Source organism: Petromyzon marinus, chromosome 13 (assembly GCF_048934315.1).
Source record: "Petromyzon marinus isolate PM22_M1 ecotype Great Lakes invasive population chromosome 13, UKy_Petmar_22M1.pri1.0, whole genome shotgun sequence".
Classification (NCBI taxonomy): Eukaryota; Metazoa; Chordata; class Hyperoartia; order Petromyzontiformes; family Petromyzontidae; genus Petromyzon; species Petromyzon marinus.
The window spans coordinates 11,167,857-11,288,111 of NC_133679.1; the positions used below are offsets into that span (position 1 = coordinate 11,167,857).

At 47.7% G+C, this 120,255-nt stretch overlaps 1 protein-coding gene across 2 annotated transcripts; it reads right to left on the minus strand.

The window, feature by feature from the left end:
- Window positions 1–1,464: 1,464 nt before the first annotated feature.
- Window positions 1,465–64,480, minus strand: PRDM6 (PR/SET domain 6). 2 transcript variants are annotated; one of them, XM_032953509.2, is made up of 8 exons: window positions 64,016–64,480; window positions 61,620–62,260; window positions 38,861–39,180; window positions 17,286–17,413; window positions 12,097–12,221; window positions 10,627–11,038; window positions 6,451–6,627; window positions 1,465–3,018 (listed from the first exon to the last, which is right to left on the minus strand). In XM_032953509.2, exons 1-8 carry the CDS (start codon window positions 64,060–64,062, stop codon window positions 2,904–2,906), a joined length of 1,965 nt encoding a protein of 654 aa, XP_032809400.2. In that variant the 5' UTR covers window positions 64,063–64,480; the 3' UTR covers window positions 1,465–2,903. The 2 variants fall into 2 exon arrangements, with proteins under 2 accessions (XP_032809400.2, XP_075922973.1); XM_076066858.1 differs by having other exon boundaries at window positions 10,585–11,038.
- Window positions 64,481–120,255: the final 55,775 nt, after the last annotated feature.

Here is a 120,255-nt window from a genome sequence, read left to right on the forward strand (position 1 = left end):
CGGGGAAAAACTATATTCTGCGGTTGAAGGCCGCTTTCCGGGATTTGTAAAACACTGGGAGAAATGTGGTCCATATTAGCCCTTGAATGATTTTGGCCTTAAACCCAATTACAAAAAATAATGGTATTTTAACAAAGATAACTTTCATAAGGGTTCTTTATTTTCCTAGTTTTAGTCATGATAATTATGCCCATTATGTAATACAGTAATACATCTTGAATTGCTGAATGTTAATAAATACACACTGAGCCTCAGTGTTAGAGGGTACTGGCGGAGCCGAAGAAATCACTAGATAATCTGAACTGCATTCAAAGATTTAATTCGTAGCAGCAACCCACAGAGATACATTACCTGCTGCCTATAGTTTTTTGTGTTGGTATATGAACGGTTGTGCCTCTATGCGCCTGTGCCCGACAATGCACTGCAGCTCACGCACGCGCTTTTGTAACGTTGCAGCTTATAAACGTCTACAAGGAGACATTTTGTGGGCGTTCGGATGCCGATTCCGGTACAAAATACCCCGCGGAGCAGCGCGACACCCTTCCGCACATTTGGGAAATTTTGTTTAAAATTGGCTGAGTTTTGCTAAGGTTGCTTTGTCAGTCCCAATTATCAACTAACTCTCCCCCCCCCCCCTGAATGTCCTTTATTTTTTGGGCACACACACACACACAGACGCGTCGAGAAACACTCCGACACTGCTCTGCGCCAAGCAACAAAATATTGGATCTTTCTCAGCCCCGACCGTCGAGCGCGCACATTTATCTTCCGCCAAAATATTTTAATCGCCCTAAGAATGGGCCCGTCTGGTTAGGAAATGTGGTAACAGAAGAAGAAGAAGAAAAGCAGCATTATTTAGCTCGCAAAAATGTGCCAAGATTGCTGGCAGGAAGGAGAGAAAATGTTATATACGGACATAACTTGAGATTAGGGCAGCGTTAGTTACTGTGAATTACGATTTTGTGTACTTTTTATTTTTCCTCCGCCCGTTTGGTTAAACGTCTGTTGAGGCGTAGGTAATTGTATCTTGTTTGAGAATATTTCTGAGTGCGACGTCGTTTCGCTACTTCATATTTATGTTACTCTCGAGTGTTTTCCTTTGCTTCGGCTCGACCGTGTTGTGTATTTTTGTGCGATCAAAGCGCTGGCCCGAGGAATCATTCGTCACGAAAAGGGCGTTCAATCAACGCACCTCCACGTTCAATAAGAAACACATGGGAAGAGTTTCTGTTTGTTTGCCTGAATGCCCAGAAAATAACTCTCCGCGATGACGAATGCCTTCTGCGAGGAATTACTGCTCCAATTAATCACTTGTAAACCAACAGGCATAATATTTTTCTTCATTTGGACTTTGCGCGAGAAATCAAACATTTATGTACAAAAATATTATGGAAACACAAACGGTTTAAGGGCACACTTTGCGTGTGTGTGTGTGTGCAGATATACATACAGTACATACATAGGTGGGTGCAAACTCAGATTTACTTGACAATTTTAAAAGGTACGCTGCGTCAAAGCAAACATCACATCTTATTAACATTACTCATCGCTTTCTTAAGCAGCATTTTCTGTAAAAAAAAATTACGAGCAGGGTCAAATGCTGCACTGTCAATATAAAACACACAACCTCCCACGTAGAACACATGCCTTATCTGCATCACTCGTGTTCACAGGCGAGTGCACTTTGAGTCGGCATGTCTTCTTTGCAAAAGAGATCCGATTAAATAAGTATAAAGGTAATTTCTCAATTTGCTGTGTGTTACCACGGGGTACCTTCGTCAAGACAAGTGTTATTAATTTACTTACATAACACTTGTTTTTATTTCCCCATGTAAGTACGCGCATGTGTATATAACGCGCAACACACGCTCACACTGCAGAGGTCACGTACCACTGATTTACACGGGAAAGTTTGGTTTTTTTTGCAACGTTTCTCAGGAGAGCTGTAAAATGTGGAAGGTTTTGAGAAGTAAGAAAAGGGCTGGTGATTCCGTCTGATCGTTATCTTAACCGTTCACGAGCCCGCATACAACCGCTGTTTGTACAATACAAATTTATTCACAACACTAGTTTGTACAGCTTAGCAAACGCATTTTTGCATTTTGAAGTAAGGTAAAGTGTGAGCAGAAATAACGGGTACAGACATTCTCTGTTGGGTTCTGTACAGTACACTGGTTTTGGCTACAACTTTTCTCTTTGGCAAATTGACACCATTTGTGCTTCCGCTTTTGCATTTAATACAACAGTAAAATTAACAAACAAACAAAAAACCACCGTCTAAGTCCTTGACACAGAAGTGTTCATCAAACAAGAAAATAAAATCACTATAAATACCGTCGTATATATATTAATTCAGTCCTGGATGAAGCTATAAATGGCGTGAACGCGGGGTTAAAAGGTGTGGGTGTTTTATGTGATCTAGCCACTCACAGAGTTAAGTTAAGGTTGCATGCAATCTGCTACACTGCTAGGGCAATGATTAAACTGTCACGTAGGACACCCGGGCAACTCCAGTGATTCAATCAGCTCAGCCCAATCGTCCCATTGACAAAGTCTTTCCCACCCCAGTGACAAATAAATAAATAATGTCCCTCCGTGTCGACGAGGATCGATCCCAGGGCTCCACCGGAGCGTTTGTCTCGGCCCTGCCTCGCTCTCTTCATTTTTTCCTCTTCCCCCCACCCCCAACCCCCAACCAACCAACCACCAACCACCCCCAACCATCTCGTCTCCTCTCCCGTTCTCCTTGTGCTTAGTTCGATGGCACTGATTGAAAAGTGTTGGCGATGAGGATCTTTGGTTGTCCGCCGTAAGTGCCGGCGACGTTTTAATCAGGGCGTTTAATTCCTGTCCCGTGGGCGGGTGGGAGGGGGGCGGGGGGGGGGGCTTCCCCCTCTCGTCAGTCAATCCACCTCGATCGATTCTCCGCAGTCAGCCGGACCCTTGCATTCGTTGGGCGTGCGCTGGTGGCGGCTCAGCTGCGTGGCCTGCGTGAAGCTCTGCTCGCACCGTTCGCACCTGCCACGGGGGGGGGAGGAGAGGAGGGGGGGTGGATGGAGAGCGGTCGTTTCTTAATTCATCATTATCGTCGTCGTTATTATTGTTGTTGTTGTTGTTATTCATACTGTGTTTGTGTAGCCAGGAATGTCTCGCTTGAGTCTCATGCCTCTCTTTTTTTTCTGAGAAGGGGGCCGGTTTCAGTAGGGGGGAGGGGGTTGGGGGGGGGGGAAGCGATGGTTGCTGTGCACAATCCCAATTGGGTAATGTACGGGGATTTGTTACAAATATGGCAAAATTGGACCATGACGCCCGAACATAATGGCCTCCTGTTGTGAATGACATCTCGGGGCTCTTTGACGTCCAGCGCGAAGCAGGCGGCCTCAACCACGAACCTTGGCAACATGCAGCAAATGGGCTCCCGCTCGGTCATGTCACTGGCCCCATTAACAAAAAAAAAACAAGAGTTAAAAAATGGTGCAATTCACACGTGGTTGGTGAAAAAGTAGCGAGAGGGAATGTCCCACACGACTATCAAATATAGCAACTAAAACTGACGAGTGCGTAAAGAAGCGTGTGGAGATGAATGCACGCGTGGAATTGCACTTGCGAGGCAGAAGGAGAGGTGTGTTGGATTGGAGAAGACACGAACGTTACAGACATCATATTGCACGTTCAGTGAAGTAAAGAGGGCTTTGGGGCAGGACACGTCGCTCGAAGGGATGATGGCCGGTGGTCAAGACGAATCTCGGAGTGGTAGCCAAAAGAGGGGGGGGGGGGGGAATGATAAAATCGGCTCTTGTGCACGGGTGGTTCGAGGGCTTGCGACATTGTCGGGCAGTGAAAGGATGGCTATGGCTTTGAGAAGCCTTTACCCATCATGGAGTCAATCGTGGCTGATAGCGATGGTCGTATGCAGAGCTCTGCTCAAACTCATTCGCATCGATGGCAGCTGCTTAGACACTTAAAACAGGTTTTAAGGCGCCACCTGTGTTTGCGAGGTTTATCCATATACAGCATCGGGTGGTAGCGGTCTATCGCTGTTGGCTTTGAGCAGGTGGTGTTGTGTCACAGAGAAGGCTTCGGGGTTTAGTTTATCCGCCTACGCGTAAGCCTATAAAATGTGGATGCTATTCTTGCTTGTCTGGAAGTCTTGCCACGTGTTTTTTTTTATTTGAAGACAGACACACCACGGAGTGCGATCACTCCTCGATCTGTATACCATTGCAGGGGTGTAAATTGTGTCTTTTAAAGCCTTTCCAGAGGAATTATACACGACAACATATTGCCTCGCGTAATAAGTTGGCTCTTACAGTGACACCGAGTCTAGACAGGCAGAGAGAAAAAAAACTCGTGTCACATTAAATATCGTTTATTAATAAGTAACGGCATTAATAATGTACAGCAGTTTGCATTCCACCGCTAGACGTGTCCATCACGGGGGGGGTACGTGACCATACTTCACGCTGGTCATTGCAGCTTAGCGAAGGGGGTGTTTGGGGGGGGTGGCAATATGAATGTAAAAGCCAATTTGTGATATGCAGCAGTGTGTAAAATAAATTATTTTGCTACATTATTTGCTATATAAGTTTCTAAAATAACTGAAACTAAACTGTCGTATTTAACTAGGTAAAGTCCACTGAGCAATTCATCTCTTTTTTCAGAAGCGACCTGGTCACAAATGATAGTATATTCTTGGTTCTTTCGGTGAAGTCACGTAGAAGGGAAACAATAAAAGAATAAAAATATAAAACAATAAAATTCTCACGACGTTTCGGCTGCAACACAAGCAATCATCATCACCTGATGATAAAATAAAATAAGAAATATATAAAACAATAAAATTCTCACGACGTTTCGACTGCAACACAAGCAATCATCAGAACCAAGAATATGAATCCCTGCAGTCACGAAAGCTTTAAATCACAAATAATAGCTCAAGGGAGTGGCTTATCACGTGGAAATTTATAGCAGCAGCCAAATCCTCTGAACGCACGTTTCTAAATGTGCAGGAAAAAAACCCGGAGGACCAAGGGAAAAATCCACGCGACCACGGGGAGAGAGAGAGAGACATGCAAACTCCAAATGTACGGTGCTTAGTGTAAGCGTGCGCGGTGGCATCCTGGTTACCGTGCTACGTTTTGAACCTGGCCACCGAAATTCGACTCCCGGCAACGGCCCAAATTAGTGGGCGAGGGATATTAGAACCCGGTCACGGCCTCCGCCCTCCCCTTCATCAGGGCGCACTGATCAGCGTGGTGAAGTATGGTCAAAGCGCCTCGCGACTTTCACTGCGTGGGGGGCGAGGGGCAGGGAGCGGGGGTGGGGGGGGGGTAATGGACGGAGGACGCCTGGAATTTATTTTATTTCCTTTATCAATTCCTATTAGTGCCGTGCCACCCTGGGTTAGGGTCACTGTCAGATCACTCACGGGTCCATCAAAGCCTCTTTGACCGAGGCACGATTTCTCACGGGACGCATGACCCTGCGGGGGGGTGGTGGTGGGTTGCGATTAGTGTCCAGGTGCCGCACCAAAATAATCTCTCCCAAGATCAAACCGTTCGAGCACCCCCCCCCCCCGCTCGCTCGCTCGCTCGCTCGCTCGGATCTTCTCTCACGGCTTTGACAACAATCGTCGCCGTCACGAGGGCGACGCGCGGCTTTTGGTGATTCGCGACCTGCCCGGGCGTCGTGAATTTTACTCGAATGCACGTTCATGCACTCGGGGGGGGAGAGAGCCGTTGGTCAAAATCCATTGAAAATCCAACGCGTGTGAGTGTTGTACGTTTTTCTCTCTCGTCACGATCATGGCTGAACACAGGCCGAAAAGGCACAGGAAACGCCAAGCAACAAACAGCGCTATTGAAGGTATAATAGGTATCAAAGATAAAGAGGCATACACATGTATTGACTTGAGCTAGGTTATTACAAGAGACTGGGAATGGAGACAATTTGGAAGTGGAACAGTGCGAGGAAAGACGCAGTGAGAGAAGCGTAGTGGCCTCCGGCGTGGTGGTTGAAGGTGAGACAGTCATAATGGGTGGAGGAACCAACGAGTGAAGTTTATGGGAACAGTAACCACAGCAGTAGCTATAGAAGAGTGATAAGGAGGCAACTGACCGCAATCACTAAAACATCAAGTAGCCGGGATATATTCAACAACGATGCACCAATTCAATGGCAATTCGCCGGGTGGTGCGTACTGCGTAAACTTTTGTGCCACCACACAGGGTTAGCTACTACTGGGAGGGGGCTGGGGGGTCCCCTTGATTAGACTGCAGCAGGGCATGGGAACGGTTGAGATGTGACAACGTAAGGCGCTCTGAGTTGCGGAGGCATTTAAGCGAGCACCCTCTGAATGCAATGAATTCCTCATCCTTCTCGTTCCACCCGCGTGGTTCACCGTGGGTGAGCGAGCGAGCGAGCCAGCGAGCCAGCGCGCGTGCAACTCACTTGAAGGGCTTCTCGCCCGTGTGCGTGCGGATGTGGTTGTTGAGTGTGGTGGCTCCGGCGAAGGCGCGCCCGCAGTAGCCGCATTTGAACGGACGGTCACTCGAGTGGGTGACCACGTGATTCCGCAGCTCCGAGGGCTGGGAGAAGGACTGGGCGCAGTGGCCACACTGGTAGGGCCTGTGGGGAGAGATGGGCGGCAGAGGTTCAGAGACTCACACCGACACACACTCACATCGACTCACACAGACTCGCACCGACACACACTCACATCGACTCACACAGACTCGCACCGACACACACTCACATCGACTCGCACAGACTCACACCGACACACAGTCACATCGACTCGCACAGACTCACACCGACACACACAACGATGCAGACTCGCACAGACACACAGTCACACCGACACAGACTCACAAGAATACAGGCTCATCCCAACAGAGTCAGAACAGCACAGTCTCACAATACACACTCGCCCAAACACACTCACCCCAATATTGACTCACTCCAACACACTCACCCCACCAGGAGACTCAGCCCAATGCAGACTCACTTGTACTTGATAAGTTCAAGTCAGTGGATTAAACACTCTTCAAATTCCCCGTACATACATTCATGACATGAAATAGTTCATACGCCTTCACCAGTATCTGTCCAATTCTGGATGAAGACCTCTCCAAGCCGTTGCTATCTCTCAGGGTTTCAATGATGTCACCATCCTGCACGCAAGCTGATTTCATTGGTCCATCTCTGCGATGGATGTCGTCTCGGGCATGTTTCCTCCTTTGGCTGCCTATCTGCCATGAGTCTTAACCCCAGGCGAGTCTCCCTTCAAGCAACGTGTCCTGCCCGTGCCCAATAACTTTACTTTTAAGTACTGCAATTGTACGTTTGTACACTCCTAACTGGTGCAGTTTTTGTCACGTTTTTTCTGACAGCTTTAGTGTCACATTCAATGGCAGGGGAGAATTACTTTGTAAACAGATTATGGGGATTGAATGTTTTTTAAGAGTTTGGCATAAGACTTGAAGCATTTGAGGACTTTAGGCAGACCCTGCCGAATCAGCGAAACAAATCATCCCCAGGGCCCTCATTTTTGCAGGGCCTAAGTATGAAAATGTTAGTTTTGAGATGATTCTGTTTGTAAGAATACATTCGTGCCAAACTGCAGTTTTCTAGCCCTTCCGGAACACCATTCGAATTTACGGCAATTTTTCATCGAAATTAAATTTTAAAATTGCCACACGGCGTAATTGTGTGAACGTTTACTAAATCCAACGTTTCAGATGTTTAATAATAACCAGCAGTTTCCGAATTTTTTTTAAAGTGTTGGTAAGCCATTAAACAAAGCAGAAAACTTGTTGAAGGTTGTAACATGAAAAGGATTTGCTAAAAATAAAAATGTTATGAATGCAAAGTTTATTTTAATACGGTACGGTAATACATGAGCTTGGATTTAAATGCAACACCTTACACACACACGTACACAATACGCAAACGTTTACCACTGCCACGAGGCTATGTTTTGTGTAACTGACACTTAACTAGATTCACATAGATGTATGTGTGGACATCTACACATATATTGCAATATAAACGTGCAAATAACCCGTCTTAAAATGTAAATATTAATTTCACGTAACAAAATTATGCCAATCTAAAACAGTGCATTCCCATATTAAGAGTGGTGCAGGTAAAGTACTACGTGCTTCTATAATGACCTCTGTGGTCAAACGTAAGGGAGACAAACATTCAGCGACAGAAAGAAGAACTCGTTGATTAGAGAACGCACAAAAGTTTGAGACGAAGTTCAAACTGTTAAGAAAAGTGGCAGTGGGTAGGACGCGTCGCAAGAATGATGACGGAGTAGCTGTCAAGGAATGTAACACGTCCAAGTGGATGTTCACTGTGGAGAAGGAGCAATGAAATCAGTTTGCGTGCAGCATGTGCTTGGTGGATGATTACACCGCAGGACCGCGATGGATGCGGCACAGTTTGGAGAGGCCTTCATCCGGCAATGGACTGGTCATGGCTGATGACGTTAATGCAACAGATAAAAACAAATTACTTCCTTTAGCAGTGGGCACAGCTTAACTCTACTTCCAATCTACATCACAGTGAGGGTTTCATCACGTACATTTTCAAGCTTGTTACATTTATTCAGTATAAGAAATACATTTTGTGCGTGCAATGGGATGATCGAATATAAGTTTTGCCAAATATCAGCAAGTATAAAAACGTGGAGTGGTGACAGAGTGCGTGCTGTACCCGGCGATCTGAGTTCTATTCCCCGACCATGGCCCACATCAGTGACGAGTGATATCTGAACTGATCCTGCGCCTCCCTCACATCACCAATCCGCACTGACCAATGTGGAAAATTATGGTCAAACAAACTCCCATAACCAACACGGCGTGGGGCATCCTTCATCCAGCGGTGGATTGGCAAAGGACTGTCAATTATTAATGATTATTATTATTAAATGTATGCCTACGTAGCATGAGAGACCTGCGATCGTTGTACGACGTGAAAAATGTCGCTGCTACGTTCATGAACGTAATCATGTGGCAAACGAACAAAACAGAATTTGTACCGTGTCGATGTTGTGTCCAGCACAAGGCCGTAATTATAATATTCAAATATGCTCAAAATGTCCCCCCCCAATATAATGCTATAAAAATAAAATAAAAAGTAATAATAATTTCTATGCTATGTAAATAAAAAACAATTTGCTAAACCTTGGCCACAATATCTGGACTTGTCTTCATATAAATCAATGCATAGATTTCTGTTTATATGATTGTGGTTACGGTTGTACTTAATTAATCCCTAATCTCAAACATTACATACAATGAAGCAAGAAATGGTAAAAAAAGTAAAAACAGAGCAATATAATACAATACACCATTAGACATTATTGTAAAAAATAAATAAAAAGTCCATCCCATGTGTTGCTGAATTTTTTAATATTTTAGGCAGGAAATGGCAGGAAATTAGTTTTCAAATTTAGATATTTTTCTGGGGGGGGACCCCCTGAAAGATCTGGTCCCCCCCAATGTTGACTCCATGGCTACGGCCTTGGTCCAGCATAAACACGTATTTTCCTTAACGCTCTCTTAGAATGTGAAGACCCACGCAAAATGTTTTTTGTGTTCAAAGCGCACTGAGATTACGCAGAAACCTGTTGTGTGGGTGGCCGTGTTATCAGTTTGTTAAAAAAAAAAATCCAGTGCACAAAACTCCGAGCTGTCAGCTACCGCCCTGGGAGTCATGTGCTTGACGCCACATGGCCTGATGCGAGAGCTCTGATGCGAGAGCTCTGATGCGAGCGCGCTGATGCAAGCACCCATTCTCTGTTTTCATCTCTTGGTCTAGCGATAACGGGAAGGCCTCGCCAGCTCCACCACCACCACCACGGTCCGTCCGCCTGACTCTTTGTCAATGCAATTGACTCAGGGCGGTGACACGGGCCAAACACCCAAATGGATTTTTTTTGTCTTTCATGTGACCATTTGTAGGTTAGGCTTTTTTTCGGACCTGCCAGAATTACACCATCGATTTCTGCGATCCATTGTAACAATACACGCGCTGCAGGAATCAAGGTGTGATAACGACAGCTTTAAACAATGCGCCAAAGCAGACTAAAAAGTAGCGCCTTGTATCCACTGTGCTTTATAACTGATGGCACATGTTCTCATTATAAAGCGTCAAATACCAAGATCCCCCCATATAACCTTTAACAGACTGTTACGGCAAGCGGTGTTAGCACAACACGGTGGTGTGGCTCGCATCGTGCCCAGCCACCTTTGTCTCCCCAGTGCTAATGTTCATACAGCAAATCAGGTGCTCATTTACGGCTGAGTCGGCCTAGAAAACAGTTCAGATATTCTCCACTGATATCACCCATGGCAGGGAATCGAAATCGGGTCGCTGGTTTCGTAGCACAGCGCGCGAACCACTCACTACCGCTCCCCACACCAAAATGTCAACGCACGTTGTCACGTACACATGCAGCAAAAGTAAAGGGCAAGTGCATGTGCGTGTTAATGTGTGAATGTGCGCGCGCATGCGTGCTCGTGCTGGTGTGCGCTCACACTGTTCAGTGGAACAGTCTGATTTGGGCATTGTCACCTGCTCTTAGGAGTGCCATCAGCCATCCTGGCACTAACGCACCTGTCCGGGTTCTGCGAACACACGTGCATCTGCAGCAGGATTCGCTGCGTGAAGGTCTTGAAGCATTGGCCACACTTCCACAGGTGCCAATCACTGAACTCCCCACCCAGCTGGCTGGTGGACGTGGGACTCGCCAGCACCTTGTGACCGCCGAGCCCACCGCCCCCTGCGCCACCGCCGAGCCCGCCCAAGCCCATGCCGGAGCCGGGGCTGCCCCCCACGCTGGCGCTGCCGTTGCAGCCGTAGCTGTAGGCCGCCCCGGGCCTGTCGCCCTGCGGGTACGACCTCCCGGCGGCCGGCAGGGCCTGGCTCGGCCAGTGCACCGCGGGGGGCGGAAGCTTGCCCGCCTTGCCGAGGGGCGACAGGGCCTCGTGCCGCGACACGGCTTCCGCGGCAGACAGGGGCACGTTTGCTGCAAGAGAAGATTCGACCACAATCAGAAACTCTTATTTATCCTGGAGGAATCTGATGAGCTGTGAAGCTCTTTTGCACAGATGTCCAGCAAACTAAACTATTTTAAATTTTAATAGGTAAGGCTCACTGAGCTGTATCCCTCTTTTTCAGAAGCGACCTGGCCACAAATGACAGCTCAACGAATTGTGGCTTATCACGTGGACATTTATAGCAGCCGGAGGACCCGGAGAAAAATCCACGCGGCCATGGGGAGAACATGTAATCTCCAAATACGCAGCAGGTGCCAGGATCGGGATGGAACCCATAACCTCCAGGCCAGGTAGCTAACATCTCGCCACTCCAGCGAGATGTAGGGGCGGGTCAGCTAGTTAGAAGTTTGTTACATAACAGAAGGTGAGATTACTCTTTCCGCTCCGGTCAAATCGCAGCGAATGATGCACCACAGCTTGCGGCAGATGTCGGATGTTAAGCGGGGTTCAGCGTGGTTAGCACTTGGATGGGAGGCTGCCAGTGGAATACACCACAGGCGTGGCCAGGAAATGGCAGCGCACCTGTAAATGTATACATCTGTGTGGCGCTCTGCATGTTACTGCCTGTGGTTTTCTCCCGCAAGCCAAACACTCATTATTGACATTGGCCAAACATACAGGACCCTCTTGAAACTTTTGCTTACGTTTTCAAATGTAAGACTCTATTTCATGAAAAGTAAATAAGGAATGGCACGGTGATTCTGCAGCTGCGAAATGCCACGTGACGATAACCGAAAAGTGACTGTACTTAAACTCGAGAAGCCAGTTTAATCGTGGCTGGCTGGCCAGATCTGAACCCAGGATCTCATCACCGTTGCCATCTAAGTTTGTCGTCTTTCCGCCGCATCTCCCGATTAGTGCGGTTGGCTACGTACGGGTGCGAAAGCAGTTCAACAGACAACACACGCACGTAAGAGAACTCGCAAAACCAATGAGAGATCCGTTAATCCGCGTCGCGTGTCGCCACGGATTTTCCCGGCGAGCGCCGGGGTATCCACGGCCGCTGGTGGTGGGTGGAGGGCCGTACCGGTGTCGTCCTGTGCCACGTGCTGCAGAGGGATCCCCAGGAAAGAGGCGTACGACTCGTCGTACCACACCAGCAGCTCCGAGCCCCGAGGGATGTCGGCGCATGCCCGGTAAAATATGCACGACCTGCACAGGGTCGTGGAGGAAGAATGGTGGGGGGAGGGCGGGGGGGGGGGGGGTGAAGCGCTTGAGGCTCGGGGCATGATGAACGAGCCCGTCGCGAAGCGGCTCCTGCCGTTTGTTTTGTGTTCGCGAGCGAGCGAGAGAGAGAGAGAGAAAGCAACGCGTAGCTCGCCACAACGGAATCGGTGGGGGCAGGGGGAGGGGGGGCTGCCTCCCTCCCTCCCGGCTCGGCTGAACCTGCCGTCGGCGAACGCCGGTCGCACCTTCCCGCGGCCACGCGCGCGCACGCAATTAAACCACCTCCTTGAAGGTGACCTTTAGCTTCGTGGTGGCATCGGTGGCAGGAAACTTTGAGCAGGAATCTCGCTCCCGTCCTGGTTTGTCCCCCCCCCCCCCCCCCCACGGACAAGCGCCCTCCCCCGCCACTGCTGAGCTCGTCCGGCTGAGTCATTTCGAGTCGGCTGAAATTTTTTGTTTTGAGTTTTTCTTCAGTGTTTTATTATTATTATTATTACGAATCTCGCAAACGTGATGCATTTTTTTTGCAGCAAGCATGAGCCAGCGTTACCGGGAGAATGCATTGATGGTGCATTACACTCTAAGTGAAAACGGATAAACGCCGCGGAGATAGAAACTTGCGGGGGAATGGCACGCGCATTAGCGAGGCATCGATCTCCGCGCGGCTCTCGATCGCCGTGCCCGCGAGATGCTCTTGTTGCGCCGTTAGGGAAATTTGGATCGGCGGAAAAAACAAGCTCGTGAAGCTATAGGTCGCGGAGGTGCACAAGTCATGGCCAGTTTTTTTTCTAAAAGATGGAAATGACTTCAAGAGAATTATGCGATGACGTCAGCCCACACAGAGTCCTGCGACACTTTGCTCTTTCAAGTAAATGCAACAGCTCGTAGGAGAGCCGTTATCGCACGTGATGATTAATAGAACGTCATGAAATATCCAGATGGTCATTTTTATACGCATCTCCTAAACCAGACATGCATAAACACAAAATTATACGCACATAGTGTGAATGCAAAGAGTTTACATTGGACGCACATACTTGTCTGTGTAAAATAATATATATTTAAATGCACCCATTGTTAACATACGGTGAGGTGTAAGTACAATAAACACTGCAATGCTTTGCACGTTGATAAATTGCCACGTGCCACGTTACATGTGAGAACGTTCAGTTCGGAGTGAAAAATGTTTAGCTGTTTCAGTTTTACGTGGCGCTCTAGCCGTCTTTTTGTATCACACCCAGTGCTGGATGAAGCTCGTGCGGGGCCTGTAGCACAAGTTATTAAGGGGTCCTAAATAATAATAATTAAAAACACACAAATATTAAAACACAAACTTTTACTTGTATAGTAAAGTAATTGTATTGTTTTCATTTGCTCTACAGCCAGATAATATGACAAATCGCTAACCTTAAACACCCAGTCGTTCATTAAAGTTGAAGGCAGTTGAGTACTATAGTAATAGAGCAAGTGCAGAATCGCTGAACCGGAATTGATAGCTTGAAAGCATTTAGCGCGGGGCCCTTGAAAGTGCGGGGCCCGTAGCATATGTAGCTACTTTTGCTACGAGGATAATCCGGCACTGATCACACAAACACACATATGAACCCGGCCGCCTGAGTTTTAAACCCAGCCACAGCTAACGTCAGCGGCGAGTGATAAGTGAACCACTAGGTGCACGTGCCATTCCCGTGGATGATTTTTTTCACAATGTCTGCCACAAGTCAACAGGAGATGTCGGCGGTTAATCGAAGCGAGTTATGAACCCGACGGGCTGAGTTTGATTTCCGACCACGGCTAACGTCTGTGGCGAGCGATATATCTGAACCGGTCCTGGGCCTCCCCTTTCACCAACCCAGAGAGGCCAACGTGGGTAGCATGCGATCAAACAACACCTGGCAATTAAAATACATGAGAAGCCCTTCCTTCCAGTAGTGAATTTTCAAAGCACTATACATTCTAATAGTTATAATGTATTCCTCTGTACGCCAGGCCAAGTCCCTTGTTAAGTGAGGTATCTCTGCTGCTGTAACCCACAATACGCTAATCTTCCAAATGTGGTCAGCGTGACCTCGTTGGCGTGGCCTCCATAAATCATCGGTAGCACTAATAGAATTTAACAACGCGGCTTTGACCATTACAGAAATCGATGACGGTGCATCACAAACGATTCCTGGGGAAAAAAATGTGCGTGTTTTTTTGGTTTGTTAATTACCTTCTTCATGTTATTCAATGGCAAATTCGAATTTTGGCATTGACACTTGTAACTGACCGCTCCGATTGCGCTGTTTGTTTGTTTATTTCTTCTGACCAAACTAGAATAGCGTAGAAAATAGTGAAAAGCCGAACCTTATCTCAGAATGCATGGGGTGGGGGGGATCATTGAATGGTGTGTATTTCAAACAAGGGCGATGCTGTGTTCTCCAGATTACAAGATGCTGCAGCGAGTAATACGCACCCCGAACCTGTGCCCAGCGTCAAAAATGGTTCTACAAATCTTTTGACAAACGAACAGTACACTTTACCGGAATACATGACACACCCCAAATGTTTCATTATCATACGGGGGGGGGGGGGGGTGGAGGGGTGCCTCTCATGATCTGGAAGATTTGTTAAATGCAATCGCAAATTGAATGGCGATTAATTAACAAGAAGGTAAAGGGCAGTCTAGAAGAATAAGTAGGTCTCTCCTGTGCCAAGATGTCTAATGAGAGTATTACATAATTGAAATTAGAAGTGGCCAGCATAAAGCTTGGATTGCAGCGCGGGAAGGCTCCTGATTGTGAGATCATGAATCCAAAAGCTGGCCATGGTCAACTCAGCTTATTATCATCACCGCACCAGGATCAGTAAAACCAGCAATGGTTAGTGAAGGGGCCACCACTTTATGGTAAAAGCAACATTGGTTGTCCTGTGGACACTGGTCCCTTGCCATAAGAATGTGTAATTTCCACCACCAGCTAACATCTACGACATGATTTGAGCACTTCTCAGTGTCAATTTGAGATTTTCATACACGGATGCCGACGCTTCCTCGGTATTTTTATTTTATCAGGGCTCCATTACTCATCAAATGTTTTCCCGGTTGCAGCGAGGCTGAAGTAGGTCACACGTTACTATTAGGCATAGCCATAGCGACAACTGGGTTGGTTTTCTCAGTATTGCCCTTTTGTTGAGGCAGCTGATGTCTGGGAAAGCTGCGAGTCTTCCCAGGACTTTGAAAGTTGTGGAATAATAATTAATCACTCAAGGCAATGCTTTAACATGAAATTCTCCCCTCTTCCAGTATTGTGAGATATTCTGCTTCTCATGATATGTTCTGTGTTTTGATGATGACATGCTGGTGGATAGGCGTGTTGCAGCTGTTCTGCGTGTGATGTGCCGAAATATTTTACGGGTCACAAATCTGGACAGACCTGCCTGAAATTAATCCCTGGTTGTAAGCGTAGGAAAAGTGCAACGAGGAAGTTCGAGATCAAGTTGAGGAGGAGAGAAGCATAGCAGCAACAATTACGAAAAGATAAAAGCTGTGGAACTGGGCACATCCTCAAGGTGAGAGTCTGGTAACGGAAGGAAGATCTGCAAGAAAGATGTTGGGAATGCGCGATGAGAAGGTACTGTGCTTTAAGGGATGCTTTTAAAACGACTATTTACAAGACATTGAGAAAGAGGCCAAGACGCAGAAGGGTGCTGCTTGATGGCTTGAACAAAGGAGGGGAGCAAATACGGTGAAACAAACTCGAAGAAAACTCACGATCAGACAGGGCGGAGGGATTCATTGTTCATTTTTGTGTCAGACCAACGCGTGTGTGTCGAGAGAGAACTCGAGAGAGAATTCTAGAGAGAACTCTAGAGAGAACTCGAGAGAGAGAACTCGAGAGAGAACTCGAGAGAGAACTCGAGAGATAACTTGAGAGAGAGCTCGAAAGATAACACTAGAGAGAGAACTCGAGAGAGAACTCGAGAGATAACTCTAGAGAGAGAATTCGAGAGAGAACTCGAGAGAGAACTCTAGAGAGAGAACTCGAGAGAGAATTCGAGAGAGAACTCGAGAGAGAGCTCTAGAGAGAACTCGAGAGAGAATTCGAGAGAGAGCTCGAGAGAGAACTCAAGAGAGAGCTCGAGAGAGAACTCGAGAGAGAACTCGAGAGAGAGAGAACTCGAGAGAGAATTCGAGAGAGAGAGCTCGAGAGAGAACTCGAGAGAGAACTCAAGAGAGAGCTCGAGAGAGAACTCGAGAGAGAGCTCGAGAGAAAACTCAAGAGAGAATTCGAGAGAGAATTCGAGAGAGAACTCGAGAGAGAGCTCGAGAGAGAACTCAAGAGAGAGAACTCGAGAGAGAACTCGAGAGATAACTCTAGAGAGAGAGCTCGAGAGAGAACTCGAGAGAGAACTCGAGAGATAACTCTAGAGAGAGAGCTCGAGAGAGAACTCGAGAGAGAACTCGAGAGAGAGAACTCGAGAGAGAATTCGAGAGAGAGAGCTCGAGAGAGAACTCGAGAGAGAGCTCGAGAGAGAACTCGAGAGACAGCTCGAGAGAGAACTCAAGAGAGAATTCGAGAGAGAATTCGAGAGAGAATTCGAGAGAGAACTCAAGAGAGAGAACTCGAGAGAGAACTCGAGAGAGAACTCGAGAGAGAGAACTCGAGAGAGAACTCGAGAGAGAACTCGAGAGAGAATTCGAGAGAGAACTCGAGAGAGAGCTCGAGAGAGAACTCGAGAGAGAGCTCGAGAGGGAACTCGAGAGAGAACTCGAGAGAGAACTCGAGAGAGAACTCAAGAGAGAGAACTCGAGAGAGAACTCGAGAGAGAACTCTAGAGAGAGAACTCGAGAGAGAATTCGAGAGAGAACTCGAGAGAGAGCTCGAGAGAGAACTCGAGAGAGAGCTCGAGAGAGAACTCGAGAGGGAACTCGAGAGAGAACTCGAGAGAGAACTCGAGAGAGAACTCGAGAGGGAACTCGAGAGAGAACTCGAGAGAGAACTCGAGCACAGGGCCCCTGTCGTTTGGCAGAGGACTAGCGACGAAGCGGTGGCGGTCGAGGCTGCGTACTTGTGCTGCAGGACGGAGAGATTCTGCTCGGCACGGTGGCGGGCGCAGCGGATGTAGCGCATCCAGCTGCTCCGCCCGGGCTCGCTGCCATCCAGGAAGTGCAGCAGGCACCCGTCGCTGTCGTATACCTGCACGCATCGTATGCCAGAATTTCCAGTCAAACGGATCGCTCATCACCCCCCCCCCTCTCCACCACCACCACCACCACCCTGATATCCGACGATCTAATTCCGCATGTCGGGAGCGGGACGTCGCGTGCACAAGCACGCTGTACTTGCGGCTCAGATGGGTTGTTAAGCCGCAAGCAGGCACCGCCGTCTGTGTAGGTCGTGTAGCGACACGCTAACTCGGCAAAGTACAATCCCGCACGCGTGGCACGCGCGTCGAATTGCACGTGTAACTTTCTTGCTTTTACAAAGTACGACTTGCGTTAAAACTTGAAGCGCACGATTTAAATAAGCACGCGGAAAATTCCAGCCTAATGAAGTGAACACAGACACCTTTTTGGGTGGCTAGCAAGGGGATTGAGGAAAGTTCGAGGGCAGATTCGTGGACGAGAGGCTGACCGAAATGATCCAAAAGAGGCAACGCAACGACTGTGAGAGCTCAATGAAAGCAGAATCCATACGGGTGAGGGATGTTGGAACAGAGGCCAAGAGCCAGAAAGAGAAAGACGCTGCTTGATGGCTTGAAACAAATAAGTGTGGGGGGGGGGGGGAGGGGGGGGCTACAGTGAAATAAAGAAGAGGGCTCAAGGTCGGACAGAATGGAGCGAGTCAAGGATAGAGCGAGTCAAGGATGGAGCGAGGCAAGGATGGAGCGAGTCAAGGATGGAGCGAGGCAAGGATGGAGCGAGGCAAGGATGGAGCGAGGCAAGGATGGAGCGAGTCAAGGATGGAGCGAGGCAAGGATGGAGCGAGGCAAGGATGGAGCGAGTCAAGGATGGAGCGAGGCAAGGATGGAGTGAGTCAAGGATGGAGCGAGGCAAGGATGGAGCGAGGCAAGGATGGAGCGAGTCAAGGATGGAGCGAGGTAAGGATGGAGCGAGTCAAGGATGGAGCGAGGCAAGGATGGAGCGAGTCAAGGATGGAGCGAGGCAAGGATGGAGCGAGTCAAGGATGGAGCGAGGCAAGGATGGAGCGAGTCAAGGATGGAGCGAGGCAATGATGGAGCGAGTCAAGGATGGAGAGAGTCAAGGAGCGCACACTGTGCATATGACTCGGGAAAGACGACTGGACACAACTCTACAAAAACGAGTGGCAGAAAGAGCGTGAAACAATAAACGCGCCACTGTTAAAAATGAGACAAAAATCGAGTGATTCGGTAATCGAATCGCAACTCTGAATTACGGCAAATTCATTGCGGTGGTGAACTGTCACGCACACTGATGGTAAGTGCCGTATGCACACATCATGCATGTTTGTGAACACCACATCAAAAGTATGAACAGACCCACATTCAGTCACTTGTTTGAAATAAAACTAGCAGCCGGGACATCCTTTGGACGTGAGCGTCCGTTCGTCTCTGCGGTCAGCAAGCAAAACTTTTTTTTGAACAGAATAGCGTGGGTGCTCGTCGCTGAACGAGGGTCCTCCCCCCACCCACAACACCGGAACCTCCCCACCCAGGCCCCCCACCCCCGCCTCGTCCAACCCGCACCGCCACCTGCACCCTCCTCCTCATGCACCCCTTTCCACACGTGCCCCCCCCCACCCACCACGGCCCCCCAACGCACCCCCCACCCGCACTTTCCATCGGTGTATCCCCCCCACCCACCGTGCCCCCCTCCCCCCACCCCCACCACCTGCCCTCGGCGTGTTGACCTCTAGCCGATCAGAGCCCGCGCCGTGCGGCTCATGGCCAGCTCGCCAGCCAGCTAAACTTGGTTTGTAATCTAACATGATACCTCCTCACATAAGCGCTCTCATTCTCCGCGACCGGCCGAATCAAGCACGGCGTCTACATCACGAGGCTGCGTAGACTCGAGGAGGAAGAGGAAGAAGAAGAGGAAGAGGAAGAGGAAGAATAAAAACACATTCCCGTGGCCGGGTCACCGCGTTTCGCTTGCGCCGCAGGACGTCGGCAACGGGACGGACACCGCGCGTTGGTGCACACTAATTTGCAGAGCGGGGCAGATGGGGCCGGGAGGGCAGGACAGGGGAAGAAGGGGACAGAGGTCGCGGGGGTCGAGGTCTGCTAAGTAACGGGACGCTCTCCCCTCCTCCGCCCCGGCCAAGGTCCCATTGCGAACGGGGCAGCGCGGGACCTGATTAGGGCTGGAAAACTGCAGGCACCTCATCCATCACCTTTTTGTTTGGGGGGGGGGGGTGTGCGGGGGGGGGGGGGTGTGCGGGGGTGTGTGGGGGTGGGTGGTGGTCGTTGGCTCGCCTTAATCAGGGCCAGTGCGCCTGACTGGGGTGGGGCGACTCCCGGCACGCGCGGGTTAATGCCACAGACAGCACGGTGAAGCGGCGGTCACAGCCGCATAATCCCCGAGTCAGCGCCCATCATCACCGCGCGGACCCTCATTGCGGAAAATGCATGCGTTACATAACAGAGACGGAAGACAAAGATAACCCACCCCCTCGCCCGCCCGCCCGCCCGGCCCACACTCCGTATAACCCTACACAGGCTGCTGGGGAAAGTGCTCTGAGCAAGCAAATGTGAAGGCCGAAACACAATTTCAAGTTCTAATCTAGAGCTGAGTTGAACTAGAGGTGGCTGAGAACGGGTTCAGATCTTGGCGACTGGTATTTGCTGTGAAGCGAACGCGGTTCGCCGAGGTCGGAGTCAAGTGCACGAACTACAACGCGTCCACTCCCCCTCAATGTTACACGTGTGTTAGATGATAACACACACACACATACGTGCAATTTACACAGTAACACACAATTGCATGTACAGGGTCGGGACATGAATGCCCCAAAGAGGCAGACGCTTTATAGAACGACATCGTCATACGTTATCAAAAATAAGCAGAAATATACACGAGGACGATGATTGCTTGTGTTGCGATCGAAACGTCGTGATATTGTGATTATTTTCATTATTTTTTTTCTATCGACGTGGCTTTGCCAAAGACCCAAAGAATAGAAACAGAATTAAACAACAACAAAAACCCGCCGTACAAACACACCAGAGCCATGCCGGGCAAGCAACTAGCGCAGCTGCCCTGGATCTCTGCGCTCAGACGCGGCAAAAAAAACCCGCTCTATCCCCAGGCTCCTCGCACATTCGCTGAAGGGGCTTGCGTCATCGAAAGCGACGTGGCCTCAAGTCCGCGCAGTTTTTTCCGCAGTGATGGTACCCCCCACGCCCCCCTCGGCTATATTTTACGCCCGTGGAAGCTCGCCAACGCGGCGTCGTATCTGAGGCCCGGGCCACTCAAGCCGGTGGCGACTTCTCCTCCGCGAGAGATTTCCTCGCTGAGCCCCGGTGCTCTATCGCCACCGCGGAACAGCTGGCAAAGCCCCCCCCCCCTCCCCGCCCCCCCCCCCCTGCGGTTTATCTATCTCACACCTCGGGCGGTGGCGTGTTTTTTTTTTTCTCTCATGGAGGAGGTCACGGGCTGAGAGGCAACGCTGCACGGTCCAGCGTGCCGCACGCAATGAAGCACTGGAGCTGTGATGACACACACCACCACCACCCCTCTCTATCTCCCCGTTGCCTCGGGCTCTATCTGGCGCCGGCCACTCTCCCCGGGGGGGGGGGGGCCTTTACTGGCTCACCCGCGAGCACACATCTCCACCTTGTTAATCGAGTGGCCGACGTCACCCCACTCGCGAGCGAGGGGCCCAACTTCACCAAAATAGCGTTGGGCTCACGGCCCTCGTGATGACGGGCGACGGAGGTGCAAAGTGGGCCAAGCAGTGGTGGCGTCTGGGACATCACGCCCGCCGCCGGGATCATCACGGCGGCCCATTGAACGCGCCAGCCACGTGCGGAGGCGACGAGCGTCGGCGATGGCGGCGAGGCTCTATTTGATTTGACTTTGCTTTGCTTCGCTTTCACAAAGCAATTGATATCAAGAGTTATATTCCACACCCAATAGGCCGATCAAATACAACGCACGTGGACCCGAGCTGCATTTAGCAGTGAAATGCACGTGATTGAACACGTGTTGCATGATACAGCTGCTATACACAACACACATATTATCCGTTAACATTACACTATTATGATGTATGGTGGGCCAGTGGATCCGAGGAAAACTCCTCTCATCCGCGGCTCTGCTGTTGCAATTACTGGCAAATTTTCCGTGATTCGTTGGCCTCCCTGCTCATTATGCCAGATAAGAGGGGGTTCTCTTGTAATAAAGCAATTCAAGCGACAGAGCCACGAGCTGAGGCACGCAGCCGCCTGACGCTCATCCCTGCTGAACGATGAAGGTCCAGGGAGGGAGCGAGCGAGTGAGCACCGCCCCCCCCCCCTCTCTCTCGCACGTGCACACAACGCACCAGGTCACGGGGGGGGTTGATTTATTGCCTCGCCCGGACCTGGATCTGAACACAGTGCAGGGCATTGCCTCCTCCAAAAAGGTAACGCTAATTAAGCGATAGAGAGGTAATAATGGTTGACAGCGCTCACAAACACTTCATATCTGTGCCCCGTGGCCACCATCCATCATACGCTGGGGTGAGGGCACGGGTGGGGGGGGGGGTGAGGGCACGGGGGCCGGGGGGGGGGGCTCTCGCGTGATGCCCCAAGAACTATTTCAGTCTCGGCCCTGGAGAGAGACCCCGACACTGGGCGGTGAGAATCCGTGCGTGCGTGGCAGTCCCCGCCGTGTGGCAGTCTCCGCCACTCGGCCGTCATGAAACGTTGGGGGGGGAGGGGGGGTTCGACAAAGGTGCGCAGCGTTCAACCAGTGCCGGATTATACCAGTAGCAAAAGCGGCCACATATGTAGTAGTAGTTACATACTAGCTACATATGTAGTAGCTACATATGTAGTAGTATGTAGTAGTAGCTACATATGTAGTAGTATGTAGTAGTAGCTACATATGTAGTAGTAGCTACACATGTAGTAGCTACATATGTAGTAGTAGCTACACATGTAGTAGTAGCTACATATGTAGTAGTAGCTACACATGTAGTAGTAGCTACATATGTAGTAGTAGCTACATATGTAGTAGTAGCTACATATGTAGTAGTAGCTACATATGTAGTAGTAGCTACACATGTAGTAGCTACATATGTAGTAGTAGCTACACATGTAGTAGTAGCTACATATGTAGTAGTAGCTACACATGTAGTAGTAGCTACATATGTAGTAGCTACACATGTAGTAGTAGCTACACATGTAGTAGCTACATATGTAGTAGTAGCTACACATGTAGTAGTAGCTACACATGTAGTAGCTACTACTACATGTGTAGCAGTAGCTACTACATGTGTAGTAGTAGCTACACATGTAGTAGTAGTTACATATGTAGTAGTAGCTACACATGTAGTAGCTACATGTGTAGTAGTAGCTACATGTGTAGTAGTAGCTACACATGTAGTAGCTACACATGTAGTAGTAGCTACACATGTAGTAGTAGCTACACATGTAGTAGTAGTTACATATGTAGTAGTAGCTACACATGTAGTAGCTACATGTGTAGTAGTAGCTACACATGTAGTAGCTACATGTGTAGTAGTAGCTACACATGTAGTAGTTACATGTGTAGTAGTAGCTACATATGTAGTAGCTACATGTGTAGTAGTAGCTACATATGTAGTAGTAGCTACACATGTAGTAGCTACATATGTAGTAGCTACATATGTAGTAGTAGCTACATATGTAGTAGTAGCTACACATGTAGTAGCTACACATGTAGCTACTACATGTGTAGTAGTCGCTACATATATAGTAGCTACATGTGTAGTAGTAGCTACATATGTAGTGGGGGGAGGGGGGGGTGAGGGCACGGGGGGGGTGAGGGCACGGGGGCCGGGGGGGGGCTCTCGCGTGATGCCCCAAGAACTATTTCATATGTAGTAGCTACATGTGTAGTAGTAGCTACATGTGTAGTAGTAGCTACATATGTAGTAGCTACATGTGTAGTAGTAGCTACATATGTAGTAGCTACATGTGTAGTAGTAGCTACATATGTAATAGCTACATGTGTAGTAGTAGCTACATATGTAGTAGCTACATGTGTAGTAGTAGCTACATATGTAGTAGTAGTTAGATATGTAGTAGCTGCACGTGTAGTAGTAGCTACATATGTAGTAGTAGCTACATATGTAGTAGTAGCTACATATGTAGTAGCTGCACGTGTAGTAGTAGCTACATATGTAGTAGTAGCTACACATGTAGTAGCTACATGTGTAGTAGTAGCTACATGTGTAGTAGTAGCTACATATGTAGTAGTAGCTACACATGTAGTAGTAGCTACATATGTAGTAGTAGCTACATATGTAGTAGTAGCTACACATGTAGTAGCTACATGTGTAGTAGTAGCTACATATGTAGTAGCTACATATGTAGTAGTAGCTACATATGTAGTAGCTACATGTGTAGTAGCTACATGTGTAGTAGTATCTACATGTGTAGTAGCTACATATGTAGTAGTAGCTACACATGTAGTAGTAGCTACATATGTAGTAGTAGCTACACATGTAGTAGCTACATGTGTAGTAGTAGCTACATATGTAGTAGCTACATATGTAGTAGTAGCTACATATGTAGTAGCTACATGTGTAGTAGCTACATGTGTAGTAGTATCTACATGTGTAGTAGCTACATATGTAGTAGTAGCTACACATGTAGTAGCTACATATGTAGTAGTAGCTACATATGTAGTAGTAGCTACATATGTAGTAGTAGCTACATATGTAGTAGTAGCTACATATGTAGTAGTAGCTACATATGTAGTAGTAGCTACATATGTAGTAGTAGCTACGGGCCCCGCACTTTCAAGGGCCCCGCGCTAAATGCTTTCAAGCTATCAATTCCGGTTCAGTGATTCTGCACTTGCTCTGTTACTATAGTACTATACTGCCATATTCCCTGGGTCTTTCGGTAAAGTCACGTAGATACGTTCAAATTAATAAAAAATAAAATAAACAAAAAACCCCGACGTTTCCATCGCAGGCAGTCACCTGATGACGACCGCTTGCGATCGAAACGTCGGGGTTTTTTGTTTATTTTATTTTCATTAAATTTAACGTATCTACGTGACTTTACCGAAAGACCCACAGAATATGAATTCCTGCAGTCATGAAAGCTTTAAGTAAAGATTTACTATACTGCCTTCAACTTTTATGAACGACTGGGTGTTTAAGGTTAGCGATTTGTCGCATTTTCTGGCTGTATAGCAAATGAAAAAATACAATTATTTTACTACGCAAGCAAAAAGCTTGTTTTAATATTTACGTTTTTTTTATTTAGGGCCCCTTCATAACATATGCTGCATACCCCGCACGAGCTTAATCCGGCACTGTGTTCAACGTGTGATGCGTGCGTATGGTTACGTGGTTACGGAAAGAACCAAAGAGTATGGTTACGTGCTCTTTGTTGTTGTTGTTGTTGTTTCAATAACGAGGTGGGGCTTCGTGGAATCAATTCAGTTCAACGTGGCACCGGTTAGGTGTGCAGCTGCACTGCATTCGCAGCTATCGATGTACAAAATTCGACGAGTGTTTAAGGGACTCCACTGAACACTTGGGAGTTTTGGAACATGGCAGGGGGTGGTTGGATAAAAGGTAACTTACCCCACTTCTGGACAGGTCAGGCAAGCTATATGCCCATAGTTGTATGTGCACCTTTTAATGGAATATGGTCATGTACATATACAATGCTTTTTTATGATTAAAATGTATTCTTAGAAATCACAATCAACTACACTTTACAGTTTACTCAAATTATATGCTAAATATATAAGTGATCCATTTCGTTTGGTGGAGTGACCTACAGCTGTGGAGTACAAACAACAGGACGAACATGAGAAACAATCCAAACACATCGTGAGCCCCGTATCGTGACGAACAACTGAATCCTTGCGGGGGGTGAATCATCATTGCACGCTTGTCAGATGGCTCAGAAGATGAGAGGGCAACTCGCAATCGGAAGCTTGCGAGTTCAAAACCTTGACTCAACCCATGATCCCTGCCGGGTCGATAAAATAGGGGCACCGTGGTGGCTAGATGTTGACTACCTCGCCTGATATACAGGAGGACGTGGGTTAAATCGCGACCCTGATGCCTGTATACGTGTAGTTTGTACATTCTCATCACAGTCGCGTAGATTTTTTCCGGGTCGTCCAGTGTTTTCCCTCCGCATTTAGAATCAACATGCGTTTAGAGTATTTGGCTGATATACATTTCCACGTGATAAGCCACTTCGTTTAGCTATCATTTATGGCCAGGTCGCTTCTGAAAAAGAGCTATATAGCTCAGTGAGCCTTACCTGGTAAAATAAAAAAATATACTTTTGTCGTTCTTAGTACCACTTTGTGGGGAAGTCAACAATGGTTGCCCTATGGCTAGACCTGTTTATGTGAATGGAAATGTTGAATTTTCACCACTTGCTCATTTGAGCAGGAAATCACTTTGACTTGATGTGGGCCCTCTGGCCACTCGAATCTCCAGCTTAAATATCATTCCCAGCCACGGATACACCTGATGTGGAGTCAGCAATAAGAGTTGTAGTTGCCTCAAAACATGTTATGATATCTGCTGTGCAAAACAAATACTTTCCAGTCATCATCAAGTACACGTTTTTGTATAGAAAATACACTCGCTTAAATAATGAAGTAATTTAGGTGGCGTAGTGACACAGTGGGATCGCGCACTGTGTTATTAACCCAGTGGTCTGGGTTGGGAATTCCAGCCATGGCTAATGTTAGTGGCGAGTGATATCTGAATTGGTACTGGTCCATATTCTTGGTTCTTTCGGTAAAGTCATGTAGAAGGGAAACAATAAAATAATAAAAATATAAAACAATAAAATTCTCACGACGTTTCGACTGCAACACAAGCAATCATCATCAGGTGTGAAAACAACTTTTTCTTGTTGTGGGTTTCACACCTGATGATGATTGCTTGTGTTGCAGTCGAAACGTCGTGATAATTTTATTGTTTCATATTTGTATTATTTTATTGTTTCCCTTCTACGTGACTTTTCCGAAAGAACCAAGAATATGAATCCCTGCAGTCACGAAAGCTTTAAATCAAAAATGATACTGGTCCCTCCACTTTCACCAAAAGACATTGACCAGGGTGGTGAAGTATGGTCACACAACCCCCATGACCAACACGGCATGAGGGGGAGGCCTTCATCCATCAGTGGATTGACAAAGGATTATACCTCTTTTAAAAACTGATTAATGAAATGGTAATTCAAAAAGCAAACAATATTCGGATACTTAACTTGTAAGTGGCTTTATTTAAACTTACGCAGCTGTAAACTGAAGTGAACGTGATAAGCGACGGCGTGGCTTTGCGAAATTATTCTTTAAGTGAGCTCCACACTTATTTTGTTACCACAAAATTATCGCTTCCTTAAAATACTCCAGATTTTTTCATCTCAAATGACACATCGCTAGAATATCCAGCATTTTACATTTCGCATTAAACTCTGGTTTGATTAAAATGCGACTGGCCCATATTAGTTAAAAGTAAACAAAATTCATCTCCCTTGAATGCATACTAAGCAGCACCTATGTGCACCACAAATAGCTCTTTTAAGACGTTATTTATAAACATTAGTATTCCCAAGACCATTTGCTATGCGAGCACTCCAGAGACATTAACTCTGCATTCAGAAGTGTAGCAAAATCCAATTTTCCACTCAATTGACTTTCAAACTTGTGGTGAAAAGCCCATTTGACCAAACGTGGCAAAATACAAATGAGGCTTTTGGCACACGTGAGAGAAAAAAAATCACCACCACTTTTTAAAGTCGAGAGAGAGAGAGTGAGAAAAACTCTGTTTTTAGGAACATTTCAATAAATTGATGGACTTTTTTTTTCTTAAACTGGCGCCACTCATTTAACACGTTGAGCTCAATAAATTGTGTGTTGTTTTAAATCGACAATATATTTTCTTGTGACTTGCACCGAAATTCGCCCCACGTGGTGCATATAAACAGATGCACAGCGCAATCAGCATCCCAGAAATAATAATAGGAGTAATAATTTTTCTTTTTTAAAGGAACCCGAGCAGTGATTATCAGTCACTCGGTGTTTATATTGGGTCTGCCCGATGTTTAGCCTTCACTTTAGCTGCACGAGAACTCACGTGGGGCTGCGAGAGTGGACGCCACAAGTTACCATTCAGGAAACCGCTTCCCTGATGTTTTATTAAAAGCATTAACTTGAGACCAACTACAACCGAGCAAAAAAAAAACCCAGCGAGGCTTAAGAAAACATGTCTAAGATATAATGCACAGCTGGGTAAAATGAGTGCCTTTTCCCCATAACTTTGTTTTTTTTTTGTCACTGCAGGGTGTCTGGTGTATTAATTGCATTGCCTCGTATCCAGCCGAGTATAACAAACCATGCAATTGTACTACTCGGCGAGTAGTTTATTGCCCAAGAAATGGTATAAATCAGTGAGGAATTGTTGTGGTCCATAACAGCATTGGCTTTTATTTAGTTGCTCACGGTAAGTTTTATGGGGTTGTTTATTCCCCCATGAAAGTCGTTTTTTCTTGCAATTAAGAGTACATCAGTTATTTTTAAAATTCTTAAAAGGATATTGTTAAGTGAGATATATTCATTCAATCTAAACGATAAAAGTAGGTGCAGAGCACACACGCAAAATTACTCCATACGTCTAGAGTACTTGCAAGAGTCCTGTGGAACGGCTGTCCAATACCGCCACGTCAGTGGCTGACAGTGGCACGGGCAGCTCACTACCGTATTTGCACAGGATTCTCAGAAATCGGTCCATTGCGAGAACACCTCTATGTAATGCCACCACAGGGGAAAACAGATTAGAATGGTGGTTTAGCAAAAGGCGAAGCAATTTGCTCCATCGCACACGCAGTCCCAACGCTGTGGGGGGAACTCGCGCGGGCCCCGCTTGCTTCCTGCAGCGAGGGAAGGCAAATTAAGTGTGGCCTGCAGAGGCTCAGCTGACGGATTTGTCCGTGACAGCCGCACGTCGCTCGCAGCCGGCCGGCCGAGCAATGAACTGACTCACCGATCGACTAATTAAGCAACTAACCATACGACTGGCCGATTCACGAAATAACTGACCGACCAAGAAACCAATTAACTGACTGACCAACTGACCAATTAAGTGACTGACCGATCGACCAATTTACCAACCAACTCACTGTTTAAACGATCGACCGACTGACCGTCTGACTGACCACTTGGCCCGACCGACTGGCTGACTGATCAACCAACCGACTCGATCGACCGACCAATTAACCGACCGACTGACCAACTATCCGACGGACAAACAAATTAACAGACCAATGAACACACCGACTGTCTGACTGACCAATCGCCCAGTGAGCTGGACGGCCCCAAGGGCCGCCCTCCTCTTGCGGGTGAACGCGAGGCCCGGGACCGCCCGCCCGGCAGCGGCGGAACACTGCAGTCGGTCTGCGCTAACTCACGCCGCTTTCACATGGCTAATTTTTTTTTCCACCTAATGAATTAACGGATTAATTGCCTCCAACGGCACGAGTGCATTCTGACTCAGTCCCGGTGCAGTGTTGGGGGCACTCAACACAGGATACAATTGTTGGCGTGAGTCAAAAAAATGGTTATTAGCCCTGTAAGGTTGTAATGTACACCGGTGCATTACTGCAGACGAAGCTGTGTGGGGGAACTATTTTGTAAATGTCAACGTTTCTTTTTTTTTTTCAATTTATATAAAAGCTAAGGTTTAAAAAACAAATTGTGTTCCCTTCAATTAATAATTAAACAAATTACCATCGAGTAAAAAACTACAGTTTCATTAAGTTATGGTCTCCCCGCAATAATTCGCCAGTAAGTTGGTGTATTTTAGTTTTCAGTTACAAGTCCAAGAAATAAACATGTTCTGCCCGTGCGTACAATACTCTATTTATTTAAAAAGCAATTACTGAATTTACTTTTAAAAATACTTCTTAAAATTGTCGCATTTGTTCAACACCGTGTGGTCTTAAACAGAGGTGGGAACGGATTGTAGAATGAAAGGCTTTTTTAAAAAAACTAATTTCACACGTCTTGCACAAATACATTCGAATTATTTTCTAACAACTGTTTCTCTGTTTGTCTTTGGTCCATATTTCTTCGAATTAACATTCTAAGGGTCCATTCTGTTAAATAAAATAAGTGTTTCATATCACGTAAAATAGCTTTCTGAAATATTTACAGTTCATAACTGAACGGACAATGAAGGAATAAGAACATTAATTTAAGTTCTTTATCAGAATTAAACATTAAGCCAACAAATGAAATGTCAAACATTTTCATAATCATAACACTGTTGACATATTGCGTGATATACATGTTTTTTTAATTATAATTTTAATGGCAGGGGCTATGGTCACGTAGCAGTTTCCTCACTACGCTATGGATCTGGCAACCTGAGTTCAATTCTAAACTAAACTATTTGAACTTTTTTTTATTTTAATAGGTAAGGCCCACTGAGCTGTATAGCTCTTTTTCAGAAGCGACCTGGCCACAAATGATAGCTCAACAAAGTGGCTGATCACGTGGAAATGTACAGCAGCCATATACTCAAAACGCGTGATGTTGATTCTAATTTTGGAGAGGAAAACCGGAGGACCCAGATAAAAATCCACGTAACCACGGGGAGAGAGAACACGCAAACTCCAAATATACAGCAGGCGTCAGGGTCGAGATTGAATCCACGAACTCTTGCATAACAGGCGAGGTAGTTAACATCTCGCCTGTTAGCCAGGGCTAACGTCCGCCTTTAGGTGGCACAGCGTGAGCACTTGTGCCTCACAGCAAGAAGCCCTGGGTTTCATTCCCAACTCGAGTTCCTTCCTGTGTGCAGTTTGTATGTGCTCCCTTGTTTTACACGGGTTTCCTCCATGTACTCCGGTCTCCTCCCATCAAATAAAAAAAACCGATGTAACCGGTGTTGGTCAAACATCCCGATGGTGAATATTTTACTTGCATATCACTCGATTTAGATTACACACAGCAAGACCCTTCTGAAAAAGAGTTGAGACTCAGTGGGGATTTCCTGGGTAAAACAAGCTCAATAATAATCATAATAGCTGTGCTCGAAATCTGAACCACTTTTTGATACTATGCGCTCTGCCTTTGGTAACCCATACTGACCAGCACGGTGAAGTATGGTCAAAAACCTCCACCACCATGACCGACACGATGTGGGGAGGCCTTCCCTACGGGCAATAATTTATGACTATATCGTTTGAAAAGTATTTGGCAAATGATTAATTAATGTGAACTTTTAAAAAAAAATCCATATCAGCAAAGCACGAATTGCAGTAGATTTAAATCAGGAACATATAGCATTACAATGATGTCAGTGATACGTTTCCCAAAATGCTTCCACTATGACATCACGAACTTTCGTGTGAGGGCAATATAACTCAGAGCAAATGTAACACGGTACTTTAACGTTGTGCGAAATATTCAACATATTGTTTAATATATATCTATATATAGCCGTGACATTAAAACTGCGCTTATTACTGGTCAGGATAAATCCTCACGCAACATCGACGAGGTAGCGAACCATCGTTCCTCGGGTTTTTGCACGGCGCTATTCTGGCATTTAATCGGTCAATGCCATTATGAATGCGGCGCAAGAAAAGAAGACGGAAAAAGTCCTCTTAACGTGCACACTTATCCATATTCCATTACGCAGTGATTAACTTTAAAGCCGGTTTCAGTAGCGGCAATCAGTACCTACGGCATGAGCAGGACAGCTGCTTTTAGTTGTGCGAAGGGGCCTTTTTGTGTGTGTGTGTGTGCCATGATTGGGAGTTAATTCTACTCCGCAACAACAGTTACCCCGACATAGCGCACACTGGCGAGGGGACGAAACCACTTAACGTATCAGCTTTGATAGCTCTGGACAATTTATGGCAATTACTGCAATTTTCTCCTGCGTCGTTCTGTCTTTGACTGAAATAAACCGGGGCCCACCGCCGGAAATCTTTAACATATGTTGATTGCTACTGGAAATCAATCACTGACGGGGCCAAACTTAAATGCGTCCAATATAGTACACACAACTACAATAAACACACGCTGTAATGAATTTTGTTTCCATTTAAACAAAGTGGGTTATTTTAAGGCAATTGCGCGTGTAAAAAAAAAAACTCGTAATGATTGCCGTTTAAAGGATTCGCAAACACAGATCGCCTCTGGAAAAATAATAATCCCAAGCCATTCACGAATGTAGTGCGCGCGGCAGCTTGTCAGCAGGATAAATGTTATTGTCTGGATTTTTTAATATTTCACTCCTTTTTGACAAAAAGAAACAAATGAGAACTTCAGCGTGTAAGTTTATTTGTATTTTTTTTTTGGGGGGGGGGGAGAGGGATATGCCGGTAGATACTACACGAATTAAAAAAATAAACGAGCTTATTTTTTTCCCCTTGCGCGGTGCCTGCCGCAACGTGACATTTTACACCATTTCATTGCGACGGGGTTTTAACCAATTTTTTTTTGTTGTTGTTGCTGTGAAGAATGGTTAAAGCAACAGAGCTCTCATCCAGCCGCGATTATGATGTTGAACTTGGACCAATTTCCACGCGTGCGCTCTCTCCCCCTCTCATTTTTCTCGTCTCCGCCACCCTCGCTGCTTCGCGCGACGCATCAACGGGGACGCAGCGAGAAGGGTTCCCTCCCTTACCGCGCGTGCGCACGCGAGATAGATTCTTGCGCGCGGGTGCGTGTGTGTGTGTATGTGTGTGAGTGTGTTGAAGCAGGCAATAGGGCACTGTGAGAGGCCTCCGAGGGCTTTAGTGAATTTCTTTTTTTTTTAAACATCCTGCAATTATTACACCAAAGGTGGCAGTCCAATGACTGCTTGAGTGACCCTTGCATGTTCCACTAAACAGACGGTTGAAACTCTATCCTCTGGTTACAGCATCGAGGCTGTTTTTATTCCGTGACAAGTTTCAGCACTTGTTATTTTGGCGTCAGAGGAATTAATGGCATCAAGGTGGAATTGCAGTTGCTTTTTTTTTCCCCTCTCCCTTCTCCTCCTCCTCCTTCTCGCCTTTTTAATGCACGCCTAATATACAGCTCTCTAAGAGTGTCCCCGCTGGACGTAAATTTGAGCATTTTAAGTGCCGTGCTTTTCCCCTGCCAGGTTCCTGCAGTCTGCTTGAGGTTGTGCCAGTTAACGAGCCGTCTCTCCCCTCCGTTGTGTGATTTCTCACCATTGTTTTCATAGCGCGGCAAATCACGCGAATGCCCAGCTATTGTTGCCGACCGCCGCCGCGGATTGCGCCCGTGTTTTAATCCGTGCCATGAACGCATGAATAAAGTACTGTGAGGCTCATACCGCACTAAACAGGATCTATTATTATGGGTTCATTTAAATGTCCGCATGATGGAGAGCAGAAACAATGTAATGCAATATTCTTTTCTTTCAAGCGTACATTCAAGCGTGTGAATTATTTGTCGTAGAAAAAAAACCCCCAATAATAATAATCTACATTTGTGCACTTTAACGGGACTCAGTCTTGTCTTCATCTTCCCTGTTCCCCTCAGGCACACATGAGGCACCGGGGGAGGGGGGGGGCAGGGTGGACGGCAGTCTCCGGGGAGTCCAGGCCCGGCCCAGGTCTCCCCCGTCTCCTGCCGTGGCTGACTTAACTAATCACGCTGGCAATGACTGTTTAGACACCTCCGGCCTGAACTTTAAAAAAATCGCCCTTCCCAGCCCCCAACCTCCCTCTGCACGCTCCACACAGCCCCAGTGACTCTCGCTCGCTCGCTCGCTCGTGCAAGTCCCGCACGGTCACCCGTGCCGTTCCCACCGATCCCACCATCTCTCTCTCCCGCCCGCGCGCCGCTCACCACCCATCAACCCAAACGCCCGAGCGGTAACCCACACTGTAAACTATCCGCGGTGGTCCGCCGCCAAAAGTTACGTGGATCCCCGCCGCCCGCAGACGAGCTCCAAATTCGGGGAGGGGGTGGAGGGGGGGAGGGCTCGCGCTGTTTTCGTTTGCGCCCCATCCATCACCGGTGCCGGTCTATCCATAAGCGAGACGACTTGCAGAGCCGCGGGGCTGGGGAGGGGAGCCCCGCTCGCGAGCGCGCCGTCTCGGCCAAGCCCCCATCCCGCGAGCCCTCTCCTCCGCGATGGAACCCGCGGCTCACAGCCCCATGCTGCTGCTGCTGATGATGCTGCTGCTGCTGATGATGATGCTGCTGCTGCTGCAGCTGGAGCTGCAGCTGCTGCTGCTGCTGCTGGAGCCCAGCAGAGCCCCTTTCATTTGCTCTTGGTTTGCGATCATTTATCCGGGACGTGCGGGGCACGCGTAAAACATTTCGACCTGCGCCCAATACGAGGTGCAGACAAATGTTTTAATGCGCGGTCATATTTCGGCCACCCGCACGTAACATCGGTAGAAGTGCCCACGTTTGCTAACTTACTGAATTTCCCCTCAATTAGGGGTCCGCTAAAATGGAGCAATGTCATTGATGGGTGCCCCAAGCGGCTGATTGATAGTGCAGGCATAGCGAGCTGAGGAAATTGGTCAGTTAAGTGAAACCTTTGTTGGTTGATTTTAGCTTTTGAATAGCGGATCACCCGCATAATTTTGTTTTAATTCACACAAAAAAAAACAACAACTTGGTTACCTTTACGCGGGTGCCAGACAAGCGTGGAATATATGCCAAATGTGAGTTGGGTCTTTATAGGAGTTAAGTGTGGAGAGTTTTCCGCATGGCAAGTGGTCTGAATAGCCACGGGGGGTGGAGCGATTACACCAGAGGTTTCCACGCGTGCAAAAGCCTAAATATCGCGTTGGCAACAGGCATCGCATTTTAACAGCGTCGGTATTTTCATTCGATCCCGTCAAATCGTAGGCCATTAATAATATTTTTACTGCACAAATGTAGAGTACATCATCGTGGATCACTTCTGGCTGCTCAGTGGGGCCGTGGCACGATTTGCTGTCATTACCATCGTTTGGCAATGAGAGATGGATGCGCTGCCCTGCCATAATGAAATTAAAAATCCCTTTACTGTGGCGCTCGTCTCTGTGGCTCTGCTGCCGTGTAGCTCTCCCGTGTGCTTTCGGCTTGCACCGCGTGTTCTGTTCGGCGTGATGACCAACGTTTAAATCCATGTTGCTGGGAGCTTCTTCAATTCCCGAAGAGAGCTAAACAATATCCCTCCCCACCCGCCCTCCCCCCCCCACAAAACGTGAATCACTTAGTCTAAAGTCTATTTTTCAGGATGGTCCTACATTGAGATCATTTTACACGAGGAAAAGACTTGAAGAGCAACCAGAGCATTTTCTAATCATGTGACTGAACCCACATTTTTTAAATCATAAATTTGCCAATTCTCTCCACTACATCCAACAGCTCGTAACACAGAAAACGCTCAGGCTGTCTAACTCAACGTGCATTTCGATAACGTGAAACACAGCGGTCCCTGTCGTGGTGGTGCTGACCAGGGGGGTAGGGTGAGGGGTTACCACGTGGGAGTCAGAGTGGGAGGAGGAGGTTGCAATCGCCCCAACTCCTCTTATTCAAACAAACAAGAGCCGAGTGAGATAAAGCCTTTGAGCTCTGCCTAATGCCGTGTTGACCAAACCTCTGCGTCAGGGTGGCTGGAGCACATCCTTCACGTCAGTTATTCCTTTAAAAAAAAACGTTCCTACTCCCACACCGAATTTAGGATAATTGCCCTTCAATTACTCAAATTAAAGCAACAATATATTTCGGGGAGTTGTGGCGCAGTGGTTCATGAGCTGCGCTATGAACCTGAGTGAGCCGAGTTTAATTCCCATCCATCAGCGGCAAGTGGTGTTTGAGATACAGCTGCAGGATAGGAGCTCAATGCATCCCAATTGCAACGTACTGCAATTGTGTCCTACAATGTAATCACAGCTAGCTAAGATGGTATTTGGGGACACATTTTGCCCCTCTTGTTAATGATAAAGGTGTCCAAAGTAGAGGCGCAGTTGTTAGCACACCGCGCCATGAGCCTGGGGCCCTGAGTTTTATTCCCGGCCAATGGCTAAATATCAGTGGCGGGCGAGTGATATCTGAACCGGTCTGAGGTCTCCCACCCATTTCACCAACTCGCCTTACCAGCGTGGTGACGTATGGTAAAAACAATCCCAATGGCGTGGGGTGAAACTCGGCCATTAGTGGACTAACAAACTTCTGATAACTATTGTGAAATTAGTGATGGAGACATTTGGAACATTTTTGCCATTCTATCTCCGGAACATGAATAGGATCCAAAAAAAATCGCTCCCGTGAGTTGTTGAGATCTTGTTGCTGTGGTTGTAACCAGCAAAGTAAAATTTATAGCTAGGTTTTCCAATGATATAAGTAATCGATTACTCTACCGACTATCAGTACAGTCACTCGATTAATCGCATAATGCTAAAATACTTTGGGGGGGGGGGGGGGAAGACGGCCTCACGTGTTCCCACGTGTAGCTTGGTGATGTTATTGACATCATCAGCCGTGTGACACTGGGCATTGCTGGAAGGGGGTGGGGGGGGGGTCCCGCTTTCAGCAGGCAGAATGTTGGTGGGGGGGGGCACACCATTTTTAAAGGGGCCAGGGTAATCGACCACAGCAAAATAAGCTATTCATAGCTGTTTATCCGATTATAAACTCAATCGACGAATTGTCTCAGCTTTAGTAAAACGTACATTATTCATCCCGTCTGACCAGATGCCACAGTCACCGACTGCCTCTCGATGGGAGAGAGACACAACAGTATCCATAACGCTAAACGCTAACTCGCTCTAATGCAAGGCCAGTGTGAAACGAAAAACATTTCAAAATTACCGTTCAAATTGGTCTCGAAAAAAACCCAACAGGACTTAATTGTGGCTTTCAAACAGCAATCTGAGTAATGACTGAATTCACTTTTATTGCCTGCGAGAATGTAAACATTGCGTCTGGGCCGTACGAATATAATTCGTTTGTTTGATTGAAATAAAAATATAACCCCAGTTATACATTCCCATTAAATAAAGCGGTTATTGTCGGCGCAATTAAGCATACGGGGCAATGCGGCATCTCAGAGAGAGAGAGAGAAAGCTCCGTGGCATTTTCGTCTTTTTTGTATCCTGGGTAATCGTAAACCGCTCCACGGCCCCCGCGCAGCGATGAAATATACTGAGGAGGAAGGCGATTTACAGCTGTGGCTGTGCATTCATCATTGTCTCCGGCATCACATGGATTTTAACTGACGTTTTAAGTGTGTGTTTTCTCTTCGGCTCTGCTGGCCGAATGGTGCAGTCGTGGTCAGAGAGGTTTTGGGGGGGGGTGGGGGTGGGTGTAGGCATGGCAGGGCTGTGGTGGATGGGGGTGGGTGATGGCCTGAGGATGTGAGCTATTATGTATAATTTATTGATAGAGTTTTAATTTCAGCAGAAGCCTCTGCAGCCGCGCCGTAATCACGACCTGAAACGGGACACCGACAACCGCTTGCCCCCCAAAAAAACAGCGACGCGGGCCAACACGCTGAATGACACGCGGGGTAACTTGCCGTTCCCCAGCCTTTCACTTTGTTTCGCTCCCTTCCCGCGCCCGTTATTCCGCGGGTACTTGCTGAACAACTCTTAGCGAACAGGGAAATAAAGTAATAGGCGACGTTTCAGGCAATTAACCTGGTTTTTTTTTCATTAGCGGTGAGACACAAAAAATAAGGGCCATTGCTCAAACGCGTCGCCTGTTGTTATATTTGGGAGGTGTTCTGCTTAATTTTAGAGTCGCAATGTTATTGACGAATCCGTCAGGAGTTTTTTTTTTGCGATCGTGCACCACTGCCCAATATGTGTCAAACAACAAAATTAAAAAAAAAATTAGCTTCACAGGGAATGTACTGTAGCCGTGTTACTTTGTTAATACGAGGTTTTAAAATAAATACGTAAAAATCACCGGGTTAAAGAAAGGCCACCTGCTCACGACTTACACGCGGGGTTTGCACTGCGCGTAAATATTCCACGTGTCGAATGTTGGGTGCGCAAAAAATAAAGAACACGCCAGGAATCTTTTGGGTTGGAAACGTCTGGGTGTGTAAATTACATATTATATATACACACACACACACGAGTGCTCACTGTACGAAATACATTTTGGAAAAGTGTATCAATTTCATTAGATAAATATACACACGTAGACATGAATATACACCTACAGAGAGAATTGATTTTGTTTTATACTCTTGGAGTGAAAGGGTTTTAAAGTAATGTTTTACAAAAAAATATTTTGAGTATTAGGTTCGCTTGTGAATTTCAAGTTTAGTGCCAAACCTTCCAACGGTTCTCTATCTCTCTCTGTCCGTTGATTATGAAGTAGCCTCACCATAAGCACAACCCTTCACTCACAACTGCCGAAAATCACACTCTTGGAATTTAGTTTAAATCGCTTGAAAGTAGTCGGTCCTAATGAAAGAAATAAAATATGGACCCGCATTGGCAGCTGTGCGAAACGACACATCCATACATATTCCAGGAGACTTGTCATCGGCACTGGCCTTGTATTAGAACTAAAAATATAGGAATTATGAATGTCACATCTATCATGGGAAAGCATCAATGAGTCTCACGAGACCTTTTTTTTTTAAGTCCTGCCTTGGGACGTTATGATCAATGTGTACTTAAGGAATGAGTGTTTCTGCGCGTTGGAGGAAACCGGGATGGCAACGATTCACCTCTCTCTCCGGAGTCGGCGAGTCGTCTGAAATTAGGATAGCAATTACGACGAATACATAACAGCACTCTACGTGATTTTCTTCGTAGTGGTTTAATATAGCGGCCTCTAGTGGCTGGGGACTGTTACTTGAACGCATTACAAACAACGAAAAAACTCATTAAAAACTATCGATTATCACACGAACGTTTCAATGATTATTTAGATGATTATTTTTTAAAACAGAAATCCATCGATTAATCGATGACGCACTATCGTCACGCAGACAAGACAAAGACCCTGATGGCGCGGGTGATGTTAGCGAGCAGCTATGAAGGCCGCCACGGGGGGGGGGATGGGTGGCCAGCACCCGACCACCTTAATCTCCCTCGTTCAGATGTTTATACACCGATACATTTAACGTTGAGTCATTCTACAAAGATCCCACGTGGAGTCTTAACAGACTGTTGGGGCAAGCGCTGTTCGCGATCACCTATGAAGGCCGGCACGGCACACGAGGGGGTGGCTGACCAACGCCACGCCCGGCCGCCTTTGTCTCTCCAGTGGTGATGTTATTTATTAAAACACCGCCCCAGGTACTCATTTGAGGCTGAGTCGACCTAGGGGGAGGAGGCCCGCGACCGGTTCAGATAATCGTCGCTGCCGTTGGCCGTGGGCGGGAATCGACCTCGCGGGTCTACTGCCGGCTTCGTGTCGCAAACCGCTGATGCGCATCCCGAGTCCCGCCGACACAGGCAGCCGCGGCGAGGAACGTCGTGGGCTCGGCCGTCCGTACCTCCCAGAGGTGGCGGGTGTTGCGCACCGCTCCCGCCCGCAGCCTCTCCACGGGCACCCGCGCTCCGTCGTAGGGGCCCAGCCAGGTGCCCGCGGGCAGCCGCTGGGCAGCGCAGAGGCCGAGCCCGGCGCCGGGCAGCCCGCTGCCGGACAGGCAGAGCTCGCGGGGCAGCGAGGCGCGCACGGACGCCGGCGGCTCGGGGCGCAGGGAGGATGAGGCCGATGCCGGCGGGGCGCTGGTGCCGACCAAGCGACGGAGCGAGTGCAGGGGGCCGTGCATGGGGCACTCGCCACTGCGATTGTCGGCACACATGTCGCAACCTGTATGTGGTAAGAGGAGTGGCGGGGGGGGGGGGGTGTAGGGGAGCGGTAGTGTAGTGGTTAGCGCGCTGCACGACAAATCTCGAGTTCGATTCCCGCTCACGGAGGACAACAGCACCAGTGGCTGTTATTCTGAGCTGGTCCCTGGGCCTCCTTCCCCCTCGGTCGACTCTGCCTCGAGTGAGTACCTGGCGTGGTGTGTGAGGGAAACATCGTCACTTAGGAAGACAAAGGCGGCCGGGCGTGGTGATTGCCGGCCCAGCCCCTCCTGTGCCGTGCCGGCCTTCAAAGGTGCGACTCGCTAACAGCACTTGCCCCCAACAGCCTGTCTGAGGCTATACGGGGTGGGGGGGGGGTGGAGATCTGTGCCATTGGTGAGAGGAGTGATGAGCGAACAGTGGCCATCATTTCCATCCCTCAACCTCCACTGCTGTACCGCCATCGTCACCGTCAACACCATCTCTACAGTAACCATCACAGCCACCACCACCACCATCATCATCATCACCATCTCTACAGTAACCATCACAGCCGCCACCACCACCATCATCATCACCATCTCTACAGTAACCATCACAGCCGCCACCACCATCATCACCATCTCTACAGTAACCATCACAGCCGCCACCACCACCATCATCATCATCACCATCTCTACAGTAACCATCACAGCCGCCACCACCACCATCATCATCACCATCTCTACAGTAACCATCACAGCCGCCACCACCACCATCACCATCTCTACAGTAACCATGACAGCCACCACCACCACCATCATCATCATCACCATCTCTACAGTAACCATCACAGCCACCACCACCATCATCATCATCACCATCTCTACAGTAACCATCACAGCCGCCACCACCACCATCATCATCACCATCTCTACAGTAACCATCACAGCCGCCACCACCACCATCACCATCTCTACAGTAACCATCACAGCCACCACCACCATCATCATCATCACCATCTCTACAGTAACCATCACAGCCGCCACCACCACCATCATCATCATCATCTCTACAGTAACCATCACAGCCGCCACCACCACCATCACCATCTCTACAGTAACCATCACAGCCACCACCACCACCATCATCATCATCACCATCTCTACAGTAACCATCACAGCCACCACCACCACCATCATCACCATCATCACCATCTCTACAGTAACCATCACAGCCACCACCACCATCATCATCATCACCATCTCTACAGTAACCATCACAGCCGCCACCACCATCATCATCATCTCTACAGTAACCATCACAGCCACCACCACCATCATCACCATCTCTACAGTAACCATCACAGCCACCACCACCATCATCATCATCATCACCATCTCTACAGTAACCATCACAGCCGCCACCACCATCATCATCATCTCTACAGTAACCATCACAGCCACCACCACCATCATCACCATCTCTACAGTAACCATCACAGCCGCCACCACCATCATCATCATCTCTACAGTAACCATCACAGCCACCACCACCATCATCACCATCTCTACAGTAACCATCACAGCCACCACCACCATCATCATCATCACCATCTCTACAGTAACCATCACAGCCGCCACCACCATCATCATCATCTCTACAGTAACCATCACAGCCACCACCACCATCATCACCATCTCTACAGTAACCATCACAGCCGCCACCACCACCATCATCATCATCCCCGACTGCCCTGGGGCGGTGACACGGCAAGAGTTTGCAAGAGGGTTCGTGGTTCGAATCCAGAGGCCCTCCCTGGCCATAACTGCGAGTGCTAATTACCATCACGATATCCGCCGTCTGCTTCACAGTGGACCTGTCCAGGACTGAGCTCCGGAAAATGTTTCGCCGCTGCGAGGCTACGCTGTCCTGTCCTGTACTTCTATGCTTCCACGTCTGCGTCCCCCCTCGCCTTCTCCTCGCTGTGGTGAATAAATAAATACCCCAGCCCACACGGCCTGGGGAGACCTTTATCCAGCAGTGGATTGACAAAGGGCTCCAACGTTTACAATGGAAACGCGGTATACCCAAGGGACCAAGTCAGATGCTACTCGCCACCGCCGGTGTTAGCCGTCGATGAGAAACGACCTCAGGTCACCGTGTTCATAGCGCAGCGCGCTAACTACCGCGCCACCGCTCAATTTTATCTCAAACGTAAGTCTACCTTGAACATATTTTTTTTGTTAATATGCTCATCGCTTTTACTTGTAAGGGATTTTAATTCATACATAGTGTAACGTATTACCGCGTGCTATGAGGAAGGGCCGTTCCCCAAAACGTCGCCAGTTACGTATTAAGACCATGGGGGGTTGTTGACGAGTGTGTGATCGAGATTGTTTCCTTGTTGCGCATTGCTCATTCATGAATAACGTTAATAACGTCATTCATTAATAACGTTAATAACGTCATTCATGAATAACGTTTGTTAACGCGCACGACGTGAACTTTAAAAGGGCATTCGGAGAGGGCCTCCTCTGGCCTCCATACACGGGTCAAGCTGTCCGCCTCTGTGCCCCGACAGCCGCGTGTTTACATTTCGCCCTGCCAGCCCCAACGCGAAGACATTCCCTGTCTCCCTGCCATGCATTGCACACACACACACGCGCACGCGGGAGCATTTTACTTGCAGGCTTATCTCTATGTCCGAGCGGTCCTATATTTAGCCACACGACGGCCCATTGAGACGAATTGCCTCTTTTGTGTGTGAGACTTGAGAAATAATTCTGGCTTAGGCAAAAGGACAGCTATTTAACTTTTGTTTTAGGATCTACAGTACTGTATATATGTGTGTGTGTTTGCTATGACTTTCCGGGTACATTTAAATTGTAAAAAAAAAATATGCCCTGTGACACTGACCAGGGAACCTCGACCACTAAACGCATCCACTCCTCTCGCTCTTCCTCTTGCGAGTGGCCAAGGTTGTTATAAACGACTTAGCGAACATAAGGCGCCGTAACACGATGACAGTCTTTCCAAATCCGCGTCGGTCATTGGGGTTGATTGACCATACTTCACCAAGCTGGTCATCAGTGTAGCTTGTTTGACTGGTCGACTTAACACTCGCCACTGATTTTAACCGATGATGATGATTTATGCTCCTTTTCGTCCAGGAACAGCGAGCGGCTTTTGGCGAACCATCGAACAAAGACGCTCACTGCATCGCGCCCTTTCGGATGCGCTTTTGCGGCCGTCTGGAATGCTCTCTTCCTTCTGATATTAGGAAACCACTGGAGCTATGCACTTTGAAATCGTCGACATTGAAAACTCATTTATTTAGAACTGCTTTTTGCACGGTTGGCTACGTACGGCGCGAAATAAGTTCAACATACATACTGCGGCCCGGAATTCAACTTGCGATGTCGGGTTCATAGCACATCGCGGCAAACTGATGCGCCATAGCTCTACGTACTACACACTGGCACATGTACGTCATTCAAAACAAAGACACCCTAAAACCATATAGACCCTTGGGGGCGGGTGAATGAGCGATCGCCTTTGAAAGCCGGCACTGCGCACGAGAACGGTGGCGTTAACCACGCCCGGCCGCCTTTGTCTCCCCAGCGCTGATGTTTTACCCAGAGTGCCCGGATGCTCATTTAAGGAGGGACCTCGGGTCGCCGGTGTTGGTCGCGCACTGCGATTACCACCGCACTACCGCTGCAACACGCGTGCTGTGTGGTGAGGGGCCATCCATTGAGTGGGCACGCAAAAGTCTGTCAAAACTTGACCCCTCCCTGTACGCACGCGGACTTTTTACACCTCCCCCCACCCCCACCTGCGTACGTACGCCTGACGCACCCCCCCCACCCCCCCCACCCCGAATCCTATAGAACGGCCGATATTGAATCCACGCAGAAACGATCGAGGATTAATAATATTCACGTGTTTAAGCAGACAGACTGCATTAAAGAATCAAGTCGCGTACCCTGGCCACTTATTTTGCTGAGATGCGTGATTGCTCGCAGTCAAGGCGGGCAAGGTGGCACGCGAGTGACACCTCTCCCACAGTTCCACTTCTCCCGGCAGTAACTTGTTGTCTGAACAGCTGAAGAAACTGAACTGTGGCTCATTTGAAGGCCAATGTAGACAAATTATTATCGAGGCTTCACCCCAGCCTCCCGTTTCCTATTCGTACGTACATTGTCAGTAGACCCCCCCATACGCAAGCGCACGCATTTGGGTTAACCTCCCCTACATGCGTACGTACTAAATGGACGTCCCCTAATGACTACTTCCACGTGCACCCCGCACGTGAAAACGAAATCGCGTCTTCCCCCTTCCGGGATGAGGAGCCGCGCGTGGCGCTCCCCATCAACGCCATCCCCAGACCGCGATGCGCGTGCGTGAGTGCGTCTTTTTTTGTTTGTTTAACAATGAACCCTTTAAAAAATAACAACAGCGCCAAAGCGTGGCCCTGCGTTGTTTATAAAACAAACACGCGCTCGTAAGAGAGCAAATCCCACCAGAAATTAGACCGTCATTAAAAAAAACAATTCTGGTTCCACGTGTCCAGACCGGGTCAGTTGTTTGGCTCTGGCTCCGTGGCAGATGCCGAGTCAAATCTTCACTGCAAGGGGGGTTCTACCCCCCACCCCCCACCCCCCCCGTCTCTTGACTCGTGGTTGTAGTCACGGTGGGGTTACACATCACGCTGCGTACGCGTGCCCGCTTTGTCAACCACACTGCTGTTGTCGTTCATGGGAGGAAGTGGTGGGAAGAGGGGGCATTTGACCATACTTCACCACGCTGGTTAGCGAATAGCGACATATCACTCGCCACTGATGTGTAGCTAGCAGGGATGGGGAATTTAACTCAGGTCCATGGTATGGTTCGTTCACCTTTAAGTAGTACGTTCCGCAAATCCACTGCGCAGCTGATTGACTGGAGCACATTGCAAGGTGTGTTAACTGTTGCCTGAGTGCCATTATGCTAAACACTATCGCACTTACGATAACGTTAAGAAGCTGATCGATGTGTTATAAGCGCCAACACGTATACGCGTGTGGACGCATGTTCGCATTTGGTAAGTGACTTATCTATCTTGTTTCGTAAACCTCGCCATGAGCACTGCACATTCCGTGATTAAAAACTCACCACTTGATTTATTAATACTGCCATCGAGAATATTATCAGCACTCATTATCTATCCACTTCAAGATGAAGGCATTCGTGATGTGTTGCCACTATGCTTCTTACGTATATAAACAGGATGACATTTTTGACGAAGGACCCTACTTGAGTGACAGGCGAATGGTCCTCATGCACTGAAGAAGAGTGCTTGCCCGAAACATCACCGACAATAATTTGTGCTAGAAAGAAGTGCATAATAAGGCTTTTTTTTCTTTCTTGGGCTAGATCGCCTAAATATGTGTCGTTAAACCCGCCACCACCCGACACAGCCAATTATTAATGTTTATCACGTAAACAAAACGTGCCAATTAGTTACTACTTCAGCACACCGGTGTGCTGGACAGTAAACCCACAACATTTACAATTCGAGTACGACGTTCCGCTGGTGATTAGACCCAGCCTCATCAGGCGATTAGCCAGAATTGTGCAGAAGTCCTCCTGCTTGCGGTCTTAAGGCAGCACAGTTATGACGAATGCGGCAGATGTTACAATTAAAACGTCTACACCACTGCCTAGGCAATGCCTCCTGGTATCGTCGTATCGTGTATAACCATGGCCGCCGATGATGCTGACGATGGAGGGGTGTAATGGAGTAGGCGGCCAACGAGTCCAATAGAGAGAGGGTGCGAGAGACGGTGTGGTGACGGGACACACACGCCCGCAAGCTTCGCCACAGCGCCATCCAAACAGGCAACCGCGTCCCTATAGACAAGTGTGGTTAGCGAGCACCTATTAAAAAATATCCCCCCACCCCCAAGTAAGATCTGGTAATGTAGCAGGATTTGTTTATGAAGGCCGACTCTGCTGATGAGACCCAGAAGGTCGAAACTGGTCCAAGGGCTTGCCGAAACAAATGTTAATCTAACAAGGTTGACTTTATATGAAAAAATAAGAATATGTTTTACCCTTTCTGGCAATGAAACAGGTGTCAAGATGTTCGAGCATCAAATAGAAAGCGTTTGTAAGGAATCAAGTCTGCATTGACCACACGTACCTGTGGTGAACGTGCAAACAAACATGCTCCGATAATAATAATAATAATGAAGGTTGACTTTGCCGGTGAGACCCAGAGGGTCGAATCCGCTCCAGAATGTGCTTGTTGAAACACGTGCTTTTGTTGTTGTTGTTTGTTTGTTGTTGTTTGGTAACACTGTAACTGTTCTGGTCTGCGAAAGCGCAATAGACTGACGGACTAAAAACAACTGCCGCGTGTGTACGTGTCGTACGGACGCGCGTGCTCACACCTTCTAACAAAGAGACGCCAAGCAGCTCATCAGGTGGACGACGGCCTCGGCTGGTTTGTGTTACGTGCCACGCCGAGCCTCGGACAATCTATCAAAGTCAGTTAAACCGAGGGCAGGGCTTTTTTTTATTATTCCCTCCTCCTCCTCTCTCCTTTGCGCTCCGTGAAGTTTGCTGAGCCCGCGGGGCTGATTGATGGCTTAGACGCACCTCTAAGCCTCGCCCACTGACAAAGAACAAGCTTCGGCCAACACGGCGCGACACCCGAGCTCCGAAACGCGTGTTGTTCTCACCACGCGACACGACTCGAGCGCCCGGACGCATCAATCTCAGTGGAGCTTTACCCGCATGCAGATCTCACGCCTCCTTCTGTGCACATTCAGATGGTACCTCTACTCATCCCCACCCAGACTACACCACAACCCCCCACTCATCCCCACCTATACTATACCCCAACCCCCCACTCATCCCCACCCAGACTACACCACAACCCCCCACTCATCCCCACCCAGACTACACCACAACCCCCCACTCATCCCCACCCAGACTACACACCAACCCCCCCACTCATCCCCACCCATACTACACCACAACCCCCCACTCATCCCCACCCAGACTACACCTCAACCCCCCACTCATCCCCACCCAGACTACACCTCAACCCCCCACTCATCCCCACCCAGACTACACCTCAACCCCCCACTCATCCCCACCCAGACTACACCACAACCCCCACTCATCCTCACCCAGACTACACCACAACCCCCCACTCATCCCCACCTATACTACACCACAACCCCCACTCATCCCCACCCATACTACACCACAACCCCCCACTCATCCCCACCCAGACTACACCTCAACCCCCCACTCATCCCCACCCATACTACACCCCAACCCCCCACTCATCCCCACCCAGACTACACCACAACCCCCCACTCATCCCCACCTATACTACACCACAACCCCCCACTCATCCCCACCCAGACTACACCCCAACCCCCCACTCATCCCCACCCATACTACACCCCAACCCCCCACTCATCCCCACCCAGACTACACCCCAACCCCCCACTCATCCCCACCCAGACTACACCACAACCCCCCAATCATCCCCACCTATACTACACCACAACCCCCCACTCATCCCCACCCACACTACACCCCAACCCCCCACTCATCCCCACCCAGACTACACCACAACCCCCCACTCATCCCCACCTATACTACACCCCAACCCCCACTCATCCCCACCCAGACTACACACCAACCCCCCACTCATCCCCACCTATACTACACCACAACCCCCCATCATCCCCACCTATACTACACCCCAACCTCCCACTCATCCCCACCCAGACTACACGCTCGGCCGCCTTTGTCTCCCTAGATACTAATTTAACGCTGAGTCGACCTAGGGGAGGCTCAGGACCAGTTCAGATAATCGTCACTGAACGGAAATAGAACTCGAATCACCAGTAGTCTACCCCGCGCCTCCAATTAGCACGGTTGGCTACGTACCGTGCGATAGAAGTTCGCCATACACGCGCACCACTACCACCACCTGCTGCGCGGTTCACTTCGCATCCCTTCTCACCTACTCCTTCGTCGCATCTCCCAATGCCACGTGCAATCACAATACCGCTGCACTGCTATTCAGCAGCAAACTCGTTTCACCTGCAAACATGCGCCGCCTCGCGCTCAACGCACACTGAAGTCACCGAGCTGAATGTATTCGCAATCAATGCTCAGAAAACCACTGCTGGACGAAGGCTTCCGAACTCGGTGTCGGTCACGGGCGTTGTGTTTTTGACCCCGCTTCGCCACGCTGGTTCAGCGCCCTGATCGGCTAAGGGAGTTGGGAGATCGACTGCCGGTTTCGCGTCACGCTCGGTTACCGAACGGCGACGACTAATGCTCGTTCGACACGGGGCCGGGAAGTCGACTCAAGTGGCAGGGTTTATTTGGTGCGCTAACCACTCCGTCACTACTCTACCCCGACCCTCCCAACAACAACAACAACAACAGACCTTCAAACAAATGCAGAAAGAAAGAAAGAAAAACACTCGCAGATAAAAGACAAACGTCGCGTGTATAGATCCTGCACTTGCTTGCTCGAACCACGCCCGGCCGCCTTTGTCTCCCCGGTGCCGATTATTACACGCGGCGCCGAGCTTGCTCGTCGTAACGCTGAGTCGACCGAGTGGCAGGCAGGGGAGGCCCAGGACCATTTCTGTGAAATTCGTCGGCGACTTGCGGCCGTGAGCGACGATCGAAGTCAGATCGCAGCCGAAAGTTCATCGTGCACAGCGCTCACTCCACTCACCCCAACGCTCCCCAAACAAACAAACAGGCGCAGGCAACTCGCGTCGTCATCCTTTACGCCTGGAGAATAATGGACGAGGAAATTATCTCAACCGCAGCCCAAGCGCGTAACACGATCCCGTACCGAGGGCGCGGTTCAAGCACGTAAACGGGTGGTGGAGCGGGGGGGGGGGTGTAGATTACAGTGGATTTAAAGAGGGTTTTACATCGTGTACAGGAAACGTCGGGGGAGGCTAATAAAGACGCGACCGCCTCCATCCTATTAAAGTGATTTTTTTTTCATCCCTAATGTCGCCGTTGAAAGAGTAGCGAGAAGAATCAGGGGCTTCATTTCTCACTCGGTGGTTTCCGGAACGCCGCTTATGAGAAGGAGGTCATCGGCGTAAGATACTTAACTACTGCGACTACTACAGCACCACGGGCACCACGTACTACGGTGACGATATGTTACCTACCTCGCCTGGTATACGGGAGGTCGTGGGTTGGAACCCGTCCCTGACGCCTGTATATTTAGAGCTTGCGTGTTCTCCACGTGGTCGCGTGGATTCTTCTCCGGGTCCTCCGGGTTTTCCTTCCACATTTAGAACAAATTACTTAACAATATTTGGTTGCTATAAATGTTCACGTGATAAGCCACTTCGTTGAGCTATCATTTGTGGCCAGGTCGCTTCTGAAAAAGAGCTATATAGCTCGGTGAGCCTTACCGAGTAAAATAAAAAAAATACAAAGTGAAATCTGTAATAATACAGTACGCCTATGTGTAATTGTTACCCTATATTTATGTATCAATATCAATACGAGATGGGATGTGGTGTAATGATTCCAAGAACAGTATTTCCGCGGTGTTCCGGTTGGAATGATTAAGCGCTTGGGTATAGAATGAAACATAGTATGTGCGTAGAGACACAGACGAAACAAATTTAAACAATAACTTGGACGAATGCGAGGAAGCTCCCAGAATGTGGACAGCGAAACGAATAATACGCGGTTCAACCCGAGTACGTCAGAGCCAAAACTTGGATGGATGGAAGATTCGTGCTTATGCGTGCTGTTTTCTAGCTTTGCGTTGGATGACCACCACGCCCGTAATACACACACGCGCCTTTTTACGCCTCCTCGCAAATTCAATGATTGCCTATAGATGCTAAAAGCCTCGAGGTCAAAAGAAAATACAACTTTTTGGAGTAGAGGGGGTGGTGGTGGTGGTGGTGGTGAGAAGGAATAGGGCGCGGGGGGGAGGAGGTGAAAGATTGATGGCCTGAGTTAGTCGAGTTATTAAAAACAGAGCGCTAGGCATGGAGCAAGTTTGACATCCAACTCAAGGCAGAGCGCTTTGAAGTGTAGCGTGGTTCGAAAAATGCGGTATTGCGCTGTGTTGCGTTCGCTTGCCCGTGACTCGTCCATTCCCCGTGACTCTCACAGCACGGGCGACGCACCGTGGCCTTCACGCCACCTGTGGTCGAAGCAGAACTTTGGCGCGGACTACGCAGATTTGTCAAACTCATGATTTGTGTTAACGTCGCAAGCAATATTTTGCATGGGCTGCGGGCTGGCCAGGAAATTGCGGTACATCAAGAAGATTCTAGAATCCATCTGTGTGGAGTTTTGATGTTAACCTCTTGTGTGCGTGGTAGGGTTTGGTTTTGATATCTCCGTTTATTGAGATTTACTCCACCTCGCAGGATGCTAAACACTCATTCATGGAATTGGCCAAACACCCCAATGCACGACCTTCTTGAAAATAAGTCTTGTGACTCAGCGAAGCTTTCCTGGCAGGGAAGACGCCATTATATTTCATCATTGTTATTATCGGATCGAGCGGTAACGCAGTGGATTTCGCGAGTGCTGAGCCTAGTGAAGTATGGATAAACAACCCCTTTTGAACGAAGCGGGTTGGGGAGGCATTCATCAAGCAGTGGAATGACAAAGCGCTGTAAATTTGTATTGCTCTGTGAACATTACTCGGGGTCTACAAAGTTGGCTATCACCACAAAAAAAACAGTTGAGAATCCATTGTGAGAACAATTTGCATTTTGCAATTAACTTTTAAAAACAAACCTAAGCAATTACTGCACAACCAATTCGGGCGACATATAGCCAATGCAGTGCGGCGTAAGCAAACAAAACATTAACGCAACACCTCCAATAATGTAGCGCAAGTTTTGCGCGGTGTATTGGACAATGGGAACCCTTCCCTCCTCCTCCTCCGCTGTGGAACTTCACGCCACGTTCACCCCGGGGCCACGCCGATGCCTTCCCTCGTCGCGTCTCGGGAGTCACGTGGAAGCGATTATTGCTCTTGGAGCGGCCGCAAGCTCCGGGCTAAATTGTGCCCGGCTACGCGCACGGGAAACGCGCGATATTACGCATCGTAGGCGCGCCGGTGCCTCCACTATTTCCCCAATTAAACTTTAAGTGCATCCCCCCACCTTACTCCCCCCACCTTACTCCCCCTGTTGTTGATACGGTTGTTGTGATTGTTGTGCGTTTCTCCACGCGCATACGTTGGCCGATATCTTAATTTAGTCATCAAGACGGCTGTTTCTAATCAATGTCTCGGTTCATCCGGCGCGTGCCGCTATTATGTTGTTTAATAAGAGGAATGATTGCATCAATACCGCCTACCCCCCCCCCCCCCCGCCGTGCCTCGTTCACGCACGAGTGCGCGTAAATTGAAAACACGATCGGGGCATTGGGTGAAAAGTTGTACGTTTCTCTGCTATGGAGAAGGACCATTGCCCGAAACGTCGCCTCATATAATTCTCTTTTATTTGTTGTTGCGAAGCATTTATCGCAGAAAGGGGGGGGGGGAAGAAACCATCTCCCGATGAACCGATTCAAATCGACTGACTGTGTGCTCACGATGCGTTCTTCTTAGATTCGCGAGCCCATGAATAGATCGCTGTCGATGCGCGTGTCCTGTGCCGAATGGATGCAAGCGATTCCGGCCAGGCTCGAGAGAGAGAGAGAGAGGGCCGCTCGCTACATTCATCACAATCTAAAGTTAATCAATAAAAAAATACATCAATCGCTTTTGCAACAAACAAAACCTGGCAAACACCGAAACTCCGCGACGTGTCGAATATTTGCAGGAGAGAATTGTTACGCCTCGATTTAAAACAAAAAAACAAAAAAAACACACCGCCCGCAGACGCGCGTGTCGTGTTTGAACGAATTGTATCGGCGGCCGTGAAATGCGACCGCAAACCCTTGCACGTCACGCACACAAAGCGCACGCCACAACTGAACCACTGTGCCCCTTTGCCGATCTCGTCGGGGATGCACGAACCGGTCATTCTCACAAGCGGCAGCTTTCGGTTGGCCATCAAAGGCGGCGGTCAGCGCATCATCGCGCGGCGCTTTCAGAATGCGCTTCTCTGCGGCCGTCTGGAACGCTCTTCCTTCCGATATTTGGAAGCCACTGGAGCTATGCACTTTCAAATCTATGATTGAAAACTCATTTATTTAGAACTACTTTTTGTGTTCAGTTCGTTGTCCTGCCACCCCCCCCCCCCCCGCACTTTTGATTAATGCGGTTGGCTACGTACGGTGCGAAAGACGTTCAACATACATTACATCATAATGAAAATACAGCGTCTCGTCTATCAACGACTCCGTACGTCATGTCGGGCATGCGAGTTTGACCATACTTCCCCACTCTGGTAAGTATGGGGTTGCTGACACGGCGGAGAGGACGGGGTGGTTTCTCCTGGGTCCGGTTCCGATTCCGAAATCACTCGCCCACTCATCTTAGTCGTGGCCTGAAATCTAACTCAGATGGAAAGGTTCATTCATGGATAGCGCAATGCGCTCGCCGCTCAGCGGCCACGCTAAACACAACTTACTCACGCAGCGTGCGTGTTTGAATTATTTCAAGGGTTGCACCCGTGTAACTGCCTATTCTTATTTGGGGTACATCCATCCGGCGATTAATGAGCGAAGATATGTGATGAAGACTTGAGATAGGGCACGTGTGTAACCGCGTGCGTGCGTTACGCAACGTTTTCAGTTTAACGTTTGAAAAAATATCACTGCTCCGGTACGGCACTGCTGGTAATTGTACACATTCAGTAATTGTACACATTCGGTAATTGTACACATTCGGTAATTGTACACGTGCAGTAATTGTACACATTCAGTAATTGTACACATTCAGTAAAGTACTAAAGCACTTCTGTGTAGGCAGAGCCGTCCCTAGGGTACGGCGAATCGGGGCGACTGCCCCGAGCCCCGCGTTTTTTTGGAGGGGGGGGGCGCGCTTCGACGTCACGGTGTCAAATGCAATACCTCCCGTTTAGTTTGAAGGTGTCGGGGGGGCCCATGCGGTTGGGTTGGTCCCGGGTCCCGCACCCCCTATAGACGGCTCTGCGTGTAGGTGTTCGCGGGTGTTGCTGTATGGCTATCCGAATGTGGTTTCGTGTTCGTTTTTTTCATTAACCGCGTGGTCTTCGGCATGTTGTCCGACGCTTCGCTCTGACGTGCTGAGCACTTCTGCGGAAATTCCGCTTTGTCAAATGCGCGCCCCAAGCCGCGTGCAGCGAGCGGGCATCGTGCCGAAGAACACACGGTGCATAAAAGCAGAAAAAAACCCCCATCTAGGAGTAGCGTACGATATATTTCCTGGGTGCAACCCGATGTTTATTTTATTCTTCATCGTGTTTGCCTATTCAGACACAAAAATGATGGTCTTAGCGCGTCGTTTAGCTCATTGTGCACCGAAGTCGCGCTCAGATGACTTTGACGATAAACGGGTCCTGTGCTAGGAACATCTTCGGCTTATACCGAACATCTTGCGGAAGTAAATAGTGTGGTGGTGGTGGTGGTGGTGATGCTGCGTTTGCAGTGGTGCACACGTGCACGCATGCATGCATGTACAATATGCAACGTTTCGGGTACCCACCCTGCAATCGTAGCGCAGCGCGCGATGACAAAGGGTATGTTCTATGAAGGACTGTTGCCCGAAACGTCGCCAACTATTCCCCTTGTACCTTTTGAGGCCACGCATTGTTATTGACCCAATGCGGTAGCATTGCGCAATTGACTTCCTCAAAAGCAGCTTCATATCACGTTTACACATCGGTACATGTGTACATACATGTGTACATACATGTGTACATACATGTGCACATACATGTCACCTGGATTTTGGTGATAGTGGCCCATAATTGAGGGCAGATGTGGTTATTTCGTTTTTTTTAACACTGGCATTTTTATTCTTTAAGTTAATATTTCATCTATTTTCATTATTATGTTTCTTCTTTTTCAGATGACATTTACAAATGGAAAGAAAATTGATTCAAGGCGAACGAGTTCAATTAGTATTTACACATGCTAAAGAAGGCAGCTGTGATCGTAAAAAAAAGTCCTATATAAATTTGGATAATTAATGCATGCATAGTTAGTTTGAACATTTGTTAAAATAAATTAAATAACCATATGTTACTTGTTAAAATAAATAATAATGAATATTTAGACCCTATGTGTCCGGAGTTTTCGGCCACCTTGTATATGTCCGACTAAATTGTGTTGTACCGATATTTTTCTTTACTTATTTAGAATACGTTGTCCTAATTAAATAACGTTACATTTACCGACGAATATTAGACTTAAAACGAGTGTTCATATGCGCGAGAGTGCATCGGTACTTTTGATATCCTGTTATTAAAACTGAACGAATCGTGTCTTATACGAGGTGTAACATAAACATACTGTATTGCAATTGGTAATATGTTCTTGAAAGTTAACAACAACAATAACAGCTATTGGGCTGCGTGAAGGTGTAACGCACAATCCTCAAACTGATCCTCATGCCGTACCCCGGGATACCAAATAATAAAAAGTGGCCGAGGCAATTAGATATTGTATTTCTGGGACACTATTTTTTTCCAGGGGTGTTACTTAACTCCGCGACCGGTGTAACAATGCGAAATCGGTGCCATACTCCGCGATGTCGAAACGCAGCGAGGACCATTGCACTCAAACCCTGGACGCTCGTTCGCACCGTAGCGGTGGTGCATCGTGAGTACAGCTCGTCGAGATGAGTCGATTGCCGCATCGCCGACCATCAACAGACTTAAAATGACTGCATCACGGACATTATGCGAGAGCCGGGGTACTATGGAACCCCGGGGTACCCCCCATAAGGTTCAACCGTCAGTTAATCATTCTCATTCAAAGAAAGGTAATTGCTCGAGACGTCAACCTGTACATTTTATTGTATGCTATGAAGACCTATTTTGGCAGCGGATGTTGGCACGCGTAGTGTACGATGGTCGTGTGCGTCACTGCCAACGCAGTCCACCCCCGATTGTTTTAGTTTTAATTAATTGCAAATAATGCGGCATTCGTGTCTCCGCGAAGGATCTCATTCAATTCAAGCAAATCGACAGCCACGCGCGTCCGTCCAGTCATCATGCACACAACAAAGACCACCTCGCGTTTTGGCCTTAACAACAGACTGTTGGGGCACGTGCTCGTAGCGAGCACCTATGAACGACGGCACGGCACACGAGGCGGTGGGTGGCCAACAAACCACGCCCGGCCGCCTTTGTCTCTCGAGTGGCGATGTCTACACACCACACCGGGTACGTTTTTGAGGCCGAGTCGACGTACGGGAGCCCCATGACCGATTCAGATGATCGTCACTGGTGTTGGCCGTGAGCGGGAATTGAACTCGGGTTCGCCGGGTTCGTAGCGCAGCGCGCGAGCCGCTACGCTACCGCTCCCCAAAGATATAGACACACATACAGATGTGTGTGTATATATACACTCAGTATATACACTGGGTGTATATATACACACAGACATAATACGCCATACACACGCGGCGGGAAGAGCGGACTGTTGCTATGAGCTCGACCACCAGAGTTCGATGTCCAGCCACGTCTACAATAATAATAATCAGCGGCGAGTGATATCATCAGAACTGTTACTGTGCCTCCGCCTCCATCAACCCCCCCCCCACTGACCAGCGTGGTGAAGTATGGTCAACAGCTCCCCCTTGACCGGCATAACCTGCGGGGGATTAGGGGGAGGAGGAGTGCGTTATCTACTGATCCACTGTGGCATTGAGAATGGCTGGGATGTGTACTGACACACGCGAACGCGCTTGGCAGATGAGGTACACGTGTGAGCACGACGCTCGTAGCGGCGTGCGCTCCGTGGCCTTAGCAGCGGCTTACTATTATTTTTTTTTGGAAGACGCTCATACATTTATACTTGTTGCGTATGTTTTTTTCTCTCCCTCTTTAATGGTGAAAACGATCGATTTTGTTACCCGGGGCAGGATCGAGTTAAGGCAAGACAGCTTGCGTTTTCCCCAGGAAAACTGCTGGCGGGACGCGGGATTTGCGGAGCCGAACGGCGAGACAACGCTGCTACCCACCCCCCCCCCCCCCCCCCCCTTGATGGATCGCCGCTCTCGACGCATCGATCCGACCCCTGGCGCAGTCGAAGCGGCGAGCGCGCTCAGAAAACTGCCCGCAATTAATTGAGCCGTGTTCCCTTCATCGATCATTTCGGCTGGCAGCTATCGATGGAGATTAGTGCTGATAGACCATTTTATCACTTTAAATAAACATTCAGCCTCCGCGACGCCGTGACGGCGTGCAGTGAGCGGCCGAACGAGACTCTTAGCCGAGTGCAGGAGGGGGGCGGGGGTCAGGGGAGGATTTGTGACGTTATTTGTGCGTAAGAATTTGCTAATAGATGTCAACGGCCGCTTACAAAATACGACAAAAATATAGGGGAGCATCCAGAATGATTGGAGCGTAAGTGATGGGATTGGTCTCCGTGCCACGTGGCCTAAGAGAGACACGCGTAATGAATACGCGTTATCCTGTTACAATGTACAGCATTGACCTGTACCACTCTATTCGTGTACGGGTCTAATGTGTATGGGTCTATATGAGATGATGCGTGCCTATGATGTATAGTTTAAAATTTGTTTATGTTGTATATATTACTGTATATAGCTCTATACTGTATAATATGGTTGTATGATGTATGCAGTACAGAGGTTTATGCTGTACGTATCAGTGTAGGCATTGCACAGATATATGTTGTATAAAAGGAATGTTTTAAATAAACTCCATGATCACTCAAGAACAGTGTGCCTGTGGCAGGGAGCGCGTAAAGTTGAAAACGGTGGGGGAGGATATGTGGGGGAGCGGTGGCGCAGTGGTTAGCGCTGCACTGGCCTACGAACCGGGCTACGCGAGTTCGAATCCCGCTCACGTCCAACATCAGCGACGAATATTTGACCTCGTCGTGAACCTCCCCTAGGTCTACTCATCCTTAAGTGGATACTTGGTGCAATGCGTAAGACATCACCACTGGGGAGACAAAGGCGGTCGGGCGTGGTGCTGGCCACCCACCCCCTCGTGTGCCGTGCCGGCCTGCATAGGTGCTCGCTAACAGCGATTGTCTCAACATTCTGTTAAAGGCTATACGTGGGATCTTTGGAGAAAGCGTGCATATTGTTTGACAAAGATCCCCCGTGTAGCCTTAACAGACTGTTGGGGCAAGTGCTGTTAGCGAGCACCTATGAAGGCCGGAACGGCACACGAGGGGGTGGGTGGCCAACACCACGTCCGACCGCCTTTGTCTCCCCAGTGGCGATGATTTTACACACCGCACCAGGTACTCATTTGAGGCGAAGTCGACCTAGGGGATGCCCATGACCGGTTAAGATAATCGTCACCGGTGTTGTCCGTGAGCGAGAATGGCACTCGGGTCGCCAGGTTCGTGGCGCAGCGCGCTTACTTTTAACCTTACCGCTTCACCACATATATACTGTGTATATATATGCGCATTGGCGTAACAAAAAGCAACGTTCGATAACCAGACGTTAAGAATTGGCATGCGCGCCACTCGTATTAGGTTCAAGGCTCCGTGCTCTGCTGCAGATTGAATCGCTATGGGCCCATGCTTGACTTGCCGCTGTCATAATCGGTTGTTCGTACTTTACGCAGCAGCTAAGATCTTTCGCTCGCCCCCCCCCTCCTCGCCCCACTTTTCCGCTAATTATAATTGTAAAAAAGAAACTACACTTAACTTGTCTCTTGCACGACAGAGCCGTTAGTCTTGCAGACCGGCCTCATTAGAAGATGATTAATGTCCGCGGGAAGCTATTATAATCTTGGAAAGTCAACCCTCATCGCCGCACAAAAATAATAAGTTTGCGTTGTAATTTGATTCCCTGCATATTACAAAAAAAATCATCAGGTGAATATCCTGAGCTTTGACTGCCGTAAGATGACGCCAACAATGGGAATTTATAGCGGTAAAGAGTTTGCAGCTTACACAACACAGCCCATAAATGTAATTAGACACAACAACAGACTCATTTGGAGAACACACATATATGTAGGCTGACGGTAAACAATATAACCTCTTGATAGTAAGTTTTGCTCATTCATAAACCGTACACGTGCGGTGTGTGTGCATTGTACGAGGCATGTATACCGTGTATATGGAATTATTCATAACTGTTAATAATGCGCTATTTGTTTAGAACATTTAGTTTAACCGTTTATATATTTAAAATGCAATTATTGTCATTTAAATTAGCGACATTTCGTACACTTTTGCCCTTCTTCATCGCGCATAAACGTCGCCGAATATTTTTTTCTTTCCTTTGGAAGTCGACGATGTTGCTGAGTTCTGTTTAGTAAATGGTGCCAGCGCACCAAATTCCATCGTATCACCAGATAATTTGTTCGATTAAATTAGGGTAAATTAATTGTCGATGTATATTTTGTACTGCAGCGCGTGTGTGTGTGTGTTGAAGGGTACGACATGATCGAATGAATTAAACTCACTTTTAAACCATTCTGTTTAATACTTAATGTATACAAACAAACGTGTCGGATTGTTTCCCCCTCCCTCTCTGTCTTTCTCTGTTCCGAAAATAAAAATGTAACCTATGTATTACGGAAATTCCTTACGGAATAAAAAATAAATATATACTTAAATTTGAACAAAATTAGAAACGAGTTGTAACGCTTTTATACACATGCGCAAAATTCCGACAAAATACTTTAAAGACAATCATCCCGGGATGTGTGGAAATTTACGTATTCATTGTTGATTAAGACCTGTACTGTACAACATCTGTACCGCCACCGGATACCCATGAAATGGAGCCTGGTAGCTCATTGGGCCCTTCCTGCTGAAATAAATAAAATGTATCATCTGTCAATCACAATTCCTCACATTATTTTTAATTCCTTTATGACGGACAAATATGGAAATATATGTGTATGTAGATTTATTTTTGGGGGCCAGACTACATACGCCTAAGCTATGGTTCCCGTGTACCACCCCCAGTTACCGTGAGAGTTCAATTGAGAATTGGGCTGATGCGCGATATTTACGTCAATTTAAAACGATGCCAGTCGAGTGACGGTTCTGTTTCTAGGCACAGGATTCGTGCCAACCGGGGGCTTAACATTTATTTCACTCGATATTTTCCGGAACGCTGCTTAGGCTGCGCTTGAAATAAAATATTATCGACGTAAGGCACGACCACTACAACTACAAGGTACGCATATCCGTGACAATTCTCTATTATCGCACCATATATTTTAATAATACTAAGAACGTATTTATATCAATTATACGACGTACTAAGACGGGATGCAGGGGTGTGGAGTGTTGAAATAATTGCCCGCAACAGCCGTTGGGGACAATTCCGGCTATAATTAAGCTCGGATGTAAACGCGGTATATAAATACAAGAGGTGAAATATTTTATTGGATTATGCGCATTTAAGACTAACCTTTTAATGCCATTTTCCAATTTACAGAAACGATCGTGTCTGGTGGTAACGAACACGACGCGTATAGCAGAGTCGTGTCAAGCAAATTTCAGTTTTTCAATTTAGTTTATTACTATTTCCTGTGTAAATATTGTCTGTACTGTGCTGTTTTTGAGCACAGCATTTGGTCAGCGAATGCTTCCTTATCTGCATGAATAATAAGCATGATTAAGTATAATTAATAATAAGTATTATTCATAATTATGAATGTTATTATCCCCAAGGCCCCGTTGCTTTGGTGCGTCCAGATGCACTGTTGCATCGAAGGCAAAGTATAAAATATAAATCATGAAGGTGATGACTAAATCTGGATTAACAATAACAATAATGCATATGTACTCCGGTTTTACAGTTGACGTTATATTAACATCCAACACAAAACAATAACTCCACTCTAAATCAGAAGGAAGTATGTCCTTTCAACGCCCCCACCCCCACGCGACGCCTCTCCGCGTGAACCAATTTCTTCCCAATTCAAATACAAATTAACTCGCTCTGCGCTGTACGCGCCCGATGATTGTTAAACACGTCCCACGTGACGCGCTAAGAAATTAACGCTATCTGCGTCACGTGGAACACGTGAACACGCACACACGTGGAACACGTGTACATACACACACTGAGATCACAATCTTAATTTTAATAACGCAGATGGCGTTAATTGCCCCAGTCTAAATAGAGATGTTGATGCTGTAGCACAGTGCGCTAAAGCAGGACGCTAGCACTCCACGAACATTATTGTCTTTCATTCACATAATGAAATGCATATATATGTACACGTACATACCACAAAGCGAAAGTTACAACTCGACTTAAGGAAGCGCAGCGCGGTGCTCATCTGTTGGATACCGTCTCGAATAGTCACGTGAAAATTCCACGTGACTATCCATAGAGCAACCGGGGTTGACTTTGCAGAGTGGCACGTAATTGTTGTGAGTGATTTGAAGGACCAAGTGGAGCCGGGACCGGGACTTGAACTCCCAAACGTTCTCATTGCGAGCCGCATTACGCAAACTGTGTACACAGAGTTAGCTGTCCAGACACACAAGGCAAAGATCCCCGTATAACCTTAGAAGACTTTTTGGGCAAATGCTGTGATTGAGCATCTATGAAGGCCGACACGGCACACGAGGTGGTGGGTGACCAGCACCACGCCCGGCCGCCTTTGTCTCCTGAGAGGCGATGTTTACACATCACACCAGGTACTCATTTGAGGCTGAGTAGACCTAGGGGAGGCCCAGAAGCTGTTCAGATAATCGTCACTGGTGTTGTCCGTAAGGGGAAATCGACCCTGAGTCGCCGGATTTGTAGAGCAATGCGCTAACCACTGGGCCAACGCTCCCCACGTCCATAAACACCCCCCCACACACACACACGAATACAAAGACAAATATCCCCTGTATAACCTTAACAGACTTTGGGGGCAAGTGCTGTTAGCGAGCACCTATGAAGGCCGCCATCTTACACGAGGGGGTAGTGTGGTCAGCACCCGCGTCCCACACCGAACTAAGTAATGCACTCATTTAAGCGTGAGTTGACCTAGGGGAGTCCCAGGACCGTTTCTGATACGCATCACCGACGTTGGCTGGACAAGTTCTGATTGCGCGCGTCACTCATAAAACATTTTTTGTTCGTGGCCATGAATCGAACCCAAGCGTCCGCGTGCATCGGGCAGTGCTGGGACCCACGGAGGCACCGTTCACCACCACCACCACCACGTTTACGTTGCGTGCCCACACAAACAAGGTCTGTTACACACCGTGGTCTTCCATAGACTGTTGGGGCAAGTGCTGTTAGCGAGCACCTATTAAGGCCGGCACCGCGCGCGAGGGTGTGGGTGAATTAATGTAGGGGAGGCCCAGGATTGGGTTCAGATCATCGTGACTCGTGTTGGCTGTGAGTGGGAATTGAACTCTTGTAGCCGGGGTTTCGTAGCGCAACACAAACCACTGCACTACCGCCCCCCCCCTACCCACACATTCAAACACTTGCATACATAAACACATCCATACACGCACACACATGTATATACTGCACATACACATGTACACACAAAAAAATGCATAAAGTAGATACATTCACATGCGTGCATACCAAGATTGCCACTGTTGTTACAGCCGACATAGACCGCTGGGGCAAATGCCGCTTGCAAGTGAGCGTCTGTGACGGCCGGAGTGGTGCACGTGGGAGTGGTGCCACTAGCGGTGCAGCTGTTTACACGCAGCGCTGGGCACTGGTTTTATGGTCGAGTCGACCTAGGGGAATATCCAGGACGGGTTCAGATTTCACTCGCTCACTGATCTAAAAACGTTGCTGGGAATCGGACCCGCGGGGTAAGGGGAGCGTAGCGCTAACCACTGCGCTCCCCACTCCCCATCAGTGACAAAGTTCCTCCTGCTGTGATATCGACTTGTTGGGACGAGTGCGCACTTGTGGGTTGGTGTGACCAGAACCACGCCCGGCCGCCTTTGTATCCCCAGTAATGATGTTTACACCTCGCACCAGGTGCAGCTCTCCATCAAAAACAAATATTGACTATATAACCTTTAACAAACTTTTGGAGCGAGTGTCCTGTTAGCCAGCACCTATTGAAACCGACACGGAACACGAGGGGGTGGGTGGCCATTACCACGCCCGGCCGCCTTTGTCTCCCCAGTGCTGATGTTTACACACCACACCGAGTACTCATTTAAGGCTGAGTAGACCTAGGGAAGACCCACGACCGGTTCAGATAATCATCAACGGTGTTGGCCGTGAGCGGGACTCGAACTCGGGTGGCCGGGTTTCTAAGCGCAGTTCGCTAACCACTGCGCCACCGCTCCCCGTCACGCGCACAGACGCAGCAGACGACACAGACAAGCGCGCCGTGCATCGCTCCGCGCTCTCAGCCTCTGCTCTCTCACGGTTGCTGGTGTCGTCGCCGTGGTTATTCACGGGGATGATCTCCATGCGCTGCTGCCCGTACAGGTAGTAGTCTAGCTCCTCCGCCGTGAACGGGCTGCTGGCCTGCACGAAGGCCCTCTCGAAGGGCCCCGCAGTCCGCACGCACGGTGGGCCCTCCTTGTGGCCGGCGCACGCTTGCCCCGACCCGGCCATGTCAAACAGCACCTGCTGTCCTCCACGCATTGGCACGACGGCGGCTGCTGCGGCGGCGGCGGAGCCGGGCATGCACGACTGCAGGGTCGGCTTGCAAGCTTGCAACTGGAGCTGCAGCAGAGTGGGCCCTGCTGCCGCGGCTGCGGCCGCCGCTGCCGCCGCTGCTGCTGCCGCCTTTGCCTCCTGCGTGGCCTCGCTGCCGCCCATGGCCAGAGGGCCGGGCTCGCATACGTCTGGGAGGTGCAGGTCGAGAGAGGCGCGGGGTGGTCCCGGGTCCTGTGCCGCCGGGAGGCCGTGTGGAAGGAGCTGCTGCTGCCAGTGACGCACGTAGGCAGCGTCCACCTTGAGGAAGGCCGAGGGGTAGCTGGCCGTGGGCTTCATGATATCCTGCGCGCCTTGCAGGGACCCGTCGGCCGCCGGGAAGGGCCAGATCTCCTGGCGGATGGCGCTGGCGGCACAGAGCACGAGATGCGGTGGCGGGTTAGAGTACACACGGACAAGAGTACACGCGTTCATGTGTGTGTGTGCACGTCTGATTATAGGCACACACATGTACACAGAGCAAACAAGTGTGGACGAGAGTACGCGTGTGTCTGCGCGTACGCGTGATCTTGTACACTCACACGCGTCGCAAAAAGTGGGAGCAAGAGCGCACGTAGGCAACTACACATGTGCGGACAATCTTAGTACGCGTGAGTGATTACACACGCACGCACAGATCTACATTAAACACTGTCGGGGCAAGTGTTGTTAGCGAGCACCCATTGAGTACGGCACGGTGCACGAGGGACTGGTGTGGTCAGCACCACCCCTGGCCGCCTTTGTCTCCCCGGTGCTGATATTAGTACACCGCACGGGGTATTAATTGTTGGACCGAATGGACGTAAAAATAAATATTGGTCGAAGTAAGTTGTGATTCCCAGACGCCACTGATGTTGGCCGGAGCTGGATATCGAACTTCAAAAGCCGGAGTTCGGGGCATAATACACCAACCGCGGGGCCACTAATCCCCACAACCCCCCCCCCCCCCTCCCATGACCTGAACAGACTGTTGGGGCAAGTGCTGTTCGTGAGCACATATGAAGGCCGGCACGGCACACGAGAGGGTGGGTGGCCAGCACCTCTCCAACAGTGGCGATGTTTACACATCGCACCAGGTACTCATTTGAGGCTGAGTCGACCTAGGGGAGGCCCAGGACCGGTTCAGATAGCCGTCGCAAAAGACAACGACAAACACGCACGTGGATAATAGTTTGTTTAACGAGACTTTAGCTATGGTGTGCATCAGGCGAATCCTGTGACAGCATCTACGTTCATTAAGAGAGTTTGGTCTTTGGGAAACGGGCGAGGAGGATGGTGGAGGAGACGAAAAGGGAAAATTTACTCGGATATAAATTGTGCACTTATCATGTGTTAAGCATGAGTTCGGACACGACACCAGCTGAACACGTGCTGTGTGTTGTGGGAATTCAAATGTACTCTTAAAGTGAGTCCGTGCATCTGTATATAGTTGATCGCTTTGCTGTATGTATAAAGTGCAGCACGCTTGTTCATAAACTTTACACATTACGTACGACAACCGTATTCATGCAAACACACACACGCGTACACATTCGTAGCTGTGTTGATATAATTTATGTTTTATATATTAAAAAAAATATTCCAGGAGATTATTGGTCATCAGACTACATTGCAACTCAGTCGGAGGTGCCCGTAAATCCCAAAACAAAAAAATACGCATTAGCAAAAGAGAATCAAACTGCAACTTATTGCGAATTCGCGACAATTTTACGCGCATAAAAAAGAAACTCACGTGACCATTTACCATAAGGAAAGTTTCGCCCGAGCTTCAAACACTGCAGTGATTTTGACTCTCGCTATCCAGCCACGCGGACGACGCATGCCCCTCGCAAATCGCGTTTAGCCCCCACGTTCATGGGTCACCCAACGGGGTTTTCTCAACTTTACCACAGATTCCTCTGTAACAAACGGACCGTCTTTACAACGTAACATACACAATCGCTCTGTTACACTCGACTGTACCCATTGCTTGCGCTACGCGAGTTTACGGAACAACGCGTACATTTCCAATGCGTCTCCAAAGCTCTCGCGGCGCTGTTTAAAAAACCGCCAGTCAGAACCGTCGTCACGCGCGATCGCGCTGAGCGACTTCGACTTTCACACGCGCTCTCGAAACACATACCTCAGCTCCATGCAGCCTCTCTGTGCCATGTTGGTCGCGCAAGACATCTCAAAACCCCCCACGGCGCGCTTCACGGATCGAGCAGGGCAAGTCGAGCCAGGGGTGGCCGCATGGCCGGAGCGGTCGCGGCTGCGTCGGCGGCTGCGGTGTCGGCGCTCGCTCGGTGCCTCCCGTACGAAATAAACACGAGGCGACACCGTGCGCGGTTTGTTCAAAGCGGGAATCAGTGGAGCAATTGAGCAGTGGCACCTCGGCTGTGGATAATGGAGTGTGAGGTGGATGAGCCACGGGCGAGGCGAGCGGTGAGCCGAATCTCGTGGGCACGTGCGCTTCGCGAGACGCGGCCGCTCTCTCCAGCCCACTCGCGCAGAACGCACTCCGCTAACTCATCTCCTCTCCACCCAGAACCCTCCCCAGCAGCAGCAGCAGCAGCAGCTCCGGTCCCTCCTCCGTCTCGCGCTCTCGCGAATCTAACCCCCGCCTCCCTCCCGAGTGCCCCCGCCCCACTGATCTTTAAAAAAAAAAAACTCTCTTCCCTGCTGCTGTTGTGTTCCGCCGTCTTGAACACGTTGTGGTGGTGCTGGTGGTGGGGGTACGCCAGCAGGGCAATTCAGGGTGGGGGGGGGGGGATGTGTAGCCCCTGAGCGCGTCTCTCCTCGACTACATCTCGCACAGAACCTGGCACTCGCTCGCCGCCAGCCCCGGGCAGCATCGCTCCACGGGGGCATTCACAGCAGCGGGCTACGCCGCGCGACTCGCCCGTCGCGTCTCGCGCACGCACTCGTGTTGTCGTCGAGCGGGTAGAGAGAAGGTGGTGTGTTGGTCGGCATTGTTTACGTGTCCATGTCGAGGTTGTGTAAGCGAGCCAGTGGACGCCTTCAGGAGTCGCCACATCGCACCGTGGATACCTGCAATGATGCGATCGAAGCGCGCGGTGGTCCGTGGAGGAGCAGAACCATACATACAGTCACTGGATACCAAATACAGGCAGGGCCCTCTTTGATAGTGCACTTAGATACACGCGGTATACACGTGGATTTAGTCGACAGTAGCATGTGTTATTGGGGGGGGGGGGAGCGGTGGCGCAGTGGTTAGCGCATTGCGCTGTTAACGGGGCGGGCCGAGTTCAACTTCTGGCCACGGTAGGCTAACATGAGTGGGAAGTGATATCTGTCATTGGGGCCGAGTGCCGCCTTCACCAGTCCGCACTGACTAGCGCGGTGAAGTATGGTCAGACAATCCCCATGACCGAAAGGCGTGGAGGGGTGGGGAGGGGGGGGTCATCAAGCAGTAGAGTGATAAGAGCGACCAGTCTATTGCGTAAAGTTTAGGAGACATTGGCTGGATCGTACTGTAGCCACCTTGGTGCAACTCTATTTGTGGTGCCTGTAAGATTGATGGGTGGGGTGATGTACCTACACGTGGATAGGGGGGGGCACGCGTGTTCTCACCACGTGTTCTCACCACGTGTTCTCACCACGTGTTCTCACCAAGTGAGTGGCAGCCTGCATCGTTCTACGTGCGCTGTTTGTTGTGTTTCGTGTTGTTGCCCTTTCCCCCGCACCTCCGATTAGCACGGTTGGCTACGTACGGTGTGAAAGAAGTTCAACGTACAGTACTTACATGCGTACTCTCTGGTTCTTTGGGTAAAGTCACGTAGATAGAAACAATACTAATAATAAAAGAAAACACGACGTTTCGGTCGCAACACAAGCGTCCGTCTTCCGGTGAAGACGGACGCTTGTGTTACGACCGGTGAAGACGGACGCTTGTGTTGGATTCCTACTTACATACGGTTGTTTTGGCGCGAGTGTCACTGAATACTAATTAGTCAGGCACGTGTTAACCCGCGAGCCCACCTAATACGACGTAACCTTCCCCCAGTCGTCCGTGCCGTTGACTCCCTATCCCCGTTGAAGTTCAGGAGGAAATCACCTTACGCGTCTTCCTCTGTCCATGACTAACACTGTGTGATTCCACTTCGCATTGTTTTGCATTGCGACCCAAAGACACTCACGTAGGCTCATAGACTCACAGAGAGTGAGAGAGACCTCCTCCCCCCGCACCTACGCAGACTCGCCAAGACACCTACCTACCTTAAAGTGCCCGTGGTGTGTCTGTAACGCGTCTGGTGATGCAGTTGCATTTAGACGCGAGATGTATCCACGTTGCATTGTATTTGCGTTCTCACCGAAATCCTCAGCAATGGCACGAGCGACGGCGCTTGCTCATTTAACCGGGCAGTTTATGAAATCGCGCACCGCGTTCGAAAGCCGCCGAACTTAACGTTTCACTTCCTCCTCTCGGTGGCAGTAGATGAAACGGGAGGATGTTCTCACGCGTGGCTGGTCGCGGCTGTGCCGTACATCTCGCTCGTGTAGTCTCGGCTGAAGAAGCTCCAAGCGCGTGGAGCGAAACGTCAGACATCACACATCTTCAGGGCGGTGACACGCCACCAGCGGTAGCGAGTTCGCCGCTTGTCGGAGAGGTTCACGGCTCGAATCCACCGGCCGCCCTGATTAACACTGCGGTGTGTATTAACCGTACAATTACTTACGCGTTGTGAAAAAAATATATAAGATAATAGGTGGTAAGACGTTCAAAGACCAAATAGAAACCTTTTTGGAAGGAATCAAGTCTGCATTAATCACACGTACTTGTGGTGAGCATGCAAACACAATCATTCTCTGATAAATAATATTCGCATTGTCTGATTGGCCTACACCAGGGTCCGGTCTCACAAGTGTCAGACCAGAGAGCGATGCCAAAAGGCGAACACCGTTGTCTGTTTCACAGCGAACCTTCACGGTCCCGTGAAGTCATTCGCAAGAGGAGGCCATTGTGTACCGGCGTCATGGTGCAACGGTCGTATTCGTTTGCACATGTGAAGATTACTCAGTTTAACACGTAGCCTTTCGCGACCAATATCATCAATAATACAGGGTTTGTTTGGGTTAAATCGCGTAAATATTAATGTGTCGTTAAACCCGCCACCGTCCGACGCAGCCAATTCGTAAGGTGTTTATTCTATTGACCTGACAAACTTTACAAATTGGCTGTCGAGTGGTGGTGGGTTTAACGACACATTTATATGTACGCGATCTAACCCAAAACAACCTGTATTATGGATGAAGATTACTCAATTGGAATATAAATGACAATCATCGCCTCTCCCAACCCAACTGCAAACATTTGGCAGGACCCTGCTGAAAAGAGAGTCGTGGGACTCTCAGTGAGGTGTCCGTGGGCATAAACACGTGACATAGCGGCGAACAAGCACGCGGTACCGTTCGAAAACGCATTAGAGAGCTCAACCTGCATTGCTTTTTAAAAATATTAACATGCACACCCACCTCTCTGGCCTCGCTTGTGTGCTGTGAAGAAAGGCCCTTGCACGAAACGTCGCCTATTATCTTTCAAAGGCAGTGTTATTGACGGATATGTTACGAGTTATATTCTTGGTTCTTTCGGTAACTTTACCGAAAGAACCAAGCATATGAATTCCTGCAGTCACGAAAGCTTTAAATCAAAATGTTACCAGTTAATTTTTTTATTATTATTTAGCAAGTTCCAGAATCACTTAGACCACTGATTTTCCAATGGGACTTTAGAGTGTGCTTTACGTTCCGTTAAATAACTAAACGTACATATTGTAGTATACAGGCGTTTGTCAATCCACCGCTGAATGAAGACCTGCCGATGTCGTGCCAGCCATGGGGGTTTATTTGACCATACTTCACCGCACTGATCAGCGAGCGTTGCTGAAGGGGTTAATGAGGTTCCACTCGTGGTTCAGGCATCGCTCGCCACTGCTGTCAGCCTTAACGGGGAATTGAACTCAGGTCGTCGGGGTTCACAGCTCAGTGCGCGGATCACTGCGCCACCGCTCCTTCATATATTAGGGCCTTTATATGTAAATAGAATCAATATGAGCTATCTTTAACCGATGCAAAAAATCGTGCTATACAAAGGTACACGTGAATGAACGGCGTCTGATAGGTCGCAGTGGATTGACCATGGTCGCTGCTGCTGCTGATGATGATGGTGATGATAAAACGCACACACACACACACACGCGCACACACACACACGCGCACACACACACGCGCACACCTTACTACACATAGTCGCCGCACACCTGCGTTAGCGGACCGGCGGGTCGCGCATTGAAAACCACTCGACCGCAAAAGGCCAAAACCCTCCCATCGGGCGCGTGCTGCGGAATGAAGCGACACGAACGGTGCGGCTTAGGGGAGGCGCACTGCACGGAGGTGATATTAATGCCCTCATACGCCTCATATTATATCTCCTAAAGTGCACGTCACGTTTACTTAGCGCCAGCATGAGACGAATATTGACATCGCGCTCCAGAAAGAATGTCCGGCAACCACGTGTGCCCTCGTACATCATCGTCAACAACAAGCAACAGCAGCAGCAGCAGCGTCTTCAGACAAGCGTGACACATCCACTGCGAGACGAGGGTCTCCCCAAAGCAGTCACCATCTCTCGCGATCCACACAGCATCTGCGCACTATTGCTCATTTTGTCGCACAGCATCCTTCTTGAATCCTATGCGTACTATAGGAAGAAGGGCGATTTGCCCAAAACGTCGCCGATTATGTTTTTCTAAAGCCACAGTGTTATGAACGCATTCTGTTGACTGTTTAAATGTTTTACCCCTTCTACGTAAATTGCAACGTTTTTGATTATGTGGTTTTTTTTTCGGTTGTACCACGCTGTTGTCCGGCATGACGTCCGACGTTTCGGTTACGGAAGAAGCCCTCCCCCCCCCACCCCCACCCAGGGCGTTGAGCAATACGTTGGACAAATTGTGCCGGACAACACGTGTGTGTGTGTGTTTGTTCGGGGAGCGGTAGTGTATCCGTTAGCGCGCTGCGCTACGAACCTCGCGACCGACGTTTGATTCCTGGTCGTGGCCAACACCGGTGACGATTATATGAACCGGTCCTGAGCCTTCCCCTAGGTCGACTCAGCCTCAAATGCGTACCTGGTGCGGTGATTAAACATTGCCACTAGGGAGACAAAGGCGGCCGGGCGTGTGCCGTTCCGGCCTTAATAGGTGCTCGCAAACAGCAGTTGCCCCAAACATTCCGTCAAGGCTATACGGGGATCTTTGTCTGCAACGCGACTTGCAACTTAATAGGTTTAGCAGCTACTCGGTGAGCTATTAAATACATTGATAAATACCACCCGACCTCCCCTACCACGGGCGACTATGAGATTCAAATATAATCCGTATACCGTAGTTGGCCACGTAACATTGCATATTGGCGCTATCCATACAAAGTATTACGCGCAGTGATTGCTCGTCACATGAACGCGCAGTGGACGATGTATGATTCATAGCAAAGTGGATAAGATCAGCGTAGCGGGCATATTGCATCTCTCACAAAGGGACTCACTAATTGGGCGATATCGACCCCGCTAAAAGGTAAAAACTATAGCAGCGGGCCGTGTGCTTTGGTTGGGTCAACTTTCTGACCAGGCAATTCATCACTTTGCCTAAGATTGATTAAAGGGAACTAAAATAACACAAAATCTGATCAGTCGATATGTAATGCCGCCAACTAAGGGCAGCGGATCGATGCAACAGGGCCACTTAGGAAAAAAATAATCGTATTATTCTTTGAAACAGGCGAATTGAGATGGGAAAAGATGATTTGGTATTTTGTGCGGCATGTGCCGCGTGCCTTGTAGTGCATTAATGGTGGTGGTGGTGGTGGTGAAAGTGGGGAAGGTGGCCGTGGCACCACCGTGGAAGGTCAAAGAGTGTTGATATCGGGGATGGGGCCTGCAGACTCCGAGCCTGAGCAGCTCGCGCCGGGCTCTTAATTGCCTCACTCAAATTGTCACCTCTGCTAATGAGCGATCGCGTCGTGCCGTAATAGGGCAAGCGGCACACGCATTAAGAGCTTGGGAGACATGCCTGAGTGACGCCGTGCGCGTGCGCGTGCATTTCACTTTCACTTGTTTTGCTATGATGCAGCTCGTTGTGCAAAGATCGCACGCGGATTCGCTGCTGCTGTGTCCTGGCGGGAGGTCTCGAGCCTCCCTTCTCTGATCATCTCGGCACCTTCACTCCCGTGGACACTTTGGGATGTTGCTTGTGTTTCACGGCAGGCACGCAATGCATGCATCCGCTCAGCATATCAATTGCCGCTGTCAACTAAATTAGATCACTTTTTAAAATACAATTATTAATTATTATTATTTTTGTTATCGTTTCCTTGAAGCATTTATGGATGTAATTTTTTCAACCTGTCATTCTTGCTTCTTGGCAATAATGATTTTTTTTTTGCACGGAACGTCGCTCGCGTGACTTACAAACAAATCATTAGTGCCCCCCCCCCCCCTCTCTCGCTTATGCGCTCATGTGCACATGAAATGTCAGCAGGGGAGCGGTGGCGCAGCGGTTAGCACGCTGCGCTACGGTCCCGGCGGCCCAGGTTCAATTCTCGCTCACGGCCGACACCACCGGTGACGTTAATCTGAACCGGTCCTTGGCCTCGCCTAGGTCGACTGAGCCTTCAAATGACTACCTGGTGCGGTGTGTAAACATCGGCACTGGGGAGACAAAGGCGGCCGCGCGTAGTTTCTGGCCACGGCCTTCATCGGTCCTACTCGTTAACAGCACTTGCCCCAACAGTCTATTTAGGCCATACGGGTGATCTTTGTCTGGGGGAATGCTGCCCAGTGACAACTACTTGTTAGTATTCATAGTTTGAATGGAGTTATTTTTGTTTTACTGATTCACAGCTCTTTCTCCAATCCACCGCTGGATAAAGGCCTCTCCTCCACGCCGTGTTGTTCCATGGAGGTTGCTTGACCATACTTCACCACGCTGGAGCGGTGTGTGAACGTGGCCACTTTGGAGACAAGGGCAGCCGGGCGTGGTGCCGGCCAAAGCCAGCCCGTCGTGTGCAGTAGCGGCCCGAGTAGGTGCTCGCTAAGGCTGGCCCAAAACTGAATTACTCCGGGCAAAAGTGAACGTATTACGGTGATGCGTATGTAGAACTCATGTATGTAGAACTCATGTATGTAGAACTCATGCATGTAGAACTCATGCATGTTGAACTCATGTATGTGTAACTCATGCATGTAGAATTCATGCATGTAGAACTCATGTATATATAACTCATGCATGTAGAACTTATGCATGTCGAACTCATGTATGTAGAACTCATGCATGTAGAACTCATGTATATAGAACTCATGCATGTAGAACTGATGCATGTAGAACTCATGTATGTGTAACTCATGCATGTAGAACTCATGCATGTAGAACTCATGTATATACAATTAATGTATGTAGAACTCATGCATGTAGAACTCATGTATGTGTAACTCATGTATGTAGAACTCATGTATGTAGAACTCATGCATGTAGAACTCATGTATGTAGAAGTCATGTATATATAACTCATGCATGTAGAACTCATGCATGTTGAACTCATGTATGTGTAACTCATGCATGTAGAATTCATGCATGTAGAACTCATGTATATATAACTCATGCATGTAGAACTTATGCATGTCGAACTCATGTATGTAGAACTCATGCATGTAGAACTCATGTATATAGAACTCATGCATGTAGAACTGATGCATGTAGAACTCATGTATGTGTAACTCATGCATGTAGAACTCATGCATGTAGAACTCATGCATATACAATTAATGTATGTAGAACTCATGTATGTAGAACTCATGTATGTGTAACTCATGTATGTAGAACTCATGTATGTAGAACTCATGCATGTAGAACTCATGTATGTAGAAGTCATGTATATATAACTCATGCATGTAGAACTTCTGCATGTCGAACTCATGTATGTAGAACTCATGCATGTAGAACTCATGTATATAGAACTCATGCATGTAGAACTCATACATGTAGAACTCATGTATATATAACTCATGCATGTAGAACTTATGCATGTCGAACTCATGTATGTAGAACTCATGCATGTAGAACTCATGTATATAGAACTCATGCATGTAGAACTCATGCATGTAGAACTCATGCATGTATAACCCATGTATCTGTAACTCATGCATGCAGAACTCATGTATGTAGAACTCATGTATGTAGAACTCATGTATATATATAAAACTCATGCATGTAGAACTCATGTATGTAGAACTCATGTATGTAGAACTCATGTATATACAAGTCATGTATGTATAACTCATGTATGTAGAACTCATGTATATACAAGTCATGCATGTAAAACTCATGTATGTAGAACTCATGTATGTAGAACTCGTGCATGTAGAACTCATGTATAAACAAGTCATGTATATATAACTCATGTATATAGAACTCATGTATGTAGAACTCATGTATGTAGAACTCATGTATATACAAGTCATGTATATATAACTCATGCATGTAGAACTCATGTATGTAGAACTCATGTATGTGTAACTCATGCATGTAGAACTCATGCATGTAGAACTCATGTATATTTAAGTCATGTATGTAGAACTCATGTATGTAGAACTCATGTATATACAAGTCATGTATATATAACTCATGTATATACAACTCATGTATGTAGAACTCATGTATGTAGAACTCATGTATATACAAGTCATGTATGTAGAACTCATGGATATGCAAGTCTTGCATGTAGAACTCATGTATGTAGAACTCATGTATATACAAGTCATGTATATATAACTCATGTATATACAACTCATGAATGTAGAACTCATGTATATACAAGTCATGCATATACAAGTCATGTATGTAGAACTCATGTATATGCAAGTCTTGCATGTAGAACTCATGTATGTAGAACTCCTGTATATACAAGTCATGTATATATAACTCATGTATATACAACTCATGTATGTAGAACTCATGTATGTAGAACTCATGTATATACAAGTCATGTATGTAGAACTCATGTATGTAGACCTCATGTATGTAGAACTCATGTATATACAAGTCATGTATATACAAGTCATGTATGTAGAACTCATGTATATGCAAGTCTTGTATGTAGAACTCATGTATGTAGACCTCATGTATGTAGAACTCATGTATATACAAGTCATGTATATACAAGTCATGTATGTAGAACTCATGTATGTGTAATGAGCGACTTCCACGACACGTCGTATAGACGGATACTTCTTCTTTATTACTCACACTGGGCTCCACACAGGCCAACACCTGTTCTTCCTCACACTGAGTACAACTCTCGTTAATAACACCCCCACTGGCTACACGGACAGCCGGTCACTCGGCGTGGTCCCACCGCCCTCACTAGGCCACGCCGCTGGCTGGCGGCGTGACGGCGGCGGCGGCGGCGGCGATGGAACCCACGCAGGAGATCTTCTACATGGCCGGACGAGGGAGAGCGATGTCGCTGATAGGACCCCGCACACGAGCCCCGAGCTCCGGGTCCGCTCCCCCCTTATATCCCCCCAGGCGTGGCTAGGCCCCGCCTCCGGCCACGCCCTCTCGTGGAACCTTCCAGCAGCCTCCCGGAGTCTCTCGGCTGGCCTCCACCTGTCACCTTTGCCCCCAGATGCACCTCCTTCGCTGATTGGTTGTTACTTCTGTGCCCGTACCCGTGAATTCCTTCCCATGCCAGCAGGTGTCACCCCGTCATGCCAGCAGGTGTCACCATGTCATTACACATGTATGTATGTATGTACGTGAGACCTAGCGATGACATCACCAGTTACTATTGAATGGAGTGTTCACGATGCAGGATTGTGACGGGTGGCGATGACTTGTGAGGGATCGGGGGGGGGCTTTATCTAGCAGTGGATTGATCATGGTTGCTGGTAATGATTATTTGTTTGCAGTATATCGTTTAGGAACAGAAATATATTTTGCGCGATTTGATGTACTGTATGTACGTTGAACTTCGTTCGCGCCGTACGTAGCCCAAACGTGCAAATCGGACGTGCGGGTTACTAATCGGCGGTGCGTACTGTGTGTAGCTTGTTAAGTGTTCTGCGAGTTTATGTGACGATATGTCTCAGCGCAACACCTGAGTTACGACAAGGCAGAGCATGTTAATGACGCCGCATGAAAGCATTTAGCTGCTTTTAGTTGGGCAGGTGATTCGATGCGTGTATTTACTTGAAATATAATGCAATAGATTTTTACCTTATCACGGGAAAACTGCAATTCAACAGATACAATACGAGACGTTCCAGCGTAGAAACAGTTGTACATGCAAATGCTAATGCCACTTAAAACAATGCTCATTGTGATGACATCATTATGACAGCGGCATTATACAATCGATGGTTAATTTACAACATTATTTATTATACACGGAGGGGGGGAGCGGTGGCGCATTGGTTGGCGCACTGCACTCTCAATCCAGCCCCGACAAACGGCACGGGAGGTGATATACGAACCAGTGCCGGATTATCCTCGTAGCAAAGGTAGCATATGATACGGGCACTTTCAAGGGCCCCGCGCTAAACGCTTTCAAGCTATCAATTCCGGTTCAGTGATTCCTGCACTTGCTCTATTGCTATAGTACTATGCCGCCTTCAACTTGAATGAACGACCGGGTGTTTAAGGTTAGCGATTCATCGTATTAGCTGGCTGTATAGCAAATAAAAAAAATGACAATTACTTTACTATGTAAGTTAAACATTTATGTGTTTTTATGTTTGTTTATTTATTTAGGGCCCCTTTATAATAATGCTACAGGCCCCGCACTAGCTTAATCCGGCACTGATATGAGCCCGTTCTGAGCGCCACATCTCCAATCACCAAGGTGGTGAAGTATGGTCAAACTATGCCCAAGAACGAAACGGCGCGTGGACGCCTTCATCCAGCAGTGGATTACCAATAGGTTGTAAATTCACGCGTATTCATGGACTGTAGACAACACACATCGCAGGATCGCGCGAGGTGGTGGCCGTGGGGAGATGCCTTCATACAGCAGTGGATTTACAAAAGCCGTTGCTTGTGATGATGATGATGACGGCGATGATATATAGCAGAATAACCAGGCTGTGTGTGTTCGTGTTTTGCTGTCACTTAAAGGACAAAGCAGAAACAATAATAAAACACGAACTTGACTTTTGTTACGCCGCGCGCGAGCTAACGCGCGTGAATGGCTGGGGGAACGTCACTCAGAATTCGCGTCGCTGTATCCGAAAACAAATCTCTAAAACTGCCATAAATCCTCGGGCTGACTCCAATTGTGCCGCTTAAATTAGGGCTGACGTCTCCGGTCGCGTTTTTCTCCCGTGATTAATAGCCGTTCGTATTACACACACACACACATACAAAATGTAGACGAGCTCTGAAAAAGAAAATCAATGTCTTTACCTCCCGGATTCATCATCTCTCTCTCTCTCTCTGTGGAGAAACGCGTTTAGCGTAGGCGTCCTTTCCTCCTCCTCCTCCTCCTCGTCCCTATGCTGGGTGACATTTTGGCTCCATCCCGCCAAGCAATTAAAACGTTTTCTCTCCGCCTTTTAATTAATTAATGGCCTCCTCTGGCCGCGACGCGCTGACAGAAGGCCAATAACGCGCTCGCCGAGGGGCTTGAGTGTGTGTCACGCAATTCTTGCATCTCTTTATGGACATCAATAAGGCGGAGGGCCTCGGCGCCGCGTGGTCGTCCCTAATTAATCTACGAGGACTTGGTGGACCGCTCTTAGAGCTGTTCCCAGTGTCAATATGTCAAGGGATATTTATGAGCCCCCGATGCCGTTGTCGAGATGTACCTAAAAAAAAAAACCAACCGTGCCCTCGGACATTGGAGCCACGGCGCCGATGTGACGGCGCTAGCCCACGTGAGTGTGCGAACCGCGCTCACAGCACTTGCCCCCAAAAGTATGGTGAGCCTGTAACGGGGAAGCTTTGTCTTTGTACTGCGCCGGTGACACAAATTGGGGGGGGGGGGTGGCGGGGGGCACGTGCGGGGGCATCTGCCAGTCATCTCAGTCAGTCAACCCATGGCACCTGGGTCTGTCCCGTAACCTTCTGCCAGCAGCGAGCCTTCGTCACTTCATGTGGCCTCAAGGTGCACCTAGCCTGGTACAAGCCACTAAGTGACGTCACCGCCACTTAGTGACAAACGGCAGTTGTTGTTGTTGTTGTTGTCGTGTTTGTACCTTGTTGTGTGCAAGCGATGAGCCGAAATGTTGCGTAAGCCCTTGCTGAGCATAGGGAATCACACAGGTGAGCGTTTAACAATCATGATTAATAGCCTCAGCGACGAGGCACTTGCGTGTCGGTGTAATGATTGCAACGACAAAGATCTTTAAGACTTTTTAATGGGGCAAGTGCCGTTACAGTCCTTGATCGTTTCACTGCTGGATGAAGGCCTCCCCACTTGTAGCAGGTTTAGGGTTGCGAAGGATCGGTTCAGATATCAATAATCACTCACGATAGATCGCTACACCCCCCCACTCCCCCCGTTGTAAAGGATTACTTATAGTATAAGACAAAGATCCCCCGTCTAAGCTTCACAGACTCTTGGGGCAAGTGCTGTTAGCAAACACCGATGCAGGCCGGCACGGCACACGAGAGGGTTGGTGGCCAGCACCACTCCCGGCTGCCTTTGTCTCCCTAGTGGCGATGTTTACACACCGCACCAGGTGCTCATTCGAGGCTGAGTCAACCTCGGGGAAGGTCCAGAACCGGTTCAGACAATCGTCACTGGTATTGGGCGTGAACTGGAATCGAACTCGGGTCGCCGGGTTTGTAGTACAGCGCACCCCTTAACCTGTATATAAGCTCGGGTGTCCCAGCGCTGTTCACTTGATACAGCGAACTTTGTTGTGACTGTTCCACCTGAAGACGGAAGCTTGCGTTGCCTCCGAAACATGGGCCTCCACTTCACCCTACAGCATCTGGACGCCCCAGCATCCTACGCCAGGATCCTGTTTGTGGACTTCAGCTCTGCCTTCAACACCATCATCCCTGCCCTGCTTCAGGACAAGCTCTTCCAGCTGAACGTGCCATACACCACCTGTAAATGGATCACAGACTTCCTGTCTGACAGGAAGCAGTGCGTTAAGCTGGGAACACAAGTCTCTGGCTCCAGGTCCATCAGCACCGGAACTCCTCAGGGCTGCGTCCTTTCCCCTCTGCTCTTCTCCCTGTATACCAACAGCTGCACCTCCAATCATCTGTCCGTCAAACTATTGAAGTTTGCGGATGACACCACCCTCATTGGGCTGATCTCTGGTGGGGATGAGTCTGACTATAGGTGGGAAGCTGACAATCTGGTGACCTGGTGTAGCCAGAACAACTTAGAGCTAAATGCTCTAAAGACAGTTGAGATGGTTGTGGACTTCAGGAAGAATACAGCACCACTCACTCCCATCACCCTGTTAGACTCCCCAGTAAAAATTGTAGAGTCCTTCCGCTTCCTGGGCACTATTCTCTCCCGGGACCTCAAGTGGGAATTGAACATCAGCTCCCTCACCAAGAAAGCTCGACAGAGGATGTACTTTCTACGACAGCTGAAGAAATTCAACCTGCCAAAGACAATGATGGTGCAATTCTATACAGCGATCATTGAATCCATCCTCACCTCCTCCATAACCGTCTGGTACGCTGCTGCCACTGCCAAGGACAAGAGCAGACTGCAGCGTATCATCCACACTGCTGAGAAGGTAATTGCCTGCAATCTACCGACCCTCGAGGACCTGCACACGACAAGGTCTATGAGGCGAGCGAGGAAGATTATGGCCGATTTCTCCCACCCTGGACACTCTCTGTTTCAGCTACTCCCCTCCGGCAGAAGGCTTCGGTCCATCAGGACCAAAACCTCACGCCATAAAAACAGTTTCTTCCCATCTGCTGCTGGCCTGTTAAACAAGGCCAAGGGCTAACACTGTTTTTAACATTTGATCTACATAACGACACGTTGCTGATATTAACTATGTTTCCCTATTTGTATTTTTAAATTATATCTTAAAGCTATTTTAAAATCGATATTTATTTAATTTTATATACTTCAGCCCCTTAGTGTTAGACTTTTAACCCTTATTATAGTAAGACTTGTTTAAAACTTATTTAAGATTTTAGATTCCTATATGTTGAATGTATGCACCATCCTGCCAAAGTAAATTCCGTGTCGGTGTGAACTTACATGGCGAATAAAACCCTTTCTGATTCTGAAACGTCGTGATTTCATTTAGTTGTTTTATTTTATTTTTATTTTACCTACGTGACTTGACCGAAAAAACAAAGAATCATTGCAGTCACGAAAGCTTCAAATCTAGAACCATATTGTTGTACACGGTTTACAACATTAACTCTTACACCTCCAACGTTTACTCCAAGGCAGGACACAAAATGTCTTGTGTCCTGCCCTGATGGAGTCAAAGATCAAGTGACTTCCTGTCCAAATGAGCATGGAGGTAGTAACCAGATAATCCCTGCGTAAGCTGTGGAAATTCCACGTTCCTATGACAGGGCAAAGTAAGTAAAAACATATCCTGAGTATATATAGAAATATCGCCCAACTTCACCGATTAAAAACATTTACGCGTACGCATGGACTCTAAAACACTTCCCATTATGCGTTCGTCCTCAGAAGCAATACCGTAGTTTAAGAACGTACAGACGTTTGTTTTTTTACTCATTTTGGCTACTAGGGGTTAGAGCTTGTGGGCTTTATACCAACACCACGTGACTGAGACACGTGCGCAGTGCGGGAAAGAGGCGCGCACGGAAGTGGTGAATAATAAAACAATGGGTGGGTGGGCCACGCGCGGACTCACCGCTCTCACCTGCTGCTGTGCGGCCCCGTTCCATTTTTTATAGTTCATAGTTCCATTTATTTGGTATAGCCCTGTGAGCCATTCGGGTCTTGAATCGGGTGCAACCGCAACAAACAAACAAAAAACATGAACAAGAAAAACATCTTCAAGTGACTATGCGGGGACCCCTGGCCTAAAGGAACTCTCCAGAGCTCCCTCGAGTGGAGGACCATCTGCCAGCAGCGGCGTGAGAAAGCAACTGCAGGGCTGCGCCTTTATCTTTTTGACATGTACCTGCGGCCCAGGTGTTTCTCAGCTCAGTCTAGGAGAAGCCTTTCAGCCCTCGCCGATGCCCCCTGTGCGTTGAACAGCCCCTTCACCAGTGCTGACATCCCTCTCGTTCTGCACCGTTGCACCCAGCTGCGCTCACCTTTGCGACGGAGTCGGCTACCTGAGGCTCACAAATCGCACGCCGGCTCTTTAAGGACTGCTTCGTGACTTGGTTTTTCTTTATTATTATTATTAAGGACCGCCACCGTCTCGTATTCACACGGCATCACGGCTCTGGAAATATTGAGGTTTTTTTTGTTTTAACCTAAATCGCAAAAGAGCACAAGGCTCTTCTTATTCTTGGTTCTTTCGGTAAAGTCACGTAGAAGGGAAACAATAAAATAATACAAATATAAAACAAGAAAAAAATATTATTTTATTGTTTTATATTTGTATTATAAAACAATAAAAAATATTATTTTATTGTTTTATATTTTTATTATTTTATTGTTTCCCTTCTACGTGACTTTACCGAAAGAACCAAGAATATGAATCCCTGCAGTCACGCAAGCTTTAAATAAAAATTTAAGGCTCTTCTTGTTATTTTCGTGTTAAATTAAGAATACTTTTCGAAATGAAGAAATTGCTTGTTGCAGATGAAGCTATTTTGGTTAAATACGCAACAGCCGCAAACATATATACGTATTAACTATTCGTATGATGTTCAAAATTATACCACGGGATAGTGTTCATAGTGCAAGGGGCGTCTGGATGTAAGCACAATGCAATGGACTGTGAACACTCCTTCTTAGCACGGTCTAACTATTATTGTTGCGTGGCCCGGGGGAGCCTTCATCCAAGTAGGGGATTGACCAAGGGGGCCATTCTCTCTTTATCCTTCACCCCCCCCCTCCCCATCAGCTGTCAAGAGGCCGCCACAGACGACGACGAGGAGGAGGCTACGACGCCTCATCCCCGTCCGGTCGCGGCAATCACGATCCTGCAGTCCCGCAAAAGTTTCCAGGGCGCGCAAGATCCTCGCAAACGTTGTCAATCCGTCGTTGTTGTTGTTGTTTTTGTTGCTTTCTGTTTACGCGGATCGGTCTCCAAAGGGCCCTAACGCGCACATCGTTGCGTCGAGTCGGCTGCGTAGAATGCAGCTCCTATTGTAGAATTTTACCCACCAATGTTCATCCGTTGCAGTGCCTCCACCCCCGCCGCGCCTAAGACGAGGCGTCACTTGCTGCACACGCATGAAGGAGGAAAAGAACATGCATCCGTGTGTAGCTCCAGGTTATCGCTTTCTCTCTCTGTCCCCCTCTCTGTCTTTTTTTTCAATAAGATCAGAGGAAACGAGAAGATGCTTGGTTTAGTCGGCACTTTGCTTCCTTCATCATTTCGGTTTTTTCAATTGTTTTGCTTTATGTGCTCACCCCCCCCCCCCTCCCCTTTTTTAAATGAAAGATTTTACGTATTATAGACACAAACATCAACACGAAGAAGCACGCTCTGCTCCTCCTCCTTACCCCTTCCCGATATCTCTACCCCCTCTCTCTACCCCTCTCTCTCTACCCCCCTCTATCTACCCCCTCTCTCTACCCCCTCTCTCTCTCTCTCTAGTCCCCTCTCTCTCTACCCCCCCTCTCTACCCCTCTCTCTCTACACCCTCTCTCTCTCTACCCCCCTCTCTCTCTACCCCCTCTCTCTCTCTCTCTACCCCCCTCTCTCTCTACCCCCTCTCTCTCTCTACCCCCCTTTCTCTACCCCCTCTCTCTACCCCCCTCTCTCTACCGCCCTCTCTCTACCCCCCTCTCTCTACCCCCTCTCTCTACCCCCTCTCTCTCTCTACCCCCTCTCTCTCTACCCCCCTCTCTCTATCCCCTCTCTCTACTCCCTCTCTCTACCCCCCTCTCTTTCTACCCCCTCTCTCTACCCCCCTCTCTCTCTACCCCCTCTCTCTACCCCCCTCTCTCTACCCCCCTCTCTCTTCTCCCTCTCTCTCTCTACCCCCCCTCTCTCTCTGCCCCCCCCCCCATCTCTCTATCCGCGCGCGTAAAGAGTTTCGAGAGGCGATATGAAAATGCTCCTAATCGCTATGCCCCGGCGGAAGCGTGACATTTAAGTGTCGTCGCGGGCACGAGGCGACGCCCGTAATTACCTGCGACAGCGGGCCAAGACGTATGGGTCCCGCGAGGAACATCGCAGCGCCGTACGGCGGGACAGCTATGGCTGCAAAGGGCACCGTTAACATACGATGAGCACAATGAGCCTAGCGATCACCAGGCCTGCAGCCGCTCGGGAGGAGCGCTCAAACGCGCTTAACATGCCACTCCCCACTCCCAAAATAACAACAACAACAACAACCATCGCCTCCCCCTCTGTATTGATTTCGGCCTTGCCATACGCAAAACGTAAGTCAGTTTGTCTTCAAACGGTGAGTGCGGCTTTTGGCTAAACGTCGAAACAGAGACGGTGGCCACTGCATCGCGAGCTTTTCAGGTGCGCTTCTGCGGCCGTCTGGAACGTTCTTCCTTCAGATGTGAGGAAGCCACTGGAGCTATCCACTGTTTAAATCATGTGGATTGACAAACTCATTTCTTCATAACTGATTTTTGTGTTTAGTTTCGTGTCCTTCCCCCCGCACCTCCGATTAGCACGGTTGGCTACGTACGGTGCGAAAGAAGTTCAACATACCTACGTACATACACACGTATGAATTATTTGGCGTTTGCAGTGGTGCACCAGCACAAATAACAACAACAACAACAACAAATCTCGACACGTTCCGTGTCAATAACACTGCCCTGTGCTATGAATGTGCTATAAAGGAGGGCCATTGCCCAAGACGTCGTCTATGGCCACAGTTTAATAGACGAATGTGTTGAGACGTTTTTATTGCATTACTCTCCACGTGGGAGGGGGGGGGGGTTGTACCACGTGTTGTTCTGCGAGACGATATTCGATGTTTTGCTCCGCAATTTCTGGAGCTTCGATTGAGTTCGTGAAGAAGCTCCCAGCGCGCGGAAGGGAAACGTCGGACACCGAACCCAGCGATGTGTGCACATGTACGTATGTTGAACTTCTTTCGCACCGTGCCTACAACCCCAAGCCACACGGAAGAGCCTTGCAGCGCATCCGGCGAAAACGTTCGCAGCTGTAGAAAGCACGTTTCGTTGGCTGCGTGGGTTAGCGAGTGTTGCAGTGATTTGCGGTGCACTTTATAATGCGTTGGATAATTAATTAACCTGGACATTTTTGTCACGTGAATGCAGTAATTATTATTATAATACTGGTGTGCATCTTCACACTGCTCTTGTACCGCTCCGCACTCCGTTTTTGCCCTTGATGTACCCTACAGAAACCCATCTGCGAACTTCATTTAAACTATAATCAGCCCCCCCCCCCCCCCATCTCGTAATACGCAGGGGACGGCATTTGAGCTATCTTCATCCTCAAAGTGTGACAAACTAAGTACTGCTAAATATATTCTGGATAATGTAATCGCCCAGGTAGATTCCTGTAGAAGCTGCTCCTCCCTGTACCTGCTCAGCACGCCCACTCGCCCCGCCCCCCGCAATGAGACCCAACCTCGGTTTAAATTATTTATGTGTGGTGGCCCCTAATTTCTGGAATAACCGAGCGAAAATATTCGGGATAAAAAAAAAAAACCTCACCACCTTCGCCCTACTTTGAATCACTTTTGAACCTTTGATTTCCTTTCGCATGCACGTGAAATTGATCGCTCTGCTTTGTAGACTTATAAATGTTTTTTTTTTACAATCCTACCTACCTCAGTGCCGTTTAACAGCCAATACTTTTAGCATATGATGCGTTTTACTAGCCTTGTACTTTTTTATGCTCGTTGTAGCATGTCGATGCACAACATTGCCATTCAGAACTTGACAATGTACGATTGTTTTTAAGATTGTGTTTTGCTCTTTATATATATATTTTATTTAATCAGGTCCCCGTTGAAAATGAACATTTATTGCCTATACTTGGTTCTTTCGGTAAAGTCACGTTGAAGGGAAACAATAAAATAATGAAATATATATAAAACAATATTTATATATAGATTTATTATATATTTTATTATTTTATTGTTTCCCTTCAAGTCACGTTGAAGGGAAACAATAAAATAATGAAATATATATAAAACAATATTTATATATAGATTTATTATATATTTTATTATTTTATTGTTTCCCTTCAACGTGACTTTACCGAAAGAACCAAGAATATGAATCACTGCAGTCACGAAAGCTTTAAATCAAAATGTATTGCCTAATGGGTTTTACCTGTGCCAGAAATAAACAAACACGAAGCTGCATCTCGCTTATCCAAATAAATGAACAGAATTAAACATATTTTAGAAATACCATTTCGATTATAGAAATGTGACCCATTCTTTACATATGTAGAATGCTGTAATTTTACAACGATAATGCTAAATGTATTACAATAAAATTATTCCATTATATGATCTGACGCACATGCAATTGTATACATTTATAATAATGCCTGTGACCCAATAGCTTCAAGGCGTATTCATGATTGATAGAATTCTGATTGACTTCTAAAGGTCACTCTTGCAAAATCAAAGTATAAATGTAGACAACAGGACATTTGATGAATAAAAGTGGTGATTTTGAAATGTTATATCATTTTATAACTCTGATTAATTACAAGCCATATTATTACATTTCTATTCGGCATAGGAAACACTTAAGAAATGTCGGTTAAGGTGAATTCGAATTGCATTGTTTAAGGGAAGTAGCTACAATTTCGAAGTAAATTAACCAACATTTTTAGATAGCCCTTGCAGAAACGTTTGTTACGATAATGACCTTTATATACCCAGGAAAGCCTCACCAAGTCTCAAGACTCTTTGTCAGGCGGATGCTACAATGAATTGGGATGTTGGGCAAATACCATTGATTACTGTTTGGACTTCACGTGGGGAGAACCAGAGATTAGATTACCTGGATTTCGTTTAATAAACCATGAATGTACTTGCCTTCTCCTGAACACCTCACAGCCCAAGCCAACAATAGGCAGTGTTCCCAGGCGGCCTCCCATTCGAGTGGTAAACAGGCCCAGCAACGCCTTACCTTCGGAGTTCTATCGAAATCAGACGCATGTCAGAGGGAGATTTTGTCGTCGGCGTCATTCACAAGCAAAGCATCATATATTCTGTTTCACGTCATGAGTGGTGGCTATATCAGATATCAGTGTAAAGAATTCGTCACATGCCCGCGTGTTCACGCCAAATGCTGGCGGAATGGCCCGCACGAGAGTGAATCCCAGAGAGCCCCCCTCGGAGGGTATCTGGCCGACTATTCCACTCTGGCCAGATATTTTTGGTAGAGGTGAGAGGAATCCACGACCTGGGTGGGGGGGTATGGGTTAACTGCCGTGGCGAGAGATCGAATTGAAACCGGCGATCGCCAGGCTGTTAGCTCGGTGGCGTGCTAACCATTAAAACAACGACGGCACTGAACCCTTCCCTTTGTTTTGTAGATACATTATCATTTGAAAGATGGCCTTCAGCGTAAACAGCAGCCCTGCCTGCATCGTGCCGGGCCCCTCACCCACCAGAGGCCAGATCTATCCTCATTACCCTTGTGGCACGGCCCTTGCGGAGCCCATCACGCCCCGGCCGTCGCTACCAAATGTCACGCGTGTCCGTGGAATGGAAGCCTCCCCCAGTAAATAGGAGGACAAATCGGTTACAGCGGTTTAGCACGCCACCACATTATTAATGTGCTTGGCAACAATTATTCCTCCGATCCAGGTCACTGGCCAGAAAATGGAGGCTTGGCTGGTGCCTGCCTGTGCGTGCCTTTTGCCCGCAGGATGCAAACCTCAGTGATAGATCTCACGCACGTGCTTTTTAAAAAATATTATTTAACGAAAACGTAATACTATTACGCGTGATTATTTTGCGATGTTCATTGTATAGTTTCGCGTTGAAACTTGGATCAATTTCGTACATCGGACATTTCACCAGTATTGGTTCAAACGAGGCTGACTGCTGATGAAACACTAAATGTCGAACCCAGTCCATAGTTGGCTCGTATTGAATCAATGCTGCGGATGAGGAGCACTCCCAGAAGGCCGTGCGGCTGGTACTTTTTCGCTTATTTTGTGCACAAGATTATGCTTCTATATAAATGTTGTATCTGCAAAGCGTGCCTATCTATTTCTCATGCCAGCATATGTATGCATGTAAACAGGTGAAATCGAGTAAAATATTTAGGTGAAATGCTACAGAGGGAATTGCATGTTACGTATAATTTCTAAACAAAAACGTACACATACAGTACGCCCCTTTGCCAATCCACCACGCTGATCTGTGCCGGGGGAGTGAAGGATTGAAAGTATCGGGAACCTAGAAGGACAACACAACACCATGTTTTACTGTTCTGCCACCTTGTTGTGTCAAATGGTCACATATTCAGGCTCGTTCTTGCCTCACCTTGCATCATCTGGTGACCCGGGATGCGATTGCTGGTAATAGATAATACTGGCGACAAGTGGCACCTCAACCTATTCTGGGCCTCCCCTACATCGACTCAGCCCTAAATGAGTACTGCGTCGCACTTGGCAGACTCAGGCAGGCAGGTGGGCATGGTACTGGCCACTATGCCGACTCATGTGCCATGGCAACCTTAATATAGGTCCTCGCTCACATCACTTTCCCCAACAGTCTGAATGATGGTGTTATATTTTTGCGTGTGAAAATATGTACTGTGTGTTTGTGTGTTTATGTGTTTGTGTGTTTATGTGTTTGTGTTTATGCGTTTGTGTGTTTATATGTTTATCTGTTTGTGTTTTAATGTGTTATGTGTCTATGTGTTTGTGTGTTTATGTGTTTGTGTGTTTGTGTGTTTATGTGTTTGCGTGTACTATGTGTTTATGCGTTTGTGTGTTTATGTTTTTGTGTGTTTGTGTGTTTGTGTGTGTGTTTATGTGTACTATGTGTTTATGTGTTTGTGTGTTCATGTGTTTATGTGTTTGTGTGTTTATGTGTTTGTCTGTTTGTGTGTTTATGTGTTTGTATGTTTATGTGTTTGTGTGTTTATGTGTATGTGTGTTTGTGTGTTTTTAGACAAACTACTTGGTGAAGTAATCCGACAGGTTACGAACTAAATCAGATTTTTTTTTTAAAGATGAGAATCTGCCCTAAAAAGGACACGAGCACATTAAAGTTTTACTCAAATAAATCTTCATAATTAATAACAATACGAATGGTTTAGGTTTTTAAAGAGTACAAATACCAAGGCATTCCAAGGTGCTGCTCATAGCGCAGGGTGCTAATTTCATGAGACACATGCGCGTAGAGGATTTGGCTGCTCTGAATTTCCACATGATAAGCTACTTCTTTGAGCTCTCAATTGTGGCCAGGTCACTTCTGAAAAAGAGCGACATAGCTCAGTGAGCCTGACCTGGTAAAATAATAAAAAAATAAGTTATTTTATGGCTTTGAAATTGTCGCACAATTATACGCAGATTTGTGCAAACGTGGAAGAGTCGACTAAATTACCCACTTGCGGAGCAGTCCAGAGGTCTTTCTGCCAGCAGTGGTGTGAGCGAGCAAACGCAGGGCTGCACATTTGCTCCCTTTATCTCACACTGGCCAATCCCACAAAAGGCGTGCGCGTTGCTGGCACTTGGGCTGCCTGCATGAGCTGCTGCTGCTTCTCTGCTCACGACTCGCCGCCGGTAAGTCCGCTATCCAGAATGCGGTCTCTCTCTCTCTCTCCCGGGTGGGGTCTGTACCAGCGCCGGCTCACGCCAACCAGCTGTCCACCATCTCATTTTCTCCCTTCAGCTGTGAAAATCATTATCTCATTAAACCCACGTACGCCGTCAGTGCCCCTGCTGGCGTGAGCTGCCAGATCTTTCGTGGCCCCGTGTCACGGGGGCGGTTGGAGGTGGTGGTGGTGGTGGAACAAGCAGAGTGTCACTGCGCTTCCCAATTCCCACCGATTCTTCAGGGTAAGTTTCTTTGTTCAGCGCTGGCACTTGACAAGAAGTCACGCTTGGGTTTTGTGTTTACCGCTGTATTGCTCCGTGCGATAGAGCGTGTCAGTGGCAAACGTAAACATCTTCAGCCACCGCGCGTTCTATGCGTTGCGTAGCGTTGAATTGATTAATTAAAAACTAAACAAAATAATTTATTATTTTACCAGGTAAGGTCCACCGAACTATATAGCACTTAAATTTTGATTTAAAGCTTTCGTGACTGCAGGGATTCATATTCTTGGTTCTTTCGGTAAAGTCACGTAGAAGGGAAACAATAAATAATAATACAAAAAATTGTATTGTTTTATATTGTTTTAATTTTATTGTTTCCCTTCTACGTGACTTTACCGAAAGAACCAATAATATATATAGCACTTCTTCAGAAGCGACCTGGCCACAAATGATAACTCAACGAAGTGGCTTATCATGTGGGAAATGTATAGCGGCCAAATACTCTAAACGCAAGTTTCTACACGTGAAGGGGAAAACCGGAGGAGCCGGAGAAGAATCCACGCGACCACGGGGAGAGAGACACGCACACTCGAATTCGCTGCCCTTTGTCAATCCACTGCTGGATGAAGACCTGCCAGCCAATACCCGGTTGGTAGCGGGGTGTTGTTTGATCAGGCTATCCCCACGGCCGGTGAGTGTGGATTGGTGGAGGAGCGGGGTGGGGAAGGGATAGCAAGGACCTTGGTTCATATATCACTTGCCACTGATGTAAGCCGTGGCTGGGAATCAGATCGAGAATCAGGTCGTGGGGTTCAGAGAGCAGTGCACTCACCACTGTGCCACCACTCATCCCCAACACAGCATTAGATATATAACAAAAGAGATGCTGAACAATTGTTGAACTTGGTCACAATGTTTTAAAAAGCAGGACTCTGAGTATTTGTGTGAATTGATGAAAAATCGTTAGATTTAACATCGACCCATCATTAATGTAGTTAAAGGAAGCAATATAGCGCAATTAATTAAACAAAATACTTTCAAACTAATTTGGTGTATAATGTGCCATTCTAAAAATTAATTAATGTTCTTCATTTATGCATACGGTATTCGTAAAATGGCTTTTCTTAATATTAATGTCTGGTGCTAAGTGATCCATTACATTTGATGGATGTCTGCACACAAAAATGCATTGAATCCTTTGCAAACTTTGCAACGCAGAAAAATGTTCTTTTCTTAGAAAAACTGCACACACACATTCACAAACTCTCTCAAGCTTCGCCACCCTTATTTGGCCACGAGCCTCGTGACATTTCTTAAACGGGTCAGAACATTTCTCAGCGGCGCACAATGCTGGCCGTCGCCATAACGCACAGCCGTCCAAACGAGGGCTAAGTTCCACGTAGAGTCGAGCGAATGTCAATTTGGAGCCCCTTCGCCACAGCGCCAAAACAAACCTTCCCCCTACCCCACCCGTTTCCCGGTCCGACAACCACGACTACCCCTTGTGTCCGCAGAGTAAAGCACATTTTGATGTGACAGATGCCCCCGTCTGTGCTAAATCAGGTCTGGCAGAGTAGTCGTTACGTCCAGACAAGATGATACGTCCTGCACGGCCAAGGGGTGCATCCAAACGTCTGCCGAAATGCGCCGGGAGTCTGATTTGTGCCTTGTCAGGGACCTCGAGCTGTGGCTACCACCGCCCATGATTTGGTGCGATACACTTTCTGCTGACACTATTCTGTTTTATCCACAATTTGTCTCTTTAACAAGCACCGGGCCTCCTTGGTCATTTTAGGCACTCCTGAATTTTTTTTTTTATCAGTGGTCCCCCTGGCATAAGCAGCCTTTTTGGATTCGGGCCGTTTGCTTAGCGTGTATTCAATTACGATGCGTGAGTGATAACGGTGCAACGTTAACACTCGGCCTCGCTCTGTAATGCCTCATTTCCGCAGCCCGCTTGACATTTTTCTGAGTATTGTTTGTTAGTCGTAAAGTGAAATATTTTCTCGCATTTTTATTTTCGCTAATTAAAAAAAAAAACCTTCTGAAGAGCAAACAGTTTAATTAAACATGAGCTATATACGCTTAAATGGAAATGCACATCTTAAATGCTATTTTAGAAAATTGAGAGTGGGTTTGGGCAGGGCATGTTGCGAGAAGGAATGATGACCGGTGGTCAAGAATTGTGATGGAGTGGAAGCCAAGGAATAGAACGCGCGCGTTCGATAGGACATCAATTCGTGTGCGGTGGTGAGGTGGATTGTTACATTTCAGAACCCCGAGAGATGACGACAGCTTGGACAGGATTTCATCCAGCAGTGGATTGATCATGGCTGATGATAAAGGTTACCCAGACATCTCCAGTGCACCCTTTAGCTTACATGTTCCATAGCAGCTGAATGTTATGGTCACGGAAAAATAAACATTATTGGCTGCAATTGTTGCCTTGTGAATGGGTGAAATATCTCGCAGTTTCATACTGTATATAACATTGTCATGATAGTTATTGGCAATAACAGACATGAGCGAAAAGTTAGGGACATATTTTTTTAATTACATTAATAATACGGTGATGATACAGCAGTATACATACACAATAGGGCCCACAACTTTTGATGTTTGTATTTTGTAAGTGTCACATTGATTTACACATTAATTTAACTAATATAGCCACTCTTTCTACTACTGCCATGCAATACAGAAAAGTGCTTAATCTATGTACTCACACAAACCAACAGTAAGCCTAACAATGCCTTTAACACAATTCAAAACGATTCATCAAAACTTTAAATGACTGGGCAACTTCTTTATTTTTCGAGAAGGCATGGCTTTCCCAAACGCTTAAAACACGAAAGCACCCCGTCGTATCACGCATTATGCAGACACAGGGCCCCATTTCAACCGGAGGTGTCCGGGGCTGACCTCCAAAAAATATCCTCCCACCCACTCCGGTCCGCTACAAATGTGGGGGGGGGGGGGGGGCGGTAGGGAGCCAAGTCTGGAAGCTTGGAAAGGGGGGGGGGTGAGTGCCCGGAAAACATTTGATGACAAATTAGGCCCAGCGTAGACATAAACGCCATTCCGGTGTGCCGGTAGTAACAAATTAGGTGCAAAAAAAAAAGCAGCACGTGCGTGCGTGTGGACATTTCCACGTGAAGCCGCGTGCCAGGAGCAGAGCAAGCCGCGGACCGGCCGTGAACACAACACCCGTCGCGCAGTGCCACCCATTTTTAGATTCCATAACTTCCTCCGGCCATTAATTAAGTCGGCCACAATAGCTGCTGCGCTGCCTATTTGCTCGATATTCGCCTTCATTTGTCTCGCCCCTCTCGTTTTCACGAGAGAGCGGTGCGAGAGAGCGAGAGAGTAGCTAGCGAGAGAGGGGGCCGGTGCTCACTTGGGCGGAAAGGCGTTCTCCTCTTCCCCCCCCCCCCCCGTCTCGTCTCCCACTGAAACTAATTACGGGGTTCGGCGGGCCGAGCTGGAGGAAGCCGAGTCGAGCCGCGCGATCCGGAGGGACACGGCCGCCGCACCTGGGGTTAACGGGAGACCATTCCTGCGCGAACGCCGCCAACGTCGCTTGCTCCAGGAATCCCCGCGCCATCATCCACCGCCCGCCGGCACCGCGAGGCATTAACCCCAACGCCAAGCCACGGGCAAATGTGCAGCTCAGAGGGGAATGTCCAAATAAACTTAAGCTCAACTTTTTTTTGTTAAATAAAATGTATTTTATTTGACCACGTTAGGCCCACTGAGCTATTACAGCTCTTCTTACAGAAGCGACCTGGCCATCACAAATGATGGCCCGATGAAAGTGGCTCATCGCGCGGACATTTATCGCAGCCAAATACTCCACAACGCACGTTTCTAAACGCGAAGGGGGGGAAAAAAAATAAACACCGGTGGGCCCCGGAGCAAAACGCACGCGAACACAGGGAGAGCAACGTGCCAGGGTCGGGATACAACCCACGACGTCCTTCCCACCAGGCGAGGGAGTTAACGTCTCGTCATCGCGGCCCTCGGCATGGGCAAACTTCGCGGTCGGCAAAGCGCAGCGCCCCAAGTATCTCAAGCCTCTCCCCCCCCACCCCCCACAGTGGTGGCGCTCTACATACGCCAACGAAGAACAAAGTAGTTCAAGGGAGTGGCGACGCTCTGCATACGCGAACTCAGCCAATGCGAAAGCGCAGGCGCCGATTTATCTCATGGGGTCCTCTGTGGCGACGCAAGCTTCACGCCGAACGAAGCAGATAGCGTAGAGCCCAAAGTAGCGCATTGGGGGTTGTGAGAAAGAGAAATACATGCGATAATCGACTCAAATTCGCGAACAAACAAACAAACAAGCGTAAAAAGTCAATAATTTTGAATGACGAGGTTACAAATAAGTTTGTTGCGGTTCGTCGATTCGCTTAATATTTTACATGAAACAGCCAACGTTACAAACAAACCACACACGAACGTTGAACGCTCAACAGAATGAGTTCAAGATATGGTCTGCTTCTTCCCCGAGTGCATTCTGGTCTCGCCCTCTCCTTCTGCGATGCTACAGGGCGAGTTGGAGGGGGCTGACCCCCTCGCCCCCCCCCCCCCCCCCCGCCTGCTGAAGGCGAAGTCCCCCTCCTAAATTGTTCCAGTCAAGTCGAAAGTGGACAAAACAGAAGCGATCAGGGCTAAGGAAGTGATAGGTGTCACAGCTTTTCCTCATACACGCTGTTGGGGGGGGGGGGTGGGTGAGAGAGCAGTGCGCATGACAGACGCGTGCACATCGAGTCGTGACTTGTATCTGTTGAGCGTTCAACTCGTGTTCACGGTTTATTCAACACGAACTGTGTCGTGCCCCCACGCACACCGAGTCACGTCTCCCGCCTTTTAAACACGACCACGCGGCACAGTTTGCGTTTCCACCAAACTGCAAATTGTCTCGTGGGGTTTTATCGCCGCTCTCCGATTCCTTTTACGTCACGCTCTCATACCTGTCAAGGGATTATCAGTGCCCTACATTATTACAGACCAATTCAGACCTTATTGGTCACCCCGTGCTCTTATAAATCTCGATGTTCATCCTACCAAGTCCCACCACAAGGGAGAAACACAAGCAAATAGACACATTTTTTTGCCCGTATTGAAACGGCTGTACGCCGTATGGATCTGAAAACTAAATTTCCCTGTACAAGATTAGGGGTAAACCGTATGGGTTGACACGGTATGGTCGTTCGCTCGGCTTCTTCGTGGCAAATGAAACGAGTGCGTCTTTTAATTGATGTCAACACGTTATAATGTGCTCAACTTAACCAACATTTAAAAAATCCGGTGTGCCAAGATGTGCAGTGGCACGAGGGAGATCGTGCAGTCTGTGTGTGTGTGTTTTTACAGATTGCTGTTGGGTTTGTTGTTGTTGCATATGTTTACGTTTGTTGAATGTTTGGGCCATCTGGCCAGATTTTGCAGAATGACGTATGAGGCCCATTTCTCCGGTGCGCTTTGAACGTCGCTCATTAAAGAACAGGGGTGTCGCACGCGAGTGAAATTAGCGGCGGCGCTTAGGCGAACAGGGAAAATGAAAAAACGACGCTTCCACCTACGTCGGAGTTGGTGGTTGGTGTTGGTGGTTGTTGTTGGAGTTGGTGGTTGGTGTTGGAGTTGGTGGTTGGTGTTGGAGTTGGTGGTTGGTGTTTGTGGTTGTTGTTGGTGGTTGGTGTTGGAGTTGGTGGTTGGTGTTGGTGGTTGGTGATTGGTGTTAGAGTTGGTGGTTGGTGTTTGGTGTTGGTGGTTGGTGGTTGGTGATTGAGTTGGTGGTTGGTGTTGGAGTTGGTGGTTGGTGTTGGTGGTTGGTGATTGGTGTTGGAGTTGGTGGTTGGTATTCGTGGTTGGTGGTTGGTGTTGGAGTTGGTGGTTGGTGTTGGTGGTTGGTGGTTGGTGTTAGAGTTTGTGGTTGGTGGTTGGTGTTGGTGGTTGGTGTTGGTGGTTGGTGATGGAGTGGGTGGTTGGTGTTGGTGGTTTCTGTTGGAGTTGGTGGTTGGTGGTTGCTGTTGGAGTTGGTGGTTGGTGTTTGTGGTTGCTGTTGGTGGTTGGAGTTGGTGGTTGGTGTTGGTGGTTGCTGTTGGAGTTGGTGGTTGGTGTTGGTGATTGTTGATTGGTGATTGGTGGTTGGTGTTGGTGGTTGGTGTTGGTTGTTGGTGATGGAGTGGGTGGCTGGTGTTTGAGTTGGTGGTTGGTGTTGGTGGTTGTTGTTGGAGTTGGTGGTTGGTGTTGGTGGTTGCTGTTGGAGTTGGTGGTTGGCGTTGGTGTCTGGAGTTGGAGTTGGTGGTTGGTATTGGTGGTTGGTGGTGGTGGTTGGTGGTTGGTGTTGGTGGTTGGTGTTGGAGTTGGTGATTGGTGTTGGTGGTTGGTGTTGGTGGTTGGTGTTGGTGGTTGGTGATGGAGTTGGTGGTTGGTGGTTGGTGGTTTCTGTTGGAGTTGGTGGTTGGTGTGGGTGGTTGCTGTTGGTGGTTTGTGTTGGAGTTGGTGGTTTGTGTTTGCGTTGGTGGTTGGTGTTGGGTGTTGGTGGTTGCTGTTGGAGTTGGTGGTTGGTGGTTGGTGTTGGTAATTGGTGGTTGGTGGAGTTGGTGGTTGGTGGTTGGTGTTGCAGTTAGTGGTTGGTGGTTGATGTTGGTGGTTGGTGTTGGTTGTTGGTGATGGAGTTGGTTGTTGGTGTTTGAGTTGGTGGTTGGTGGTTGGTGTTGGTGGTTGGTGGTTGGTGTTGGTGGTTGGTGTTGGAGTTGGTGGTTGGTGTTGGAGTTGGTGGTTGGTGTTGGTGGTTGGTGTTGGTTGTTGGTGTTGGAGTTGGTGGTTGGTGTTGGAGTTGGAGGTTGGTGTTGGTGGTTGGTGTTGGTTGTTGGTGATGGAGTTGGTGGTTGGTGTTTGAGTTGGTTGGTGTTGGTGGTTGCTGTTGGAGTTGGTGGTTGGTGTTGGTGGTTGCGGTTGGAGTTGGTGGTTGGTGTTGGTGTTTGGGGTTGGTGGTTGGTGGTTGGGGATGGAGTTGGTGGTTGGTGTTTGAGTTGGTGGTTGGTGTTGGTGGTTGCTGTTGGTGGTTGGTGGTTGGTGTTGGAGTTGGTGGTTGGTTTTGCAGTTGGTGGTTGGTGTTGGTGGTTGGTGTTGGAGTTGGTGGTTGGTGGTTGGTGTCGGTGGTTGTTGTTGGAGTTGGTGGTTGCTGTTGGAGTGGGTGGTTGGTGTTGGTGGTTGCTGTTGGAGTGGGTGGTTGGTGTTGGTGGTTTGTGTTGGTGGTTGCTGTTGGTGGTTGCTGTTGGAGTTGGTGGTTAGTGGTTGCTGTTGGAGTTGGTGTTGGAGTTGGTGGTTGGTGTTGGTGGTTGGTGTTGGAATTGGTGGTTGCTGTTGGAGTTGGTGGTTGCTGTTGGAGTTGGTGGTTGGTGTTGGAGTTGGTGGTTGCTGTTGGAGTTGGTGGTTGCTGTTGGAGTTGGTGGTTCCTGTTGGAGTTGGTGGTTCCTGTTGGAGTTGGTGGTTGGTGTTGGAGTTGGTGGTTGGTGTTGGAGTTGGTGATTGGTGTTGGTGGTTGGAGTTGGTGGTTGGTGTTGGAGTTGGTGGTTTTTGTTGGAGTTGGTGGTTGCTGTTGGAGTTGGTGGTTTCTGTTGGAGTTGGTGGTTCCTGTTGGAGTTGGTGGTTGCTGTTGGAGTTTGGTGTTGGAGTTGGTGGTTGGTGTTGGAATTGGTGGTTGCTGTTGGATTTGGTGGTTGGTGTTTGAGTTGGTGGTTGGTGTTTGTGGTTGGTGGTTGGTGTTGGTAGTTGGTGTTTGAGTTGGTGGTTGGTGTTTGAGTTGGTGGTTGGAGTTGGTGGTCGCTGTTGGAGTTGGTGGTTGGTGTTGGAGTTGGTGGTTGCTGTTGGTGGTTGGTGTTGGAGTTGGTGGTTCGTGTTGGAGTTAGTGGTTGGTGTTGGTGGTTGGAGTTGGTGGTTGCTGTTGGAGTTGGTGGTTGCAGTTCGAGTTAGTGGTTGCTGTTGGAGTTGGTGGTTGCTGTTGGTGGTTGGTGTTGGTGGTTGGTGTTGGAGTTGGTGATTGGTGTTGGTGGTTGGTGTTGGAGTTGGTGGTTGGTGTTTGAGTTGGTGGTTGCTGTTGGAGTTGGTGGTTGCTGTTGGAGTTGGTGATTGGTGTTGGTGGTTGGAGTTGGTGGTTGCTGTTGGAGTTGGTGGTTGCTGTTGGAGTTGGTGATTGGTGTTGGTGGTTGGAGTTGGAGTTGGTGGTTGGTGTTGGAGTTGGTGGTTGGTGTTGGTGGTTGGTGTTGGAGTTGGTGGTTGCTGTTGGAGTTGGTGGTTGCTGTTGGAGTTGGTGGTTGCTGTTGGAGTTGGTGATTGGTGTTGGTGGTTGGAGTTGGTGGTTGCTGTTGGAGTTGGTGATTGGTGTTGGTGGTTGGAGTTGGTGGTTGCTGTTGGAGTTGGTGGTTGCTGTTGGAGTTGGTGATTGGTGTTGGTGGTTGGAGTTGGTGGTTGCTGTTGGAGTTGGTGATTGGTGTTGGTGGTTGGAGTTGGTGGTTGCTGTTGGAGTTGGTGGTTGCTGTTGGAGTTGGTGGTTGCTGTTGGAGTTGGTGATTGGTGTTGGTGGTTGGAGTTGGTGGTTGCTGTTGGAGTTGGTGATTGGTGTTGGTGGTTGGAGTTGGTGGTTGCTGTTGGAGTTGGTGGTTGCTGTTGGAGTTGGTGATTGGTGTTGGTGGTTGGAGTTGGTGGTTGCTGTTGGAGTTGGTGATTGGTGTTGGTGGTTGGAGTTGGTGGTTGCTGTTGGAGTTGGTGGTTGCTGTTGGAGTTGGTGGTTGCTGTTGGAGTTGGTGATTGGTGTTGGTGGTTGGAGTTGGTGGTTGCTGTTGGAGTTGGTGATTGGTGTTGGTGGTTGGAGTTGGTGGTTGCTGTTGGAGTTGGTGATTGGTGTTGGTGGTTGGAGTTGGTGGTTGCTGTTGGAGTTGGTGGTTGCTGTTGGAGTTGGTGATTGGTGTTGGTGGTTGGAGTTGGTGGTTGCTGTTGGAGTTGGTGATTGGTGTTGGTGGTTGGAGTTGGTGGTTGCTGTTGGAGTTGGTGGTTGCTGTTGGAGTTGGTGATTGGTGTTGGTGGTTGGAGTTGGTGGTTGCTGTTGGAGTTGGTGGTTGCTGTTGGAGTTGGTGGTTGCTGTTGGAGTTGGTGATTGGTGTTGGTGGTTGGAGTTGGTGGTTGCTGTTGGAGTTGGTGATTGGTGTTGGTGGTTGGAGTTGGTGGTTGCTGTTGGAGTTGGTGATTGGTGTTGGTGGTTGGAGTTGGTGGTTGCTGTTGGAGTTGGTGGTTGCTGTTGGAGTTGGTGGTTGGAGTTGGTGGTTGCTGTTGGAGTTGGTGATTGGTGTTGGTGGTTGGAGTTGGTGGTTGCTGTTGGAGTTGGTGGTTGCTGTTGGAGTTGGTGATTGGTGTTGGTGGTTGGAGTTGGTGGTTGCTGTTGGAGTTGGTGATTGGTGTTGGTGGTTGGAGTTGGTGGTTGCTGTTGGAGTTGGTGGTTGCTGTTGGAGTTGGTGATTGGTGTTGGTGGTTGGAGTTGGTGGTTGCTGTTGGAGTTGGTGGTTGCTGTTGGAGTTGGTGATTGGTGTTGGTGGTTGGAGTTGGTGGTTGCTGTTGGAGTTGGTGGTTGCTGTTGGTGGTTGGAGTTGGTGGTTGCTGTTGGAGTTGGTGGTTGCTGTTGGAGTTGGTGATTGGTGTTGGTGGTTGGAGTTGGTGGTTGCTGTTGGTGGTTGGAGTTGGTGGTTGCTGTTGGAGTTGGTGGTTGCTGTTGGAGTTGGTGGTTGCTGTTGGAGTTGGTGGTTGGTGTTGGTGGTTGGTGATTGCTGTTGGAGTTGGTGGTTGCTGTTGGAGTTGGTGGTTGCTGTTGGAGTTGGTGGTTGCTGTTGGAGTTGGTGGTTGCTGTTGGAGTTGGTGGTTGGTGTTGGTGGTTGCTGTTGGAGTTGGTGGTTGCTGTTGGAGTTGGTGGTTGCTGTTGGTGGTTGCTGTTGGAGTTGGTGGTTGCTGTTGGAGTTGGTGGTTGCTGTTGGTGGTTGGAGTTGGTGGTTGCTGTTGGAGTTGGTGGTTGCTGTTGGAGTTGGTGATTGGTGTTGGAGTTGGTGGTTGGTGTTGGAGTTGGTGGTTGCTGTTGGAGTTGGTGGTTGCTGTTGGAGTTGGTGATTGGTGTTGGAGTTGGTGGTTGGTGTTGGAGTTGGTGGTTGCTGTTGGAGTTGGTGGTTGCTGTTGGAGTTGGTGATTGGTGTTGGAGTTGGTGGTTGGTGTTGAAGTTGGTGGTTGCTGTTGGAGTTGGTGGTTGGTGTTGGAGTTGGTGGTTGCTGTTGGAGTTGGTGGTTGCTGTTGGAGTTGGTGGTTGCTGTTGGAGTTGGTGGTTGCTGTTGGAGTTGGTGGTTGCTGTTGGAGTTGGTGGTTGCTGTTGGTGGTTGCTGTTGGAGTTGGTGGTTGCTGTTGGAGTTGGTGATTGGTGTTGGAGTTGGTGGTTGGTGTTGGAGTTGGTGGTTGCTGTTGGAGTTGGTGGTTGCTGTTGGAGTTGGTGATTGGTGTTGGAGTTGGTGGTTGGTGTTGGAGTTGGTGGTTGCTGTTGGAGTTGGTGGTTGCTGTTGGAGTTGGTGGTTGGTGTTGGAGTTGGTGGTTGCTGTTGGAGTTGGTGGTTGGTGTTGGAGTTGGTGGTTGCTGTTGGAGTTGGTGATTGGTGTTGGAGTTGGTGGTTGGTGTTGGAGTTGGTGGTTGCTGTTGGAGTTGGTGGTTGCTGTTGGAGTTGGTGATTGGTGTTGGAGTTGGTGGTTGGTGTTGGAGTTGGTGGTTGCTGTTGGAGTTGGTGGTTGGTGTTGGAGTTGGTGGTTGCTGTTGGAGTTGGTGGTTGCTGTTGGAGTTGGTGGTTGCTGTTGGAGTTGGTGGTTGCTGTTGGAGTTGGTGGTTGCTGTTGGAGTTGGTGGTTGCTGTTGGAGTTGGTGGTTGCTGTTGGTGGTTGCTGTTGGAGTTGGTGGTTGCTGTTGGAGTTGGTGATTGGTGTTGGAGTTGGTGGTTGGTGTTGGAGTTGGTGGTTGCTGTTGGAGTTGGTGGTTGCTGTTGGAGTTGGTGATTGGTGTTGGAGTTGGTGGTTGGTGTTGGAGTTGGTGGTTGCTGTTGGAGTTGGTGGTTGCTGTTGGAGTTGGTGATTGGTGTTGGAGTTGGTGGTTGGTGTTGGAGTTGGTGGTTGCTGTTGGAGTTGGTGGTTGCTGTTGGAGTTGGTGGTTGCTGTTGGAGTTGGTGGTTGCTGTTGGAGTTGGTGGTTGCTGTTGGAGTTGGTGGTTGCTGTTGGAGTTGGTGGTTGCTGTTGGAGTTGGTGGTTGCTGTTGGAGTTGGTGATTGGTGTTGGAGTTGGTGGTTGGTGTTGGTGGTTGGAGTTGGAGTTGGTGGTTGCTGTTGGAGTTGGTGGTTGGTGTTGGTGGTTGCTGTTGGAGTTGGTGGTTGCTGTTGGAGTTGGTGATTGGTGTTGGTGGTTGGAGTTGGTGGTTGCTGTTGGAGTTGGTGGTTGCTGTTGGAGTTGGTGATTGGTGTTGGTGGTTGGAGTTGGTGGTTGCTGTTGGAGTTGGTGGTTGCTGTTGGAGTTGGTGATTGGTGTTGGTGGTTGGAGTTGGTGGTTGCTGTTGGAGTTGGTGGTTGCTGTTGGAGTTGGTGGTTGGTGTTGGTGGTTGGAGTTGGTGGTTGCTGTTGGAGTTGGTGGTTGCTGTTGGAGTTGGTGGTTGCTGTTGGAGTTGGTGGTTGCTGTTGGAGTTGGTGGTTGCTGTTGGAGTTGGTGATTGGTGTTGGAGTTGGTGGTTGGTGTTGGTGGTTGGAGTTGGAGTTGGTGGTTGCTGTTGGAGTTGGTGGTTGGTGTTGGTGGTTGCTGTTGGAGTTGGTGGTTGCTGTTGGAGTTGGTGATTGGTGTTGGTGGTTGGAGTTGGTGGTTGCTGTTGGAGTTGGTGGTTGCTGTTGGAGTTGGTGATTGGTGTTGGTGGTTGGAGTTGGTGGTTGCTGTTGGAGTTGGTGGTTGCTGTTGGAGTTGGTGATTGGTGTTGGTGGTTGGAGTTGGTGGTTGCTGTTGGAGTTGGTGGTTGCTGTTGGAGTTGGTGATTGGTGTTGGTGGTTGGAGTTGGTGGTTGCTGTTGGAGTTGGTGGTTGCTGTTGGAGTTGGTGGTTGGTGTTGGTGGTTGGAGTTGGTGGTTGCTGTTGGAGTTGGTGGTTGCTGTTGGAGTTGGTGGTTGGAGTTGGTGGTTGCTGTTGGAGTTGGTGGTTGCTGTTGGTGGTTGGAGTTGGTGGTTGCTGTTGGAGTTGGTGGTTGCTGTTGGAGTTGGTGGTTGCTGTTGGAGTTGGTGGTTGGTGTTGGTGGTTGGAGTTGGTGGTTGCTGTTGGAGTTGGTGGTTGCTGTTGGAGTTGGTGGTTGCTGTTGGAGTTGGTGGTTGCTGTTGGAGTTGGTGGTTGCTGTTGGAGTTGGTGATTGGTGTTGGAGTTGGTGGTTGGTGTTGGTGGTTGGAGTTGGAGTTGGTGGTTGCTGTTGGAGTTGGTGGTTGGTGTTGGTGGTTGCTGTTGGAGTTGGTGGTTGCTGTTGGAGTTGGTGATTGGTGTTGGTGGTTGGAGTTGGTGGTTGCTGTTGGAGTTGGTGGTTGCTGTTGGAGTTGGTGATTGGTGTTGGTGGTTGGAGTTGGTGGTTGCTGTTGGAGTTGGTGGTTGCTGTTGGAGTTGGTGATTGGTGTTGGTGGTTGGAGTTGGTGGTTGCTGTTGGAGTTGGTGGTTGCTGTTGGAGTTGGTGATTGGTGTTGGTGGTTGGAGTTGGTGGTTGCTGTTGGAGTTGGTGGTTGCTGTTGGAGTTGGTGGTTGGTGTTGGTGGTTGGAGTTGGTGGTTGCTGTTGGAGTTGGTGGTTGCTGTTGGAGTTGGTGGTTGGAGTTGGTGGTTGCTGTTGGAGTTGGTGGTTGCTGTTGGAGTTGGTGGTTGGAGTTGGTGGTTGCTGTTGGAGTTGGTGGTTGCTGTTGGAGTTGGTGATTGGTGTTGGAGTTGGTGGTTGTTGTTGGAGTTGGTGGTTGCTGTTGGCGACGGTGCCGCTTTGTTGAACGCGCCGCTCCGAGCGCCACACCCACGTCACGTGTCGTCAAGCACCCAGTGACGCACAGCGCACGGGGGGGGGTTACAAATAATATAATTAAATAATCCTCCCGCGCGGGGGGGGGCATCAAAATAAATAAATAACCCCTTTTGCACGGAGGTATTTTTTTTATTATTAATAATAAATTTCGCTAAAGCGTTGCTGCTGATGGTGGCGGCTTTATTGCAGCTTTAATTACATCACATAATTTGCGCAACTGCATGAATGATAATTACTTTAAATTGTGCAACATGTCTGACAATATGCGAACGGAGCGCAACACTGCTGCAGCAGGCAACAGTTAACGCACATCAATCTTAATTGGGTTGCGTTACATTTCCACCGTCGCAACAACGCACTGCGCACTATTAATCTAGCAATTTGCACATATCATTAGTAATGAAACGTTGCCGCCTGTCTCTACGTTGCAAGAGAAGAGTGCATGCCTAATTCTCGATAAATGCACACATTATGGTCCAATTAAAATTATTTAATGATCACCGCTCTCGAGTGCAGAGCATTTGCTTGGAAATTGGCACCAAATTGGTGACGGTGCAACACGTGGCGGGCTCGTTTTGTGCGGAACGACAAAAAAAAAGAAGTGGAGGTGGGATGGTAACGCGTGGCCTTCTTCTGCTGCGCTTCGCTCGGGCGGGGGAGGGGCGGGGGGGCGGAACCGAGTCGACGTTTATGCTAATGAGCTCATTGTGACGTCACAGGGTCGCTTAAAAAGTGTTGCTCAAGCCCTAACTTTTACACCCAAAGAACCGGACAGCGGGTCAGAGATATTTCTTGACTCATCGCTAGAACAACAATTACATAAACAGGATCGTAATTTTTTTTTTTAAATGCACATTCTAAAAAAATATATATATACGCGCACAGTTAAGAATAGGACTTGAAATTTATATGTTTTTACTTAACGATCTTATCAGTAATTCTCAGACGGTCTGGGACTTACTGTACGCGCAAACAATGTACAATACAAGTAAATACTTTTTCCAAAAAAAAAATGTTCTTTTGTCAATACGGTCAACGGTAAAAAACCGACTCGTACAAGCAGCGAACAATATCAATGCCGGTGCGTTTTAAATGTTAAACACGAGCAAACGCTAGCAACATGCAACAAAAAAAAATCAATAAAACAATTAAGTTTGTCCAAATGCTATCCCATTAAAACAAATCCAGCGCTGACCAGCGACAGTGGAATAAAAGTCATGCCTGACATAACTGAAGCGCTTCTGCTAATTAGATAACCCTTTTGTTTTTTGACGCCAAAGTTTTTCAAGGCTAACTGGTAAAAAAAAAAAAGTTGCTGTCCAGTGGTCGACGGTAGACAGATCCTGCCTCTGAGGGAGCTGATGAAAATCGATATCCTCTGCTCGCCATCTGCCACGGAGATTGATCGCCCAGGAAGGCTTGATGATGTATCACTAACTTACAGGGAAAAACTCTGACATTTGCAACGTTGCCAACACCTCGGCCCAGATCAATCGCAAGGAATTTGAATTTCAGAGGTGACCAGTTCCTTAAATGCTGGCGAGCAAAGGCATTAAATTATCTGCATTTAAATTGAAAAGGGCTGCCCTGTCACCTTGCCTGAACACAGGGCTGAAATTACACCAAGGCAGGTAAACAGCATACAACAGAGTTTAGCTGACACTGGGTAGAGTTTGACAACTGAGAATAGGATTTATTTTTATTCTTATTTGACTATTTTTCTTAAAACGTCCTTAGGTTTTTTTTCTTATGCTATTCATATACTTAGAGATAATTGAAGATCAAAATGTACTGTCAGTTTTACAATAGTCTTTCAATTGCGCCACATCTTGTTTAGTGGAAACAAATTTAACAGCATTCGGTATCTATGGCCTTCAAATACAGAGGTAGCAGAATTTTAATTGGGTGCATCAGCCGTACACATCTGTGTACATGTTTATCCATAACATATCACACTGTGGTTAAATATTAACTCCCTCTCCTCGTATACAGGAGGTCGGGGGTTCGATTCCGACCCAGACGCCTGGATATTTGAAGTTTGCATGTCTATCTCCCCGTGGTAGTGTGGTTTTCCCCCTCTACATTTATAAACATGCGTTTACAGTCTTGATTTGAAGCTTTCGTGACTGCAGGAATTACTCTTTGTTTTTTTCGGTAAAGTCACGTATAAATAAGAAATAATAAAATAACATAATAGCGTACGACGTTTCAGTTGCAACACAAGCAGCCATCATCAGGTACAGAAGAGCTAAATTTACGAGATGTCTGTGTGTGTGTGTGCGTTCTGTATTTTGAGTTTCATACTTAACTTGCAATTTAGCAATCCTTGAAAAAGCGTGATCAACCGGACTATGCGTTAATTGTGTTTTGACCGACCGTCTGTGTTGCTTTACATGGTTTCCAAAATTCAGCTAAACCCTGTTTGTCTGGTATGCTTCTCTCTCTGTGTCCCCTGTTGTATCTGTGTTAGTTCCCCCTACTTGGGTGTCTGTATATACATCTGAGGTTTTGTGTTTCCCCTCTCTCGTAAATTTAGCTCTTCTGTACCTGATGATGGCTGCTTGTGTTGCAACCGAAACGTCGTACGCTATTATGTTATTTTATTATTTCTTATTTATGCGTGACTTTACCGAAAAAAACAAAGAGTAATGCGTTTACAGTATTTGGCTGCTATACATTTCCACGTGATAAGCGAATTCGTTGTGCAATCATTTGTCGTGGCCAGGCCGCTTCTGCAAAAGAGCTATACAGCTCAGTGGGCCTTACTTGATAAAATAATTAAAATACAGATTTTGAAACTAATTTCTGGTTGCTGTATTTGGTGGATTTTTGTTTCGTACAAAGCCTACAAACATGGGAAAAAGCACAGCAAGTTATTTTTTTTGCGATACCAGGGCTTCACGTACCAGGCTGTGAGTCCTGTGCAACCCAAAAAAAATTCTGGCATTGCTGCCTGCTTGCCTGCTGGCAGAAAAAAATCCACGGAGAGGCAAGCTGACATTCTTCACGCAGGGGGGGGAGCGGGGGGGTTCATGGAGGATCATAGTAGGAGCAAGAACAACAACAACAACAGCAGCAGCAAAGAAAAAAAGTGTGAGTGAAGAGGGGGGGCCTCGAGCATGGGGTGGAAGAGGAGGAGAGAAGCGCATGCGAGAGAGAGAGAGAGCACGAACTTTCAGCCATCTGACGACAAAACTGCATGAGGTTTAGCGATAATAAGGGGAGCTGTCAAAACACGGACATCCACGCCTGCGCGCTCGTGCAGCGAGCGCGAGACCAAGTGCAGGGCCTGCGCTAATACGGCCTTGCCTGTCTTGCGTTGGGCGCAAGTGCGAGACCCGCCCCGCCTCCCGATGGTGGCAGATGACTGATGCTTTCAGCGGTTCTCAAGGGTAGAAAGTGACTTTAAAACCCGGAGAAATTGGAAGTTTTCAACGGCACAATCGAGACGAGGATCGTTTGTTTTCACACTCGTAAATAAGGGGGTGCGCGTTTCAATCTGAAAGGATGCGCTCCTTCAACTTTTTCAGTAGTATGAATGGGCACTTCAAATTCTTTGGTTCTTTCGGTAAAGTCACGTAGATAGAAAAAGGTAATGATAAAGTGAATAAAAAAATAAAATATAAAAAAATATATAAAATCAAAAATACAAATGAACATTAAAAAAATATATAAATAAAAAACACGACGTTTCCATCGCAACACAAGCGTCAACGTTAGTTGATCTCGGGAGGTTATGTGCGGGGTGGGGTAAAAATGTGGGTACTTCCACTTTTCCAAGAAGTGTGGCCAGCGTGAAAGACTTTGCCAACAATACCCTCTGGAGCTTCTTGTGTTCACCTGGTGGAGGCGCTGCCAGCACCAGTGGCAATAAGCAAGCAATTTGCAGGGCTGCACTTTTACAATTTATTCATCCTTCGATTTTTTATTTAAAGCTTTCGTGACTGCAGGGATTCATATTCTTGGTTCTTTCGGTAAAGTCACGTAGAAGGGAAACAATAAAATAATAATTATTTTATTTTTTATATTTGTATTATTTTTATTATTTTATTGTTTCCCTTCTATGTGACTTTACCGAAAGAACCAGGAATATCATCCTTCGATGTTCATATTATTTGGGTCTTACGGTAAAGCCACGTAGATAGAAAAAATTATAAAAAAAATATCACGACGTTTCGATCGCGACACAAGCAATCGTCATCAGGTGAAAAAATTGCTTCGATGTTCACTCACATGTGCTATTGCAGCTGTAAGAAGTATGCCATCCCTATTTATATATTGCCACAAGGGATGTAATGATATTCTTTTTTCGGGCAAAAATCGGAAAATTTAGTTCAGATAGAAAATTTTACAGAATCCGAATTAATGTTTTGTTTCAGTTTGATCCCAAAACATTATTCGAAATGATGTCACGTGACATCGGGTTATGCCACTATTGTTAGCAAGAACCCAATAAAATCCCAGCAAACAAGCCCTGTATACAAGGATGTGCACCACCTGTAATGCCGCGCAAGTACTGTTTATTGTTGGAGTGTATCATACGTCGGAAATTCGAATACAGAAAATCATTAGGAAAAAAAACCGATACGTGAAAGAATGTACATTACCCAAAACTCAGAAACAGATCCGAAAATGTCCTTCCAGATCCCAGCATCTGAAATTCTAAATATTGTCATCACAAACCCATACCAAATTGGCACACAAGCAATGGTTTCCGTCCACAAAAAAACTCTCGAGTGATTGGAGGATGGAGAGGGCGCTTTACAAGCCGCACCGAACGCATTGAGAGGCGAAGGCAGTGATTAATAAACTAAACCAAGTCAATCTTCTCCCCGTTGAAAAATGTCACGCTGGATTTAGCTTCGAGCTTCAGGTCAATGTCCCGTTGTAAAAGGTAATTAAGACCAACGGGATTCCTTGGCACGTGGCCGTCGCGGTAATATCTCCACGCGTTTGGACGGCGGTCACGGGCGCTTCAGGGTGGCAGCCGACGGCGAAATCGACAAATCCCGCACGGCAGCGCCCGGTAGCGAAGCGATCCTTCCCCGACCCACGGAAACCCTCGGCGTCGTTGTGGAATTATCCCCCCACACACCCACCCACCCACACCCACACCCCTGTCCATTGCGTGCGCTGTTTGTTAAAGTCACATCCACGTGACACCACCGATGGCTGGGGCTGCAATGGTTATTGGTGGAGTTTTGGCCAATGGCTCGACTGGTGGTTTGTACACGGTGGCCACTGACACCTGGTGTATATCCTGACGGCTGATGTTTTGGTCGGCGATGACTTCCTATCTCACCTCGTAGTTTGCTAAGGCCTTGCTTGATGCAAGTGGCGCAGGCCGTGTTTCGGATTGCTCATGGCGGACATGAAGTCGTATCCGCTGATTGTATTAGTTCGAGAGGCGGTTTCCTTCGCCGTGGGTCTCCCGGAGCCCAACGTCGTCGACGTTTTCTTGATGTAAACAGGTCCCACCGGTCTTTTGGCCCTTCAAAAGACCGGTTTTTCGGATGGGATTTACGCGTACTTCAAATATTTAAACGATTTCCAAAAAGGCCGAAGTGATGGTATACTAGTCGTGCGATGGAACACTTGGGGTCGCGTGAAGTCTAACCATCTCTCACCCATGACACCAGTTACCTGAGTTTGATTCCACGCCACGGCTAACATCAGTGGCGAGTGATATCTGAACTGGTCTTACTCCCACCCTTCCCTCCCTGCATTGACCAGAATGGTGAAATATGGGCAATCAAGTCCCATGAACGACACGGTGTGGGGAGGCCTTAATTCATTCGTGGATTTACAAAGGGCTGTAAATTATTATTAGTACCAATTACTCTCTAGTCCTATTACTGCTGTGAGAATATTGCTTTCTGCTATGTCACCGGTAGACCAATAGGGGTTTTTATACATCAGGCCTAATAATAATAGCTCATTGTGACATTTAAATATATATATACAGTATATGGATGTAATAAGTGCATTGTTTAAGGCAGATTCTCTAAGTGTACGATACATGCATCGGATTGCGCGTAAAAAAAAAATCTATGTTTACTTCCCATTTGATGCGTTAATGTCACCATTGCAGCCACTAGTGGCCGCTACGTTCACCCATGATGTAAAACAATACCTGTATAGCTGATGTTTTAATCAAACTCCACTCCTAAATCTCAACAATTCATCAAATCGACAGGGAAGCATATGGACACACAAATTGGTTTATTAATAATGCACCGGACGGCATTAAAATAACGCTTACAACGGCATTACCTAAAAGCCATAGTTTTTTTTAATGTTTACTGCTAATTGGTGTCACTCATGGTTCCAACGGCAATTCACTATAGACACGCTTGAGCCTAATGTTGACGAGCAGCCTAATCCAAAGATTTGGTTTGCGGTGGATAAAATTTAGCCGGCATGAAGAGGGATATTGACAGGGCGTGTACTGTTCGATACTGTGGACCTCGGCTCTGCTAACAGCCCAACAATTACCAGGCTCGCACTGATGGTATCATTTTTCTACATTAAACGGTGTTAACCCTCGAGAGAGCAGACTGGGCTAACAGCAATTAATCAACTGGAATTAGGTTCTTAAGAGTCCCCTGCATCACTGGGCAAGTGCATCCTTCAATTCCAAAGTTTCAAGCCAAGAGACTCTTTCTGTACAAGCCTCGTCACCATTTCGTGTTTTATTAACGCAACCGAACCCAAATGCGTACGGCTCCTAAGAAAAAAAAACAGCTTTGCGCTTTGTGTAACTGAGAGTATTTTGCATAACAAGGAAATGCGTGATGAAGGCGCGGTGTGTGTGTGTCGATGAAAAAAAATAGTATTCCTTGCGAAATACAATTCGATGGTCTTCTTCGTCTTTCGTACGGCTGATGTAGGAGCATCAACTGCGATCTCGTATTCAAGGCGGTCAAGCCAGACACCGGCGTCAGGAGCAGCGGAGTGCATCGCTGTGATGTCTCCTTCGTATTTGTGGATCGGGCCATTGCGTCGTTATACATCGTCGTTGTACGGTCTCGATTTAAAGCTTTCGTGACTGCAGTGATTCATATTCTTGGATCGTTCGGTAAAAGTCACCACGTAGAAGGGAAACAATACAATAATACATATATAAAACAATAACATTTTCACGACGTTTCGACTGCAACACAAGCAATCATCATCAGGTGTGAAAACCACAGCAAGAACATTTTCTTGCTGTGGTTTGTTCTGGAATGACCACAGTCGCACACTGGAGAGTTTTAGCATTTGCATTTGTGCATCAGGTATCCGCATCAGGTATCCGCATCTGCCATGGTTTTTTTATGGGATACGGTACGTTGAGGTGTTTACCCAAGTCGATGTTGATTGGTTTAGATACTGGTCACCAGACGTGTATCCAGAGCCTTTTTTGCCAATCTACTGTTGGATGAGAACCTTCCTTTATTCTCAGTTATGGGGGGCATTGGAAGTAAGGCACAACAATGGATTTTGCAAACTGCCCTATCTACCGCTCCCCACCACGTAGCCCCATAGCCACCTGTGACAACCTTTTGTACATTGTGGCCTGCCCATCCAAGCGCTACCTCGGGTCAACCGTGCTCAGCTTCTGAGATCTGACGAGATCTGGAGCATGTGGAATGTACAAGGAGTGCACAATCTAATTTTGGGTAACCACCTCAGCGATAACTCTGTTTATCGCTGGTGCGGCTTCAGAACTTTCAAATGTGAACTCTGGACAGGCTGCCAGCAGTCAATGCTGACATCCTGCCGGCCTTCCCCCTGCACCTCCGATTAGCACAGTTGGTTACGAAGTTCAACATACACACATACATTCGTACAAATGTAGCGGGGTTCCCCCCCCCCCCCCCCCCCCAAAGAAAGAGGGTCCCAAAAACGTTTGTCCAAGAAAGAGCACTTACTTTTGCTCTGCTTGCCGACCATCAACCCACACCGGTCCACATCCCCCCCCCCCTTCCCCGCCGCCACTTCCATGTCATTTAACCCCCTAAGCTCGCCCCATCCCCTTAATAACGTCGGTGGCCATCTCCATTGATCTCGCAAGGTGGCTGAAATTTCCTCCGGTGACGAATGGGTGCCTCGCTCCAAACGATGGACCTCCATCGCCAGGAAAGCCCTACGGCTCCCAGGAGCAACACATTTGTCCGAGCGCTCTAACTCACTTGACTAACGACCGGAGCGGCAGGGCCGTGTGAGCCTCGCCGACGCGAGCACGCCAGCGATGGCAACCCGCTCTGCAGACGAACTATCTTTATCGACCCTCGGCCTCGTATAATCACGAAAACGTGCGATTAACACCGTGCGGTGTTGAGCCCGGCGCTGTTGATCTCGCCCGTAGCACTGCAGCGGAGTCCAGAATTGTCCGCACAGCTGTTTATAGTTCACAACCTTGTTGTTCTCATGCAAGTTGCGGACTATGTTGATATGAACGTTACTTCGTATATCAACATATTGCCACATGCTAGTTACTGTAGAGAATAGTACCTGTCCATGCATGCTTATAAGTTGATTGACACAGATGCCTGTTTGTATAGGCCATAAAATCCTTTGCGTCTCTCAACCAAAGAAAGTGATTTTACACCTGATAATCACCCAAAATAAATTTAAGTTGCTAAACACGTTGTATTGCCATACATTAAAAATGTGGTGTTCAGTACTTTTTTTTTTTTAAGAGGAAACCCTTAAACGTTTACAAGGACTGCGAGCACCATAGATCACTCTTTATTTCACTGGCTACCCACCTTACACATTAAATTATAGCCGTGTTGCTTTCATTGTGCATAATAATATCCACGAGCTTATGAATTCTTCCTTCTCGATGTCAGTAATAAATAATATAGAAGGCAGCAGTAAAGGTAAATTAGTACTCAGACATCAAGCATTGTTGATAAACCTGATATTATCCGTAAGATGTATGTCTGAGAATATTTATTTCACGGTCAATAACTCTTGCGCAAACTAATTATCTGCTCGAATAGTGCTGGACGCTCCTCATTTTCCTGCAGCACATTGATGTGCTGTCTTCTGTCGATTCAAAGCTTTGTTAATTTTCAATTAACATCCGATGCCGCACGGCAGGATTAACCAGTCTTGAGCTGAAATCGCATTGCAAAGCCTTCAGACAGTTGAAGTCAGCCCTCACCCAGGTCTTCGCTGTGTTGAGAAAAAAAAAGAATCACTCAGTGAAACGTCGTTAGAACAGGAACGACAGCCCAGAGAACATCACAATTATTACAGATGTTCTTCATTTGTATCATCGTAATGATACACCCGTTATAGAAAGGTTTGTTTTAATATATGTACCAAATACGAATCCATTAACGTTCACTATCCACGAAACGCGGCTGGTTGAGCGAGGCCCATTTGTAAGCAGGGCAGGACTTTAACTGGCATTTTGCAAGTGTGACATCCTACATGGCCAGAAACTCCACACACCCAGAGCTTAATTGCTCTGGGTGCCAAATCGAAACCTACTAAACCCGTAACAAATAGACTGTCACTCAAACGACAGAGACAAGTCGCTCACCGTCCTACTTCTCGTAACCTGCTGTAATTGTAGACTACATTACGGAATACCTCGTCTCGCAGATGCCTCAACATTCAACTCTTACAAACTACCACTCGGCACTTTTCTCAAACCCTATCTTGTTTTCTTCTTTTACGCGTGACCCAGTAACATGCCGCACAATGTGTCCGTTCGGCTTTTATCGATCTTGCTTTAATATTCCCCCCACCCACCCACCTCCACCCACTCACCCCTCCTCGTTGTCAAGGTTCAACAGTCGGTACAAACACTGAGAAATCATGTCACGTGTGACATGGATCATGGCGGGGTAGCTGTTATTAATTTACCTACACAGCACCCTGTCATGCCAAGATGTGTTAATCCTGTAATGGACAGTCGGGAGCCCACAGAATGTTTTCATTTTTCCTGTTTACATGCGGGAACCCCGTCGATATATGGATTACTCGGCCCATTGCAATCCGGTACGGGGCTGCTCCTCCACCGTAGGTCTTGTCTCGTCCCATTTTTTTTCTTCTGCTGAAGGATACTCAAGTGCGCCGCGCACAAACTCCATTCCTGCCACAAAGCGCCACGGATTATCTGGCTAAGGCCCCGTGGCACGTTTTGAAATTAGCCGGGAGGAAGTTACAAGTTTTGTACAACGGGAAAACACAAAATATTTAGAAAGTCGCCTATATATAAAAAAAACAAAACTTGACCTTTGAGAGTTTGATGACCGCATCTCTTCTCTGATTAAAATCTTTTTTTTTTCATTGCTTCACTGCACTCACATATTTTGTTACCTTTCACGCGAAATGTAACATTCTTCCAAACAGATTGGGAAGATGCTTATACGACGGGGTCCAGTGTAAGCAGAACGCTGCACGCATTTGGCCGCCCATTCGAGTGTTTCAAAACAAAGTCAGACAGTAGCTAAAAAGGGGTCGGGAAAAAAAAAGACACGGCAGACAATTTCACGCTTAAGGCTGAACTCTATCTAACCTCTTCCTCTTTCATACATCACTGGCCACATTTACTCCATCATTACTCTACGGCTGAATCAATAGGCAGCTAATGAATTGCCATAAATTGTACATTTTGCTGGCCTTCTGTTTGATAAACACAGATTTACAAACAAGACAAATGAATGCAGTAAATTAATGGCAAATTTGCTCCATGCGAGGACATCCGTCAACGATATTGCACGAGGGAAACGTACCATCTCTGAGGATGGCTGCAAGGGCTCCGGAGCCTTGCAAGGACTCTTTATTAAATGATAATTCATGCTCCGCCCGAACAAAATACTGCACCAGGAGCACACTATCAGCAGTGAAGTTTGTCACTTGTTTGCATCAATAACTTTCAGCAACTTGTCACGGCCGGAGCTGAACGAGGGTCAGAAGAAAAGTGGTCAAAGGCACGTGGAATCATGATTCCAACACACCTACCAGGAGGCACTGCTTGTGTGTATACCGTAAGGGTCAAAGGTTAAATATGCTCATCACGGAATATTTTGGAAGCTCGTGGTTACAGCATGCACTATTTCACCCCATCACATTGTCGATAAGGAATGTATCCAACCAGTGTAAGTGTAACACACACACGGTAGTGTACCGCATCACTCTGGGATGCTGCCATGGTGTAACAGTTCTCACACTGGACTTGCAATCCAGAGGTCGCCGGTTCGACCTCCCAATATGTTAACCCTGCGGTGTAAAGAGTTCCACGGCGGTCAATCTGCACGTCGCGTGTGACGGGGTAAAGTGCGCGCATTATTTCAAGATGTTTGGCCAGTGTGGAACGAGTTGGCCAATGTTCCCTCTAGAGGGCCTCTCTTGAGCGCCCTCTCGTGGAGGACTTTCTCCCAGCAGTTAGGCGTGAGTAAGAAATTGCAGGGCTGCACCTTTACTCGTTCTCTCTTCCAATGACGATGATTGAATCGGATATGAATTGGTAATACACTGGTTTTTTTTGTTATTGCCATATGTTTTATATATAAAGAAAAGTTAATACATATATTTTAAATCTTGATATTGCTCTAAAGCTGACGTTATTTTAAATAAACACCCAACCCTTGTCCCTTGTAGACACCCACTGACGTGCGTCTCGGCTGTCAAACACAACCTTAGGTAACTGGGAAAATCATCTTTAAAATAATTGCGCTCAAGTGAAGTCACCAGAGTCATGATGTATTTAGAGGTGCAGCAGTCACACGACAGTGATGCCACTGCAGTTCTACGGTGACATGCATGAGAGTCACTGCACGTAATTTTCCCATCAAAGAATCGTCAGACTCATTTCAGACAGTGTAAAACTAACATACCCAAATATCAGCATCAACATCATCACCAACCAACCACGGTCTGTATGCATATTGAACCCTTTTCGCACAGTACGTAGCCAACCGTGCGAAAACGGAGGTGCGTAGCCAACCGTTCCGTGGTCTATCCACTGCTTGATGAGGGCCTCCTCCAGCCATCACCATCTCCAATGGTCTTGCGATGCAACAGTTCATCTCCGTCGTGCCCTCGAGCTGATTTATTCGCTCCATCTCTCCGGTAGACTTCCTCGAGGGTTTGGCTCAGCATCTGGACATAAATGCAGAACACAGAAGCTACGTTGCATCAACATTGTATTTAGGTTTGCGCAACTGATCAAAATCATATTGATATCGGGAGCGTTGGAATATTGGCACACGCACGCAGGTGTGTGCATTCCAAATAAACGGATGTTGTAAATTGTGTTTGGAAGAGTCGACTTTAATTGCTGAGCTTACTGAGTAATGCGCCCATGGCGAAAACGTAAACTTGGCTCTCGGCTCCTTGGTGTGTGTCTCATGGCCCAATAGCTTCTGACAGATGATGTGTGGCCACAGCAAGTGGGTTATTGATTGCATCCAAAATGAATGCCCTTATCCAGTACTAGCTTTTGACAGTCTGCCATCAACTTAAAAGAGAAAATACCAAAACAGGTCAGAAGAAGAAAAGATTTGTCTTTGTAAACGACACATGGATGTCCAAGGGTTTTTTTTGTAATACACGAACCCACACGGCTCTGCAGTTACAACAACATTCTACCTTTATTCTTGGTTCTTTCGGTAAAGTCACGTTGAAGGGAAACAATAAAATAAAATATATAAATATATAAAAAATATAATTCTCACGACGTTTCGACTCCAACACAAGCAATCATCATGAGGTGTGAAAACTACAGCAAGAAAATTTGAAAAAAGTGGCGGTTTTTTTAACGTTAAAAAAACCGCCACTTTTTTCAAAAATTCTTGCTGTGGTTTTCACACCTCATGATGATTGCTTGTGTTGCAGTCGAAACGTCGTGAGAATTTTATTTTTTATATTTTTATTATTTCATTGTTTCCCTTCTACGTGACTTTACCGAAAGAACCAAGAATATGAATCCCTGCAGTCACGAAAGCTTTAAATCAAAATTCAACATTCTACCTTTGTACCTTTCGGTTCTCAGCTTTTACCCAGTCTGGTGGCTCAGCGATAGAGCGGGCAGCTCGCAATCATAAGGTTGCGAGTTAGAATCCGGGCTAAGGGGTTGAGTCAACCCATGATCCCTATGGGGGGTTGATAAAAAAAATTAGCACCACTTTGTGGAGAAGTCAACAAAGTGGTTCTCCTATAGACAGACTCGCCCCTGCCACAAGGATTGTGGAATTTCCACCACTGGCTCAATGGCTGTAAACAGGAGATGGGCACTGCCTCAATGCTCGATTGAGCAGGAAATCACTTTGACTGTTCGGCTGGCTTTGAGGCTAAATTCATGGGTTAACACCCATCTTCTTGGCACAAGGTTTGTATTGTAACCTCCGGCTCCCTGCCTCCGTGTATAATTGTTTTTTTATTTACACCATCGGAACCTCCTTTCAAGGACAGTGCCAATACATGATCACAGTTATGTTTTTTGTTTGCATTCCGACCGCAGGTATTGTGGTCAATGTAAACATGACTCCTTGTCAAAAAAAAGTGTCAGTTTTGTTGCCAGATAAAAGGGTAAAAAAACCAATAATCATGTTTTTATTTATTTAATTAGCCTGAATTCACCTTTGAAGTTATATTTTGGCGCCCTCTTGTGTCACAAAGTGAAATCAGCGAATAAAAATAGCAAACAATTTTTACTCGATGGATTACAAACACAAACAAATCTTATTTTGGTCGTACTTCAAGAATCCATGAGAAAATAAATAGATAAGTGTATACGTATTTCCGATGTTATACGGCACAGCAAACATTCTTAAAGTGTAAAAAAGTGCATTCTGCAATTTACACCGTTTTAAAAAATGCTGCTAAAGAATACTGCGATGTGAGTACTGTACATGTCCAGCTAAACGAAACTATTACAACTAAACTATTTTTATTATTTTATCAGGTGAGTCTCACTGAGCTATATAGCTCTTTTTCGCGACCTGGTCATAAATGATAGCTCAGCGAAGTGGCTTATCATGTGGAAATGCATTTCAGTCAAATATTCTAAATGCATGTTTCTAAATGTGGAGGGAGAACGGGAGGACCTGGAGAAAAACCCGCGCGTACCACGGGGAGAACATTCAAACTCCAAATATACAGGGGTCAGGGTTGGGATCGAACTATCAATTGTGGCCAGGTCGCTTCTGAAAACGAGCCATATAGCAGAAGTGGGCCTTACATGGTATAATAATAAAAAAAAATGTTTAAAATAGTTTCTAAGCCTTCAGAGGTGTATAATTTGAACGAAATTGGATGTTAACACTATCATCAATACTGAACTTTAAGTGACTTTCAACTGAGTAAAATATTAAAAAAACGTGTGGTTATAGTGAGTCAAATTCAATGAGCTCTGATAGTTCAAAACTAAACACTCCTTTTTGGACACTCAATTGTCAGGAGTTCACCAGCATGTATAGCAAAACACATCCATCAATAATTATGCCCTAAAGAAGAGTACTTATGCAACGGAGGACGTTGCGTATGATGATCCTAATTCATAGCGGAGATACAGAGTGGCGCTGTACACTATGGGGCCCTGACATTGTCCCCACCTGTGGTAATACAACATTTTTTTAAATATGATTTTGTTTCAGTATGATTGTAAGTTACACTGCGTGGCTCCATGAGCTATGGGCTGGGAAGCAAATGCAGTGCAGCAACATCCACTGTTGAATTGTACATGTACATGGTGAACTGGACTTCTATGGTAAACTGGACTCCCATGGTAAAAGCTCCGGAGCCGCTGGTTGCCGATCCCTGAGGTATTGTGAGGAACATCTTCAGTGGTGGTGATTGCATGGACAGTGAATACCATACGTTTCCATGTCTTTTCCACTCGCAGAAAAAAAATACGAATGTCTCGATTCACCCCGCCACACTTCACGCAGCGCAGCTGTGGCCTGGCACACACGACTAACCCAGTCACACGATCGCCTTTATTATTTAAAAAAAAAATGGGTTTCACCAGCTGAACATTTGTCTGCGAATAAACGGCACAAATGAGACATTCAAGGCTCGTGATTAAACGTTGTGCGCTTGCTCACGTCTCAAGCCTGGTTCTAATTTGTGTTAAATCAAGGCTGACACCGTAAATACGTCGCCCGACCTGGGTGGTCAGGCTGTAAAACCACCTCAACCGCAACGGGGACTCTCCAGTCCACTTTATGTTTCCGATTAAAACCCTTCCGGTGGCCAGAATTCACCATGCAAGCCTTGTTGCTGCGCCCGACCCTCTTGTCTTAAGAGAGAACAGACAAATATATCATTATTTTGCACACTAGTGTGTGTGTGAAGTGGGTGTGGAAAGGCAGAAGATGTTTTTAATCCGTCTCCGTGCTCTGTGCTTGATTTAAATGTGGGAGGTTGGAAGAGGGCGGCAGATCACTCGATTGTGGACGTGTCTGACCTCGTCCCCTAACCCATGACCCCCGGGGGCACAATCCCAAGGTTTTATTGACACTTTTTTCTCTCCTTCCGGAAGAGTCTTCACAAAAATCTGAGGACGTGCAGGAAGAGTGCTTAGGTATCAGTTAGAAATGAAATCAATTGAGGAGACACGTCCAAATGCTTGAAGTCAATGATGCTACAAATTAGAGTTTGGGTCCAAGGAATCCACCGGATATGAATAAAAATAGTAATAAATGCAATTTATAACGTGCAACATATTTTTTGCAACGTAAATGACCATTTTAAAGCCAGGCTACAGAGGTGGGATCCTTAAGTCTCTCTGAAAAGTCGGTGTACATTGAACGTTGTGAATGTGAAGCGGAATGGCATTCCAAATAGCAAGGGCTGCCATGGAGAATCGACGTCTGGCAGTGACGGTTGTGAACCATGCTGCAAAGGATGTTGCGTTACTTTGTAACACCATGGTAGGACACCACATGTGTAGTGTAATAGCGCCGGCTGGTGGATAGCAGCGGCAACTGTGGTGGACAGACAGCACACACGCCGGTGGGGGCATGCGCGGGGTGTGGGCAGAGGGGAGGAACTGGGGTAAGGGTCACGGAGGACCCCATCTGGAGACCTCTGGAACCTGCTAGCGAGTCTGAGAAGGGAGGCGTTGGTCAGGGCGGAGCCAGGCCGCGCTGGTAGCATAAAAGGAGCCGAGAGCTGGGGGCTCAGGGCTGCCGGTTCTGGGAGTGGACTCGCCTCGTCGTCGCTCTCGTCTCGTCGCCGTCGTCGCTAAACGTCTCCGCCAGATATTGCGCTACTAAGGATAGTAGTTAGCTATTTCAGTCAGCGCCGTCAGTGTCAGACGGCTAGTGTTCTGTACAGGCTAGGCTAAGCTACTGTGGAGGGTGTGTGGACGAGGCCGTGAAAGTTGTTAAATAAAGAAAGTGCCTCCAAGAAACTCTGTCTCTGAATCGTTGACACTACACATGTGTAGCGACATAGAATGGGTCACTAGAGCACGTAGCATGGGATGCTCGGAGAGAGGAGGATTATGGGAACAGCAGCCCGGTCTGCCAGTGAGACACGTGGGCAGAGTCAGGAACCTTCTGATGAGAGCCAGAAGGGGGCGTGGCCGAAGGCGGAGCCTGGCCATGCCGGGAAGGATAAAAGGGAGCTTCCGACACTCAGTCGGGGCTGTTGTCTGGGAAAGGAACTCGTCGTGCTGCCATCGTCCTAATCTTCACATCCTCGGCGTCGCTGGTCAAGTAGCGTACGGACCATGGGTAGATATCTCCTGTGACTATATGGAACGGAATTAAGGATGTGCCTCCATCTCTTAGTGTATCCAGACTGGTGCACTACACATGTAAACGGTAAAGGTGCAGTCAATTGCTTCCTCATGCCATTGCTAGCAGAAAGGCCTCCACTAACGGGAGTTCTAGAGAGCTCCTCTAGAGGGCATTTGGCCCACTCTTCCATGCTTGCCAGACCTCCGATGAGCACTGTTGGTTATGTACGGTGCAACAGAAGTTCAACAAGATACATACTTTAACCGACCACAATCCACCTGCCGATTGACTTTGGTGTACCCATTTTCATTGCTGGGTGCACAGGGGTGGTAGGATTTAGGAAACTTGCACCATTGTGTCCACTGGTGTGTCAGGAGATCGAACCCATGACCTCTGGATAGCAATACAAGTGTGCTCACCATAACGCCACAGAAGTATCTTATACAGTCGTTGGGAGTCATTATAATATAATTTCTTCTATTCCAATTCCCAATTTGTTCAGATCCTGACAAAATTCGACAGCGTCACCTGAACAACATTGTGCTCCAAAAAGAACATCAATAGACACGTGTTTAAGACTGCTTGTTGAGCGTGGGTAAAACTAGCTGCTTTACCCAGAAAGCGTAAACGTATTCTTATATTTTTCATCATTTTTATACTGGTTAAAAAGTCCCACAGATAAAAGAAGCCGTTTTAGAATATTGTAGTAGGATGGACAACTGTCGATGCTGGAATGCACCCATACTCGTCAAATCTCAGAAGCTAAGAGCAGGGTTGAGCCTCGATAGAGATTAGACGGGTGTCCACGATACATAACACAGGTGTTACAGGCTACTGGAGGGCCACGTGGGGAGTAAAGGGCTAAGTAGTAAATTCCATTGTGGGATCTCCTTTTCCAGTACCAAAATATAAAATCCATTGTTGTATTGGACCATGCTCCCAAGCCTCTACTCCTCACCTTCACCCACCGGCACTGATCCTAGTTGGTGAAATATGGTCAAATAACTCCCCACGACCGTCAGTGCGAGAAGTAGGGTTTACCTTAGGGGGTAGGCTGCTAGCATGGGCCCTGCACCACCACAGTGTCCACCCAAATGTCCACCAAAGTTCACTCTCCTTTGCATTACAGCACTCTTATGGTCACCCACGCGAGAGCTCTAACTGGCCCACCATCATCCAGGAGAAACTGGAGCAGAGCCTGATGGAGAGGCCCACATCCAGAAGCGGATTGCCAAAAATGGGTCTGTCCATGCACGCACGCGCAGCTAAACTTGAGATGCATGCAGCTCGGTAGATTGCGGTGCTGGCAGTCGTGAGTGTGTGTCATGAGGCTGCGTAGCAGAGACGGTACAAATGAAGCACGTGACCTGACAGCGCGCGCTTCCGTATGCAAGCATTTTTGTGTTGATGGAAAAAAATCAGCAGCTTGAGTAAACACAACGGTTTTAAATTATATAGTATATGAGGTATGCGGCGAAAACTTGTAAACAGTTTTAAGTTGACTTTACCAACTACAATCCCTCCTAAAAAAAAGTATAGGTCTAAAGCGTGATTACATTTACTTGTATTGCTGTGTATTTACCGTATTACTGCAAAACTTAGTAATTCCATCCCCTACCATCTCTTTCTCCGAAGTTCTTAATAACCTTATACAATTCAAGAAAATGTGTGAACCCTTTTCTATAAACGCATTCGATTGTGCCGTTTGTTACTGGTCGCTTGGCATGTTGGGCCTTTGGGCCTCTGCTCAGCAACAGCTGATGAAATATATAACGTACAATTTATACGACAGGTCAGGCCCTCATGAAGTGATTTCTATTTGACTGTTGTCAAGATAGAACATCTGTAAAAAATATTTTATACATTTTCACACGGGCACACAAACTTCATGAAACGCCCTTTATTATCACCATCAGCATAATAATGACAGCACTGCGTAATTGAATTACCACGCAAACATTCTCGATGTGAATATGGGAATGTCACCAGGAGCTAGGGATGGATGATAGAGGCAATTGATTTTTTACAGAATGCTCAAGAAGGATGGTGGTGTATGCTCTTAAGTGAAGATTTCCTATACAAAGATATCTCTAAAAGGGAATGGGATCGGACTGTTTACACCACGTTGTCCTCTTCACAAGATCCATGCTTCTCAAAGGTAGATCAGCTGCTCAAGCCACTGGCTGACTGTGTTTTCCCCATCTGTATGAGTTCCATGCTTCCGTCTATTCAATCTGCACACGCAGAAAGAAGGTTGTTACTTAAAAAGAAATTTGTTTTATAAAGGTCCGACTAAATGTTGAAATATTTTCAGCTAAGTCACATCAAATATATAAATCAGTTCAAGGCGTCGTAAAATAAAAAATAAAAAGTTTAAACCAAGGTTTAATTGCTCATGGCCTACCCCAAACACCGAACCCTCGGGGGGAAGGGAGACATGGGAATATTTTCTGCAGGTCAGCCCTGGACAGCTCCATCTGAAATGAAGCCCTGTTGTAAACCTTTGAGATGTTCATTATGCGTGCTATTCATGCGCATTATTCCACATGTTATACTGTACGGTTAAACATCCTGGTATAAATGTAACATTTTTTTTTAATCTCCACGTGAATTTGCCCAAGACTGGTTGTACATGCCGTGAATGCAAAAAAACTCCAGAAAATATTGGTAACATTTGCCAGATTCACACAAAATTGCTGCCACCTACTGGAAAACGTAATATATAATACAGTACTGTATAGATTGTTCCTTTTAACAATGGATTGCTGTCCTACATTACGGCTGCATGGATATGCTGCCAAAATAAGCAGCACGAATTCAAGGTAGAAAACAACGTATGAAATGGTGGCTAACAGTACTTATATATAACATCCATCTGAAAATCGAAAGACATCGTGCATCTCACACTAAACCTAACTGATACTGGAAAAAAAGCTAATAACAAACTGAGAATACATCACAAACCCAGTGATTCTACATCTCGGTCAGATTCTTTTGTCAGGAAAAGCTTGCACGTTGCTTTAAAACAGACTTACGGGGAGAAGCGTTTCAGCTGCGGGGAGACTTTGAGCGGAGGGGGGGTAGGGGAGGGTTATCACTGGGGTGCCCTTGGTGGTCCTGGTTGGTTGTAATGGCATGCAGTGTGCGCGAGTGGCTTCCCTGCAAATTGTGGCGTAAGTTGGCGTTCGTCTGCTTTGTGGCCGGGGCATTGATTTTTCTTGTCCCCTTCACCTTGGCGAACCAAGAGGCCGCCTTCCAAGCCTCCTAACGTGGGCCAGCACTCTCCGCAAATGTGGCTGCGCTCGCAGGTATTCCTGAAAAATGGTCAAGAGGAATTAGGGGGCACCGTAATTGGGTCCCTGAACTGAAACAGTCGGCGGTGGAATAAATTATGCCACGGTCTACTCGATTTTGCGGGAAGACAGATCCAATATGTAACAAAAATAAAACAAGGAAGAAAAGTCATGCATACGCA

Bases quoted from the DNA above. Each gene is read 5' to 3' on its own strand.
- PRDM6 (XM_076066858.1), bottom strand. From the start codon at position 64,062: ATGTCTTGCGCGACCAACATGGCACAGAGAGGCTGCATGGAGCTGAG. The intron at 11,039-12,096 runs GTACGGCCCTCC...CTTCTCTTGCAG, and splicing joins CGTGGCACAGGACGACACCG to CAAACGTGCCCCTGTCTGCC. The intron at 6,628-10,584 runs GTGACAATGCCC...CTCTCCCCACAG, and splicing joins GATGGCACTCCTAAGAGCAG to GCCCTACCAGTGTGGCCACT.